The 101,513-nt window shown below is 39.7% G+C and overlaps 1 protein-coding gene across 1 annotated transcript; it reads right to left on the bottom strand.

Moving 5' to 3' along the window:
• Positions 1 to 12,404: 12,404 nt before the first annotated feature.
• On the bottom strand, positions 12,405 to 67,020 carry CNKSR3 (CNKSR family member 3). The gene is made up of 13 exons (XM_053938899.1): positions 66,874 to 67,020; positions 39,393 to 39,556; positions 32,111 to 32,313; positions 30,790 to 30,877; positions 27,527 to 27,568; positions 25,560 to 25,679; positions 23,717 to 23,776; positions 20,932 to 21,000; positions 20,080 to 20,226; positions 18,485 to 18,609; positions 15,876 to 16,084; positions 15,320 to 15,409; positions 12,405 to 13,838 (listed from the first exon to the last, which is right to left on the bottom strand). Exons 1-13 carry the CDS (start codon positions 66,923 to 66,925, stop codon positions 13,540 to 13,542), a joined length of 1,668 nt encoding a protein of 555 aa, XP_053794874.1. The 5' UTR covers positions 66,926 to 67,020; the 3' UTR covers positions 12,405 to 13,539.
• Between the last annotated feature and the right edge of the window lie 34,493 nt (positions 67,021 to 101,513).

Here is a 101,513-nt window from a genome sequence, read left to right as displayed (position 1 = left end):
GCTCAAACATGTCCTGAAAGCACAAGTGTTCCCAACAAGTGTCCCTGTGCTGGTTCTGTGTATTCTAGAGCCAGTCAGGTATCAAGAGGCAAAAACTGATGGTAAAAATATATAATTAACGAACAATCTCAAGCCAAAAGCCATTGGGAATAATGGTTTTGTTTCCCAAAACATTTAGCATGCTTGAGCCTTGTTTAAAGCCGGGAATGGAATTTCAGACCACTGTTTTACCCAAATTTTATCTAAATCCATAATTTTGGGGGGGAAAAATACAACAGGACATAAAAGTCAAATTATCTTCTAATCAAATTGAGGACCACTTTATCTAGTTTCTTTCATTATGCTAAACCCAGTCTCCTATATTACAAATTAAATTCAGAATAATCCACTTTTTCTGTTCATTCTGATGATTTTTTTTCAGGAGAATAAATAGTTATTTATCAGAAAAGGAATAGAAATAAAACAGTTTTTTAGAAGATTAAGTGGCGCCTAATAGTCTACAATCCAACAAGTTAAGCAAACAAAGAGAAGGGGAAACCCTACCTTGTAAATAAGGCAATTACAAATCTAGTTTCTACACTCTGGAATGAAGCCAAGATCTAAGTGTGAAGGACTCAGAGGAAAATCTGTTGTAAATTCCTTCAAGTGAAAGTCCCTATTTAAAAGGCAGAGAACATGTTTTAGAAAGGTCATGAAGTCACAGCAGTTGTTTGGGTTTTTTTCAAAGCACAACTCTAAATGAAATTTGACTTCTCTTTATAGAGATACACACAGCTGCACTTGAAGTGTAACCCTGACACTAGAAGGAGAATAGCAATGATTAAAAATAGGTTTTGCACTGAACTTCTGTAGGTACTTCAAATACCTGCTGAGTAGGAACTGCAACCTCAATGATTGTGAAAATTTATTCTTATATATTCTCAGTTTAAAGAAAAGAAAAAAAAAAAGACAAATATACCTCATATAGGCATAAAAATGAGAAGTTACACAAAAGCTGTTTCAGTAAACTTTCACTTGAGCCTGGTTTTATCATCTTTCTAGGTAAGGGGGCTGTGTGAACAGTGAAATATGGCAACAGCAGACTCATGTTCCTTGACTATAGTTTCTAAGTCTAAGCTCTTTGGAAGGTTTTTAGCATAGGCAAAAGACTGAGTCTGAAAGACAGAGCTGACAAGTCATGCCATTCCATCTCAAATATTATGGTTGAGTAGTTTAAACAGAATTCAGTGCATGGGTACATACATTCACCCACAGGCATACACACATGTAAATACTTTTATACTTATATAAAGCTCAGGCAAATTCCACTGAAACTAGGAAACCAGACTGGAAAATCCACTTACATTACACCTTTGCATTTTAGTCATAAATTAAAAAGACTGTGGGTGTTGTGACTAACTGACAGAGAGTAAATTAAGCCACTATGTGGTGCTTACCACAGGGTAAACTGTTGCCTCTCCTGATTTTTAATTGGAGGTTAACTTTGGCACACTCCACTATAAACAAGTTCTGGCACTAAAAACAAAGAGACAAGGAATCCTTTCATGGACATATTCCTGTAGTTCATCAAATATTCATCACTTACATTGCCCAGATATATTGTCAAAGGTGATAAACACACACATATCAATAACAATAGTCTGATATTCTGCTCCATTCCTCATCACAGATGTACCCAATCCTGATTCCAAGGAAAGCAACAGTGCAGTGTGCAACCATATCCAAGAACAGGAAAGGTCTGGCTCTAACTCTCAGAAACCTTCCTGAGCAAGTATAGCAAAACAGTGCCTTGATCCTGGCCTCCATTTCTATTGACCTTACATATAATGGCAGACACATACAAAAATGACTCTGAACTAGATATAGAATGACACAGCAACACTTCACCACACCTCCTACATAATACCAGGCCTTGTGGCAAACACCCCAGTTAATTGCTGTCTCTCCCAGTCAGGATGCTGACAGATCTCACACACACACACAAAAAAAAGTTACTGCAAGAAAGGGTCCTGGCAGGAAAATGCTGGCAAATCCCAGAACAAAGCTACAATAGCACCACAGGATATATAAGTAGTCTCAGACTGACCAGCTGGCAAGACTGCCACATTTCAGGCAGCACATACTTGAGCATGCCCAGCTTACTTGGAGTTGTACTATGGCTCAAGCAGACATGAGGAGACACAAATATCTCATTTATAATTTTATGAATACTTTGAAAAACAGAGGCTGTTATTGGTTTTAGCTTATCAGGCTGTTCCTCTCTTGCATTGTTACTTTGCAAAGTATATTATTGCCCCCCAAAAATTAAAACACTACACCTTTAACCATAGGTTGCTCCCACTAATAAATTACCTATTTAATATGTTTACATGGGCTCTTTTCCACAGTACAAGTCATGTTGAAATTGCCCTAATTAAAATATCTCTATTTATTTGCATGACTAATCAGTACTTATCTGTAGCATGGCACTTTATATCTTCAAAGCATTTCAACTGCTTGTAAATGGATTATCTGAAAACTTGCCCAAAAATGTATCTTGAAATCTGATGCACAGACTCAGCTATTGCTTCCTAAAATAACTACTGGCTTTACGTGCACTCTGAATCGTAGTGAGGGCAATACTGACAGGTTTGCAGAAGCACATGTGTTAGTTATGGAAAGAGTAAATATTCCACAGAAGAGATAAAGGCAGCAGACCAGACAGTGTTCCTTGATGACACAGAAAAGCAGATGGCTCAGTCCTTTGAGTGGTAGTAAAGACAAAGTCTGTCCCACTTCCCACCACGCTTTTTGCTTAAAAGAGCTGTCACACTCATGTGCAAATGAAGTCCCACATCCCTAAAATTGCTTGCAAGAGACTTGCCACCATTCTTTCACTTCCTCCTCCTTGGAGCTTTCTACAGACTTGAATGTCAAAATATTCATGACATCTGGTACTGCTTTCTGGAGACTCTGGCCACTGACAATTTGCACTGCATGAGAAATCAATTGCTTGGTACCATGCCACTTGAGTGTCTCCCCATAAAGTTCATACCCTCGGGCCACCCATTGGTTGAAAGAAGATGAAGATGGGTACTTTTTTGCTTCACAGCAAAGTTCTAACAAGGAACATATATACAGAAACAAGCTACTTCCATAAGCATAGAGCTGCCCTACTTGTCTGCAAGTTATTTTCCTTTTTAAAAATTAAAAATTACATTAGAAATGTCAGGGATGTGGGGATGTGTCTTTCAACTCTATCAGGAAGCAGTATAAAAGAGCAGATTTTATAGGTCTATTGTCTTGATTTTAAAAGGCCAAACTATATTTTAGAGCTATCAATATGCTTTCCCTTGTCAGAAGTGTAGCACCATTACTAATACTTTCCTTCTATTAAGAGGAAAACCCCCACAGTTCTTCAAAACAAAAAGTGTTTTTGTAATGTTCTGCAAGTGCCTCAACTGAAGGAACAACAATGCTAATTTTTGATGATGCTTTTACTCTAGATAAGTACAAAACTGCAAAATTACTGAATCTGAATGTTACTGCTCCCTGTCCCTCTTTCCTGTGTGGTGCCCCTGAACTACATCTGCTCATGCATTCATTTGATTGCTTCAGGGTCCTTTAAACCTCCAAATTTCACAAGGGTTATGGTGAAGCATGCATGGTGGCTTTTATCCAGAAGGGCCTGAAAGCACTTGATGAACTCTACCAGGATGCAATCACACACAGCCTACTCACATCTCTGCAAATTCATAAGGTTGTAGAGACATCAAGAGATCATTAAGTCTGTCTCTCCCAGGAGGATCAATTATACTCGGGCTATTTCTGACAGAGGCCGCCTAACCTGTTCTCTAAGACTTCAAATAATGGAGGTTCCACAGCTCCCTTCAGCATCTTAAACCAGTCCCTAACTCTCCTTGACATCAGGTTTTTCAACCAAATTCAAGCTCTGTGCTGTAATTTAAGCTTATTGTCTCTTGACCTGTAAATTTCTTACATAAATCTTTAATGTTTGTTCTTATCACACCAATGCAGTCATCTTTTCTTAAGACTATGCAACATAGTTTGATTTGGTATTTTCTCAAAGGCCAGTGTTTTCTAAGCAAGAGGGGCTGTTGCCCCCTCGCTGAAACTACCTACTGTGGTAAATACTTTAGGTTATTGCAGGCACTGCCAGCCCTAAAATGACAGTCACCAAAGGAATGGAAGTGCCCCCTTGTACAGTTAATGAGAGGCTCTCTTGAAGAATCTGCTGAGAACCAGATCCCCAGCCCTTTTTTCCTGTTCTGCATTAGTTAGAAATACAATTGCCATCAATTCCCAGGCAGTTCATTATTCACACTGACAGAGTCAGTTTAGTTTAGGCTTAAACGAAGATTTGAATGCCTGCTGGTTGAGTCCCACTTCAGCTTTGGGAAAAAAGAAAAACCCAAAGAAAAGTCAGACAAACAAGACAAGCAAAGCCTTTCTGCACTGCTTTTTCTATTCTACTGCTCTTTCGACCCTTTCAACTGTACTAATAAGTACAATACAGAACAATTAAATCACCAACCCATTACATTCAGGAAGTTAAAACTAGAAGACAAGGCTTGATAAAAAAAATCTCACCATCTAACTAGGTAAGACAGACTGTAATAAAGGGATAGACTATTAAAAAAAAGAAAAAAGCTTCTTCACCAGTGTCAATATAAACAAAATATCCACAGAAAAATAGATACATCCTAAATGTAGAAGACTAAGGATGTAGCTGCAGGGAGTACGTGTGGAGTTTTCTGCAAAAATACTGTTCCCTCCGTCACATGTCTGTCCCGCTCCTGACCTGGGAATTTTTTCAGCACTAAACAATCCTTCATTACCACTGAGCTTCAGTAGGCAAACATGTAAATTGGGTGTTAAGTCTACAACATGAACAGCACAAGAGATATTGATCTACCATTTTTTGGCTGGTGACTGAGGCAACAAATCTCACTGTTCACCTCCTTATTTAAAGTGGGGAGCAGGAGACATAGAAGCTACCGATTCTGAAGAATCCCCAGCCCTAGCACATATCCCATGTCTTCCCCCATGAAAAACTGCTTGAAATGTAACTTATAATAAACAAATCATGCCTAAAATGTTCATAAAGCATTATTACTTTAAAATAAAAACACTTTATAACTTAATTGCAATATATATTGCCTCTTCAATCCTTCTAATATAGTTTTAACTTACCACAACTTTAGAGAGATCTCAGGAAAACCATAAAGTTTGCACACATGAAGCAATAGGTTCTCCCCCCCACCCAGGACACTCCTTTCTGTCTTCCTTTTTTCCTCCCCCACCCAAGCCCTGAATACAGGAAGAGAGATCACCAGCTGCCTGCTGAAGAAAACAACTACCAAATAGTGTGCATCATTCAGATGGCTTGGATGATTCAGCTTTTCCATGTGAACTTTAAGTGGCACAAGTGGTGCTTTGTGTATTTCTGAATCAAGAGTGTATTTAATAGTCCAAGAACATAACACAATTGCTACTTGAAGAAAAACTTTTCATCTAAAATACAGCAGCATATCTGTTACTTACAATGGCTCCAGTTCTCAAACCAATCAATAATTACATCTATCTGTGCTTATGGTATTGCAGAATCTTCAGCCTTTAAAAATACATTTCCTATTGTTCTCAAAAGTTGAACTGAGTAGGACAGTGAAAAGAGGATCTAGTGACGAGTTTATAATTTTGAAAGCCAGCTGATGTGATGTGCATTGGTTTTAGAGTGGGAGGGCTGGGAAGGAACAGAAAACCCAGGTGTAGCAAGCAGTCTACTCTCCCAAAGTACAACAGCACAATAATACAGCAGTAGCTTGATCATAAGCACCCCACAGTTACCTGCAGGTCATTGTCAAGAAACTTGTAGGAGAATAATATTAGAAGTTTCCAGACAGTAGGCTGAGATATGAAACCCCACACAAATGCAAACACATACACATTTACTTTGTGTATTTTTTGTTTAGCACTGCTCAGATAAAGAATTAGTGCCTAGTTTTACTTCTCTGGTTTCTTTGGCCTTTATTAATTTGTTCAAATGTTCACTTGAATCTTCTTCATCAACAAGATCCTATTTTCATTTCACCCTTTCAATCATAAATCAGAAACAGCTCTAATCAACCAATTTGAGAAGTAGATCAACCAAAAAGGAAGGAACCTAGTGCTCAGATCTAGTGCTGAGGACAGAACCTCTTGCCCAACAAAACCTGTTTAATTAGTGGGAGAATTTCTTATTTATGCTCAAGTACAAAAGCAGCACAAGCATGTTGAACACAACACTGCCTTCTGCAGGCACCCAAGTGTGACAATGACAAAACTGCCCAAGGTGCTCAGCAAGGGCACCTTGAGCAAAGGGAGAAGGCAGCAAGAGACTGAATAGACTAGTCATCACTGGAAATCACTGAAGACCTAGAGAAAAACAACAGAAATATTGCTTGGCCTGTGCTCTCAACAATGAAAACGAGCCTTCAGGTTCATGTAGTGTGCCATCTTCCACTAGGGCAGCACCCAGAATTTTGTTAGGGGTGCAAATTAGGCAACAGTACTGGAAAGTGACCAGAGAACAATATTTTGGCAGCATCTTTTCTCCTACTAATGGCTTTTGTATGTTTTTTGTGATTTTATTACTGACTTTCACTTTATTTTAAAACATAGGCATGTTACGCACATCCAACACAAAAAGCTTGTATCAAACTAGTCAGGGTGATACAATTCTTGCCTTACAGCTCCTTCCCTGAGAGACAATGCTGCCAGAGTCAGCCTCACTAGCCAAGATGTCTCTCTACATGAAAAGCAAATACTTTATGAGACCAGAGGGTGTCCAAAACCTTCTGCATTTTGAAAACACACCAAATACTTCATTTCAAACTAGATGAAAAATGCATGATTGCAGGAGTGACCTGTGGGAGAAGTCATGTACTTTGACAACCATGTGTGATTCAGGTTTTTTGAACTTCAGACTTCTGGTGATGTTTGTTTTCACTCCCTGACATTTCTTGATAGGGAGAAAGGTAGCAGGAGTACTTCTCATCACAGCTTCCCATCACACTTCCCCCACTTTGGTCAAGTCACTGGGAAAATGAGTCGTGATGCCGAAACCTGAGCCTCTTCCACATCCTTCTAAAAGCCCTATTTCCCACACAGACCACATCCATTGCAAGCACAGCAGGCAGCCACGGTCAGTAGCAGGTCAAACGCATTTCCTGTGACCAGATTCACCCATGTGTGAGCAGCCCGGGGCATCTGCCTCACTGCCTCTCCTAGACAGCCACATCTCACTTGTGCCCTTTGCTTTAGTAAAGGTCTCTCTGTGCAGCACTAGGTGAAACATGCCTGTAGCACACCAGGAGCTCATATGCTGCCAAACCTTTTTTGTTTTTAGATTATGGCTCCCTCATATTACCTCAGCGCTAACACTGTGAGACACATCATGTCACTCCACAATGTTCCCACACTTCCACAGGAAAACCAACTTTGCAAATCATGTACTTTGTCCCATTAGCCTTTTATTCAGAGGCCCGTCACTCATATCCTGAGCATAAGGAGGGAAGAGAGGGGCTGCTGCTTTAGTTGATGGGTTTCCCCTCGCCTTCTTGTCCCTCCATCCCACATAGCCACTGCACAGACAGCAGGAGAGGGCAGGCAGGGAAGGGCAGGAGGTCCACACCCATCTCTCCAATGCAACCTATGAATCCAGTTACAAAACTCTGAAAGAAGAGAAAAAAACCAGACCTTTCTTTCTATCCAGTAATAAGCTGATGTGTCTGGACCAAGGACTGCTTGGGGTGGTCTAAGTAACTTCAAAGCAGAGTCTAAGCCAACAGCTTACTAAGTAGAGAGGAATTCTTATAAGAATCAAGAACTTGGAAATGTTGTCTTGTGGACAGTACTATTTTTGCTGGAAGGCTCTGGTGAAAACTGTCTTGGACATCAAAACAAACTGATTATGCTATAAATATTAAAGACTTTATAGCTGTTTGTTTGTGAAATAAATTTTTGGAAAGTCCCTAAGCCTTAATGTAGGGAAGAAAAGGTCAGAGAGGAAAGACATAGGAAAGGGGAAATAATTAATTTAGGACATCATTTATTTTGCTCTCATCCTACTCACTTACAGGAACTTATACCAACTGCCCGCCAGAAAACAGTGGTCAAGAAATATGCCAGACAGTATTAAGACTTCTGCATGTTCAATGGGACATTCAGTGGTGTGGGAGAGTTTCAGCTAAAACTGTGTTGCACCTAAGAAAGCCTTTAGTCACGTTCTGTGGAGACACATTTAAACACCACAGTTGCACTATAAAAATCTACAATAATTGCACTACAGCCCTCACTTCCTACTGTCATGTAATAAAATCAAAGCACCCAAAATGCAGCCACTAAAGTTTGGCTGATCTTATACCTGGATGAAAATCCTTAGTTTGTTTCATTATTATTCATGAAGTTGTTATTCACAAGGCAGAAAATGTGTTTTTTTTCTTGTGTTTTGCTAATGGAGTTTTGTTTGGTTGGGGCTCTTTTACAGTTTACAGATTAAAATTTTATGGCTCATTTGTGACTACTTGGCATTATGAACATTTTCACTGGAAATATGAGAGGATTTCATTAGAAACATTGGTACTGAACACAGCTAATGGGGGATGAAAAAGGAAAACACATTAATAAGTAACACTGAGAAGCATGCAGTTACTTGGAAAAAAAAAACCTAAAACATTAAATACATGGTCAAAATATTGAATATCAGTTTAGATTGTAGCATATTGTATGCCTCTCAGTAAGTATTGCCCAAACAAAAAAGCCTCTAAGCAAAGGTCACAAGGGTCTGAGGCTCCTCACCTGCAAAGGCAGTCCCAGAGCACATCTAAACACATGGTGGCTGAGCACCATCAGTCAGCACAGCCCAGTGATCCATCAGAATCTTGTCAGCTTTGCTCCACAGGTACATTTCAACAGTTCCTTCTCTGGCTCACTTGCACTGAAAAAGGGCTACACTTACCAAGGAGGATGTGGGGTGTCAGAAACAACCAACCAAAAAACCAAAAAAGCCCAAGCAACTACCCCTCTCAGCTGAAGATGGCACAGTAAACTGGACTTCTTGTCCTCTGATTCCTTGGCTGCTGTCTGGCATAGGGAACATTCACCCTCACCAGAGAACAAACAGAAACCACAATCATAAATTGACCCCAAGGATTTTCCCTATAGCTCAGCACTTTCTGGCACTTATTTTATGCTTAATTACTCTGTCTCCATACTCTGTTAATCAATCACATAATTGTCTAAGATATCTTTACCTTTTCCCAAAAAAACATATTGGATAACTCCATAACCACTTAATGGAGAAAGTCAGTGCCTTACATCATCCCGAATAACTGAGGTGACCACACAGGAAGGTTTAAAAAGAAATGTTTACATCTATTCTATGTCATGCTAAAACAAACACATTTCTCCCACTGGCAGGAACTGGAGGACACCCAAAGGTCTGGGTTTTTTTCCTCCACTGAGTATGCAATCCTCATTTTTTCTTCCACTGGCAAAGTACGTGCAACAGACAACTCTTGCCTGTTTCATATCTAGTATGTATTAAAAAAAAATCCCAACTCTAAGTGATGTTGGAGCAGTAACATTGTTTTTAAATTTGACTTCCCACTTTTGGACAAAGTCCAGAATAACCCAAACTAACTAAGCTTTTGGACCACTGCATAAGGCCCTGTGGGAATAACACAACCGTACCAGCAATTACTCTCACAAAGACAGACAAACTGATGGTTAGGGACTTGCATTGTGCAGGCAACAGGATAAAAAGAGGTTACTATTTTAAACTGATGCAGCAGAAGCACAGGCAGCAGAATTTGGTGAAATTACACGCTGACAGCAGCTCTTGACTGCTTTTGTCAATATATCTTACAGCTGAAGTGTGGTGTGTGGAACTATATATAACTGCTTTGAAAGACTGCCCTTGTTTTATATTCTAGCATCATAAAAATGTAGTGGTAGAAACAAATGTGCATGTTGCAGTTGTGTGGGGTGCTTTCTTTGCAGAGTTACTGCCACTCAGCTGAAGCAGCATTCGACACAACACAGACCCATATATTTAGCTTAGCCTGACCCCTCTTTTTTCATTCTCCAAACTGAGTTTTTTTGGAGTGCTCTTTATACATCTTAAGTGAATCACAGAATATGCTTAAAGTCAGTGGCTTCCTCAAGAGCTCTTGTCCATTATAAAAACCTTACAGGCTGCAAGGAGACAAAAGCATTCCTATGTGACAGCCACAAAGAGCACGTTCTCCATAACCACAGTATGTGCAAAGCAAAGTTCAGGCTTTACAGAGAAGCTCAGGCTTTTACAAAGAAGAAAGAAGCTACAGCTGTACATCAGAACAAAGGTTACTCCAAAGGATACAACACTTCTTTCCAATTGCCCACGAGCATTTCTATCTCACACTTCAAGACGGTGCACTAGGATATACGGTGAAAACTGGGGGATGAATATTTTAGTGTAGAAAACTCAAGCAGAAGCCAACACTCACGCTCCTCCAAAATACCAATCCTGCTGGCAAAGGTATTTCTGAGAATGCATGAGCACGAAAGCCTTTCTGCCCAGATCATGTGTAAGATATTCCAAAAATTGAATGATGAATGCAGGAAAGCTCCTAGGAAAGTAAAACCTGCAAAAAAAGGGTTTGAGCTTAATTAATCAAGATCTAAGTAAAAGCCTGATGAGGGGTTTAACTTGGTCTATTCAGGATGTGATTGCAGACATAAAGCAGTTTGTGAGGAATGCCTGGTGCAGTGTAATAAAACAGGATGCAAGATTTGGACTAAAGAAACATTTACGCAAGAAGAAAATTCTTTATCCTCTCCAACTATAAAGCTAGTCTTTACCATCTGTTTCCTGGTTTGGTTAAGTTTTGTATTTTTACTCTCTCTCCTTTCTGTTCAAAGAGCACCACGACTATGGAGCATGTTGCTTGTAAAACAAGCCCTGCTTATGAGGAAGGAAAAGTTATCAGTTCATTGATTAGCACAAAATTAGTAAAATACTCTCAGTACTGTGTTCACCTCTGTTGGTCATCCAGAATTCAAACACTGATTAATTTAATTGTCCGTAATACTAGAGGAAACACATGGCTTGGAGAATTGCCCTGCACTCTGTCTCTACAAGCCATTAGTGTTCATTTTCATGTCTTATTTCCTATCACACATTACCATCCAAAATAGAACTTTTTTTTTTTTGCAATTAAAAAGAGAAACCAAAGGTATTGGCATTTACGTATTCTATAGACTTTAACGGAAGCCTGCTCAATATTTCAAAAGTGCATGATCCCCACTATACATATATACATGAGTACTAAATATTATTTTCCATTTTTGTGGGGTTTATGATCTTTTTCAATTAACTGTATTGTTTTTCCACCATAACAGTGTATTCAGAGTATTGTGGAGTACGGTACCATGGCAGGATATCTGGAAATGTACATGATACTTATTAGGGAAGTCAGCCTAGATATAGTTTTTGATTGGATAGATACACGTAGCTCCAACATCAAGAGATGAGCCAAGTTTCTGCATAATAGCAGATTGTTTTGCAGGTTAAGCCAGAAGGATACCAGCTGTGATTTATTCCTAGATCTGTGGGACTTCTTTTTACCCCTAAACTGTAGAGCATCCTCTATATTCACTATATGCAATAAGAGGTTAAGCATGATGGACCCCATTCATTTTTAAAGTAAAGAAAACACGACATTGAAGATAAGCAGAATCTTCATTTTAAAAGTCTTGTTTAGACAACACCTTTAGAACAGTTCAGCCTTTTTGAGGCTGGACTATACTACACCACAGAGCCTGCAACATGGCAGTTTCAGCCCTTTTCTTGGAGGCAGGACCAAACTGTTGTAGGGTTCATTTGCGCAGCAGCAGTTCACATCTAGTACAGAGTGCCATCTCGGGGAGTGGAGGAGAGTGGCAGAAGTATCTGCTTTGATCAGAAAGGTCCAAACCAGCCTCCCCAGTCATCAGTGAGCCACAATCAAAATTAATTGAGAAGTGAATGAAACACCCTGTCTCTCTCTGCAAGGCTGTAGCATAACTTCATCAGCTCATTGCAGCAGAATGGTGACAGTTTCACAGGCAGATTTACAGTGTGTTTTTAACATCCTCTTATCACATGTGATTCCTGCCCCAGTCCTACATGCAAACTAGCATTTAACTTCCCTCTTTCCCCACCAATCATTAAATACAAATCCTTCTTTTCAGGAAGATCAAAGGAGTAGAGGCTGTTGGCAATGTATCATCTACAAAAATAGTTAGTCTTATAATTAGAAGGTAATACAAAATCTTATTTTCTTTTCATTTGACTAAGTTGTGCCCAATACTTCAATACAGGAAGGTACAAACTCTATCTGTTTAAATGTAAAAATATATACAACTATATTTAACATTTAAATAACTTTAAACACAACTGTTTGCATACTAACAATCTTATGTACATTCTTTCTTAAACAATACCTCTTTAATGTCCTCCTCTTTTGTTAAACAAGTTTTATTTTCCTCCCAAAATACCCAATGCCACTTTAAAATTCTGGAGGCGTAAAAATTAGAGCTATATAGAAAATAGCAAGATGTCTTACAATTGTAGTGTATGGTAGCACATATTTTTCATAAAAACAACACATCATTCAAAAACTGAACCACTGTAAAAGTTCTCGTAAGTCCAACAGGACTGTCTTTAAAGGTTACTTTGGTTAACAGCAAGTCATTCTTAAACAATTAAGGAAAATATATATATATTCTTTCACCACCTCTACAGATGCATTTCCTTGGCTTGTTGTAGCAATCCATATACCTTTACAGATGAGCACTGCAGTTGTTCAGTGCTCCTTATTTGTACTGTGATTTCAAATAAAATAGATTATATATATAAGGTTGGATTGACTTATAATTAAATTAGTCCAACTTCCTAAAATCTCTGAATAAGAGAACTCTCTTCCTAAGACTTCATAGGAACTCTGGATATCAGAGAAAGAACAATAACACTACTACTTCTTCCTCACAAGGTTGATCTCATGCAGTACTTGCAACATCACCACTAAGTTGCACGAAACTGCTGTTTCCCAGCTTATTTTCCCAGTCAGGAGAGTGACAACTTCTGTGAGCTCTTCAAAATCTGACACCCTGCCAGTTGCACCAGCCTCTGAGCATTCAGACAACTGAAGTGCCACTGGACTTCACAGCAATGCAACGCTTTCCTCTGAGTCGTTATGCATTTTCCAGGTCAAGTGTGGCCTCTACCCACTGAAATTTTACTCATTTCCACGGGAATAAATGCCTTCAGTTTTTGGCCATGAAGAGGAACTTGATCTTTCTTCCCTCCTTGCACTATGAAACCCTCTGATCCATCAAAAATTACAAACAAAAAGGCTAAAGTGTGAGATTCTCCAGGAAAAGAATACTGCATTAGTCACTGTGTGTCAGTTAAGCTGCAAAGTAGAGAAATCTGATCGATGAGCAAAGGCACTTGGTAACAGTGCTGGGGACAAGTCAGTGAGTCAACAATTTCAGTCTTGTGAGCCAATTGACCAGCAGCGAGGGCTCTGCCGAGGAGGATTTTGCAGATGATGTAACTGATGATTTTTTAGCACCTTCCTCTTGAAAAGGAATTGTTGCACTGTTGTGGAGGTCTGTATTCATAAAACACCTGCTGCCTCGAATATAATCCGTTCCCCTCACTAACTGCTTGTCAGACACTGGCCTGGAGAGTGGGTGCTGCGTGGAGGGGCTTTCCTCAATGATTGGGGGTATCCTTTCATTGCTGAAGTATCTGCAGAGGATATCTTCACCTGTACAAACAGGAGGGGGAAAATCAATTATTGCTGACTTCAAAACCCTCCATTAATATTTCCTATTTTTATAAAAGTATTCTGGTTACACTTCAAATACCTAGATCTGGGGTTTTGTTCATAAAATACCTGGACATAAGCAGCTATCAATAGATCCACAGATTTTTGCAACTTCAGTGTTTTTTAAGTAGCACAAATAATGAAATAAATCCATACTCAGAGGAGATACCATTTGACTGTTATAGTCCAGATTCATACACACCAAAAATGATGATACAGACTACCTTCATGCAAATCATTATCATAGGTGATATGTAACAAATCTTATTCAAAATGATGAAGAGACCAGAGTTGAATCCATAAACTTCTCAATATAACTCACAAGTAACTTAAAAGCTACTACTATTACTTTGGACAAGAGAAATTAATTTTGCAGGTGAAGATGTAAGCACTTCCATCCCTGGTTTTGACCAGTGATTCATGATGCTTTCTCTGTTTTATCTCTTCCCCAGACACCTGACTAAGGCAGCTGCTCCTAAAGAAATCCTGTTGGACTAGGCAGACCTTTGGTTCTGATCTAATACAGCTTACATACAAGCCTGCACGCTTTTTTAAATGCATTTCAAGCATTAAAAAAAGGCAACACAAAGCCAAAGGTAAAACCAAACAAAAAACCATACACACAAAAACCAGTCCTGCCACCTGGTGATGGCTCTGTTAGTATCCCTCCAGGCTGATGCTTCTTGCTATCAATTTCTACTTTTACATGAAAATAATAGAATCTAGCTTTGATTTTACCTAGAATTAGACATTAGCTTTCATAACTGATTCCAAGAATAACCTAGTCATTCTTATTTCCTACTCTAACAGGACTGAAATAGTCTTTCAGATGCAGAAGAGGGTTGGAAGAGGATAGTGTGGGAAGTAAAAAAAGCTATCCAACTGAACACAAAGTGTTATGAGCTTCTGTCTCTCTTCCATTCAGTGATGCCTGCAGAACATGTTCCTTTCTAACAGCAGTAACAGTAAAAAGCAGCTCCTAAAAGGTCCTACATTTTACATTTTGTGAACAAGCTTGCTTCTTCAACAGCCTCCACAGTGAGCTAAACAAAAAGACTTAGCAAAAAAGCAGTTTCACAATCAATATTAAACACAGTAGAAAGGGAAAGGGCTGTGTGCAAGAGCAAAATGGTAAACCTGTGCTACAAAGTCACAAGTACAGATCTGCCCTAGTCATTCTAGCTAACTTTTTATGCTCACTACAAGTCTAAGGCAGAAGATTTGAGTTCCATCACTGAATAGCCTCAGAAATCTCAGAGTTACCATCTGGCATTTCTGCTAAACCCAACAATGGTCACCTTGCATCAGTTCACCAATATGCAAACTATAATCCTCCATTCCTAATTTAAACACTTTTATGTAGTTCACCCCAAGGAAATTTTGGAGAGGAAGAGAATGAGGGATAAAACCTAAAACCTTGCCTTTTCTCCCTGATCCTCGTGGCCTAGAGAAGGGTTCTGCAGCTCCTATCCAGCTTCCCTCAGCAGGCATTGACAAAGGACGAGGTTTTCCTAGAGACAACACAGAAGGTTATGAGGAGTTACATGAAGTTGAGGAAACCAATTTTTACATTTTTGCTTTTCCCAGTTAAACAAAGGGAGAGATAAGCAATAGGGAGCTCAAACTGCAGAAAAAAAGAATATTTGAAGATACTTCCACTGGTGACATATAAGAAATCACTGTGCTGAAATGAAACAGCCACCCTCTTGCTCATTTGGAGCAGGATTGAACATAATGTTATAACCAAAACACATGTGGAAATGGCTTTCTGTAGAAGCAGACCACAGCTGAATGATATTCATTACAGAAGTAACATCATTTAAGAGAAATTATTTCAGAAGTAAAATTTCACATTCACAAATTGTACAAATGGCGTTAATATCAGCCAAATCTGACAAGCAGATTTCTAAGACAAATCATTTCAGACTGATCAAAGCTCTTATCATAACAGTGATAACAAGAGAGGAATGAACTCACCATAGGACTGTGTTTTTTCTCTCATCTTGGCTGGCAGGATATTTACTTCCATGGGATACCCAGGCAGCTGATCTGAATCAGCAATAGTAAACCTTCGCCTTCGGCTCTCCTGATCCAGAAAAGAATTGGGAGACTCAGCACCCTTGGACCCAGGTAGTGGCTGACTGCGCTTGCTGCCTCCTCCACACACAAAGCTCCCCTTTTCATCTCTGAAAGGACATGTCACCACAGTTAGTGGCTTGAAAGAGTTTAAAGCTACAGACATGAATAGGTTTGAAAGATGCTTCTAGCAGCAAGCCATGCTCATGACAACTGGCATTGTGCTGCAAACAAGCTGGAAGAAGCTCCCAAGAAAGTCAGGTGACAGAGGACTTCATTATATTTAACAAGGAGAAAAGAAAGCTACCCCCTCATGCTAATTCACTCTTAATGAGCCAGTAATTTAACACACTGAGAAATTTAGAGGCTCCACTCCTGCAAAAGATTTTGATAAATGAGACCTTTCTGTCCTGAGGGCAAAGCCCCTGATTCACTGCCTGCTCAAGTACATAGTTGTGACTAGGGAGTGCTACATAAATTTATCCATCTCTGTATATGTAACAGTAACAGCTATTACCTCCATCTGAGGGTCTCTGCCTTTCAGTCATTATAGGAGTACAATACCTGTCACTGAATATTTACCACCTTCTCTCTCCCTCCTTGAAAGTTTCAGTAACAGTGTGTATGTGTGCATATATATATACATATATATATATATATATACACACGGTTTTGATTAAATTCTGCAAGTACTTTTGGAAGAGAAGCTACCCTTCAAGTTAAGATTTGCCTGGAGATTTTTTCCCCTTCCTACATGTTACAATCTTATTGCTTGAAGCAACCATTAGGCAAGTCAGGCATAAAAACACATAGCTGACTGCCTAAGCACACATATACCCCAGTATTCATAACAGTCCCTGGACGGCACATTCCACTCGTCCAGCTCTCCAGCAAGAACAAAGCTCAGTGAATAGGAAGGAGCTATTTATGGAGATGCAGAGACCAAAAATTGCACTCAAGTGTTACACCAGAAATATATGTACATGGAGAGCTCTCCTACACCACCACCATGTGGAGACTGTGCCATGGGGCAGGAAACCAAACACTGCTCTCTGACTCCCAGGGTGGAGCAGAGGAGATTCGTGTCAGAGAGGGAAGAGAACAGGATGATGAGGGGGAGCAAAAAGAACAATCATCACACAAATGCACCATGATTTCAAGAGAAAAGCAAAACATGCAGAGGTCAAAATAAGTGACCAAACAGAAGGCAAAAGAATTGTCCTTTCTCCTCTTCCTGCCTGCCATAGCTTCTCACATTTGCTTTCTTTAAAAGTCAAAGTCAAGACGCCTTTCCCTTTCCACACATCATCCAGGATGAGTTGTACATCTTGTATTGTGACTTCCATCCTTTTCAACAGGGATGGAAGTCTAAAGGCATTTTAAACTCAATATAATTTTGTGTCTCTTTAAAAAAGATAAACAAATTGTGCACAAGGACATCATTCACCAATGTGCTTGATATTTAATGATTTGAAGAAATGACTAAGGCATTCATCTGCTAAATCTATATGCTTGTTATTATGCCAAAAGATTTAAAGATTTAAGGTTTTTTTTTTAATAAGAACTGAGCGTGTGTAACCATAAAAGCAAGGCAAGAGCAGGCCAAGGTGACTCCAACTTTTACTAAAGAGACCCTACCTAAGTGAGCCTCCTCTCAGTCCTGCCCCAAAAACTGCAGTAATACCACCTCTGTCTCTGTATCAGCCCTTACATGACATGTGCAAGTGCCCTCCCACAAGGCCTGCAGCAAAAGGTCACAGTTTCTGTGCTGGGCTACCTATACATAACCTAAAATGTCAGGGAAGGCCAGGAAGCATGCCTGCCTTTCACATCTTGCCTGAAAATGCTTTTTTCCATCACATTCCCAGATCAGCTGGCAGGGTTCTGGCATGAGTCAACATGAACTTGAGAAGAAACAACAGTCAGCCTTACCATACACACCATTCCCCCTCCCACTGTGTATGCAGGTCTGCATTTTTATAGCTTACACCACAGGATTAAAAAGTAAGAGTTGATGTATTGTCTCTCCCTTCCCTTCAGCAGGAACATATTTGTTTTAAACAACTTGCAAGTTTAAAAATTTAATGTGATAGGTGTCATTTAACGTGACATTCTTTTCTATCCCAACTGCCACAACAGTTACTCAACTTGCTAAGAAAGAAAAAATCCAACAGTGAAAAACGTTAGGGACAAAAATTGCTGTGTGCAGTTGGATTTAAACAGTGTCAGAAACATAACTCCACAACAAAACCAGAGATGACATTGGTGTCATGTTCTGGGAACAACTCTGCTCTCTGTGGCACACAATAATCTTCCAGTAGTAAAATCTGTTACAATCCTGGTAGTATACACACTTAAGCATAAGTTCAGGCAATCCAACTCATTTAGGCAGCTGGAGGAAAGTTTGAGATTTGCAGCTTCCTCAAGGTAATCTGCACAGAGCTCTAAGAGCTCAGAAACAAGTGCAGTGAAGGAGGTTTCTGTTGAGTGGCACAGGTTTGTTTGCATACCGAGGAGAATACGGAACAGCTGGTGGAGGGGGTATGTACAGATCCAAAATGGCCGGCTTCTCCTTCTTCAGGGAGGTATCCACGGTGCTTTCTGGAGACTGAGTTGAAGCTGGTGGAGGACTAGTCTGAAACATTAAACAGCTATCAAACATCTGAACATCCATTTATCATTCACAAAAAGATAATTTAATAATCAATAGCACCATTTTCATCCCCAAGTGAATTAATATCTCTGTGATACACAAGCACTTCAAAAACTCTTAAAATCCACATTTTCCTCCACCCACAGTCTTGGCTAGCTTTACAAGCCCTCCCACAGAAGTCCTATCATGGGTAATGCATTGCTCAAGAATATTTTGCTCTTTCCAGTTCTATTTTTCATGTAAATTCCACAGACAAAAAAAGCAACTGAGACAAAACCCCCTCTTCTATATTTAGATGCATTAAAATAATGCAATTTGTTTAATACAGTTATGATTAGCAAGCCTTGTGAAACTGGCATATGCTACCTTTATTCCATACACTCTAGTGACTGGGGCACAGACAGGAATATATTAAATTCACCATAGATTGGATCAATGGATATAAGGGCCAGGGAAGCAAATTAAAAATAGATTTGGCATTGCTCATCTTTGCGCCTCACTTCTATATATTCTCAGCATCTTGCCAGGGTCCTGCCTGCCTATAGGAGAGAAAAGGTTTCAAAGACCTTTCCTCTGGGCACAGCCACTGCTGGGCACAGCCTATAAGCCAGCCCACCTCAGCTCCTCACACTGGTAGTACATGTCAGGCACAATGCCACAAAAACAGGACATATGCATTGGTGAAAGGAAGGATGAACAACTAGTCAAGTATATATCTTCTACCCATTTTGAGAGAAATCTGCCTTCATGGAGACTTGTGATAGCCACCAGCATTTCACAGGTTTAAATTATCCCCACAGCTGTAGGGAGCCCTGTATCACAACAGGAGGAGGAGGGGGAACTCTCCCTGGTTTTATTAATTTCAGATAATTAGTTTAAATTCAGTTAGGTTATTTGCTCCTGCAAGCATTAAGCCCTAAACTTCCTAATGCAACATGTTATTCCTCAACATGATTATCTAAGAATTACTAACATAACTTTCTCTGTCTGCTCAGTATCCAATCTGTGAATTGCCCAACAACCAAATCTTATTTAAACAAGTAGCTTAAATAATTTTTTTGAAAAAAACACTTTTTCCCCCTTCACTAGACTAAAAAGAGGACAAATATATGGAATAGTCTTAAGCTATTTTAGCAAAAATATATTACTGTGATAAACAGAGAAAGCATTTATTTATTGCTCCATGCTAATGAATTCCATACATATCAGCAGTTTTGCCTCAAATAAGTTCTCCCCGTGGCACACAGACTGATTAAAACATTCAGCACACCTAGTCCCTTTGTGTACCAAGAGGACATTATCTGGTAGCAAGAAGACAAAAAAAAAAAATAACATTTCACCTAACCTGCCTTGACTTTGAGTACTTTGGGGCATTTCTGGGACTTCTCTTTTTTCTAGCTGCTACCAAGACATTCCCATCCTGAGATGAGAGTGGAGCTGGCAGGCTCTCACCTGCACCAAGGGTGGTTTCCAGCGCAGGTTCTTCAGTGGAGCAGGAGTGAAATGAAAAGAGCCAGTAGGACGTTTCTTAAGCAGCAGCCTAACTCCAGCAGGATTCTCTCGCAATTTTGCCACCAGATTTTTTAGTTGCCATCCAACCTGGAAGAGCATAAAGACATCTTTTATTCAGCATTTCTTTTTTGAAAGCAAACAAACAAGAAAAACCCAAATCCCCCAAGTTAGACTGTTTGTTTTGACATGAACCTAGAAGAGATAAGGGATCCAAAAAACCCATCTTAAGAATTAAAAAAAAATTGGAAAGCTCTTTTTTTTGCAAGGTTCTTCATTTTCTTTCCAAGTTCTCTACTTAAGATGTAAACTAAATACTGAGATATGAAGCAGTGCTCTTTATACCTCAGTTCCAGTCCTAGAAGGACACATGGATGTGCTCAAATTGACTAACACAGGGATTCACATTGAATTACTTTTGTCATGTTTCTTTCTCACATTAAAAGGCATTGCCTAATGTATTAAGCAAAAATGCAATCATTACATACAGATTCCCAGATGCAAATGATTGGACAATCATTTGCAAATTACTGGGGGGCATTTTAAAGCTCTTGTGTGCATTTCAGTGGATTGTAACGAGACATTTTAAAACAGGTCTTTAAATGCAACATCAACTATTTTAATATGATGCATAAAGCATTTAGACATGAAATATTGTATATTTATCAAAATATTGCAAAGAATAAAATTTGTCTTAAAAATAAAATGTTAAAAAGCCTCAAACATCAGAACTGCCTCCTGACGCCATCCATTCAGCCCCTGTGGTGCAGAGCAAGCATAAGGGAAGTTACTCACCACAGTTTGCCGATTAACTTGGATCACTTCATCACCAGCGTGAATCTTCTGGGAGCGATCAGCAGGGGACTACAAAGAGGAAAACAAGAGTCATGTGTTGCATCAGGTCTCTCTGCCTCCCATAACAACCCCCACCAATCTAAGTCAAAGGTTGGATCAGTAATGCTCTTCATTATACATAATTTTCACATCTACTGATGACTTGAGAAATGTAAATGAATTAATCAAATTAATTATTTTTATGCTGGGGGAACTAAACAGGAAGAGAGAAGTCATAGCCACCATCTGTTTCAGGTCAAATTGGACTTAAGTCATGGGACAGTCTCCACTCTACTTTTCCGTCCAGTTTGTACTATAGTTTTAGACACTAATGGAAGAGGACTGACAAGGATTTCTGCCCTAACACAGCAACCATCTTAAACAACTTTTAAACAAAGATGTATTTATTTTAAAAAATACATTAAGACTTTGAATGTACAGAACAAAGGAGCAAAACCCCTCCAATCCACAAGACAGATCCTTTGCACATTACCTTTTTGCTTTCCAATGTAAATAAAAGCTTCTGACTTGAATGTGAAACTGCCTGCCTGAATCACCAAAGCAGTAGATAAAAATAATTGCATAGACAGGTATCTTTCAAATACCTATCAAATAATAATACACTTTAAAATACAATTTTCTTGGAACAAAACCTAAGCTCTGAGGAGCCGTTAGCAAGAAACAGATAAGTATATCAATATTTAGATTTATCAACAGCTGGTGCAATGCACCAGTCTTTGCTGCAGTTATTAAAAACACTCTCGCTGCTATAACACACCAACTCCTACCAGCCTTGACAACACTCAAAACACACAGACATGCTACCTTGGTACATGCCACACCCCGGTCACAGGACAGCAACTCCTCCCATTCCCTCCACCCCATGAGTAACCACCAGGCAGCAGGCCAGCTCTTCCTAGTGACTCCAGGACTAAGCACTGGGATTAAGGATTCCCTTCTCTACCTCATCACACCTTTAAACCTGAACTAACTTTGTTATGAGAAATAACTGTAAGAATAAACAGTGCAACAAAGGAAGAAAGCATGGGGAATTTGTAGGAGGCTTCAACTATCATGAGTAACCCCGTTTCTTCATTGTCTTCTTGCTTCCTCTGAGAGGAAATGCCTCTCTGGAAAGCGGCATATATAGGAATCAACCAAGATCATGAAAAAATGCTGGGCCAGAGTCAAGTTTGTGAAAAACAAAGCTTATTTCAAGTTGTCCTTTGGGTGACCAACAGCTCATCTGAGGGAGGGTGGGGGACCCTTTCACAGAGAACTCCTGCAGCAAGTGAGAGGTCACAGCACTGGGATCACATCATAAGAGCAGAGGAAAGAGCAAAGTTTTGCTCTAGGCAATCACAACATGCAAAGTCTCACGTAGGATGGCATAACCCAGGGATCCTCTTGGCTGACTCATACCAAATGGACTTCCCCAGTTCTTCCATTGTTCAGTACTGCCAATTCAGGGGTGCAATTCCATTGCATTCCCATACACCAGCTCCTGGGGATAGCTACTAAAATGCCATTCCAAATCTGGCAAGAAAATTGAGCTAAGATCCAGCCTGGGTCATCTAAATGATACCACACCTCCATAAAGCCATCAGTTGTTTGCAGATCTCTCAGTCACTTGTCAGGTTCTGTTGCTCCAAAGGAAGGAGTTTCCCCAAAGGAAGAACCAGTGTTGATAACAATAAGCAGACACTTAGGTCAACACTCAAAGCTACAGAAGGAATACAGACCTAAAGAAGATCTATCTACATGCAGAAGCAGCTTATCAGCAGTCAACACTACTTTCTTTTGCATTTATTAGATGTTAAAATCGCTGCAGAAGTGGACGTGGTCTCTGTGGCAGATCCTATACAGAGGTATGCCAGGACAACAATATCAAAGCTATAGAAGCTATAGAAGTTTACACTCTGAACTGCAAGCACAGATTTCCACACTCTCCTGCCTGGTCCGTGGACCTGGCAGGGGAACAATTAGAACCACTGGTTCTTTTCTACTCACAAAAAAAAAAAAAAAAAAAAAAAAGCATTGCTGCAAAAGCCAAGTTTCTCTGCTCTTTTTTTTCTTTCAGTCACTGCTCCTGGACAGTAGTAGCCTGTTTGAGAATACCACAGCATCACCTGCCAGCCTCAACTGCTGGCTAGAGGTCCACTCCTTCAAGGGCTTTAATAAATCCTCAGCTGCAAAGGACTCTGTGTACAAATAAAACAAGGAACCACCTGCAGTAAAAAACTAGTTGCCTCTCTTGCCAACTACTTCCTTCCAGCTGACCACTCTTAAAGTCTTACTTGTTCATAGTCTTTTTAACTCTGCAAAGTAATTTTGTCACGGGACAGCTCATTGATTTCATTACTCATTACTGAATCTAGCACACTACCACCTAAATGCTCCCATTTGGGGATATTGCTTTTGCTAGTGGAGAGCAAATACATCCAAGACTTGGTTGAGCAAGATACCATAATAGCTCAGAACAGCAGATACAGTAACTTATTAAAGTAATTACTTTAATGCCAAGCATTTGAACTAATTTGTGTACTTGCAGAAACTGGTTTAATCAGACTATCAGTGAAATACACAGGCACAAAATATTTACCAACTGTGGATAAACAAATGATGGATTACACAGTATTTAAAGCAATAATCCCATGCAAGTCATGTCTAAAACAACATAAAGTAGAAAGTTAAACTAACTCAATCAAAGGTGCTGTCTGAGATAATCTATATTTACTTCACTTACGTTTTCTGTAGTTCCAGTAATTACATGCAATCCATCATAAGTTGATTTGATGTACATTCCCTAAATATAAGGAAAAAATGAAAAACAAGTTTAAAGGCAAAACAAACCACATAACTTATCTGATTAAAACACTGTTGGCAACAGACTCAAAACATTATTAAAACCAGTTAACAATTTGTATATTCTCCCTAAAAAAGTGTGTAGTCAAATATTACAACAGTCTACAACAGATCACTTTTAGTGTCATTCATTATAATATTTACAATTACTTAAAACACCTAGTGTATGGAATAAGACTTAGAAACACTCTCTGTTTGGTAATACCAAACACTGCTGATTTTGCTGCCTTGCCAGTCTTTGGTCTTGAACAAAACTTTATTTCCTTACTATCCAGCCTGTTTAGAGAATTACAGGTTTTACTAGGTGGCCACCAGTTCTCTCCAAAGAGAGCAGACCCACACAGGTGGGCTACAAGTATTGCTGACATGTTCTTTTACAGCTTCTCTTGGTAAGTCAGTACACAGACAGCCTCATAACCACAATGCTTACATAAGCACTAAAGTTCCAGCAGAGTATTTGTGGCTCTGTATGCTAATGCTGAGTGTGAACACAAGGGCAAACTTGATGAAATGGGTGTTGACTATAAGAGCACCAATTTAAAAATCATGAACAAGCTATTAACTAATAATTACATAGATTTCCCACAAGAGGTGACCAGCACATTGATTTCATCATTTATGAACAAATACATAGCTAGTTTTCCTTTCTACATCTGCTGTTAGAAACACTCACACTGAGAAGTACAGAACTGGATGTTACTAAGGAGCTGAAAGCAGCTGAGCTGCCTGAAGTTACCACACTTACTTGAAAAATAGGTGGAAAATGAGATGATCTTTTTGACCCTTCCTCTCCAGCCAATTCCCTGCCTGTTTTCCTGTCAGTATCCAATTGGGTGCACCCACCTCCTTGTTTCTTATTTAGGCCAAGCTAGACTGACTCTGCTTCAATGTAGCTTGTATTTTAACAAAGAGGTTCCCATAATTTCAAAAATGCATGACTGATTCAGTCAAATCCACTGGTCTAGGTAAAACTATATAGCACAGTAAGACTGGGCAGCTTTCTCTAAAAATGTTCATTTCTCCTGCCCTCAGGGCTAGGAGTGAATACAAATGCATGTAACAATTGAAATTCCCTCCAACTCATTCTAACACATCTGTTCCCTAGACAGAAAATCCACCAAGATTTCAAATTAAGTTTCTCATAATTCAGCTAAGCAGAATCCATTGAATTAACAAGAGTCAGTAAGAAGACATGACTACCAAACAGCTAAAAAATTCTCATTTTCCTGCTAATAGCAAACCTCCAAAATTCTCCCATTCATCCCTATCTTGCTATAAACACACACAAAAAATCATCTTTCAAAACACAAACATTTCATTTTTCATTGCCTTCTCCCTCTCCCAGCCCCCCTAGAAAAAGTGGTTATGGTAACCTGAAAAAATAAAACTACTAGCTTCACAAGCATTTGTAAATTCTCCACCAATATTCTGGTTAACACACCTTCAAACAATCAGAATAATAACCTAATATTAGTATAATAATAATCTTCAACAATTTAGAATCAGAAATTATATTTGGGATCAAGCCTATTAATGTGCATATCTGTCCCTGGCAGCCACTCCAGCACACCACCTGACCTTTAGGGTTCCTTCTCGTGCCTCTTTCTTTTCCCCACAGGTTACTATCGGTTTAGAAATACCTTATTATAAATACGCACTTGCATTGGCTCACAGGGCTACCTATTATACTGGGAACATCAGGACACTCCAGAATTGCTGCTTACCAGGCCTTCCCCAGGTTTAATGTTGGTTAAATGGACTTCCTCCAGACATGCACACTGGCTCATCAGTGGGTCTGTAGTTGATCGGATGGCTTTATCACAAATGCCATTTAAAGTCTTGGCCTGCAATGAGAACATACAAAAAACAGTTAGGAAAATTCTCTCCTAGCTTCTTCCTCTTTCAGTTTTCAAAATATGCAAAGGAAATTAATTCTAAAATCACTGAAATAGAAGAATCATTTGTACAGGTCTATGCTACAGCATGTTTACATCCTTATTGTAACACAGAAACAACCTGTTTCCATTAGTGCTACCTTACCATCACTAACAGATGCTGACACAGCCTCTGACTGAAAAAATAAACACACAAAACATAACAAAAAAAATGGGCTTGGGGTTTGCTTGCTTTAACCAAAATAGAAGTCATTAAAATATTGAAACATTTTGATGATTCCTTGTGGGAACAACTGACAGTTTTTCATGCTGTTCTGTACTTCTGCTATAAGAATACAACTGGCCATGTGTCACAAAAAGTGATGTGCTGGCCATTGACATGTCTGCACAAAACTTACAGTATAAGGTAGGACTATCCAGCACTTAAGTGCTTCTGCAGTTATTCTCTCCATTGTGCCTCTGAACTGACCTCTTCTGGAATGCCTTCACAGGCAAGGTTCATATTTCCTTTTGACCAAAACATAACTGATCCTAAGCCAACATTATAAATAAAGGCTAATTCTGACCTTGGCATGTGTGTCAGTAAAGTCAGAGGCAGAATAGCTATGCCTTGCAGAACATGTAACTATCAGAATGTCTAATTAAATGTCAAAAAAGAAGAAAAAAAAAGTCAAAAAATCTGTGCCCTCTCTACACTCACAAATTTCATTATGTCCCACTGTGTTTTCTGCTTTGACATCAACTGAAGCAAGGCTGACACTCAAAGCAGGTTACAAAATCTTAAAGGAGAGAAGATTAGTACACAGTACAGTAGTTAGCTATAAACAGTTTGGGAACTTGCAAGGTAAGTCACCTTTCACAAGGGGCTTGAATCCTTCAGTCAAAGTAGACACACAACTACAGAATGGGGGGGGGGGAGCTATGTCATAGGAAGACATTGGTTTGGATTACAATGGTCCCTGGAAACAATAGCTCCAACATTTTCTGTTTCATTTTACGTCAGATTTCTAGAGCAGCAATAAAATAAATCAAAACAATGTTTAAGTGTGAATGTGAGGAACTGCTCAAACAAGGGAATTACAAACAACAATACTTACTTCCAGTGTGGGTGTGCACAAATGGAAAAAGAAAGATGCAGAGAACTCCCTTTTACATGATCTCGTTATTTATGAACATAATTATTTTTAGTTATTGTGCTACTAAATTCCTAAGCATCTATGAGCTACCGGAAGGCCTTATCAAAGAGCACAGCCTGGTTCATGTCAAAAGCAGGAAGCGATGATTAACTGTTACAAAATATAAAAAGCATTCCATAACACTCTGCATTTGGTCACAAGGCTGCTTCAAACAACCCTAGAAACTCAAGCTCAAGTACAGAGCCAGAGGTTCATTTCTGTGGCAGGGCAGTTCTTTTACACGAAGAAGCATAATAAGGCAGAGCGTCTGCTTATTAAGGCTCTAAATGCACTTCACAGGCATAATTGATTTATTTAGCCTGTGATCATTTTACAGGACTAGTCCTCCCTTGAAAATTTGAGGTTAAACTCTCTTGGAAATATAGCTGTGTAATGAAACTTTAAGGAATACTTGACTACATGCTACACACTATCATCTGCTGAAATTCAATTATTCCGCTACAGGAAAGAACATTTACAAAACAAGTCATAGCAATGTTTACTTGCATTATATGCTTGAACATTTGGGACTGAAAAGCTGTTGTCAATACAACCAGCATAGAAACAACAGAAATGAATGTGAATGGAGATAGCTGAGTTTCAACAGAAATGTAAACTTACCACAGTCTGGACTTTATCTTCCATGTCAGCCACAGTGCAATCCTAAAAATAAAACAAGAACAAAACCCCTATATTAACCAATAAACATGGAAACAAATAATCTCTGAAAACTCTGCAAAACTTCCATTTTAACTTCAAATAGAAATAGAGTTATTCATGCTGCAGGGATTAGTCAGATTAGTTTCACCCAGTAGGACTCAAAAGGACTATTAAGCAACTATTTTCTGGCCCTGATAGAAAGCAATAATAAACCTTGAAAACTAAGAGAATGTGGGATTCAATTACAGCAGCTGACTTTTCCAGAAAAGCAGAACCTTGCACAATTAAATCAGATTCTCAGAAGGCCAGACAGATGTGCCTGCCTTACATCCCCACTCAGGTACTCCTCTGCCCTAGGCATCAAAACAGATCTAAACATACTGTTAAAAATAGAAGGGAAAGCGATTTTCTAAAAAATATGTTATCAATGACATTCCTGAAGGGCAGAGGACTGCACACAAGGCATTATTTACATAGTCCAGGTATAAAAGTCTTAGAACTGAAAAAAGTTCAAGTAAAAATCTACAGAAGTCATCACTGTTTTCTGCAAGAAGTGATGAACTGGAGAATTATATTATTCTCAGATTAAAAAGTTAAAACAGTACATAAATAATAAAATAAGATTTACAGTATCTACAAGGAGAAAATCCCTAAGCATTTTAATAAGCTTAAGAAGGAGCCATGTTGGAGAAGTTTGTGGAGGACTTTCCCCTGCTTTTCTCTGCTAAATACATGTGCACAAATCAATTTCAAATGTCATCCATCATCATGCAGCCAAAATGCTCAAAATTGCAAAGTTCTTCTGCTCCCACTATTTCTTCTGTTTATTATTTCAGCCCTAAAGTTTGACATGGAACTTTAAGTGGAGTAAAATTCTGTCCTTGAGTCTATATAGCTGTCATCAAAGGCAATTAGAATCTTCTTGCATTCCCACCTTGCTTTATTATGATATGCTTTTATGCATCATTTATGATTATGTAGCACAGCATTGGTTCCACGAGAGCCACTCTGGCCTCTTCCTCACCATTAGAACTGACAACATGTTTCTATAGTCTGCACCTTAATAAGAAATACTTTTCAAGTCTAAAAACCCTCCTAAAGATATTTAAATCTGCATCTCTTTTCCACATCAGCAGACCCCTTCAGACTATTCTAGCATATGTGCCCTGTCCCAGGACAAAACCGTGTTGCTTGGTTCTTCCCCCATTAATGCTTTTCTCATATGCACCAACCCCATCTTTTATTATAGCTCATATCAAATTGGCAGAGAAGTAGTCTGACATTTTTTAAAAGGCCAGGGTTGTTATCCACAACTTCCTTTCCCCTGCCATCAAAGGCTCACCTAACAGAAAGATAAGACACCCTTGTCAGCAGCTTTATTAATACATTCAGCAATCTCCTATCTCAGTTCCTGTAGCACTCTTGGGTGAACACCATCTGCTGCTAGAAACACGAACTGTTCCACTGCACAATCTGCACATCTGTAGCTGTAAATCATTGAGTTTGTGCAATTGCACACGGAGCACCCCAGCAAGGAGGGCACTGAGCAGCAGGCATGCACACCTTGGGGTACCCAGACACCATGCTTTTACAATGACACAACTTTGGCTGGCATCACAGCTTGACAACTCAGGATGTTTCTGTCCTTTGATATCTCTTCAGCATAGGGATGGAATCACCAATGTCACAGGGCATGGTCCTCCAGAGTTCAAACATTATATGGGCACAGAATAATGGGTATGAGCAAGTTTGGCAGTCACTGAAGTGTGCACACAGTGCTTCACAGCCACAGCAGTGCTACGCTTTCAGAACAGGCAGCATTATTCAGAGAGTGAAATTATGTCAACTGCCAAGATTACCACGGCTGCTATATGTCCTTTTAGCTATTATCTATACAAGCACTCATCATACAGCTGGTAAATTAAAGTTTTGAAAAATATTCTGGTCTTGCAGTAGTGGCAGAAGCAGTCTGGCTAGTGGGATCTGTATCATAAAGGCAGTAGCTCCTTCCATTACATGCAGCATTTCCCATTTGATGGCTAAAACATCCTGCATGAGACAAGATCTATGGAGTCTGCAAACATAGGTATAAAAACCAATAGAGCCATATTTTTGTTTATAGTTAGGACTGATAACTGTTTTTCAACATGCTGCTTGGAATGTGAAAACCTTCAAATGCAGATCTGTTGTAGGTTGGGTTGATTTAGTCAGGGATTTTATTAATGTTAGTAAGGTTGGCTCCATGTACTCCCCTATTTTTTCCATCACAGTGGTTTGCTCCAAGTTGTTTACCCAGAAAGTTCCTGCCACTCAGACCTGTCAATCTTCTCATCTCTCCCAGTTTTCTCCTTATTTGGTTCTGTCAGTCAGGGGTTGTCATGCCTTGTCGGAGTGTCAATCTTGTAACCACTCCCAGCTTCTTCATGAAAGTTCTGCATCAATCACTCCACCTTAGCACTTCTATTTGTCCCAGGACACTGTACCCACCTCTGTTATGTTACCATTGGTTATTATAATCCATGTCACTCCCCTATCGTTTGAACCCATTGGGCGAGGCAGGTTTCCACCCCTGTCTGCCCACCCCCTACTTAATCTGCTGCACCCCTTTGGTCTTCGGCATTTGCATTGCATTGCGCTGAGAGCAATTTGTTCCGACCACACATGGGGGAATACAAGTTCTTAGGGCTCGCAAGCAAAGTGTCCTTCTCTCATCCCTCCGTCTCCTCTAAGCGTGTGAAGCCACCACAGCTGCGTTACCCACGCCGCAGCACTCAGCATTACCAGGGAGGCAGACGCCATAACCCTGGAGTACCCGCACACATGGAGCTGCCACCCGGCCTCTCACAGGCAGTGCTAGCCAGCGCTTCTCGACTGCTTGAGGTCGTGGCAGGAAGCCGCCACACAGATGAATTATTTCAAAGACTAACTCTCTTTCCAGTAAAGCTCAAGAAAATAAGAGTAACCTTTAAGCTGCAGTCCCTTAAGATACAGCCAGCAATACCAAAACTGATAATTAAATTGAAGGGCAGGGAGAACAATAAAAAGACCCCACAACTCAAACACAGACAACTGAAAATGACCTTAATGGATGTTAAAAATTAAACGTGAGATCTCATTCCCAGAACTGCCTTTCATTAGCACTCAGCACAAAGTAAGCACATTACTTCCCCAACACCTCCTTTCCTTCCCTTTTGGAAAGCAAAGAGGAAAAGAAATCAGCTGACCTTTTGAACAGTAGTAGTGAGGTCCAAGCAGAGCTGAATGATTCTGTTCTTCATTGATGAAAAGTCAGCAATACCTGTAAATGGGGTCCTACAACAAGAGAAAATTCCCCTTAGATTGGAGGGACTAGCCTTCTCCCATCCTACCTTACCAGCAAGGAAGAGCATATGAGAGTAAGTGCTGCAACTCTGACATTGACATAGGTGTGAGGATAGTTTTACAATGTAAATATTCCTGACTGCATAGTCCTGCTCCACTCTTGCACCAAAATTTTCTAGCCCTGTCCTTGGATTTACCAGATTTACCTCCAACTTTCTGACCAGACAAAGTAAAAATGATTCTCTAAAAGAAGAAAAATAGATTTCACGTTTTACACACAGAGGTGTAGTGAGTCTTAGAGAAGAATCATTACAGGTAGGGCAGCTTTAGGACCTGAAGAGTCCTACCTCTGACCTTTCAGACAGCTGCAAAATCTAGAAGAGGGGTTGAGGAATAACCACGGCAGGTCTGGAAATGGACAAGCCAGCAATTTTGATGACTCTTGAGTTATAGAAAAAAAAAATAGGGTGAGCTCCAGCAACAGAGAGAGAGGAGAAGACCAGGTGAGAGGCACAAAGTATTAACATCACTGCCTGGACACAGATCAAGTCCTTACTTGAGAGCAGGATAAAGGATAAAAGTGCACCTTGCTGCCAGTCCCTGTGCAGTTATTCTCCTAACTCTCCTTCTTAGGCAAGCTAGCAAGGGCTTTGAGAATTTATGTTCATCTCTTATCATAGACTGCACCCCTGGCAAGACCTGACCTGCTGCAGCTGTAACAAAATAACTCTGGCTCTTTCCAGGCAAACAAAAAAAAACAAAAAAAAAAAAAAAAAAAAACCAAAAAAAAAAAAAAAAAAAAAAAAAAAAAAAAAGAGAAAACAAAAACAGCAGAAGGATAATCCCTCCCACTGCTCAGTTTTCAAATCACATAGCTAAGGCCATGATTTCAGCAGAACATGAGAAAAATCTTTCAGGAAGGGATCTGCCAATGACAAGTAATTTAGAAGCTGGGAAAACCATGTGTATGACCTAAAAGGGAACACTCATACTTCTATAAATACCAGTTTGAGTGCAACGGTAACAGTTTTATTGCTTTTAGCAAAAGTGGAAGTGCAAGAATAGATACCCTTGGTTAAATTTATCCACTAGAGGTCTTCTAGCAACGCCTAAAAAAGGGGTTAGTGACATCAAGATCTTTACACCCAAGCATCTAGGAAAGACCCTACAAAGAGAAGTAATTCCTTAGAGCAGCAAATTAAAATATAACCATTTAATTCTTACCTGTCCAACCATGCAAGCAAGGCTTTAGCAGCACCAATAAGCTCTACGACTGAAGTAAGGAATTCATTGGGGGGCTTGCGAGAGGTGTTTCCATCATAATTTGAGCTTTTCCTACGGCTGCTGATGTAGTTTTGCAAATTGTTGGATGACCCTCGCAGCTTGAGAACCAGGTTCTTCATATTGTCTGTTTCAAGGCCATAGTTCTGCAAGGAACATTATTAAGCTTGATAAATATCCTTGTTGAGTTCTCCTACTTATTATAAAAAAAAGTTAAAAGCTCACATGGGATGAAAAGTCTTGACAATTTGCACAACTTTCTCTCTTGCTTTTTGGCAAAAATGCCTCAAAGGTGTGTTCTACACTATAGCCAGTAAAGAATACTTTTGTGAGTGCCAAACCTCAGTTTCTGTCATTAATGAGATTTAAGGACACTTTTTAATCAGAATGAAGTCCCAATGTCCTAACAGATATCATTTACTTGTTAATAACTGGATTGTTTTTCTTAAAGAAGAGCAAGCATTTTGTTTTTCTTAAAATATTTTCTATTCTGTGGTAAATAAACACTGAAGTAACATTTTATTCACAACTAAAGATAAGTAAAATCTGGTAAGCGATTAAAACATCAACAGGAAGCAAATGCAATTTTGCAATCAAAAGCTTAAATAAATATTTGGGTCACCAGTTTTCAGTAACTGTGCTCCTTGACTACAACAGTGCAATTATTTGCAAGTTTGAGGACAGCGTTAACATCATACATGGTAATTAAACCCATTTTTAGATATCAAATTTTTCATTCATTTACAAAACCTAAAAAGATATTTGAGAGTCTTTCCTATAACTTCAACTTTATAAATTCAAATTCCTAATTTTATTGAGAAAAAAAAACAAAAAAAACCCACAAAACAACAACAAAAATCACTCTCACCAGAACAAAACTAACATACAAAAGTATACAAGAGTCCTGCCATTCACTTTTCTTTTGCTGTTGCAGATTCTTGCAACTAATCTCCAAGTTCCCTAGTCAGTCAGATATACTCTCTACTCCTTCTGTTTTCCTATTTCAAAAAAGCAACTAAGGCAAATTTTAATTCCATTTAATTCCTAGTTTCCAGGAGGTCCTATACCTCCACTCAGAATCACTATCCAGGCCAAAGGGAAGCTTCAGAGGTCTCAGACCAACCTCCTGCTCAGAACAGGCTCAGCTGTAAACTCAGACCAGCTTATTCAGGATTTTATCTTGTCAGGTCTTGAAAACCTCCAAGGACAGAATGTACAATCTCTCTGGGCAGCCTGATACACCTGGTCTGACTTGTCCTCAGAGTAAGAAAATGTGTCCTTATATCCAGCCTGAACCTCTTGTTTCAACTTCTGCCATGCACAGCCCAACTCTGTCATCCTGACAACTGCTCCCCACTGTGGTGGGTGCTGGGGATCCAGCTCCAGATCCAGCTGAGGCTGTTGGGCCTCTCTGGAGTCATCTCCTTCCCAGGCTGAAGAAGTCCCAGTCCCTTAGCCTCTCCTCAAGGGCAAGTACTCCAGCCCTGACCAAGCTGAGAGCCCTTCAATGAGCTTGCTCTGGTTTCCCTGTACCTTTGCTGTACTTAGGGGCAGAGAGCAAATTTAGACTAAGGGGTGATAACTAAAGGGTGATAAACACTTCCCTCCCTCTCCCATTAATGCAGACCAGGATGCTGCTAGGGCACAGTACTAGCTTGTAGCTCCATTCACTCTAGACTGAAGCATCTGTAAAGCAGGCTGGAATATTTCAGATTAAGTCATTTACAAAATGTAAGAATCTTTGACCCAAAGAAACACATGTTTCTCCAATGTATGGAGAGGTGTCAGCTACACAGGTACCTTTAAAATACTACTACCTCCTATGGATAAGATCCCAGTGGGTATAAGTTACACAAGTGCGTCCCTCCTCCACCTCAGGGCTCTTGGCAAGGAAATATCCTTAAAGTGCAGCCAGGAGTAAGGGTTGAAAGGATATGTCCAATTTTAAAAAATGCCACTGTTGCAACAGCAAAGGATATCCTTAAATTTTCCAGGATTATAGAAAGGGAAAGATCTGGATTACTAAACAACTTAAAAGTACTTGCACATTGTGATGTGTGAACTTAACAACCTTTTAATTTTAACAAAAAAAAAAAAAAAAAAAAAAAAAAAACAAAAAAAAAAAACCAAACCAAACAAAAAAAACCCCACAACTCAGCACCTCAAGAGCATTATTTAGATGCATTTCTTGCAGTTAGTTTTATCCTCCTCTTAGAAGATTGAATATTAGTCTATTGTTGAGGGAATACTTTTTCACAAACAGGTTCAGATTTGGGGCAGGTTCCTATGACCACAAGAAAGTAGCCACATATCAGAAACCTTCCCCTTTAAGAGGGGAACTAGAGGATGCTGATCCCCTGCTTTCATAAAGAGACAGAAAACAGAAAATACTTTTTATGTGCAGAGGTACAACCTAATCACTCTGATCAGAACTTGAGAGTTTTCATGTAATTAAGTATCTCCAGATCTTTCCGTCATTCAGATGCAGAAACTCTGCCAACCACCTGTGGGTACTTAAGATGAGAGGTGGCACCAGCATATAAGAGGACAGGTAATATTTTGGGCTTGGCTTTAGAACATTCACATACCCCTTATCACACCTCTTTCACCTTATTTATACCATGGGTGCATCTGGTGTGACTCTTCCAGTTCAGGTAGTTTTTAAATTATTCCGTCAAGTGGTTCTCATTTTTGGGGGTGACTTCAGCACACAGGTGCTGCCTCTAGGGATGCAGGGGTTCCAGCTCATAACTGCAACTGGTGTCCCCAACAGACTCTCAAGAGCACATCACAGCCAAGCTCTGAGTCACTGCTCTAAGCTCCCTCTTACAGTTTCCTCCAAAGGCTCTACAGAGTGCACCTCCACTGCTAAACCAGCAGTTTGTGCTCCAGGAAAGGTCCTGACCAAGCAAAACAAAGGGTATGCAGCTCCTGAGTACCAGGCCACCAAATTGGACAACTGCAACCCTCGTGGATGAACTACCCCAGAAATAGGAGTCATCCCAACCCAAGTCCCCTCACTGTCTGCTCTAACACACAGAAAGCATTTTGCCCCTTCCCCATATATAGCAATGCTTTTATCCAAGTTGAAACTCTCCTGACCAGCTCTCACATCACCAACTATTCTTTCTCCTTCACTTGCAATGTCCAGTCTGTTGGGAGGGTTGGCTTGGGGATCTAAACAATACAAAGAAATCTAATCCCTTGGTTTAGCTCCCTGAAGTAGTTCACTTCAGGGTCAGGTGAGTGCAAGCACAAAGGATCACTAATCAGAGGACAGGAGGGGGTGGAGACAGCAGCTGACTTGGATTAATTTAACTGGTCATAGAACTGTAGCCTCAATCCACGACAGATAGGAATGCTGATATTGTGGCAGCACACCAAACAACCTTCACAGTGACACACAGTTGAAGTGCAAAGCTTAGCAGGCTTTTCTTGAAATATTTCCACAGGACTAAGGCTACAAGAGTTAACAAATTATTACTTAAGCAACCGAAAGGTTTTAGATGTTGGTCATGAACCAAAAAAAAGGTTACATTTTACTATCGCTCCCAATTTTAAACATCAAAGTTGTTTTAATCTAAACACAGGCTGAAGCCAGCGGTCAAGAGCACCCCATGTCAAACATTCCCAGGCTATTACTCATTAACCTGGAGAGCCACATGCAGGGCTGGAGGAGAGGCAGAACCCACACGTGCAGGAGAGAGCGCATGAGCTCACTCCTTCTAAACTCCATCACATTTAATGAGAAAAAGTCATCTGACCAAATAATGGCTCAAGGTCAGGCAGCCAAAAAAACAAAAAAAAAACCCAACAAAACCACAAAGGTGTCTAAATGAAGTCAAAAGAGCAGAACAGCTGTGTCAGAGCTGAACTGGGCTGATGAGAGCTCTGCTACTGCCCAGGGACAGCACCCTCTTCCCTTTCACAGCCATGTTCACATTCTGCAATGTGATGAGTTGGACATTCTGGCTGATTAAACTGAAAACCTGCTCTGGGAAAAAAAATAATAAAACCAATTCAAATGCTTGCTCAGATACTGACCCAACTCACTGCAGGCTATATAAACATTTGAATTAACACAAGGTACTGTCACAGTCACCCATTCTTGCTCTTTTCCTTTTAACAAAAATGCATTCTAAAGAATCCTCTGGACTAGTAAATTTCCTAATAAACACAAAATTGTAAGCCTCTAAAAAAATATTATGTGGTAATGCATCGATATCCTTTGACAATGATTAGGATCTAAAGGGTAAGTCTTCACGTATGCATTTTTTTCATGTTATGATGTTATATTTTGTTATGCCGCAGAACATTACCACCAGTAAAAATAATCAAAGGCACAACTATATCCTTTTTTAATTTATGGGTTTTTTCAGGGTTTGGGGTGTTTTTTTAATTGTCTGTAATTAGTATCTCTTTATTCTAACCTCAAGAAAAATCTACTGCATTTTTGTTTCCAAACTCTCCCATCACAGAGTGTAGGCAAAAATTCAGAAATCAAATCCAAAAAACACATTAAAAGTGAAAATATTTGCATAGTTTCTTGCTTGCATTGTTTTATATTCATTAAGCCCTCAACAGCTTGTTTTCTGTCCCTGCTTTTGTGGTTTGAAAAGCAAAGTTATGTATGTTTGTTCTCCGTTCCCCCAGATACTTCAATCAACGAAGAAACATGATCTTTCTTCCATCCCTTTCCCCCTCACACACACCAAGCAGTACTGTCAACAAAATGTTGAAATACTCAAGTTGATGATTTTTTCCCCCTCTTCAGGAGGAATTCAGGTTCTTTGATATATCCTCTAAATTCCCCAAATAAGTCTTCAACACCTGTTCAGAAAACCCTATTAGATCAGCTCAAGAGCAACAGAAATGTGTTTATTCCAATCTGCACTCTCCTGCTGACACTTCAAGATGCTGTATATGCAGCCACTGCTACAAGGACATGAGGGAACACTGCTTCATCACCAAAGCAGTAGAGAAAGATGCATTAGTTTCCTTTTCACACCAGAAACTTCCAGACATATTTTTAGCTCAGTGCTGCCAAATAGTACTCAACCCCTAGAAAAACTAAATTAAAAAATCACATGCATTTGGTATCCTTTCTCAAGGCAAGGACTATGTTCCTACTCTATTTAGTGACTGATCTACTGAGGCTGGAACAAAGGTCTCTATGGTGAATGCCTGAAAAGAGATACTGCAGGAGAAAGAGGTTCCAAAGAGCTTTCTCACTGTCTTTAGATCCACATGTGTTCTTGTGGTGTGAGGGAGCCAAAGCACTGATCTGAAGGAAACTCAGCTGGGAAACTGCCAAAGCAAAACTAGATAAGAAGGGAAATTCTTCTTGAGAATTTCAGGACTGGGAAACCACCAAAACCCCCTCTCAATCTTTCTCCACCAAGAATGACAACCTTTCAAAGAGTGACATCAGGCTGGTCCAGCCAATGCCACATTCCCATGGTGTGAGCTGACAGCTTACAGTTGGGATGGCAGTGGGGTCAAAAAAGGAGGAACAAAAAAGAAAAAAATATTAAAAAAAAAAAGAAAAAAAAATCAAAATATTTCCTTTGCTTACAAGGCCTCAAAAGTTGGAGAAGTAGCAGCATATGTACAAAACATCCACTAAACAATAAATATTCCCACTTTCAAAGAACTAACACAGATGGAATCAAGAAACCTCTCTCTTGCACACAAAGAAGAAACAACCAAAAAAATAGTTGCCACTAGCATTTAATATTCCCTTAGAAACAAAATTGGTGGTGATTCTATGCAGTTTCAAAAACTCAAGGGAACAGGCATCAAGAAGGTGGCAAAGGGCATACTGAAAACACAGGAATTCTTCCTGCACCTCTTAAAAAGGAAACAAGCACATTTCAGCTGTAATATGCAATATCTGTCTAATGCATTAACTTGAGCTGCATTTCACAGAGGATTTCCAGAAATGGGTCTGAGGTCAAAACTTTTGTCTACAAAGGAAATTAGAAGGAAATTGTAAGAGATAAAACACGGCTTTAGGTTCTGGCAGTTGTCCAGCTTTGTTCACTTTATTCTAATATTTTTAAGAGAATAAAAAAATGCCTTTGGGGACTACCACATAGATGACTTCAGTCAGGACCATATACAGCCACACTACATTTACTAACTCACCAGACCCCTGCCCTTGCCCAGCAAGTTCCTTCCCACACCATGAATTGCTTTTCAGTCCAGCTACATTCCTCTATTAGGTTTTCAAGTTAATGTTAAAATTTTTTGGTAGATCAAATACCTAAAGGAAATAAAATGTCTTTCAAGTATAAGAGTAACTTTTTGAGAAACATTTTAGATCGTTTGAAGAGATTTCATTAAATATGCATCTTTCAGTACAATTTGCTACAGGTTGTGAAGTAGGAACACTCCCTGTAGCACCTCTGCAGCAAATAAAGCACATTATCACACAGGCAATAAAGATTCTCCATTTTAAGAAGCATATGCTCACTGCTCCAAGCCTTGCCTAATGTAGGGAAGACAGGCCAGTGCTGGCCAAGGAATCATCACGCAGGTTTTCCCACCCTCCTCCCTGATGGAATTACGTATACTTCTGGTGCTCATTACACTGCAATACATCAAACAGGCCTTCAAGGCTATGACCAAACTATGGCTTTTAAATAAAGCCTGCACGAGTAAAACAATCCAAAATATATTTATGCTTTTCAGAGTATGTTTGTTTTCAAAGTATCTGCAGTTATGTATCAGGAGTAGGACAAAAGAACAGCATAAGTTCTGAATCTAATTAAGAGTTCAGCCAGGCTGTAACTGAGGTGGCTAAACATCCCTCATCTCAAGAATTAATTTTTATTCACTTCCTAGGTTTGTTACAGAATTACCCTAAACCCATTTCAACTGATGTGAGCAACTTCTAGCACCTGTCATTTCAACAGTGTGTCTTCTGTCTTCTAACACAAACTGCTCACTAACAGGAGCCACAAGATCTAACATCACTCAGACAACTTGTCCCTTTGAAAGTGCAACCAAATGAACTGAAGTTGCCTCTTATCAGGAAAAAGTTTGAGAGTTATTAATATAAAACTTGCATGAATTAAACAAATTCTTACTTTTTTCTTTTATCATGATGTGTAATGGAAAGCAAGAGGCAAAGGTATTCTGGTTTTATCAATCTTGTTTTGGTTATTCACCCAAAAACGCCCTTTAAGAAATTATTTGCATATCTGTTCACAATGTGACTAACCAGAGCACACAGGAGATCCACAGCCTCTAGAACCAGTTCCTGGTGTCCAATCCGTGAGATACCTAAGTCTTCAAGGTCCTGGTGAGAAATCTGTAACAGCTGTTCACCGTTTATCTTCTCCCGTTCAAATTTATGGACATATTGCTGCAGGCAATCATCCAGGCCTACCAAAACACAAAAGAGACAAGGGGACATCAGAAACAAAAAACCAACCCCCCCGCAAAGAAAGGAAAAAAAAAAAAAAAAGACCTTGCAAAAGGCAGAAATTTTAAGTTCATACAATATACAATGCAAAATTATGAAGGAAACTTGCAGTGTAACTGAGGTTGTGTCACAGGAGCATAGAAATAGAGCACATAAGTTATGGGGATCTTTGGGTCACCTAAGTCAATGCACCTGTCTGCTTCTTGTGGATCAAGCTCAGCCAGTAAAAATGTGTCTTTGTTGCATAGGCAAAGTGACCAAGGGAAATACACATCAGGGTAACCCAAACCCTGAGGAGCATCCATAGCAACAACAAAAATAACTGTCAAAAACAAACAAACAAACACACATAATCCCCCCCCCCGCCAAAAAAAAACCAAAAAGAGCCCAAAAAACCCACCAACAAAAAAACAGGGCAAGGCAAGAACAAAGATCTTGCCCAAAGCCTGTTAAACAAGCAAGGAAACAAAAGCATAAAATGATGAGAAGGAAAATGACCAAAAAAACAAAACACAAAGGCAAATCAATCAAAAGAACCTTTGGCTCAAGTCTCATTATTACCTTGATTTATAAGAGCCTGCAGTTTCCTGAAGCAGTCATTGCTTCCCCTTTCTGAGGATCAACAACATGTACCAGTAAGAAATCTAATTAATTTTTCTAACTAGAAGTATGTTTTAAACAGTTTAGACTATTTTGTCCCAGCAATATCCCCAAAATCCTCATTTTAAACAAGTGATTCTATGACCCTGTTCTGTACAGTAGGTTTTCCCAAGTGATTACAGAAAGTGTTTCTGGTTTTCATCTTATTTTACTCTGAGCTTCATGTGTTAATCCTGTTTCCTTGTGTATTTTCCTTATTTCCTGTGTTGTTTAAGAGCCTGTGAGCAGCAACAATCTGGGGGGGAATTTGGAAGAATGTGTTATTTTCAAAATACTTCCACGTTCTTGTAACTCTGTTCCCTTTCAAAATTTTGGCTAGAGCAAAAGGAACAGACCCAATTAGGTCTGTTTTGCAGGAATACACCACACTCATTGAAAAGAGTTGACATGAGCAAAAATTCAGGTAACACATTTGACATCTTCTTTGTATCGTCCACTACAGCTACATTGTTCCACCATTCCTTTTTAAAAAAAGGTTGAACCTGTACTTGAATAAAGGATGTTTATGCACAAATCTGTTTCAAAAGGAAACCATTGAGATGGACAGGATATCGAACGCAGCAGATGAGAAACACGAACATCATCCTGAGCTACAGAGAAATGAGAGCCAAAAGACCAGCACTCAGCTCCACTCGTGGAGCTGCAGCAGCAGCCTGGAAAACAACACTCCCAGCATACTCTACCACCAAGAAAACACTTGACTCAAATCACAAAAGGGGTTTGAGGAGTCACATGAAACATATCCACATGCAAACAGCGGCAGGAGCAGGCACTGCTTCCCATCAGTGCCTGCTCACAGCAAATGCGCAGAGGATGGGCTCCCAAAGGCAGGGGCTGACTAAACACACACCACTCGCCTTTCCAAGTTGATGAGGACAGACACCCCTTTACATGACTCGGGCAGGCTTAATTATTAGAGTAAATCAACATCTGGCTGAACAAGCTCGACTCCTCCCAGTGCACACAGTTTGATTTTTAAATGTAATTATGAATGGAAAAACCCGCGTGCAAGACTAGCAGAGTCTCCCAGGACTACAGTTGTTCAGGATGCACTCTTGTTTCTTCTCATATGTCTTGGCAAAGCTGCACTAATTTTGAAAATTGAGCCCACTGTTCTCTTTCCCACAGGCACCAAATTCCCCCTTAGGCTATACAAACTCTTTTCCCAGAAAAAATAATAAAAAAATAACTGGCCTTCATTGTTTAACAATTTATTTTTTCAAACAAATTCACAACCACGGCTGACATACAGTGCACATATTTGGCATTCCCAATTTTTATTGCTGCCTCACAGACCACTGTTTCCCATCATTTGCTCTTGTAAGCCCATAGTTTCCATTACAAACTACACAAACACCTAAAATAAAACACTTCATTCAGCATGCAGCCACGGTTTTATTTTTTAAGGTTTTTTTATGCAGTTTGGTTTTTGCCTACTGTCTTTTCCAGAACATCATTCTATGCTAAAACACAGAACTTCATTCTATGCTAAAACATATCCCCCCCAAGAAATACAACTGTGGCTCTTCATTTGCATGTGCTTTTTTTAACTCATGCTTGCCCATTCTTGAAGGTCTACTAAAAACCTGAAGGGCTACTTAAAAAAAAATTTAATCAAGAGCCCTTAAAAACAGTACTTTTATAACCACACTGTAGGACTACATTTTATAAAATAAGGTATTACAAAATTGCACAAATATTGACTCAAAATAGCCAACACAGTGGCACAACTGCTTAGCTAGACTCGTATTTAAGATTAAATGAACAAAACTATGCAAAGCAGGAAGTGAAGAGAGACCCACTAACTCATGTATTGGGAGACAGTTTAAGATGACCTTACCAGCATTAGGAACACTGTTATTATTTTTACTAAGAAACCTAGGGGAAATATTAAGCATTTTAATTGAGATTGCAACCACATTTTATAGCCTATAGTTTAATTTTCCATATGAATGAAATGTCTAATCACACACGAAACAAATACATCATGTGCAAACCACACTTCCAAGAGGGAAGAGAGAAGGGAGGAAGGACTCATAACCCAATTCAATAAATTTTAATAATACTTAAGCAAAGTCTTTAAATCAGCATTCACATGTCACTAGTAGTCTAAATGAGATGGTCATTTTTCCCTTCTTCCACAGACCTATAGTCTTTCCATGTATTTTCTCCATGAACTTCAGAGCCTTATGGAGACTTGGTATTGACAATTGCAATGCTGGATATTGCTGAAGAACTTAGATGAACTAAAAACAATAAAAAGCAAGTTGATATTACTTAGATAATTTCTTACATTACACTTAGATACTTTCTTATATACCAGGTCATTTTCAACAATGCAATATTAGCAGGTTCAAGCAAGAAAGTTTTCTGTATTTCTGGAAAAATACAATTAAGACTGACATTGAAAGAAGTTATCTATACCTCCTTTATCCACTGAAGAGCCATTCTCAAAGCTAATCTATTCATTTTCGGCTCAAAGTGTGTTTAAAAAGCATTTGTCTCAATCACGTGTGTGAAATCTTTACATTATTACACATACAACAAAACCATGCACAAAAGAATGTTCTTTCTATTTGTGTAATTGTTAGAGAATGAGGAAATGTATAAATAAAAATAGTAATTGCAGATTATTCAAGTTTTAGAGCACTAGTAGCAGAGATTTTTTGGGAGAGGGAGAGAAACAGACTAATTCAGTTAGTGCTATGCGTTTTGTGAAAACCTTTCTGATGAAAAGCAGTGTAATTTGAACAAAACTCCCTCCCAAATTTTGGCAGGTGTAGAGATGTGCAATAGATCCTAAGAACTGTCTAGACTTTTCTGTCTAAAATAACCACCACGACATTCAATACCTTGCATTCATGCAAAAACATTAGGACAGAGCTTACACTTAAGGATTTGCACTGATACCAATCTCAGTCTGTTTCCACAATTAAGAAAGTTATTTTGTGTAAGAATTGAGGGGAAGAAAGAAACAACTTGGAGGGAATTAAAGGTGAGGCGTGGGTCCAAGCCATAACAATCGGTTTTCTATTCAGAGAGAATTAACATTTCTATAGTTGAGAGACTCAGCCATCGAGCAGCGGCATACCTGACTCCCCAAAACCTAGCGAGGAGTGTTTTGTCAGCAGAGTCATTCAGTAGTTTCACGCTTTTTGCTCAACTTCTGCGTTGGACACTACTGAACAATTTACCTACCATAAAGCAACAATTAGCAAATCCATTACAGGCACAGGTGACTTTACCTATTTTTTCCTCCCTCACTCTCTTTTCTTGTGATACTAGAGTCAAAAGAGTCTATACACTCCGCCACAGCAGGGCAGAGGGGGCGGAGAGCAAGGAAGAGGAGATAGGTAGGGCAAGGGACTGAGGAAGGGGAGGGGAAGCTGGGATGTGACAGGGATTACTTTCTGTACATTCAAGAACTTGAAAAGACTCTCAGGACAGCTCATAAAATGCCAAAAGTTGACACCAGGAAGCAGGAGGAGCACAAGCAACAGAGGAAGAACACACAAGTACAAAACCTTTTCCTTCACCTAGCAGGATTATGGGGATCATTGCTCACTGCCTCAAGGACACAAAGCGTTATTATGATCATGTTCTCTCCTCTGTTGGGCAACTCTAACAAGCAGGCAGCACCTGGCATCTCAGGGCAGAACCAAGGTTCGACTACAAACCTCATCCCATTAAGCAGCTTCCTGGGACCTCGGATAGCTGGTTAGGATAGGACTGCCAAAGTCATCTTTGCCTCATCACCTTAAAACTGACCTTCCCACCTAAAAAAGTCACTCATTCTGGTCTCCTTTTCAGGGCCTATAGAGTTGACACTTTTAGTATCTAAAGATTCCCTGCACACATCAACTTCATCCCTCCCAAGCCTTGAAAGATAATCAGTTGCATGAGAATCTTTGGCATACTCCATGGTATGTGCCACTATACTGTCATTTACATTCCACATCATTTTATAACACTGTGATAGCTTCCTCCCATCATTTCCTCTATTTCCAGGACTGGAAGAAATTAATCAAAGATAAAGCAGAAGGAATCAAGGCAGCAAATGAATACTAGAAAGAGTAAATAAGAAGATGGACCAGCACCTGAGAATGCAAATGAAAATAAGGAAAAAGGGTCTGCAAGGCAGCTGAAAGCTGAAGCAGCTCAGTAGGACAGATACAGGGTGAAAGGAAATAAGAAAAGTTCAAGGAGAAGAAAATAAATACATGGTTTTCTTTAATATATAACACAGTGGGAAGGTTTTACACAGTAACATCACAGATGCCATTTTCCTCTTGCAGTATCAAAAATAGAACCAGGGATGACTTTAACAGAGGAGTTCAAGGTTCTTTAAAAGGAGGACAAAAAATTAAATCTAGAGCAGTCAGTAGAAACTTATTTCACTAATAATTTGATCCTAGATAAGAACTGACTTCCTAGGATCCACATGCCTGATTGTTAGCTATGATCAATGTTTTCATGTTAATCTTTCCTAAAGTTTCTAAAACAAAACTAGCATTAGTCACATTTAGGGGCCAGAAAAGAGCTCAAAGGTCTTAGTTTTCCAAGAAAAAGCCTTCAAGAGATCTTTGTATTATTGTCTAGTACAAATGTGAGAAAACTTCCTCATTCCACTTCTTACTCTCATGTAATTTTACAATTAGTCATAAAAATGCCACCATCTGAAGTATCAATCACTTAAACAAAATAACACCGAATCAAAGAGCAGGAGCTTCTTATTAGCACCATGGAAAAATGTCTCCTGCCTAACCAGATTGTTTATTAAGTAAGCTCTCCTCATGTAGTCAATTGTAAGCAACTCTTCTATGGTTTTGTCTGAGTGCCTGCATCCTGATGAAGCAGGCACAACATGCTGCCTCACCAGGCACTGGGTACAGCTCAGCCTTTGCTGAGCACAGGCATTGCCAAGAGCAGACAGAATGGTACAAAAGTTTCTTGTCAGTCTCTCACATCACACAGGGATGGTACCAGACAAATTGCTGGGCTCTGCCTGCCAGCCAGGATGCAAAGGGCAGCTCTCTCATTGAGGTCACAGCAGGACAAAGGGAAATGGTGAAGCCTTACTGTCCCCTCTGTAATCCCCCCTGACTGACAGTTGCACAGAAAGGCTTTTGCAAACATGTTTCTATTTTCAGTATTTTCAACTAATATATTTAGCCTGGAAAAACAGGCTCCATACTCATGCATTCATGTTACCTCAAAATAAATCAATTTATTCCATTCAAATCCATCCATAAATCCCTTAACTTTTTTTTTTTTTTTAAACACAAAACTGAAAGCTTTGCCTTGTAATAAAAGAACTCGTGGGTAAATTTGTATTGTAAGCTATCCTGACCAGAAGGGAAACAGAGACTATGTTTAATCTTTAGTTGCTCAGTATAGATACAATCTCAGACTGACAGGCCTTGTATTATGCTACACTTTTTATCAGTGCTCCCTACAAAGCCACTGATTGCAACCATTTTGGCAGCGCTTATTACCTTGGTCCGGGACAGTAAATCTGAGGACAGCTCTAAGCTTTAGCACTTCGCAATCATAAAGTATATTCAGGAAGAGTCAAAATAGCTTGCTGACCCTTCCAATACTCCAGAAGTTTTATAAGGCAAGACTTCTCTCTACAAAAGCCAGAAAAATTAACTCAAATTTTCTTAAAAAAATATTTTCAGGAAACTAAGCAGACACAGAGTAAGTTTTACAGAAGAAAATACTTCGGGGAGAAGGATATGATAAAGTCCTGTAAAGCCAGAAGTGGCCAGAAAGAACACAGATTGCTCATCATCTCTTCCAACATAGGAATCAGAGAGTGAAGCAAGCATGTAACAGGTCCAAACAAGTCATAAAGGAGTGATTCTTCATACAGTAGTATGCAATGAATGCTCAACATCCATACACAGATTCAGGGAAAGGTGAAGAGCTTAATGAAAGAAAGTGCCACAGAAGTCAAGTCTGACTCTGACAGACTCAAACAGAGATGTTTAAGGCTTGAGGAAGCCTACAAGAGGAAATACAGTGTGTCATCTTTCCTCTTACATTGCTTAATTTACCCTTTTTTGGCAAACATTCTGGACAGGACACAGCTAGGCAGCACAGAGCACAGGGCTAGCACAGCTGTGCCATACACAGCACCAAAATGTATATGGCAGCTTCCCTTTTAATTAATTTTAGAACCATAGAATTTTTTGGGTTGGAAGGGACCTTAAAGATCATCTATTTCCACATCCCTCCCTCCACCCTCCCAGTATGGGCAGGGACACCTTCCACTAGACCACATGGCTCAAAGTCCCATCCAACCTGGCACTGGCATTTCCAGGGATGGGGCACCCACAACTTCTCTGGGCATCTTGTTCCAGTGCCTCACCATTCTCACAGCAAGGGTGAGCTCCTATTCTAAGACTTAAGAAAACTGTCTCTCTTCACTTTTGAAAGCTACTCTTAGTTTTAATATTTTCTGTAAGAGTGACATAAGATCTTCCCAAAAAGGCAAAACTCTATATAGAGTAATTGGAGTTGGGGAGGCAGAGGGGAAGAAGAAAAAGCTATACACTAATATTGAATTGTGATATCAATTTAAGGCAAAGATAGAACCAAAGCTTTTACAGACCGGTTTAAAGAAATACAGCCAAAGATTGACTATAGTAATACTAGGAAATAGATCACAGTGAATCACACAGCTGCTCTCATGGGTTTAGTAATCCAGCTGGAGATATTAACATCAAACAGAAAATTGCTAGAGTGAATCAATTTATAAATTGTACCTTTGGTTGACAATGAGTGAACTTGCATCAGAACTCCAGAAAGAGATTTGACATGGAAAAATGGTAGTGTACAATACACAGTGATAAAGGCAATTTTGTAATAGTTGAGAAGTTAATGGTATTTAATTCCAAAATTTCAACTAAAACCGAAAACAGACTTGAGTTTTCTTTCTTTTTAACAGCTCCTGTTCAGATAATTCACGAAAAAAATGGGGTAGAGAAACTTATTTCTAACTTTTTCCATAGGGAGGTTCTTATTATGACATAGCTTTAAGACTTCAAATTAAAGGCAAAATTGAAATGTAATGTTACAGAAAACTGAGTTGTGATAGCACGTCACTTATCTTAAAAAAAAAACAAAAAGAGAGAAAACATAACTGGAATACAGCATAACATCATACAGGTTAATCAAAAAAGGCAGGTATCACAATATACATGCAGTCACGCTTTTCACTAGCAGAACTGGAGTGGATATCTGAGCAAAGCTGTGGGGCCCTAGGCCACAACCCTGTGTGGCTTTCCTGCCATCACACTCACTGGTATCAGGCAGTCAGACACCATGGTTCTACCCCAAGTACTCATCCTGGGAAAAAATGGCTTTCCAAGAAAGAACAGAAGCCACAGACAAGGGTTCATACAGCATGATATCTTGCTGCCAGCATTTGAGCTGTAACTCTTTGCTAATCCCAGAAAAAGGACTCCTGACCAGAGAAAGATGAGGATGAAAAAAGAAGAGAACCAATGCGAACTATTTTTTCCTGCTGACCTTGGTGTATGCTCTGTATGCATCAGGGATTAAGATCTATGTGATGCAGTAGCTTCACACAGAGCAAAACTCATGCTTTGATTTTCTCTTTTAAGAATCAACTGCATCACTCACTGACCAGCTATGTTTTGTAAAATCAATCTTTCCATGCTTTAATAGATTTTGTTTGGCACACTACATTAATGAGACTGAAGCAGAGCATATCCATATGTTCTGTGCAGACAGACCCGGCACTCTTAGTTTCAACACAACATGCAATAAAAGCCAACACTCAGTAAATGCACGCAAACACATCATTAAAACAGAGAACACACCTGCTTTAGGCAGACAAGGCCAAATAGCTTCCTAGCTAAAGCCACAGGATGTCTTCAGGGACACTTCTGACAACATCCTCCCCCACTTCACAGTAAAAACAATATCCTACTTGTGGCAAGGTACAAATTGCAATCTGCTGGGTGCAGCACAAGCAAGGCAATAGGAACCAAATACAATGGCAGTATGCTGTAGTTGTAATAAGGCCCTTTTATTTGTGGCTCCAGTATAATTTAAGAACTACTACAAACTCCAAACTGAAACAAGAAAACATCTTTTTTTTTTTTTTCCCACTAGACTAATACAGGCAGAGGTGTGCCTATTTGTCTGTTGGTTGCATTTAAAACAGTGGTAGTTACATGGGTTTAGAATGGCTCCCAGCTGACACACAAGCACTTCAGCCAGCATGACCCAGATCCTGTTATTCTTTCTCACCCTAATTCTTTACCATTACATCTAGCAACCAACTTATACCCCTCCAAAAAAATTACTTTAAACCCACAGAGATTGGCACAGCATACTGTAGTAGACTACTGCAATGGCAGAAAAAAAATGCACATTTTAATAAAAAATAAGGGAGTTTTTAATAAAAAAAAGATTGTTCTTGAACTAATTCATGCAAACTTTTGATAGCCATCATGCCCAGTGAAACAAATCTCGTGTTTGTCACAACCTAATAAAATGATTTTGCTGGTGAAGACATGACTGACAGTGTCAGCAAATATAGAGCTTTCAGCAAAGTTGAAGGATAATCACTCAGTGTGACTTTACAGTTGCATACATTATGTGAAGCAAGAAAGATAACCAAATACCTGTACTGAGAGAGATGCAACAGGACTTAAAATACTGCCAAGCTTCTTCCTACACCCTAAAGAATTCTCTTCTTAAGTGGTTTGAAACTGATATGGTGACTAAACAAGATGTTGCTTAAACAGGGCATCACCAGAAGTCAGTTACTTTATTACACCAGCATACAGCAGCTTCATTAATTTCACTCACGCACTGAGTGTAGAACTGCTCCGCATACATCAGAATATATGAATAATGTCCTATGGACTGCTAGTGACACAACATATCATCCTCAAGTACTGTGCTAAACTCTGACAATGAAACTTTCACCAAAGTTTCAATGTGGGAATCTGTTCCACCCTGGGTTTGAAACCCACACTCCTCTTGCATTCCCACAAGTTGTTTCCTAACAACTCAAAAAAACACTAAGTCTTTCTCCAGCAGAAAAAAAAACAAGTGGTAAAATCAAAAGCAAAAAGTGGAGAAAACCGTATGATTCTGGTATTCATCTTTCTCAGCCCACTAAGGCTTTTTTTCCGCACTAAGTACACTTTAAGACATGCTGGTCAAGGCATTTTAAATTGTACTCAAACAGGAGTTGCAACTTCTATAGTCCCAGTAGATCTCTTCACCAAAAAATTGTTTTGCTTCATTGATGCAAATAAAGCTTTGCCTAGGCACAGCAGAGCTTTGGCAAGAATGAAAGCACAGTGATATCTGGCCACTGAAAGCTGCAATTGAGAAAAATCTACAAACAAGGCCTTTGTCCCTCTCTCCACACAGTGCTTGACTTTATAGGGAATCACACCTTGTGTTCCCTCCTGTGCTGGGCACACAGGATGACTGCTGGAGAAACAAAGCACCCATGGGCACACCACAGCATTTGTCCCCTTCTGCAGCTAGGTGACAACAGGAACAGGGGTGCGAGAACAATTGCCATGTCATCTTCAGGCTGGTCCAGCACCCTGACTCACTCTCTTAGTGAGGAGGCCTCATGCAGGAGGACAACACGACCTCAAAAAATCCACTGGATCCCAGATAGCACAAAGAGATGTACAGTTGGTTACTGCCAACTCACTTTTACCAAAAAAACTGAGGTAAAGCTTCCCCACACCACCAGAGAGACTTTTCCCGGCCATGTAACACCAACAACTTGCAAGCAGAAGGCAAGCCATGAGGATGCCTGTGCCTCAACTATGCAATAGGACTTTAAAAGCTCAGCAGCAGCAGCTTCAGCCGGTATAATGGGCTGAAAAATTGGAAAAACACATAGGAGGACACAACTCAGTCTGCCATCTCTGCTGTGGAGTTACTGCAAAACACAAGGGTAGAAAGATGAAGGGGGTGGGAGACAGACAGCAGAAAATGGCACAACTACGACCAGGAGAGCTCCTCTGAGATCTGACTCGGGCTTTGTGAGACCCCCCACACACTCCTCACTAGACTGGCTGCAGACCCCACTCAGAGACATGTATTTTCTCACACCCATTAACAGCTCCAAAGAGAAGCCTAAAAAAAAATCTCACTGCTGCTACTAACAGATACAGATGTTTTCACTAAATCAATGCAACCACAGAGGAAATACATTTCCCAGAATTTTCCAGCTCACACAACTATGCTGAATTTGTTGTGTGGTTTCTTTTTAATACCACTATTCTAACACACACATCTTACAGAAGAATTTTTACTCAAAACAAGTCTTTAAAACACTACCATTTTGCTTACAGAAGTATAATAGCACTGAACATAAAATAGTTCCAATGTTAGCTATGGAGTCATTCACAAGATTACAAGAACCAGATTCTTTTTTCGTTCAAGGGAAACAATTTAATTTTGTTTTATTGTTCAAGTGGAATACATATTGCAGCTTAATCCATAGCAGGAATAGGAAATTGTTTCAGTCTCCAGAGGCAAAAATTCTAGAAGCTGTGGAAATTATGGAATTTGGACTCAGTCTGTAGTTCATGATGTATGGCTGAAGACCACCTCTTTAGTTTATTTTTCCCATTGTCCAGTCTCACTCCTCTAACACCCCTGGTGCCCTTCTTTCTCACCTCTGAATGACAGAACAGGTAAAGTTGGAAGCCACCATGATGGGGTGTCCTGATCCAACCTCCCTGCACCTACACCATACTACCTGCCCCTTGCCAAAAAACCTTCCCATAGCAAAAGGGAGGAAAACTACAGGTGATGAGCAGGTCTCATCATGTGCTCTGTCTGTATCTGAGCATATTCTGGGAGGCATGCCAGGGCACCAGAGAAACACTGCAAATGGCAGGCTGGACCAACATTCCCCATCCCTGGCACACTGGTGTACCATCTAGCAGCAAATGACACCATGCAAGGCACAGGTTTAGGCATAGCTGTGGGGAATTACTGGTGCCAAATAGGGGGGAACTAGTTGGCACCATGGATCTAAAGGAATATAAAGTTCTTTAATAATTGATAGGACATTGGACAAAAGACAATGAATGCTACAAAAGACAGAACAATGCGGAACACAGCATGCTATAGGACATAGGGTCGCACTGCTTGCAAAAAAAAACATTTGAAAAAAAACATTTAACTCCTTACAAAAGGGCATGTTCTTTGGCAGGTTTCACTCCAACTCTCATATATTCTTAATCCAGTTTTCCAAGCAGCAGACATTGAAGTTAAACTTACAAAAAGGCAGCTTCCTACCATTGTACTTTTCCACTTTACCAAGCTTCATTATTACTATAAAGTAATTCATAATCAAATTCAAACAATTTTCACAAGAGCAGACATAGGAACACTCATGGACAGCTTAATGAGCCTTTCCCTTATAGAGTCTTGGAATTTCAATTGTAATGTTAATGTGTTCACAGTAACATGCAGTTTACACCAGCACCATCACAAGATGAAACTTCAAGGCGTAAAAAATTCAAAGGTGTCTGAAAGAGGAAGTGTTTCTGCTTCACAGAGAGGTAACCTCAGTAGAACAGTCACCTGTATTTCCACCTATCTTTCACCTACTGACACTTCAAAGCAGTGCTCCTTCAGTTCATTATTTTCATGTATTTAGCTATTATCTTTGTCTACACAGCACCACTGAATTCTTACAAATAATCATATTTTCCTCATACTGAGATTTTTCTGTGTAACTATATAGTTGGGTGGGGTTTTTTTGTGTTTGTTCTGTACAATTTTGTGTGAGTTTTTTGTTTGGTTTTTCTTATTTTAAGAACAAGGCTACACTTAGAGCTTTTTTTTTAGCAAAATATCATTTTCTCTGTAGGTTAACCTTTTTTATTAGGGATGGCTTTCATGCCAAACTAATTAATCAAGTTAAAAAAAAAAAACTCAATTCCCATCTTGCATCAGTCAGCACAAATTCAATAGCTGAAAGAACATGAACTGGTAGATAACAGAAACCCTTACAAGAGGCACAAACTAGCAGATACCTTCTAAAACCCTCAAGCCATTCATGGAGAAAATGTGCTACCCCAGTGGCTGATCCACCTTGTAAGCACCATATTTCTCCTGCATCCTAAAAGCAACTATTCTCTATTTCAGTTATGCCAAATTTCACATCAACCACTTTACTGCTGTATAGTAACCAAGGGGAAGGATTTTCTAAACTGGATTTTAAATAAGGCTGAATTAATCAGATAACATTTGTGAAAGGGGTACATAACCACTTAACAGCCTCTCTTCCAAGATATTATTAAACAACCTCCCCTTAAAGGTTTGAGCTCTGTATTTGCAAAACAGATGCAAGAAGGGATGAAAATCCCATAAATGGCTTGCATTTGCAATGCCTGACATAATTCAGTCATTTGGGAGCACCCCACTTGCATGCATGCATATATGTGGAAGATTGCATGCCATCTTTCACAATAAGGCCCTGATGCTGAACCTGCAACATTACTTGAAACACCAAAAATAACCTACTGTCCCCCTGCTGCAATAAAGAGGTGGAAAACAGGCTAGAAACATACAGATGCAAATGCTGTCCTAAAAACAATGGTTGAGATAATTTTTACACCATTTTTTTACCGCAATATACTCCCCCTCCCCAACTGCTATTTCTAGGGTCACATAGACATTTTCTTATTTTTCTTCTACTTATTGCTCCACTTACATTTCAAATAGCATTAAGCTTAAAGAAACACATCAAGCATCCTCCTAGTGTTCAGATTTTTTGGCAAATTGGTACCAAAAACATAAGTATTGAGAAGCAGTAAATACAAGGTTTCATGTGAAACTGAGTATCTTGTATAGCTCTGTGACTAACATTATACTTGAAGAATGGGGTAGAAAGAAGAATTAGGTTATATTTCATTAACACTATAAAATATTCAATGCCTTTCTGGTCCCTGAAATACTGATTTGAAAGAAGCCAGGACACTTATTCCTAACATTTATGTTGTTTTTTAAAAATGTGATCTGATGGGTATAAGGGCTGTTTGAAACTGTAAGGTGCAAAAACTCAGAAGCAGGTGTTTACCCATTAATAAAAAGATATTACATCCAATCTAGAAATATCAAAAAAGTTTTATTTAAATGCGCTATTTGTTTGTTTTGACCAACTTCAAGTTGTCTTAGCAGCCTCTCTCCTGGATGCAAACTATATCTCACGTATTTCAGAGCCTAATTTCCAAGATACCTTAGGAGATCAAATAACCTCTTCAAGTCCTCAGATCCAACTCCTGCAAGTCAATCTGCCACATGGTCAGTGCTGTGTAGCAATCTCCAGTCAGTGATTGACTTTTCAAACTTCCAAACCATAAGAAATTGCTCCCTGAGCCCAAAGTACTTGCAAACATAAGTTCAGAAGTAATACTTCGGTGTGGTACTTTGCAAGGGAAGACAGAACCTGCAACCAGATTGAATCTATTTAACCCCAGAGAGTGCCCCTATTTGTTAAATTTATGGAAATGGACTTTTAAGATGGTGATTTATGGAAGCTTGTTTGATCACTCTTTATTCTTCTCTTACAGGCACTGTAGTGACCTTATTTACACCCGAGTTAATCATTAGGTCCTCACACGAGGTGGGGAATGGTGGGGGAAGGGAAGAGAAGGGGAGGCAGAGGCAGAAAGAGGAGGGTTTATTTTCTGAATTAAAGGCATTAGTGATATTTAGAAGTTATTGAACAGCAAAGAAAGCATCTCACACATTAATCTCTGTTTATGCAGACTTGGCTTCACATCCCCAAACCGAAACTGCTACTGAGAGTGACACCTTCCCCACATTCCCTCTACTAAAACTTCCAGGAAACCCACCAACTCCAGCAGTGCCCTCTGCACCAGTAATAGAGACCCATAAGCAAAAAATTGTGAACAACTTATTTGCAAGCTGTCATCACAGAAGCCACCAAGCACTCCTGTCTTCTGTTTACCATTAGCTGGAAAAGAATGAGGGCTCTCCATACAAGGGCTAAAACAATTAAATTCTTGTTTTTTAAATGCTTGCTGCCTTTTGTCACATCTATAAGCATCTTCTTTACAATGGGGAAAAAAAAGCCCAAATACCTCTGAAAACTGTTGTAAAACAGTCAGGAGAGAGATAAGTTATGTCAAGTAAGTGACAAATTACCCAAGTAAGACCAACATGACAGAATATCATCTAGGAAAGATCACATTAGCAGGAAACTACAATAAAGTACAGCCAAAAGAGTAAAGTTGATCAGAAATAACTACTGAAAGTTTTCATTGTAGACATTCACCCCAAAGTGGCTATTTAACAGACCTTTAGACAGCCACGCCGGTTCAACTGCAACAAGCACAAAAAATTTCTTTGCATTATTTTCCTCTTACTGTTTATTTCAAATTGACAGAAGTAGCAGTATCTCAAAAGCAGGCAATCCACAGGAGAACATTACAAGCATATAATAAACAGCACAACACAGAAGTCTTCTTATCCCAGTTACTCTCTCCCTAGATATCCGATCCCACTCATGTGAAATATGAAAGACATTTATTTTAGCCCAATGTTTTCAATTTGAAGATATATAAAACTGTCATCAACCTCTTGGTCTTCAGACACTAAACTTCAGCTGCTGTTACCCATCTCACACACACACACACAAATCCTGCTGAAAAGACGCTGGAATGAGAGCCACAGAGACCAAAAGCATGTATTTACTTGCAGGCCAGAGCTAACAGCAGCTCCTCAATCCCTGTTCCTAGATGGTAAACTGCTCAGGCCTGGAGAGCTTATGGATAGAGGGGACAGGGCAGATCCCCACCCACCTCCATGCCAAATCCTCCAGCAAAGGAAGCCTTTAGAGGTAACTGCACAGCATAACTTCCTGGCAAAGCAAAACTCAACTTGAAAAACAAAAAACCCATCCCACCTGGAGGCAATAATCAAGCATCAGTCCCTTTTATCTGGAGCTGGGCTTCCATCAGCCCCATATATACATCTCATCCACCAAGCTTCTGCCCATTTGGTTTATTGTTGCAAAGAACTTCATAACAGCATAGAGAATTACACTTTCAAAGGAATAAAATGAAAGTAAGTACGAGCACAGAATTCAATCACATGCAATATTAATATTAATCACAGTATTTACATGATGACTGCAGGTAACACAAAAGCACTGTCCCCTTCAAAGCATGCCTCCTAAGGTGACTGCTTCCATGCCTTGTCAGCTGTAATAGGTTATGGCCCTTCCATGAGGAAAATAAGTCAACATCTTTACACCAAGAATAAATTTTATACTCATTATTGATCTTTGCTGGCCCTAAAAATAAATATTATCCTTCAACAGGTCAAGCACAAAGTTATTTCATTTTCCAAAAGCAGCAACAGTACACTCTACATTACTTGTGTGTCTAGCACATGAACCTCGTGTGTCTGATAATTTTATGTGCTTAATATTAAGCAGCAACCCCTCCCGCCCTACAGTCACCACACAATTAAGAGCTTGCCTTTTAAAAGTTACGAGGTTTTTGCAGCTCAAGGAGTAGTTCATTAGTCACAAGAGCTCCTTTTCTTGAACTCATGCAATTAACACTCTGTTGCCTGTTCCCACAGTGGAAACAAAAAGAAACATTGCAAAACTGCCTTCCTCTTGTCTCCCAAGAAGAAACGGGGTGATCCCTTTAATCTGGTTTGGCTGCCTTCTCACAGCACCATGTGGAACTGTTTTGGCTGATTGCAGCAAGGTCCATTACTCACATCTGCCTCTCCTTTGTGCGTGCACCCTTGCAAACACTGTGATTACTGTTCCACCCATGAGCAAGTCAGGGAGCAGCCTGCTGCAAGGCAACAGCTGATGCAGTTGCCAGATAGCCAAGCTTTCAACGACAACCTGCTACTCGGTTACGAAACACGGATGCCTAGCACCTTCCGGTCTGACAGTCACCAGGGAGGAATAAGTACTGGCACATGAGAATCACCAGCCATCAGCACCTGCTGACGAATGACAAGCTGAATGACATTAACAAGCTGAATGACACGACAGTAACAGAAAGAAGCTGATGGTGCATACTCCTTTCCATCATGGACAGATCCCCAGGAATCACTACTGGATTCTCCTAGGAAATGCTGTCATTACTTGGATGCATAAATTACTTCATTTTAAAAAGCTCTGCAATATTCCCATCAGGAATTCTATCTTCTTAAAAGTTACTCCTTGCATTATTTTACCCAGCCCTCAGAGTGCCTTCCATGAACCAAGACATACTGCCTTGAGGTACCAAATACAGCAGGCATTTTAAAGCACGTCACTACTGGGTCAAAAAACAAGGTGTATAAACTGAGCAGTCGAACACCAAATGTTTGAGCTTTTCCATAATTTTATAATCACTTTAAACATCAAAAGCAATTGCTTGAAACAATTAGCTGCCTGACCCATTTTCATTATTTTGTATCTTTCAGCCCTAGCTATGATGCTACTTCCTTAAAATAGCAGAGACCTCAGAATTCAAATGCAACACCCCAACCACAACAAAGCCAAAGGTATCTTAAGATCATCAGTGGCAAAGCTGAGGGCTCTGTCTGAATCACAGACAAGTCTAAAATATCACTAAACTGACCAGGAGACCTACCACCTTCCTAGACAAAAAGTAGAACAGGTGAGGGCAGGGAAGAGTCCTGCAAGTACCTCAGCCAGTCCATCTGACATCCTCATTTTTTGTGATGATGAAGAGGCAAGAGTGTGAGCAGATATTCCCCCCTCCTAGTAGGGTGGTGTCAAGATATTTGTGACCCTCTGCTGAAGCTCCAGACAAGTCTCCCTGATACTTTTAAGCCACAGCAAAGCACCATTAGGTATTTGTTGAGAAGTCAGGCAATTTGATCGCTATTTGCCTCTTTCTCACAGCTAAATTGGGTTTGGCTCTTTTTTTTTTTTTTTTTTTTTTTTTTTTGTAAAAATCTGTTAGAGTACCATTTTTTTTTGGTGCAACTTCCAGGCAGCATATAATTCCTAGGTGCAAGAAGCATCTCAAGGGAAGGCCCGTGCATATGTGACTAACAAAGCTGATAGAGGGATAAGGGGCAGAATGAAAATAGTTTAAATCTTAACTGAAAATTAGTTTTCAGAAGTTAACACATTTTTGAGAACACCCAATGACAGGGAAAAATAATAAAGAGCAAAATACAATTCAGTAAAGCCACAAAAGATAATTAAGTTTCCAATTATCATTTCAACTCTGTCTTAACCCTTGGAAAATTGAGGATGATATTGGACAATAAAATTTACATGAGCATTATGCTCAATTATACATGTGTTAGAAACCACACAGTCCATTCAGTATTCTGCAGCAACCAAGCCATGTTAATTTGAGCAAACCTGCAAGCATGCATACAACCTGACATTCCTGGAAATTATCATTTCCATGAAAGGCAGTTCAGCAAAAGTCTCCAGACATGCACATGACTGACTCTACTGAGAGCTGGAATTCCTCTCCAAATACATTATCTTGAGAAGACAGTAATAATCTTACTACAATGAAATCTGGCACATATTGTTGCTACTGGTACCATGGTGATGTCCAATGGGATTGTCCAATTGTCTTGTTTTAAGAGATAATTTTATACACCAAAGATGCTAACTAACTTTGAACCATGCTGTGGTCTAAAAAGATGTGTTATGAGCGGATAAAACCAAAACTAGCAAGATATAAAAATTATATTGGCAGGTTTGATTTCAACCACATACAGATTTATTTATCCATTATTATTGCATGAAATAGAATAAAATAAAAAAAAACGTGTAACACCAGGGACACCGTGATAACAATGTGTTAATATCAAATTAAGACAAGAATTGCATAAAGCAACAAAAGAACACTTCATCAGCTCCTAGAGGCTTTGTTTCTCAAGGCTCTACTTCAGTCATCTTCTCTTGAGGTTTTAAAATCTGAATAAAAGTACAATTGGCCAGAATCCTACCAGTCAGCAACACTCTGGTACACCTAGTCCCAAAGCAGTAAGGAACCAAATATTAAATTAGCATGAAACTATCATAAGAGCAACCATAAAAAAAGATCCCCTCACCTCTCAGAGCACTCACTGACGGTGAGTTCCTGCTATGGAAGGACAGCACCCACCTCAGTCCATTTGAGTGCTCCAGCCTTGGCACTGCTGCATCAAACCCACACTTACCCTCACAAATGAAACTCATCCTCAGCCAAACACCAATGTTCCTCCAAGATTATCTTTAAATTATAATCATAACTCAGAGCAAAATATGTTCTTACCAGGTTTTTTTTTTTTTTTTTTAATGCAGTGATGCCTAACATGCTATGAAGAGACAAAACCAAAATGAGCAAGATATAGAAATCTCATTGGCAGGTTTGATTTCCATGGCCTTGTTCCAATCACATATAGATTTATTTATCCAATGTTATTCTCTGAAATAGTGTGAAATAGGTATAACTAAGGGAAAAGATTAACTGTTTTGAAATACAAGGAAGCAACTACAATGCTTTTATGTTGACACAGGGATTATATTTCACAAGAGGTATAACATTGCACCCTCTCGTAAAAACGAAGTCCAAATACCACGAGACATACTACAAATTTTGATGAAAAAGACTACAAACATACAGAATTTATAGCATATCTATCTTTTCTCTCTTCTTTTTTCCAAAGTTTCCATTACAGCTCACCTTAGCAATGTCAACAATTATTTAGTGTAACTCTTGCCATAATGCTTTTAGAATTCTGTTTGGTGAAATTGACAGAATACAAACAGAATCCAGCACTTTGCAAAGAATGCAGTGAAGCAGTGACTAGAACGAGACAGGGAAGGAGAAAAAAAAAGTTTCACATCAGAGTAGGTATCTGTATTTCACTAGGTTCCCACTTCTCCTCTGCACTACTCTCTAGTCACATCTCCATCCACTATACATGTTTTTCAGGCCGCATTCTTCAGGCACGTCTGAACTTCCTCTTAGAGCCCTCTACATAGGGCAAGTCCTATTGGTGGGGGGGGAGGGGGGAAGAGGAGGGGAAATAAGTCTTCATCCCTTTTTGAACCCTTCTCCCTCCCCACCTGCATGGCCAAGCACACACTTCAGCAGTGCAGTGCTGAGATACCTGCTCAGGTATAGAGTTCTGCCTCCTGCAAAACTTTGACTCCTTCTCTTCTGGTTTGAAAAGCATCTGTACCAGAGAAAGTCTCTTATTTAACGATAAAATGGGCTTATTGCAGAGCTTTTAATAAAGCATTCACCCAGCCAATTTCATTTCACTAAAACAAGACTGAGATAAATAAACACAATGATAAAAGGATGGCAACCTATGCAACATTCATTTTGTACACCCAAGACAGAGACATCAGGATGATTAACCCAGAAGCATGTACCAACACTTGCTTAGCAGAAGCCTTAGCCCTTGATGAGCACCAATTAAGTTCTTTCCTTTGATCAAGGAGCAAGATAAGATCACATTTATGCCACAAAGCTTTGATTGCAACAAACATACCATACGCTTTGCTTACCTACACCTAACTACTAGTCTAAGAAACAGTCCAAAAATATTTTGTCATTACAGTGACAAAGAACATTCTTCATCCAAAAGGGTGTACAGAGAAGCACATATAAGAAACTACTTTAACACAGCACTGATACAGTATTATAACAGAATTCAGCCAGGTGCTGAACACAAGACTGTAGATAGACCAGAGTTACAGAGGTCAGTGATCTGATCTCACCAAATCAAACACAGATGCCTGGCTTTGTCCAGCACGTGTGATGTTGGATGAAAATTAGCTACATTTCATAATACCATAAATATCTATTTTAATAGGTAATGGATGTTTAAAGCCAGCAAAACAGATCAGACTTATTCAGTGTACCTCCTGCAGATCCTCCACGCTGTGAAATGTTACTGCTTGTACTGTGAAAAGATGGAGGCAGGCATATGGAAACCCACAGGCAATTTCCTCATGCAAAGGAAGCATGGCCCAGGGACCTGAAAGATAAACTCAGACTACCAAGTTATCCCACTCTGGTAATGACAGCCCAAATGACACAAGGACTCTATACCAGATTTAACATCAGCCAGAGACTCATAGTCAACAGCATTTTTATCTGAATCTCCTTTCTCTTACTACACCCCTGTGTACAGACACACTAAAATCTTGAGCTACCCCACCACCACAAGCACCTGGAGCCTGAAGAATTCCCATAAATGTGAGAGGTTGCTATAGCGACCCCAGTTCAATTAACTCCTGTCCACCCTTCCATTCCTCTCCTCAAATGTGCCTTGCCATCTCTAGTACCTGACTACCTTCTCCTTTTTGACAGGACTTATTCAGGGTGTGTGGAGGACAGAGCAAGGAGAAACACTGCAGATACACCATTCCTCTAGGAAGGCAAGGCTTGACTGTGTGATACCATTAGGCAAAGACAAAGCACTAATTCAGAACAGTATCATCACTTCTATGGAAAACATACAATGGAAATCAACATTGTTCACTTACTTCACTGAGGCACTGTTTAGACTTATTCATTAATATGCCTTCTATGTGAAGTATCAGTGAAAATCTTGTCCTAAGAGGCAAACCAAAAACTGAGTAGTCTTGTCACCTCTTCTCCAATTTCCTAGTAGTGACCAGTCATCATCTGTTAGACATGGCTGGAAGGAGCTCCATGCTTAAACCAGGCAATTCAGAAATTCTGATTTAAGAGACAAAAAGGAACAAACAAATACCACCCAAAAACCCCCACATACTTTTGAGTACTTGATAATAGGCTGTATTTACGCATCACTCATAACTGCAATTCATCCTGTAGCACATGTTGAGTAACAGCTTTTTGTTGGGATCTTTTACTAAAGAAAACAAATCATCATGGCAAATTCCAACATACATTTTTATCCAATGCCCTGTACTTTGTCTTCCTGTAGCTCTTGCAATGTGCCAATGAATGTAAAAACAAGGAGAGGCATGATTCTTGTTCAAGAAATTTTGCATGCTGAATACACAGGGTTCCAGGCAAGAAGTGCAAGGAAGGCACACATAACAAGAGCTCTGAAAACCTAGAGCCCAAGCAATATTTCATCAAAAATTAGGCTTTTCCTACAGAAGTGTCCAACAACAGATAAAAATTACTTCATGACCCTCAAGTTTTAAAGAAAGACTGAGAAAAGCATCCTGCACAGTAACCAATTTCTGCACCTTTAACTAGGCAGTGTCACTACATTCTATGAAGGTACAATCAACTTTCCATTAATGCCTCTTGTGATTTTTAGGTCTTAAAAAATTGCTTTTCCAGACATTTTGTGGACAGTATTCAACTTTTAGACTTTCTGATGTTTGGTTATAGTTTGAACAGCAATTTAATGGCAAATAAACAGAGCTGACTGTGAATACAAAAAGATCAAGGGAAAAAAAAAATCACAACTAACAAGCAACTCAAGAAAGTGCAACACAGAAAAAGTCATAAAAACGTGATCTAAACACAAGAACACAGAGGCTAACTTTAATTTATGTTTTCGTATGTATTCACTCAATCTTAGCAAGAACACATGAATAACTTCAAGACTGCAGTAGTACAAACTCGTTGTGCAAGTTTTTACTTTGTTTCAGCCCACAAATAAATATAAATAGATGCATTTAATATATTCCACCTTTTGCTAGTAAAACATTATGGCCAAGCTTGGATGTGCAAAGAGCGGTTATTCAATACCATTCTCTGATCTAATTAATGAATACTCATACAAAGTATTTTTTAGGTAACCAAGAAAAGGTTAGAAAAGAGGAAAGAGATTGTTCTGTATCCCAAGCATGGGCAACTCTTCCTGCTATTCCTCACTGAAAGCAAAATACTCCTGTCTTACAAAATAAGGGGGTTTCAGAGTGTTGGATTTTCCCAAGTAACTTGAACACAATGGCACTCACTTGAGAGTGCCTAAAAAGAAAAGCAAAAAAATAACTCCAGTGCTAAGCATCACCCATAATTTCTTCTAAAATCCAGCTCTAGTTTGCAGCTCCCAGCATACACAGTTAACATGACTGACCTTGTTGAAATCTCCCTGGATAAGCAAGATAGCTCTAAATAAAGAACACCAGGCACTCATTATTAATTGCTAACTATTAATAAATTAGCATATTTCTCCTTCTTCTCCCAGACATACCTATAAATGTAGCTGCCCAACAGCTTTACCAGGAATGGAAATCTGAGTATTTCATGACATATGCAGGAATAAGTAATGTCCATGAACTACTGAGAAAGGGAATAACTGAACCTGGAGTGCAATAACAAGCCCAAAGTAGATGCGTGATCCCCAGCCAGCTGAGTCTACAGCTCCAGTGACAAAGGCCAGACCGTAATGGAGCCTCACAACAACACAGACGTCTAACCACAAGCACGTCAAACTGTCTTTACTGTGTAAAATTTTGCTTGAAGTCACAACTCACACAAGCATGTGAAGCCTGGGGAAACGGGGAAGAGACAGATCAGGCTACAGCAAACAAAGGAGGCACAGCAATGTCTCTAAGACTACAGTGACATTTCTCACACAGGAGCTCTATGACAAACCCTACTTTCCTCTTCCTCACATCTTTTGAGGAATGACCTTAGCTGAGGGGTTTACAGTAGCCAGGGGCTTCTGAGACCAGAAAAAGTTTCACCATACCATCAATTGTCATTATGCCAATAAAATTAAGCCACTTTTATACAGTGTACTGCACATGTACTCCAACTTCTGTGGCCACCCACCTGCCCTGCAAGAAGCTGAATAACTCTAGGAATACCTCTTGAGGAACTCTCAAGAAATTCAGGCACACAAGAGAGTGCTGTGATCTACAGGTGAGGACTTTGAGCCTCCAAGCATCTTACACTGCACAAAAGCAAGATCACAGGTCAACTACAAAATTATCCAGATGTTAGTCTGTACCACCACAAGGATCAACTCAAAACAACCTAGAGAAACAAACCCCAAGCACATCTTCTCAGCAGAGTTAGGAAACAGTGTAGACAATATTGTTCAAAGAGCACAAACTCCATGCCAGCCCAGACACAAGTAAATCAACACAGCATCCTAGGAAAATGCATACCTTTTCATGGCTGAATATGGCCCCTAAATACTATCTGAATTCATTGTGCTGTAAAAGAAACCTTAAACTACACCATCACTTCTTTCAGACAGAAATCAATGTGATGCTTATAGAAAAAATATCAGACAGTTTTCAAGCATTGATGCAGTAGCAAAGAAGTTATCACATCCTTGGTCAAAGCTTGAGAAATGCTTCACATACAAAGAAAATTGCTAGCAATAAAAGCATAAGTCTTCGTCCGCAGTTTCAGTTTAACTAGACCAGCTCTTATTAGCTGCATAGTCTGCTATTGCCAGTACAGTGCCCTGTGCCAGAAAAAACACCCTTGTTCACAAAAAATAGCAGCATTCTAGTCTGAATTAGCAGGAGAAGACAAGCAACTGTGTTTTGTATCAGCTGTTGTTGGTAACAATGAACAGAGCCCTTTTTATTTAAAACTTGACTACAAATATCTAAAAATATTTATGTTTAGCTTACTACTTCTTGATAGGTTCCTTTTTAAATGCTAGATAAATGCTTCTTACAGTATATACCAAAGACTGGTAAATACAAGGACATCTCAAAATCTCAGAGAGAAACTCTTTAGAACAAGAGTTAGATTGTTAAAAAAAGTTACTTAAAAGCAACAAAAAGAAAAAAAAAAAATTAAGTTGGCCAAGAGCAAATAAACTGTCCAGCAGTGGTCATAGAGCCTACTTTGGGATTTTGTTTTAGGGGCTTGTTTCATGGAAAAGGGTAAGTAAGTTTCCATTATTCCTTTTGGTTTGGAAAAGTTATAAAAAAAATTTTAATCTATCAAAGTTTGATATGGGGGGAGGGGAGAAGGGGAAATGTTCCTGGACAAATAGTCTCAGTTTCACATTGAACATTAATATGGACCGAGTCAGACCACTTATTTCCACCATTCTCTACATTTTGCCAAGATCTTTTTTATCATGGTGTGATAAGTAAGAATCATTATCTGCAAAACCAATCTCCCCACTGAGAGCTGGCATCTCCCAGCAGTTTTTCACATCATGCTCCTAAAATACATATCCACGGCACCACAGCACTAACTACTGGCAGCAGATATCACCAGCCAAATAATTTTTCCCAGAGTTCAATCAGTTCAGTTAAGATCATGGCATCACTTCTCACAGAAGGCACGTGCAAGAAAACAAAGAGCCTAAGCTTCTCTCCAATAACTTGTTCATAAAAACTAACCTTGAGAATTAAATGCAACATTCATAAGGTAAAATTAAACTGGTCTTGGTCAAACATGAAACCCAGCGGTTCTGAACTACACAGCAAATAACTATTTCAGATTGAAAATAAACTATGAGACATTGTGTTAATAAGGCTGTTAGCCAGCTATTAAAGCGTCTATTTTCATGTGCAGAGATGAAAGTATAACCATAAAGAAAAATTTTCCACATGTCATTTCTTTATTACAGTCTTGTCATGCAGGGAGTGACATAAAATGACTCTGTGTACTAAACAAGTCCAACGCTTACCTAGAAACTGAAAAACAACAGCACAAACAAAAGTCACCTACAGTCTTTAATTTATTCCTTTACATTTCAAAGTACACGTGTTTGCATTAGTCAGAAGATCCACCTCCTAACTACAGCCAGCCCTCAAATTATTCTGCATAACACTAATTGAGAGTCCAGCTGAAGAGTTACCTGTTCAAGGAACCTGCAAGTAAAATAAATTATGCAAGAAAGAAAGCCAAGAATGCTTAAGAATAATAAAGGCTTTTAAAATGATTAGCAGGTTTACTCTTTAATCTGGCAAGGTAACAAACTTTCAGCACCCAAGAGAAAAAAACACAATGAGGGAAAAGCTTTATATAAATATCCCACATGCCAAGGCAAAAGGCTTATTTCATTGGAACAATGCACTCCTGTTTAAACCAATACCAAGCATAAAAAAAAGAGAACTTGCTGGGGAAGTTATTTATATGTTAACGCATAACTTCACAGCACGTTTGTGTGGAATCCTCTCCTCACAAAGGCTGCTTGGACAGTCCCTCACTGGCAGCGGCCCCTTCAGGCACATGTTCACGCTCAGGAGGGCTGGGAGTATCCATCTCTCGCCGTCTGAAAACATGAGTCTGCTTTCCAAATTTGCCTCAGTTTGGAGCCGCGCTGCTGCCAAGCGCTGACCACAGGCACGCAGTCCGACCAGCGCTATGGTCCTGAGTGAGACACGGCAGTAATGGCTGCTGCGAGCGAACGCCGCTTCTAACCCGGCCAAACTTTCACCTCTCAAAACATTCCTAACTTCTCATCAAATTAAACTCCAGCTAAGCCTGCGAAAATACTTTATGTAACCAAAGAGGATCACACTAAAACCTAATGCCGCAAGAAAAAAGAAACGTACGCTCCAGAAGCCATAAATCCCTCACCTAACTCAGAGCTCCACTTCCCTTTTGATTCATTCCCTGTGGAGCGGGAACTGCGACACCCCGGTCAAGCATTCGGAAAGCACTCGCAGGGTCCAAACGGAGTATGACAACACGAGGTTGAACCTGCCCTCGGAGAAAGCCCCGGTAACACCCAGCGCTGCCGAAATGCCCGGGCAGGAGCGGGGCGCCCGCAGCCATGCCGCCCCCGGAGCCCCCCGGGGCTGGGCGCAGGGGCAGGCGGGCTGCACACCGCGGTCCCGCCGAGGCTTTCGCTGCTGTGTCGGCACTGCCAACAAACCTCGAAGCAGAGGAGGATGGTTTTGCCGGCGGGAGAGGGAGAGACACAAGCACACACCCGAGAGATGAGGGGTGGGAGGGATGGACGGACAGACTGGCGGACGAAGTGGCCGCTATTCACCTCTCCGAGCGACAGCCCAGCGCTTCAGTCCCATCTGAACAGGATAAAGAGTTCTTGCTTAGTTGAGCTAGTTTAAAAACTTCTTGCTTAACTTACAAACCTGAAGTTTTTTCGAACCGTCAATGGCTTTCGCTTGAGAAGCTGAGTTAACTTTCGCGGGACTTTTCCGACCTGAACTACTCTGATTCCACGATCCTACCTGCCTGAAGGCGCACGGTAACCCCCCTCTCCATGTAAGCAGGCTGGCCAGGATGAACACAGGGAGAAGGGACCGAGCCGTTGGCATGGGTAGAGACCCCACTGCAGATACATATATGTATACATATATCAATATATCTATATATCCATATATATATATATATACACACGGACCTCGAGTCAGCCAATCACGCTGCAAAACTTTCTCTTTCCCAGTGTCAGAAAAAGAAAAAAAAAAACCAAAACAACACCGAAAAGCCCGCAAGGCGAAGCAGGCACCAGCAGGCGCGGAGGAGCGCCGGCAGGAGGGTGCGGGAAGCCGCCAGCTCCCGAGCACACGCCAGGGAGTCCCGGGGCTCGGCCGGAGCCGGCGCTGGCAAAGGCCGCGCTGCCCCCAGCCGCCCCGGCGGGCAGAGGAGCCGCGGCGGGGCACCCCCGGCGCGCCGCCGAAAGTTCCCCCGGCGTCCAGACGGCAGGGCCGGCTCTCTCTTACCCTTAGTCCAGTCCACCACTTGCTTCGGGCTCCACTTGGTCACCGGCTCCATGGCGGGTCCGAGCCCGCCGGCACCAGCCCCCGCTCAGACCGCAGCTCCTCCGGCCGCGGACTCGCCCCCTCTCACGCTCCCATCCCGGCAGCGCCGCTCCGGGCCGCCCCCTCCCCGGCCCGGCTCCTCCCGCCGGCCACGGCCTGGCCCGCCCCGCTGCCGCTCCGCCCCCAGGTGCCGTGTCCCGCCCGGGCCTCGTGCTTGGGAAAGTGCCGAGAAAAAAGTTCCTGGGGTTCCCGCTCCGACAGGTCCGGAGAGACGGCGATTCGGGAGTCGCCCGGCATCCTTCCCCGGGAGCGGCGGGCGGGCCATGGGGTGGAGCGGCGGCCAGGCGCTGCACCCTTCTTCGGTGGTGGCTCAATGTGAGTCACAGCCTTGGGGCAATTCTAGCAGCAACTGCAGAGTGCCTTGAACCACGCTTGTCCCCGTATGGGCATTTGGGGTTTTTGTTTCTGAATCCCTCGCCTAAAAGCGTCCTTGGGTGGTGGAGGCTGTTTCACCAGAAGAGTTTACTTTTATTTTCCTGCCTTCTCTTGGGGGCTGCATTAAGCCGTCAGCTACACCTCAGACTCGCATTCCTCACGGGAAATGTGTCGCTTGGGTCCTGGCCGCCTCCCGAAGCCCGTGGAAGCCTAGTGAATGTCAGTCTCTTCTCAGAGGTTAAAGGGCTGACCTCCAGGACTGTGTGCCCAGCATACCGGCTTCTGCCATTACCTAGCACTGAGCACGTAACTCGGCCTTGCAAACACCTTTCCATGCCACAAGGAAACATGAAGAAAGCAGGAGTTTTTATTGTGTCTATCACAATACTATCTGGTTCAGCAGCAAATTGCAGCCTGACGCCCTTTTGTAGCATGCACATATGTTCCACTGCTCCTCTTCCTCAATGAGGAAGAAACAGTGTAAACTCTGCTGTGACAATAAGACTGTGAAATTTTAACTTGGCAACATTATGGAGTGGGTAAGCAGCTGGGATTTGAGACTGTCCAGTATCCCACTGTTTTCTTCGTCTCCCATCTCGACCCATCTGTTATCCCCAGTCACACAGTTGAAATGTAAGCTCTTTGGGACAGGGTCGTCAGTTCCGTGCAGGGCTGTGCAGCACCCAGCTGTGCAGTGCCCAGCTTTCCCACCGCGGCACAAACAGCTGCCTTCTGGCACGCACTGCTGCAGACTTCTATTGGAATCAGGAGGAGTTTTAATTCTAGTTCTAGTTTGGGGAACCAGTAGTTGAAAAGAAAGGGGGTGTGCATGTACACCTAAAAAGTATAATTTGTTCGTTTTTTTTGTTACATGGTGATTGAAGGTATATTTTTAGTTCTTTATTATAAGGTTAACTCGTTTTAGCTGATTTCTCTATTTGTTTTCTAGTTTGTGAAATAGAACAGCTGTCAGTTAACCTCTCCGCCTATCTGAAAGACTAAAATGCAATTCCTCACAGCTTTAATATTAGTGCAACAACCAAAAGTTTCCTGATTCCCTATTGAATCATGTGCCATTCATGCTTTAAAAACGGTAAAACAGCAGTTCTCCCCCCTCACAGAGGCCTGAGTAAACAGATGGACCTTGCTATGTGCCCTGCTAATGGTTTCACATGGGTTAATGTAACAGCACTTGTTTTAACTACACAGATGCTTCCCTAGGTTGCAGGCAGGATAGCAAATGTCTCTCACCCTTGGTGTTTGGAACACTCATCTGCTGTCGTCTTTCTCTGTCACAGGTCTTGTGCCAGTCCCTCTGCCTGATTTGGGTCAGATGAGCACCATATTTTGTGAGGAAGGCATGCAGAGATGGTCACTTGCTAGCAGATTGCCAATCCAACAAATCGATTATTAATACTTAGTATTTTGGGTCATTTTCGAAGTGACAAATCTATTCATTCATTTTTTTAAGCAGGATAACATTGCAGTGACTTTCTGTTCTTTTACTACATTATGTCCCCCAACATCAGCTGCTTTACAGCCCGCTCTGGACAAATGAAATGGGGCTGAGAGGGGAAGGCAGCGTGTCTCCTGCTTCTCAAAGGGATCCTAGCCACATTGCTTACCCATGCTACTCTTTTCAAGCCCAGATTGCAGCTGCCTTTGAGTTGATCTTTCTCATGATTGCATCACCATAATCTGATCTTTATTTGAGATGAGATTACCTAGTAGTCCACTGGCACGATGCAATTAGAAGGTCTGTCTATAGAATTAGGTGTTTTTGTTAAAAAAAAATCACTGCCAAAAGAAATAATAATTTTAAAAAACCCAAACAACTCTGTCCAATTTCTAGCAATGCCATATTAAAAAAAATGACACTTCTGCTTTGAATGTCTTCAGATGCTCTGTAGGTTAGTTTATGAGTTTTTAGCCAGTATCAACTATTAGGAAAGATGTCTATTCCTTTTCTCTGCTTGCAGCCTTGCATGGAATTCATTGCTCTGCTGAGGACCTGGCTACCAGCTCTCCAGAAATGCATGGGGTTTTTTTAATTACCATTTTCCAGTGGTAAAAGTGATTTGATTTGAGAAGATGATTCAGACCAATTGTTTGCTGATTCCCTGTTTTGTTTTCTTCCTTTTTATTTCCTCTTGCAGGTCAGGTTTTCAAAGGGCTCTCAGGCCAGTTTGCCCGACAACACAGAGCTTAGTATGGACCATGTTCTTGGTTTCACAGTCTTAGGCACAGCAATATGCACCCTCCCATCATTCCCATCACCAGAGGAAAGACAAAAGAGTCTTTTGTCTAAAGTCACAGCCACATCCTGTCAAGATGGCAGAAGAAGGTACACAGTATTTGTCACCTTCAGGTTTCTCTCCTGGCAGCTGATCAGCAAGAATAGGGCAGATGACTCTTTGTAACAGAAAGTCCGTGGGAATAAATTATCCTTTCAAGAAAAAAAAGAGTATTTGGATAATTGCAAAAGCTTAGCATCATTTCATCAGCTGTATTGGCGGTACTCTGGCTTAACAGTGCATTTATAATTTTTTCTAAACACAGTCTGGTTGACCCTGCCTCTTAGGCCTTAATTTTCCATTCCAGATCTGTGACCTACCAGGTTACCTGCCTGGACCCGATTTTTTTTTTGACATATAGATGGTCACATGCTTGACAAAGTAACCAAAGTGGACAACAAGGATGACATTCAAGTTTTTAACTAGCATGAGAGTGAGAGGCAATAGATACCTGCTGAAACAGACAGAACACACCAAAATGCCTTGAACAGTTGAGAGTTAAGTGAGTTTGGACCAGGTGATCTCTTCACATCACATTGCTGCTTTTGTCCCCTGGCTGCTGCATCACCGTCTGTCTGTTGCCAGACTTACTACCACCACCAGAGCTATGCCTCACATCCCTTGGTGCTGTGCAGGTTTGCATGGACAGCAGCTCCTTTCTCTAAGAGAGGTAACTGCTGCAACTCATCTCTAGGGGGATGAATAAACAACTGCTTAGCCAAAAGTCGCATACCACGTTCAAAAAGTGTGGGTTTTGTTCAGGGCCACAAAAAGGTAATTTTCTTACAGGATCAATTTTTTAGGGGCATCAGCATATTGCAGTTTGTAGTTTTGAGGGGAAGGGATGTTTATGTTTGGCAAAGCACTGTCTAAGCAAGTTTTACATTACATTACATTTTAATTACATTATTCATGAAAGGCTCAAGATTTAATTGTTTCATATTCGTAGCTGAAAGCTGTGAAAATTGACAAATTTAAAGTGTGCAAAACAAAAACAAGTATATGGGTAGAAAATCCACTGTTTGCCTCTATTGGCAATCCATAGATGAGCAGTTAGGTGCTCATCCCTAACCTTTTATTAGTCATAATGCTTCAGAGATCACCTCAAATACTGTCACTACAAAAAAAAAAAAACAAAAATTAGGATTTAACTTTTTAAGCATTACCTTAATCACACACACAGGCCACAGAAGTCAGTAGGACTTTTTGCACAAGAAGAAAATTTTTCCCAACGTAACTGGAACTGAGAACTTCCCGGTAAGGTCAGTGGGTATTCAAGTTCTTTTGGAAATTGCAACAGGTAATTTAACTGAGTCAGAGTGAGTCAAGTTCAGACCTGAGTTTGGTTCTAGGAGTATGTAATTAAAATGCTCATACTAGTGGGAAACTGTTGTTGCATAAGAATCAACATCCTATTTCTCACTTTGATACCAGTACTGTTAATGATGTATCTCTCCTATACATGAGAATGTGGGAGATCTTGGTGTAGCCTGATGAGAGAAATAGGTCTGCCCAGTGGTGTTTTGAATACAAGGTTATGCCTGGTTTATCAGTAACCAAAGTTAGGTTAGGAAGACCTACATATATGGCTGTATTTATAATGGATCTATCAGATTTATTTTTTTTGCCCATAATAAAGTTTCTGCACTACTTATTTCCTAAGGATAGGAGTTCTGTATTTGAATTGTCCTTGTTATCTTCCATTCAGCTTTAAAACTAGCTACACAAAGTTCCTAGTTGGGTGAAAGTTGCCACTGCCTGCTGCTATAGTTGTATATATATATGTATGCATATAAATATATGTGTGTATCTGTACACTGATGACTCTCCACAAAACTGACGTAGGCTGTAAGGAGAAAGGTCTTCTCCTGAAATATACAAGTATATTTTTTTCCTTCAAGAAAGCAGATATAATACCTGATTTGCCATATACTGGCGTTTTTAATTCCCTAGGTGGTTTTATTAAGCAGATCTCAAATCCTTGCATAGAAATAATTTCCTCCACTGCACCTTCTGCTAAGGTAGCATGTTTAAGAAGAGGATCACAAACCTGTTTTGCAAAATATAAATGTATTAAAAATGTATTTTATAATGATTAGAAATTAGGTTATAAATTTATTTTGGTCTACCTTAGGTCCCTTTACCTGGCTATGAAACTATCCAACTCTCAGGTAAAAAAAGCACAAAAGTGATTTGTGGAAAATTACAAAACTCATGAATATCAATGCATAAAGTGACACTTAAAGTCAAATGAGAGCATTTTTGTATAGAGAAATAGAGAAATTATTTTATCTGGTTTTCATTTCCCTGCCCAAAAGGCACGCAAGAGGAAAGATTTTTCTTGAGCATACTTCTTCAGTGAGTTTGATTGGCTGCGGAAGATTTATGTTCCCAAATGGAAAACAAACAAAGCTTCTGGGAGCTTAGCACTAGGAAGGAGACATTTATGCTGCTAGAGCAGGGAAACCACTTTGCAAAATTACCAGGAGCAGCATCTGCCCCACCAGCTGTGGATGTTTGTCCAGCAGTCATTTATCACAGGCACACAGAAGCAGAGCGGGACACAATCCTGCCTGGTGCCTGGAGGGGTGGAGGGAGCAAGATGTGGTGCAGTGCAGTTGAAGCAGATGTGCACAGCTGAGTTCCTGGCTCTGGACCAGAGAAGGGGGCTGAGGTACCATTCAGCTCCCTTCAAACACCACACTGCTTTGGGCTGAGGAAGTGTGAGGAATGAGGGTGCAACAGGCAGCTGGTGCAGGAGAAAAAGGGGTGCTGGGGCAGACAGGATGTCCCCACCACCCCCAAAGCCACACACAGATGGTGGAAACCTCCTCCTGCTGAAGGGATACCTGTGGGCCAAGGCAGAGAAGACCACCTCTCATATATGAGTGGTACTGTCCACACAGCCTGGGCCATACTTGCCTGGAAACCTGCACAAAGTAAGGTCTAAGAGAGACGAATTTATGGAAGGAAAACTAGAGTTATTCCTATATGGAGCATGTAGGAATATTCTATATTTGTATTTTAAGACCTTGATTCAAGAAGCCTGTATTCTGCCTAAATCACACTAACTCTTCCTCCCCCTTTTACTTAAATCTTCAGACATCAGAAAACAGCCAAAGGGATTTAAGGCCAGGCTGGCTAAATGTGCGCATGCAACAGTAGAACCACGACCTAGAAACATTTCTTTTAAAAAGCTATGTGACCTTGACAAGAACATTTTTTGCTCACTTCTGCAGTCTTCTTGCTCCTCCTTTTTAAAGGAAGTTAGATATACAAGTATTTTAATTCACCCATTTTTCTTAATAGCCTGAATTTATCTGCAGATTCTGAAATGTAAGAAAGGTGCATTAACTCTTCCTGCTAGAGCTTTTATTACAAATGGAAGTTATTTTTTGGAAGGCAAAAAGAGTAATAGGAATTCAAAAAATTCATTTGAATAGCTATTTAGCTTTAAATATAATACCTAAAATCAGAGAAGAAGGTTGGGTTTTTTAATTTTTTTCACTAATTGTCATATATTTAAAGCTTTTAAGTAGAATTGGCAGCAGTATCAAAACAGGTTATTGTAGAAATCCACCTAATCAGGAATTAAGATCTCCAGTAACTTAAGCAACAGTTTCTCTAGAAAGCTAGAAAGCCAACTATTACTGTAGTATCTTCTGTAGAATTCTCAAATCTTCAGATCTTCAAACATGCTGCAAACATTAATGAGCAGTCTCTCAAAATACCTGTGGTCTTGTGGTTAAGACAGCTCAACACCATTTCAAAAGAAAGACATTCAAAGCCTTGCTCTGTCACAGCCCAGCTCATACAAGACTAAGACTGATCCTGAAATTCTTTATGATTAGGGATGAGAGTAATTCTGTTAAATTCAGTGAGAGGAACGTGCCTAAATCTTTTTATATTAAGGGAATTTAAGGATATCTTTGGGTTCAAAGTCCACAACCATCCTGCAGCTGCTAATAGCCTCACCTCTGACTGTCCACTGGAGTACCTGAGGAGATTCCAAAAATAATTCCATGTACTCCCTTGCAAAGGGAGGATCTCTGGCTGAGGGTCTGCCCTAAGAAATAGAGCAGGGGTATGAGGAAAATCAATAATATCATAAAACACGATTTTTGAACTACTGCCACAGCTGTCTTGTCACACATCTGCCCAGGCCCTTGGTTCAGTCTCAGCTCTACATAGAAATGACTATTTTTGGACCAAGGGTTCTTCTGGGTTCAGGTGCTAACTTTGTTCACTCCTCTGTGGCATGTGGGGATCCTGAAATAATAGGAATATTCAGAGTAGGTCTGATCAAACCAGCTGGGTGAAAACACTGGGGCTTTATCCACCACCTGGGTAAGCCGCAGGCTGTGGGACATCTCAGTTCAGCTCCTCTCTCTGCCCCACAGGATTTCAATTTGCTTCCTGGGGCTGTGTACAGGTGTAGGTTTTACCCCCTAGTCCAGCCCTAGCAATAATTCTTAACAGACAGGCTCAGCTAGTTCTTCCAAAGCTTTTTAGATTTTGTGGTTTATACCCTTTATGTGGCCAGCTTTCCTCACGTGTTGTCTGTGCAATCTGAGGAGAAAGCTCACACCTCTGTGGCCCTTGCCCTGAGAGCAAGGGCTGTTGGTACTGGCAAATACCGTTATTATAAAACACAGCTTGAAAATGAAATGATAAATCACACTCAACAATTTGCTTGAAAAATTACAGCTTTTTTATCATCATTGCGGAGAAGTGTATACCTGTCATTCCTTTCTTTGATGAGCAGCATTGAAATATTTCCTGCACATTCATCAGAAGCTTTTTCCTTTAATAAATTACTACATTATGCATAATACTTCCTTGGATTGTATGTTATTCTTGCTTCTGTAACAAGTTGACTCATTGGTTGTGTTGAGCTTGGGATGCAAAGTGAAGCCGCAGGGAAGAGAAGCTCTGAGGAATGGAGAGGAAAAAGTGGTCATTTAATCCCCTGAAAATATGGCTTTGCAGAGACCAAAGACTAGGTCTGTCCTTTGAATTAATGACTGCTCTGAGAGCAATAAAAGTCACAAACAAACGTTGGTACCATAAGTGTTGGAAGACCTTATAAATCATATGAGAAAGGTTAAAACAATTATCTGAAGTACAATAGTCCTTTTTGAAACACACTGATCTTCAAAAACAGGTTTACAGCCTCCCTTCTGAACAATAATTTTCATAGCAGAAGTCTGGCAAAAAGCTTCAGAAACTGCATTGAATAAATATTCTTTGTCTCCACTGCATGGGTAATTATGTTTCTTCCCACCACCACTTTCAGGAGTTTTTCCTCAACGTTGGATAATTTAATTAGAAAGTGTAGCAACAGGCAAGAAGTTTATCAGACTGGAATATCAAGTTTCTGCAAGAATCATGCTTTTAGTAAAAGAGCACTTTGGTCACCTCTTCCTCAGTAACAGCATCCTAAACATGAAGAAGGAAAACTTAAGAAAGGTAAAAAAAATACATCCCAGAGCATATAAAGGCTTGAATGTAGGGAAAAAACCAAACCAGAACAAAGCAAAACAAAAAGAAAAAAAAAAGAAAAAAGAAAAAAAAAAGTCATGTCAACAGCTGCAAAACAGCATATTCAGTGGACAGGAATTAGGCCAATACATCAAATATACACTGTTTGTTGTTGATGCCTGAGGCCACAAAATTATTTGGAGTCTTTGGCTTTCTGTGTGTACAAGATGACGGCAGAAACCAGACAATGGGCTGATGTTTGTTCTTCAAACCCAACCACCAGATGAGTGGAGTTGTTGCTTTTAAATATTTAGTGTTTTGTTGGAAGGTTGGCACCTCTCACATGCTCCTTGAAAGAGAAACAGCAATACAAGGATCTGTTGGGAGCTCAGAATCCTTGTTTGGCTCTCAATTATACATCCCTACCACACAGAGATGTATTTGCAACATACTTGTTTGGGGCCTATGTTTCTTAATTTTGATTTTGGTTTAGTTTATGAAACTATCTATTTTTCATGGTCATGAGAAGATATAGAGACCAAAAACTCTAACTGAGCAAAGCACAGAAAGGTGTGGGGTGCTGAGCACATTAGCAGCAGTGGCCTTTGGCACAGACTCATGTCAAAGCTGTTTTCCCTACACAGCCTGGCCAAAGCACAGCAGCTCTGCTGTGTGCAGACAATTATTTGTAAGGACCTCTGCTTTTGTCTTCCCTAAATGATGTACCTCTACAACAAAGCAGAAGGGAATTGGCACAGCCACTGGGAGACGCTTGTTTTAATATCAAATCCCATGTGAGCATCTGAACATCAGTATTCAAAAGAAGTACAAGAGGAAGACAGAACTTACTAATGATCAGCCTTTCTTCATGGCTTCCCTCCCTTTCTGAAGTCAGGAGGAGAGATCACCAGAATGCAAATGTGCTCTGTTGGGAAGGGAGTGGAATGAAATCCTCCTCCATTGGTTTATATGCGAAGTTCCTGTCTACCATTAGCAAGATTTATTCACTTAAGACCTTCCAGTGTTCTTGAAATACTTGTCTTTTAATTTACAACTTGATTTGGGACATTTTCTGATGGTTTCGAGGAATGACTAAAGAGATTTTGATAAAAATTTGTGCAAGAAGAGGGAGAAGCCAGTGTTCCTGTAAGCTCTTATATTGTTTGTTTTGCCCTCCATGGTTGAAAACAGAAAAAGTGGGCAGAAATCTCAGAGGTGAAGACCTTCAGGTTCCATGGGACCAAATCAGATGCAATTTTAACCACAGCCAAAAAAGATACTATAAGAATTAAACACCAGAAGTGGAAAGGGCATATTTCCATGTAGGATTCCCATCAGCTTTCTGGGGTAGATTCCAGCTGTGAAAGCCACAGGAGCAGCTCTCCACTCACTGACCCTTTTTGTGGTCAGGATTTGCCCTATAAAGGCCTAATTGACACTAACGTGAATGGATTCTGAATTCACTGCCTAGAGCAGGTTTATATGAAGCCTGCCTCCTTCGGACCCCTGGCAATTTCCTCTGCACTGCTTGCATCAAAATGTGAACCTCTTCTCAAAAAGGCGATCATGTATACTGCACATGAAAGCAATCAACAGAAACCTTTCTCCCTGAAAAAGTAGGGAAGAGCTAGGCAGCCATGTGTGTCCTTTGTCTGTGTTCTGAAAGGAGCCAGTTTCAATGGAAAAATAAAATACATATCCCAAAGGCTTCGTGACTCCCTTTTCATTCAGTGTTACTGCACTGAAAAATTCTTTTATATAGCAATATTTTACTATCTTTTGACAAAATTCTAGCTTTATTGTGACCAATTGCTCTGGTTTTATTGCACTATTATATGTTTGGTATCTCAATCTGTGGTTAAGGCTGCTGAATGTTTTTGAGCAAAATAGGTTTAGAAATGGGCTACTTGCTTGGTGAGGCTTGAGTCTTTTTCTACCTCTGTGTGTAATCATCTACTGATAGACAGAGTTTCACAGTACTGTATATTTGACTGTTTATGACTATACTTTCTGTTTACTGTGAGTTAAATCATGGATTTTTCCCTCAGGTCTTCTTGTTTTGAAGACCTATGCTATTAAAAAAAAAAAAAAAAAAAAAAAGAAAACAAGAAAACTAATTGTGATCCAGACACAAATCTGCCAATTTTACTGAAGCTGCTGATTCAACAAGGCCTTTCAGAATTTGCAAATTAGGGGGCATGACAGATGGAGCTATTTTTGAAACAGTACCACTACTCATATGTTTAAAACAGCACTGGTGTTTAAGTGCTTTGTGGAATCAAACCTTAATTCTGTGAGTTAAACTGAGATGACTCATGTAAGGGAAAATATCATATTATGTGAAAAAATATTGCCATTTCCTGGTAAGTCATCAAATAGATGCTTTTGTTAGAATTCCAAAGACGAGTTTATCTTAGTTGAGTCTACCATTTTAAGTCAAGAAGCTCAAACCCCAGTAGTATCATTAATATGAGATGTAAGGAGATGCGACCCCACAAACAGAAATAAAAATGGCTAATGTAAATAAGAGGTGTCTTAATAACGTTTTACATAAAATCTCTCTAATGTGAAACATTGTTGATTAATGAATTTAGCTAACTTAAAGTGAACAAACAATCCTGAAAATGTGGATCCATGACTTTAAATTAAAAGAAGACCAAGCAGAAAGTACTGATGACTGATGATTTATCCCTAAATCCATGATTTCTGTAAGCGTAGTGTAGTGTTGGGAACTAAGTGCTAAACATCCTGAAACCTTCATCAGCAGTTTCTCCATTAGCAGGCAAATTTTCCAGTCTGTCTTTAGATTATATATTATGCTGCTCCTAACTGCAAGTTCCTCCCTTATATGTTGTCTTCACTGCTGCTTCAATGTGAAGGTAAAGTCTTTAACCATTAAACAGCTGGCACAACTTGCATGAACAATTCTTAACATTGCATTTGAGAACATTTACAAAATTTATAAGTCTCAAGCAGACATTTTACTCTTAATATTTAGTTTTCTATACAAAATATTTCAGAAACATAAACAGGTAAGGCATTCTCATCTCTTTGTCAGTCTGTGTACTTTTTCCATGAATGCCATTTACAACAGGTAGCTTTTCCAAATGCTGTAGCTGCAGGAACAAAAAGTGCAGGTGAACAACATCAACTAACAAACAAAAAAACCCAAACCAAACAAAAAGCTCCCTGTTTTAGTAATACTGTATTCCTCTGCTGAGTAAACAAAACTCTCTAATAACTGTAGTTTGGGGCTATTTTTCATAAATCTCTCTTTTAAAAAACCTAAAAGTATAGGAATGTGTTCAGAGAGTTAGTGAGATTATACGTTTTATTTATCCTTTATTTTGATGGCAGCAGAGCAATAGTGTTTTCTTTTTTTTTTTCCTACCATCTTTCTTTGCTCTTTTTTTTTTTAACTTTTAAAATTGTGTTTCAGAAGATTTGTTTACACATGAAGGTATGAAGTCTTGAAGATATTTGGAACCTTGGAATGTCTTCTTGTTGACATCTTGAACTGTTCAATCCAACAGAAATAAGATTAAATCTGCTGAAACTCAGATGAATTTTGCCCTGGATATATACCACTACATTTTCTCCAATAAACAGTCCATTAAAACATCCAGTGTTCTTGTGCTTATACAGGCAGCTTTGAGATATCACATATGTGGTTTATGGTAACTTCTGTGCAAACTCTCTGGGGTACACAGACGCTTGTTAAAATCCTAAGCAACCACTGTTTCTAAAGATCAGTGGTCTTATTTGAATATTTTTTAACAGACTAAGCCAAGTTTGGTGCTAATCTCAGGCCTCCCAAGCTGGTCTTGTTATTTGCCAAAATCTGATGAAACTCAGTTGAAATTGTAAGTAGTGATTGTGACATTTGCTGTCACAATTTGTGGCAAAGTATGCATCATTTTTTCAAATGTTTAAGTAAGGATATTTCATAGTAGCATCTGTGGACACAAAAGAATGTTTCATATGGAAAAATAATTAGTGGTTTCTCACTGATCTCAACATGAATAAAATTAGATTCAGCACTTTGGACTTCAATAGGCAGTTATGGCCAAATAATGAAGTCAAAAATTTAACTAAATGGAGCCTCTGAATATTTTGGGAATCTTTAGCTACTATTGGTTCCCCATTTAACTCCTCAGTCTACTGAAAACTGGCCAATAGTTGATATTAAGAGCTTCCAAATCTATTGAGATTTTGGGTTCACTTTTCATAAGATGTATTGCTTTTGTGGTTTTAACTGTGCTACAGAATTGCTTAAAACAGGAGGTTGCAATAATTACCTCAGTCTCCTTGGTGGCTTCAGCAGTGATGTGGCAGATATTTTTTAAGACTTTTACAAGTGACAGTGTCTCTATCCAGATAGTTCTTGTGCAGTATGGTCAACTTATTCAAAGGACTATAAAGGATTGATCTCTTTTTTTTTGTCTAGCTATTTATACATATCTGAGAAGGTAAAAGAAAAAACTTGAGGCAGAAAAGTCTTTCAATGAATCAGTCAGAGCAGGCAATATATATTCAATCCGTACTCAGCTCTGAGAAGTTAAAAGAATTTATATTAATTTTTTAAATATTTTCTCCATACGTGTTAATAATCTGTTAAACTTGACTTATTCCTTTTCCTTCAATATGACTCACAATTCCTTAAGCACTTTACTTTTGAAACTCACAGCTTTAATTTTAATTTTTTAAGCTTTAAATTTTTTAAGCTTTATATTTTAATACCATAACAGTTCCTGATTTTTATGGGCTGGTCTTGTGTTTATTCCATGGAGCTGTGTGCCAGTGGCGCACTTGGGCTATACAAATGATAGCCTAAGGTTCACCTGTGCCTCAAGGATTTTGTCTTCTAACCAGACCAAGATAACCCCAAGCTGCAAAAACCTGTCTGGCATTGCAGTGGAGAATTCAGATTTTCCTGAGTGTGGAGGTGTGCAAAGAAGGCAGGATTGTTCAGTTTAGGTTAGTAGTACACTGACCCTGCAATATTCATGTGTTTTGGAGAAGGAAGTAAGGGCTCAAGTGGTCAGCGATCATGGCAGGAGGGTGTTCTGGCTGCCAGGGACACCAGGGTAGAGCAATGGAGAAACTCTAGGGAAAAGAGTTTCCATGCCCAACATATCAAACAGTAAAAAAGCAAAGCACATCAGCAAAACAAGAAATACTGCAGAGTAGACTAATAATACCTAGCAGGGCAACTGGGCAGTCAGCCTGCAATGCTTACTTTTTGGTAACTTAAACTTTTGTGTCTCCCAATAGCCACCCATTGTCATCCAGATCCCAAGGAAAGAGATAATGTAAAAGTTTGTTCCCAGAAAGACCCCATTCATGTATATGAGTCATGCATATGAGGAGTGAGTAAGGCAGCCATTTGGATTACATCCCATAATTCTGAGAATGTGTGGAAAAAATATTTCTACAGAGAAAGAAAGGAGATCAGAGAAATTGAAAGGAGATCAGAGAAATCAAAAGGAGAATTTGCTTTTTGACCAAGCAGACTATAGAAATTAAGTGGTTTTCTTGACCTTTGGCCATTTGTCTATATTCATTTTTTCTCAAAGGTCATTTTCTCATCCTGGGCTCAGCAATCCTATGAAATATAATTATTTTTGCCAGCTGATGTAAGACAGAATGTAGTCCAAGTTTAAATAGAAATATAATGTCTTTTATCCATTTTTTCCTCAAAATGTTTCAGCAGTGTTGACATAGATCTGTGCTGCCAAATAAATACAATGAATTCCTTGTGCTAGTGGAAAGTGAGGGAAAATTCTTATACAAGAAGTTGAGATGGACATGTATCACAAGCATATTAGCAGAGAAGAAAGAAGATTCATATGTATCTAATGTCACAAGTATATTAATAAAGTGAAAAGAGGACTCATTCATTTGCTTTATCATGATATTACAAACATGAGGATCATCTCCTGAAACCAGTCCCTTAAGCTTTATTTTTATTACTGGTAGATATTTCAAAAACATTACTGCAAAAGGCACTTTGAGGTCTCACTGGCCTTAGCAAAGGTCTGGTTTCTAAATGATGACATTATGAGACAAAGATAAGCAGAAGGAATATGTTCCTTTCCCTGAATTACGTCATGATAATACATTTTGATTTGTTCTTGCGTAAACTTTCATCTGAGGAGTTCAAGGAAGTTCACAAATATCTGCATGGTAGAAGGAGTATGTTCTTTTCACTGAATTACGTCATGATACTGTATTTTGACTTGTTTGTCCTTGCACAGACTTTTGTCCAAGAAGTTCAAGGAAGTTCCCAAATGACTGAGTCTCAGAGAATACAGAAAATGATAAACATTTACTGATTTATGCATAATAATTCAAAAATCAATAGTAGAGAAAGGCCCAGAGCTCACATTTTGTGACTGCAGCAGCAGTCATGCTACTGATTCATGAGCACACTGAGATTATGCCTAGCTTGAGCATCAAGGTTCATTTTGAGCATCTGAGCACTACTCAGGTGCTCAAAGTAGAGAAGATACCTAAGCTCATTTCTGAATCATGATCTAACTTTACTTGGTAGGAAACTTGGTGAACCTTGCACCGCAATGGACTTCTGCACCCATTCAGTCAGCAAAAAAAAAGCTCAGTCTCTGACTTCATCCAAACACAATCACGACTACAAGAGACCAAAGAAGACAAATTGTCTTTATTTCATGAGTGGCCACCATCTGCTGATGACTATAGGTGAAATGGTTTAAATTAGGACACTGAAATTCCCCTCAGCCCTAGCTGAAGCCTTGTTTATCTGTGCACACCAGGACAGCCGAGGCTCAACCACTCAGGCTGCACAGCAGCTCAGCAGCACATTAGATGAGCTCCAGCAGAAAGGTGCAGTGAACAGCTGGTGGGGGGACACAGAAGGGGAAACAGATTCATTGAGTGAAAGGCATTGAGCAGAGCCTCGAGTGAAGATTGGACACCTGGAAACTAATCGTAGTGTGAATCCCAGAAGTGCCTGACAAGATGTCCTATAGGTTTCATGCTGTTAAAAAGAATCAATAAAAAATGGGCTAAATAGTGTTCTAGATATCTATAATCCTATACAACTGTCTTGTTTTAAACTTCAGTGTCAGCTGTTCAGTTCTGTTATGTTTTTACCAAAATAATATTTGAACAGTGATGGATGCCACAGGGTTATGTAAATCAAAGAGACTAGCTGGTAGTGGGAGCTGTGAAGGTCAATTTCTTCTGTCTCTCTACTAACACGTGGTTTATTTCCTCTGTAACCAAGTGCAGTGTCTGATCAGAATGTTTCTAAATTTCCATCATCTGTCTCCCATGTGGCATTTTCTAGTGGCTGGTATTACATTTGAGCTCATTTATAGAAACTTACCTCAATAGGACGGAAGTCTAATTTTCCTATATATTGTACCAAATAACTTTACACCTTGATAAGAATTTTATAACGTAGCATTGCATTTTCAAAAGTACTTAGTTTTCTTAGTCTATATTTTATTTTCAACCATCTGCCAAAAAATCAGTAGGTTTTTGGTTGTTTTTTCTTGGTTTTTTTTTTCAGCAATATGTGGAGTAAATTGAGGCAACTCTCTCATGCTATGACCTTTCAACACTACACTATATTGCAAATAAAATACACTTTAGAAAATCTTCATGTTCTCTTAAGCACGGCCTGTTTACAAGAACAAGCTAATTCTGTGAAGACAAAGCAGGGCTTTGCGTGTCATAGAAGATTTATTTTTAAATTTACTCAGTTACATGGATCATTTTTCACCCGTTTCCACCAACAAATAATTGAAAAATATCACCAGACAATTCGCTCCAGATTTGTAAGCCCTGGGGAGCTAGATTTCAAGGGGAAGAAAGAGATAATGAAAGTAATATTACTGATTACACTGAGCCAAGTCTGTTTCCATTCTGTTGCCAGATTGGCAAGTTGAGGGGAAAGTAAAGGGTCCCCTTATTTAATAATTATTTAAGTCCTAATTAGTTTCAGAAACCTAGGGAAGCAAGTAAACTAAAATCCTAGATAGAGATGAATTTATGTAGACATTTTTCTATGGTTACTAGCAAACATAAGCATTGCAGGAAAAGATGAACTTGTGTAATGTAGGTAGAAGACCTGCTCCCAAAGCACTTTCAAAGCACATAGAAAAATACCCTCTCATATCTGCAACTATCACAGCTACAGAAATGTATTGCTGCTAATATTCCTGTGCTTACAGACACTGTTGATAATACATCACATTATGCTTTGAGAAGACAGTTATTATGCTGTGAAAGACCCAACTGCATCCTATAAAAAGAAAGTCAGAACCTACCCCAACAAACTATATAGAATCAAGACAAAGGAGCAGAAGACAGCAAAGTCCCATTTTGAACTAACCTGAAGGCAGCAATAACAAAATATGTACTGATCTACTTTGGAGTCTGCTATGTTCATTCAAAGGGCACATTGACCAGGCTGGCATAAGAAACCAGATGAGTATTTCTGTCTTCCCAACTGCTAGAAAGGAAAGTCAAGCTGACATGGTGGCTTAATGAATTGAAATTTTAGCCCATTAGACCCTGGTGGTACAGCTAGGTCAACACTGTTTTTACTGTCAAGCCAAATCATGCCCACATGACTTCTCTTTCTGGGAAGGAATAAATATTTGCATTCATTTATCTTTTCACTGAGAGGCAAAAGTTCCCATGAAAACCATGAATGACTTGCTGACTGAGTTTAGCAGCAAGAATGCCTAACAGTGAAGGCAAATGTGTTGCACAAATTTGTTTATTCCTCCAGGTCCATCCTGATTCCATTTTACACTATTCCCTGAGGTGGACAAAGCTCTAAAGCTTGAAAGTAAAATTAGGGTCAGAGCACTATGCCATAATTTCCATACAGATCCGAGTTTCACAGCATGGAAATGCCAGCTGGTTGGAAAACAAGCTAGAAATGCTATGAGAACAGATTATTTTTCTGACTGTTGGGTGTGTTTGTTTTATCTCCCTGGGGAGAATGTGGGTTCCCTAAGCCACACTCTGCATTTAGATTCTTTACCAGGAAACCCTAGAGAGGAAATTCTAAATTATAGCTTTTTACTAACTGTATTTAGCAGTCGAGGCTTGGAAACCTTCAGTGTCTGGTGCTTACCCAGCTGAAGCCAACAGGATTTCTACAAAGGTCTGAGAGGATTTCCCACCAGAGGTCCATGAGGATGCTATTAGTATGAGTTATGATGGAGAATTCCCATCCTAAGCATTCACCTGTGCTTCTCTTTTACAAACAGGAAAAACTCCACCTAGCTCATTCCAGGAAGAACAAGCACAATGGCATCAATACAGGCTCATGTATACCTGACCAGGCCAGGTGTAGATATGAAAGAATATCTTACTTCACTGATTTTTTATCCTTTCTTCATCTTCCTCACTAAATACAATAACATTTGGTAATATTTTAGCTCAACATCTTCCTTTCAGAAGTTTTAGAGAAATGAACTTTATTTTATTTCTCTTTTTAATGGGACTTTGGGTAAATCAAACGCAAAACTCCAATTAATTAAAAAATGTTTTGACACATCTCATTTTCAGCTTGTTGAAAGAGAAGATTCAATTTCAGTGGCTACCTCAACAAACTACTGTAGTCTATTTTGTCATTTGATTTGATATCTGATAATCCACATTTTAGGTGGTGTATTTACCCTCTTGTCTTCATAAAATATGTATAGCAAAAGGCCCTGCCTGTTCTCTAGGATTGAGTCATTTTTAGAACCACTTATAAGAAACCTACTGCATCTTCTGGAGAATACTGAGAGGTAATTACATGCGTTAACATAATCATCAAGTAACATCACCTATTTTAAGGATAAGCCAAGCTTAGTCACATCTGGAGATGAGAGATGAAAGGTAGAAGTTGGAGGTAAGAAAGATTTCAGGACATAAATTGGCTTCACCTGAGCTCATTTCTCTCCCTTGTGGAAGCTGAAGGTTGCCATTGGGAGTAGGGCTGTCACTCTGGACATCTTAGATGTTCTTCTAAAACACCTGGACCCCTGCAGCATGACCTGCTGCAGCTGAACATCTGCAGAACCACAGGAGCCCTCTTGCACAGGAGCCCTCTTGCAGTTCACCACACAGTTCATGCATCCCCAGTGAGATGTAGGCTGGTGTTTTACCTAAGAGCTGATGCCATGTAATCATCTGCATTTCTTCTTGTGGGAAAGAAAGGTCTGTGGGCCCTATTTGTGGCAGAACTCTCATTTACTCCAGCACAGATAAAAAGCTGCATGAAACTAAATAGTGTTTAGAAACATTATTATAATATGGAAATCAATCACTGAAAACATACAGGAGTCAACTTTTACTTAAACTAGTTTGAAGTTAGTGAAGAGATCAAAGTAGTTAAAACAAGAAAAATTACTTGCAAAATCTAATGATAGAGAATAAGAACCTGTACAAAAACAAATAAAACACCTGCCTGAACTTGAGGGTGGCAAGGGAATTACCCACAATGAAACATATTTCCTGAAATATGTTTACATGAAAATTGCTTGGGGGTTGGGAGCACAAAGTAATTAGCTGGAAAATAACTAGATGGGTGAGGTCAGATGATCTGTTTGTCTAGTCAGCGGTTTGGGGCCATTGCAATGGAAGTAGAGAAAGGGCACTGCAGGTAAAAAAATAAAAGGGAGCAAAGGACATTTTCTTATTTGCCAGAGCCAATAATAACACCCCATAAAGCTACAGTGCTTAAATTACTGGAGCTGATCAAGGATCTCTCACTGCAATGCCTTTCCAACAGAAAATGCAGTTCCCATATTTGTTTCCAGAGGAGCATTATATTTAAATGCAATTTTCTGAGGAAAATAGTGTTTTGTGTTGTTGACTTGAAATGTTTCATTTTAAGTAAGGTAGCTACATTGGTTTTCTTTTCTACAGCAGATAGCCTCCTGTGGGCTCTAGACTGAGCACCTCACTACCTTAGGGCTGCACTGGACATTGTGGTTTTACAACATCTCCAGTGATGCAAAGCAGCCATCACCTGACTATGTGCTATGGGGCACCACAGGATTCACTCAAACAGAGTCTGTACTGAGAGATATAACTTAACCAGACCAGGTTTGTCTCTTCCAAAAAGAACAAATGAATCCAACTACCAAGAGGCAAACACAAGGTTCAGCTTCACCAGTCAGTGTTGACTACATACCACACTGAGTATTTATGAGCTGGAGTATTACAGGAATTATGATCACAGCTCCTTCAACACTCAGAAAAAAAGCCATGTAAATAAATAAATAAATAATTCTTATATTCTTTGCTATATAGTACCTATGTTCTTACATCAAAGTGCATGTTTGGCAAAACATCAGGAGATGACAGCAAATCTTCTTTATCCTTTGGTGACCACACTGTCTGCATTTATCACAGCAACTGTCCTGGAAACAGGACCCTTTCCCCATATTTTTGTCCATTTCCAAACGTCTTCTTGGAAACTCAGTGACTCTGGGTGCAAGTCCCAGGGAAAACTGGTTGTCTATTCTTTCTGAAGACTAGGCAGCAATGCTGTGGTTTAGCTAGAAGGAATAAACTTAGCAAAATCTTGCTTTAGGAAATAAGCATATGCTTAAGCCCCACTGACTTAAAGCCTTCATACTACATTTGAAGGGAAACCTTTCCTGAGCAGGGGTTTGATATTTTACCCAACTTGCAGTGAACAGTGGGATGTTCCACTGCATGGAGTCCCTGGAGGTGACTGTAGGCTGTGAGTTTAACACCCTTTCACCATAATGGAGCTCTTCTTAGAAGCTGATCCCCTTCATCACTATTCATAGCTATTTGCCCCTATTATCATAATGCCAAGTGTAGGCAAAGTGCACAGGTAAAGAAAAGAGCTAAAAGCCCTGACCTGTGCCACCATCTGCCCACCCCACCTACTGATACAATAAATTCCTGGAATTTTTCCAGGAATGCTGACATAAGGAATGCTAAATTAAGTAAGTATTTCTGGCTGTGCACACTGGAAGTCAGAAAATTTGGACCCCAACAGTAAAAAAGAGGAAATGAGTTAGCATCCCAGGGACTTTCCGCTAAGAACATTCTGTTGCAGCACCTGGAGTTGAAATCTGAGGAGTAAGCCTAAAACCATCCTGGGAAATATCATGGGCCAGCCCAGGTCATATGAAAAGAGAAGAGCCCTGAGGCCCTAAGACTCACTCCAAAAATACTGGAATACTTTTCTGGAGGAAATCAGATGCAGGGACATTCCATAGTTTATGTCAGCAAGAGCACATGGGAATTAAGGCCGTGGGAATTTGTAATGGACAAGGTGATCCACTTCTCCTTTACACCTCTGGTGTAGAGTCTGTCCACAGGCAGAGCAGACACCAAGTCCATCTTGACCTGCAAGGACAAGAGGTCTGTCAAAGGGGAGACAGGGCCTGTAACTCCAGTGTGACAATGGGAGCAGCCCCCTACAGCGAGTAGCATTACACCCACTAGTGTGATGTCCTGCAGAGCCAACTCTGGTTCCTTCAAGAGGGGAAAGATGTGAATGACTTGTGCATTGCTCTTCATTCCAAGACTTTCCACAGGCAGGGACAGGGATCTCTCAGAGCCCACAAAAGCACAATCAATCCCTCTTTCTGCATTACTTGCTTCTTTTGACAGCCAAGCACCAAACATCAATAATTTTTCTACTCATCTTTCACTCTGCTGGTTTACACCACTGTAAGTAAAAGGACAATCTGACCTTCCGTTTCTATTCCACATATGACAATCAGCATCTAATGTATTTGATACACAGTACAGAAAATGTATATGATACCTAAAGTGTTCCACTATCAGTTTTAATTTTGTAGTAAGAAGAGCTGCTTTTAATTGTTAACAGGAATGTATGTCAAAGGGGAAGGAACCAAAAATAGAACTGGATAAAAAAAAAAAAAAAAAAAAAGCAGCTCCATAGCTGCTATTCTAGCAACACATGTATCTCTGTTAATCTTGAGGATTTGCCAAATGTAAGGGCACATGTTTTAACTTGCTATAAAATGAATGTGCCTGTGGGCCAGATTTTTATCTTAGTTATAACTATGTATAGCAGAAATAAACTTCTTTGAAGCTGTTAGACTTATTTTGGATTTATAGTACTCTGAGATCAAAATCGGAACTGCATTTTAAATTGAGATGAGCAGAACAATGAAAGAGGCATAAGATTCAGATGGCAGTGACTACAACAAGATCTCTAGCATAAAGCTCAATTTTTCAGTGCATAAAGCTCAATTTTTCAGTGCACAGCGTAATGAAGCAGCAGAGCATTGCTGGCTAGATGTTTCGTGCTACTACATATAGGATATAATTTAGGATATAAATTATTGTATGCAGATGCACACTCTCACACGCTATTTCTTGGCATGGATTTTCGTCAGTCTCTTTGTTCTGGAAAGCAAATAATAAAACAAAATAAAACAAAAACTGAATAATATGCATCCCAGTACACATATATTAAATATTCTTGGAAGCATAAGGATTATTTTTTTAATCTATTTTCCTTATGATGTGCCTCCTAGAATACATAAGACAAACAAATACATGTCTTTCACTTATGAAAAAATAAATTCCAAAGCCTCTCTATTCTAAGCAAAACCAGAGAAATATGTAAAATTCTGTTATACGTAAGGGACTCCCTTCAGCCAGCATCTTAGAACATCAAAGTACCAACATGGTGTATGTCTTCTCCTATTTACCATAAGAAAAGATAATTAATTAATAATAGAAAAATGTTGGTGGTCAGTAAAGCATCCCTTGTAGTACATTGACTTTGTTAATCTTGTGAGATAAATACAGGCACTAAGACAAACACATGGCCAAGGAACATAATTAATGGTGGGTGAAATGAATTTTAAAATTTTTTATGTAATAATAATATATTTGTGTTCCTACTGACACACAAACAAGAACTGCTTCTTAAAAATATACCTCTTTGAAAGAAATTGCCACTTCTTGTTTTGGTTTTACAGAGACAATAAGCTGAGATGATGAATATTTCTAGTACATTTAATGGGATCTGAATATACGCAGTCTTCCAAAGACAGGCTTACCCTGCTACGGAAGCATAGACTCAGAGAAGCACCTTTACCTCTGATAAATGCACCTGACTCACAGATGGGTAACTTTTCACTCAGCTTTCCATACAAGAAGCCTGGCATACAGAAATAATGACACCAAAAATGCAGTGGTATCCCATACCTAGTGCATATGAAGGATCCTTTTCTGCATGTTGCTTGTGAATTTGCAGTGTGAATTTAGGTAGTTATAAAAAAAAAATCTATTGAGGATATACAAAACCACCCCAGCAAGAGGGTGTCTTGTTTCCTTGCTCAAACAGCTGCTGTACTCTCATGTTCTGCCAGAGAACTGCTTTTGGTGGGGACATGAACTGGTTTGGAGAAATCCGACCACAAAATGTGTATTGTTTTGAAAAGTTTGTATTTCTGCTGTTCACATGCAAGTAGCCGTGGCACACACTGTTCACTAGGAAACATCTGTCTGTGGGTTTTCACAGTTGCAAGCATTTTAAAGCATAATAATGATTCTGAGAGTAGATAACGTTGACACAGTTATATGCAGGCAGGTTTTAGTGACTGAACAGAAGTCACACGGAAAATTAGTGTCACCGATGAAATGTCAACATGCTGATGAACAGGAAGACAGAGAAGAACATCCAGCCCCATAACTGCTTTGTATTTAAAGGCCAGAAAGGTACTTTTATGCAGCAGAGAGGTTCCATCTATATTTGGAAGACATATCTGTTGTGATTCACAGAACAAGGCTAGGTTGCACCATCCCTTTTTGTCTTTATAATTCTTAGGGATTTTCAGTGATTTCAGTCTCCATAAGAAATACAATAGCATAGATAATTTAGCAAAGATAATTTGTTGATGCAGGATTATTTCTGCAAAGAAGACTGGTTGATCTGTGTACAGTAGGAGTGGTAGAGCTGCACAAGAGCAACTGCACAGGACAGGCACAAACACAGGTGAAAGAAGAACTGTATCCCTCTGGAGCCATCTGACAGAGAAATGTCTGACTGTGTAGAGTGAGAATGTAAAATTTCCTGCAATGGCCTGTTTCAGAGTACTTACAACTCAACTGTGTGTGTAGTAATAATTACCATAATATAAGTGACAAAACAGTGATGGACAATTGGGACAGTCAAAAAACCCAAGACATTAAGGTGCCATGAATGCATCTCTCTCACAGTCTCAGCATAATCTTGATCATTTGGAAAAGCTCTTAATCTCAGAAGCAGGCTGTCAAAGTACAAGAATCTTGTTAAAGCATATCAGTGTTGATACGCAAAGGGCATGAGCAACAATTCTTCAACACCTGGAACAACCTCTCTGGCAAATCAATCATTGCCAAGTTATTTACCTCCTGCCACCTCTTTCCCAAGTAAAGCATAGCAGGACAACTGCAAGAGCCCCAGAAAGGTGACAGGTCAGGTTGTAAGATACATATGGTTTGCAAAAGTAATGTCTTCCCTGCCAACAGGTGATACTTACAGTAGCTGCTAAATATTGAATATCTACTTCCATGCTTTGAGGATGCTATCACAGTCCAACAGGCAGGGGCACACAGAAGCTGTAGATTTACATTAAAATCTTAAGAAATCGAATAAGCTGGTGCAGCAACATACCTGAAATCTCATCAGCTGGAGATGCTGGAATTCTTTCACTATCACATCAGAGTGCTTGCAGGCAAATGAAACACCGTGGGTAAGTGTTGTGTATCTAGAACATTGCAATCTCTAAGCCATACAACACTGCCATAGAAGGGGACTTTTGCTACAGGCACACTGAGTCTCTGTGCACAGCCAGCAGTTTCTACAATTAGGTTTCATTGCCCTTTGTCTCCTTCCTGCTGAGCAATTTCTTAATATACTAGATTTTCTTGAGCTACAAATACTTGGTAACAATAAAACACATATCAGGTAGCTGCAATATTTAGAAAATTCCACCTATAATATACTTCTTAATAAACTCAAAACAAAATAAAAAGTATTTTTGAAATAAAAATAAAGGTATAACTTAGCTTTTACTCTTTACTGTAAATATATAGCAATGCAATAAACTGTTGAACAAAAGAAAGTAAAAATAAATTAAATAAGAAATAAATTGAATTATGCTTTTATGCATTTTCCTAGCCTTGTTCACTATAATCTTACTTGGTCTGTCTACTGTCAGCTGTGACATTACTCCAAGCCAAAAAAAAAAAAAACCCTCCTGTCCTTTTGTTGGGATTTAGCGTTTAGAAATAAATGTTCTTAATCCTTAAGGATTTGTAGAACAAGCTGTCATTTTAATCCATCGTAAGGCAACTTGCCGAGCATCTGAAGAAACTTCACCCATTTCCTTTTAGGCAAAGTAAAACATAATGACTGTTACATAGTAAAACTGCTCACTTCTGCTGCAAGAAAATTCAAGTGTGGATGAGCCCACCGTGTCTTGCTATCTTTTCCAATATACAGGAAAAAGGACAGTGCCAGCCCAAGTATGTTTGTCAGTAGCCTGGAAAACAGACTTGTTTTTAATATTTCCAACAATTTCAAGGATCAAGCAACAGCTAGGCTAGTCAACCCCTTGCACAGCTAAGCACTGGCTTTCACCAGATCAACACAGGACACAGAAATAGAAGCCCAGTGTCTCAGTGTCTCCACTCACACAAGGGCACTGCACAAGACACATCACCCATTGTATCAGCTGTGGCTTCTCTGAAGCATCTTTCATACAATTCCTGCTGAAAATTATGTTATCCATGTCACCACACAGATTAAAACTGATTTTTATACTCCTCATCTTTACATTAATATGGTTTGTCATGAAATTAAATTGATTGGGGACCTGCCATGTTTTATGTATTTGTGGCACTGGGAGCTGGATGCTGTTCTCATCTCTGTCCCTTTCAGCAATTCACATAGTCTTTGTCCCAGTTCATGCAAGACATCAAATGGTGATAATAACAATTACCTGTCTGACAAGACAGTTGCAAAACACTTTTCATTAATGTTTGTAACCAGGTTTTAGAATTTCATACAGAAGATTTTCAGACAGGCCTTTTCCAGGTCAATATTTTTATAGCACTGAAGTTCTTCTCCTTTGCAGAACTTGTCTCATTAGAGAGGAAAAAAATGGCACCCAGATGTTTGCAGTCACATTGGAGAGCTAAGACAGGATGATCCAAATAGTAAGGTATATGCCCTTACCCTTTCAAATAATGAGGCTATAACATTGTTTCCTGCCTCATTCACTGAGGGGAGACCCTGCCTTTAGAAGCAGATAAGAAGAAGCAATTAATTCTTCCCTTGGTTCTATGTGTGGGGAACAGTTGAGCGTCCTCTCTTTATGTGGAGATAACTGTTTAACCCAAGGATTCTGGAAGAGCCCTGGAAAATTTAGGTTAACAAAGTAACAACTGCCTGTGAGAAACACTGGCTGAACTATATATTCCTTCATAGAAGAATGAGAGAAGCACTAGTTATTCCCAGTACAAATTTGTGTGTTGCTACTTGAGTTCTTTTCACGACAAAGGTTTTCTGTGCTGAGAAGGTCACACGTTCTTCACGCGCTTGATCTGCAGCCAAGCCAAGTCTCTGGGTTCAGTGACTGCAGAGGACTATAACCCTTTCATGGCAAGGAGACAAGTCCAGATAAAAACGTCAGGCAGCGTAACTTGGGAGTGTCATGGCTGAGTCCAAGGACTGCACACTCTGCAGTTTGCTATCCTGTTCCCTGTGTTCTCCTGCAGGAAACAGGCAAGAAAACAAAGATGCATTCACAACCTGGAAGTTGAGGTCTATTTCCTGAGCCCTACCCAAAATCATCAACTGAATGCAAATACTACAATGTGTCTGTTTCTGTAGTAATTATTTTTGCTTGTCTTTTAACCCTACAAGTGTAACAGACCTATTAGAAGGACAAGGATGGAAAATGCTATTATGGGCTTGGTTTGAAATGCATTTTCTTTCTATTTTTTAAAGGGGATTTGCAAACAATAGTGTCTGTCAATGATACTGAGCCAGTGGAAAAGCCAGGAGATGAGATTTGGATGATCATGGTTTCCCTCGTCAGGACTGCCAACCAAGGGATGTATTTGACTCAGTAGTGCCCTTCAGCGCCTTGCGTTTCTGTCTGATTTGGCATGTTTGTTAGAGATATTGGAAATATGAACACTGTTGAACACAATAGGGTCTTCATCAGCATTTTCAGCAAATACTGTATTGTGGATAGTTACTCTTCTGAAAGCCATTCTGAAATACCACCTAAAGAAATAGACAGAAGACTCTCTATTAGACATGAGGCTGTGTTACTTCAGTTAGGATGATCTGAGTGAATATGCTTTCCCTTTGTGGATATCCAGCAAGGGAAAAAAAGAGAGTTATTAGATAGCTGGAGTTTGGGAATAAATGAAAATCTGTTTGTTCCTTATAGATACATACTATCAAGCACAGCACCCCTGAATCCTGTCTTCCATCCTCTATCACTCAAAGTTGTATGGCACTGCCATCAGATGGGAAGTAAATTTGAGTTTCTCACAACTGACCGGCTATTAGAAAAATATGAAGAGGCCAAATAAGCTCGTTCATGTTCTGACCCTCTGAGCTGCATTAAGAAAATTGCAATGCATAAAATTTACTAGATTCTCAAAGATGAAAAAAACAATAAAATGGCAATTTCATTACACTCAGTTCCTTTCTCATCTGTCAGTGAAAGGATGGGATTTTACTAGTGCCTATAACCAACATGACTAGTTGTGCAAGTGCAGGCTTTAGAGACTGCAAATAGAAACAAAGAACCTGCAACAGCCGAGATAAAAACGAGTCACAGGATGAATCAGATCGGTGGCTGTGGGAATGAATTTCAGGACTTTTATGAAGCTATGTGACCTGGCAGAAGCCCAGGGAAGAATAAGATAAAGAAGATTTGATTGAGGAAGTCACCAATGACACGTCTGGTATTATATAAGAAAGTGGGAGAGGTTGGAAATAGATTTTTAGAGTCATCATCACAAAGGTGGCAGTTAAATCTATGGGAATAACTCAAGTTACTTATTCATTTACCTACCCACACACATACACACCCTTGCTGGCTCCTTAATTGACATTGTGGCCGGAGAAGGAACACTGAATTCAAATAAAGGCTATTTGTATTTTATTTCTGATCCAGCTGTACCCAAGAGGAGCCAGGAATCTTGTGAGAAAGGCTCCTTTCAGAAAGAAATTGAGCTGTATTTCAGGCCGTGTGAATTATGGTCCTCTGAATCCTCCAGTCATTCGAAAAATACTTTTTCTGCTCACTAAGGCATCATGGTAACTTACCATGATAATGTGCTACACTATCAGATAGAGATTTTTTTTATTAATGCTGTGCTGTGCTAATTTTAAATACCAACAAGTAAAGATTCCCAGAAGAGAAAATTGCCGAATCATTTTTTTCCTTTTAAATTGGAATTTTTCCAGGACAACTTTTTATGGCTTACCCTTTCCATTAAAATTTAACTTCCCCACACCTCAGAAAGCCCTCAGCTTCCCCACTGATTTTTGTCACTAATAACTGTAGAGGGGCATGAGGTATTGTGTCTGGCTGTGCACTGTCTCTGTGCTGGCCAGCCAGCTGCTGTCCCCATCACCACTGGCCAGTGGACACCCTTATACTCCAGGCTTTTCCTCAACAGGGAAACCCCTCTCAGCCTTATTCCACTCTCCAAACACTGGCTTCCCTTAAGTGTGTGGAAGTTTCATGTCGCTGAGATCTTTATGCCTTTTTCAAAGTGGCTGAAATGATTTGAAAGTTTTAGAAGGCCACTGAGGAATACCGCAAAAAAAGAAAAAGGTAATAGTTACATTGAATTAGGAAGTCTTGAGTTTAAATGTTCCACCCAGTTCGTGCCTTTGGCTTAAAAATTATATTAACATCTATTTTTTAAGAAAAACAAAATTCTGTTACATCACATTTTTACTGAGATGTAGTTCATGCTCCTCAGTTATCCCAGGGAGCTACAGTGCCTATGCCATGCCTTCAGGACACATAACTAAGAGCTGCTGTTTGATTTCAGTGTTAGTTTAGCTGATATAGTCTATTTTTTCCCTATGAGGTATTTTAGATTATAAAATTTGGCCCTGCTGTAGTGGGTGCAGTCACTGGTCCTTCTTACATAATACTTACATTTGTCAATCTCTTGTCGGATCTCTGTGATCTGCATTAGATGAAGCCAAGCCCTCTTGTGCCCTGCTAATGCCAGCTGTGTAGTGATGTGTGTAAGTAAGGGAGTACTCATTCCCTGCTCATCACTGATAACTGATTTAGTATGCAGAAGGGTCAGCACAAGCATTTCATTACCTCAAGAATGGATACAAGTAACTGAATAAAATTCAAGTTTCATACCTTCTCAAGCACTCTATTTGAAATATTTCCCTTCTTAGGACTACAGGATAATTGGGAGCATCATTATTGCACTGAGTAGGGAATGGCTCTTGGGCTATAAATAATGGAGATGGCTGCTTAGGTGCATGGGGCTGCAAGAGCACTGAGTTTTCATCTCTCTTGGACATTTCTGGTAGCTTGTGCTGGGTTGCCTTATTCGTTCCTTTCCTACTTAATAAATGTAACACTGTTGTGACAACAGTGTGTTTCACAAGAGGGGGTGTCCGGAACTATGGCAGCTCCCCATGGGGGCAGCCAGGCAGGACCCAGCAGCCAGGACCCATCCCATTGAGCCAGCCAGGATCAAGCATCCATGAGCACCAGAGCAGCTCCAGCCACAGCCCCAGGCACTGGACCCTCACTGGGGACAAGGATGGGCTGAGACTGGTTGGGATAGCAGGTTCTGTAAGCAACTTGGTAGAATTCAACTGCAATAAGGGTAACTATCCCTTCATGTATAAAAACTTTTCCATATAATTATTCTGGATATTACACCTTGCAAATTGTGGATGAGGATGCACAGGAATTAATTTCTCTGCTTTTACAAGTTCACCATATTTGTCCATTTAGACGTGCAATGTCCTGTAGCATTCACTGCATAAAACTCCAGCTTTTCAACACTTTTCTAAGAGGTTTCTACTCAAGAAGTTCCTTATGCTTGATTAACTGGACCTCTTACTGAAATTAGAGTACCCATTTTGTTGCCATTATTCTCTAGAAAAGATTCTTCCATATTTGCTCATTTTGGTGAAATAGGGGGCCTAATTAAAAACAAGCTTTGCCAGATATCAGCTGGACATTTTGACCCACAATAGCAACTACTTATTTGCATATATTTTAAGGAATCAGAATGTAGAGGGAGTTACACATAGGAAAAAAGCCTAAAATATTTCTACCTTACCAAACCCTGCTGTTGAGTATAGAAACAGAAAAAGAACATTACTTCATTAACAGGCTTAATGTAGCCTGTGTCAATATATTCTGATCCAAAGATACCGTCCTTATTATTAAATGTCCTGCAGCTGCTTTCATTAAAAATCTCAATATTTATGCTCTGGGAGGTGCCGAAGTGCAGTCTTGCTTAAGAGCAGCAATGTAAACAATATTATACCTCCCTTCAGCAGGAACTACTCACACACCTGTCCTTTTTGGAAGAGTTTCAGTTTGATATTTTCATTTTCCTATGCTTCTGAACTCAGTAGGTTAAGGGCTGGTTTTTTTTGTGTTTTGGTTGGGGTTTTTATCATTTTTGATGCATGTGCCAACTGCACCTTTCCTCTAATCCTTACTTGATCTGAGGGTGGGTATACCTAGTCACAGGAGTGTTCAGTGACCTCAGGGCATAGTGAATATTTTACATGCGCTACCTACTTCCACTGCGTTAGCTGCTGTTATCTTAGGCATAACTATTACCTCAGATTTACCAAGTGTTAGGTATGTGGCATGGCACATATTTTCCCACAATGTCCTGCTCTTCCTTGAAGAAACTAGTACCTCACTCAACCATGGGAAACACCTCTTTGTGCACCAGCACGTTGACAACAGCACTGAGTATCATAAAATTGGCAATACCCAATGCCTGGAGTCTCCATATTTCCTATAGCACAAGAAAGTCTAACTCACTGCGTTTTTCATTGCCCCTTTAGGATTTGCAGGTGTCCATATATGTGCTCCTCAACATTTCTTTGCAAATGAAGGTATAGGACAAATTGTGGAGTAAGGCTGGTGTTCCATTCCAAAATCCCTCGGTTGACCCTTTTCTCCGTGGTAAACCAAGGAGTAACAAATTACAGTAGATTTTATTTTAAAAAAGTCTTCCAGCAACCAAGTTTCTCCTGACAGCACAGTCCTACCATCAGCCCAAAACCAGGCTCCTTCCTTCTGGGGGACAGCTTGGAGCCACTCACCAGCTGAGAGCACTCTGAGTCCTCTCAGGCCTTTGGCGCTTCTCACCATCACTTGACATAGTTCAAGTACAGGCAGGGACAGGGACAGTGCTAGTGCAATAATAATAATACACTTAAGTATTTCGTAAAGGTTGTGACATATCTTTTGTAATATATTTTCAAGCTTCCATAAAGACAGCAAAGCATAAACATGCTTTGTCAATAATGTTCAACCCTAGAAACAAAACGTTTATAGAACAAACAGTAGCACATGGATAAATCCCACAAATGTCACATCTCTTAACAGAAATAATGGAGCATATCAGTTCCCTGGAAATGGAAATACTTCCTCTGTGTTATGAGGGATGCCTGAAGACTAGGGGAAACCCATGTGCCTTAGAGCTGGAGCTGTAGGAAGGTGATTTTATTAGAGCCTCCCAGAGACAACCCAGCCACTCTCCCTCCCCTGGAAATGCTTCCCTACATTTTGGTTAGTTACCTAATCTTATGGAAAGGGATTTTTGCAGTTAATGTACAGTCTTATCTGATTAATCTAAATTTAAGAACATTACAGGATCGGCAATAAATTTTGTATATTGCAAAGTTTGTAATATGTAATTTAATCCATAAAAAATATCTAATGTATACATACATACAGACACATGAATATACAAGCATGGACACAAACTGAGCAGCACTCATCACCAAAAACTATGAAGAATATTTGAGAAGAGCTTGATTTGCTTCTGCATGTCTCCCATCTTGTGCCCCATGACTCCCATGTTAGAGAGGAATTTACAGCAGCCTAGACATCTGTATAGATGTCCAAAGTGCTTAAATCCCAATAGCTTTACTACAGGTTTGGAAATAATGTTTGGGCAATCAGGAAGCCTAAATGATTCAGAAACAGGGGAGAAGAAAATGCAGATCAGGACATCTAATGCAGAAATGTATTCCTTATTTCACTTCAAGGTGTTTTTAAAATGTAGCAAGTCTATTAACTTACCTGAATCTGAACTACATGCTGAGAACAATTCATGCTGTTTGCTGACCTGCACAGGGGAGCTGTCCTGACATGAAACACTGCACATCACAAGGTACCGAGGAAGGGCGTCTTCTTTCTCTGTCAAAAAGATAAACTAAATGTTGATAATTTGAACATAAAATGTTAGTTAAGAAATTAAAAACATCCCTATTCTGCTTTGCTTCTTTTTTTCTTTTTGAGGGTAGGGTCCTAAAAGATTCTGTCTGTTGATCACAATATAAAGTAACTTTCAATTAATTAAATTCAATTAAACTCTCAATTCTGTGTTTAATTCCTAGAAAATATGTTTCTTATAAACTATAGCATAAATAATAGTTTTATTTGTTATTTCTGTCATTATTTTCTTCTTTTTAAAAGAGTCAACATGAAAATAAAATCCATACATGAAAATTATAGAGCTCCAAGCCAAGCACTTTCCATGTCACAGTTCAAGTAAGAATTATTTTCTTCTCAGACAAATTACATCACTTCAAAAAGGCCAGCAGATTCCTGAACAACAGCAAAAGCAGTATTATTAGAAGGCAATTTCTTTAGAACTCAAGGGCAATCAGCAGCTAATATTCAACAGTGTTCCCCTTAGGGTACAAACTTTAGTTACATTTTAGTAGAAGAGCAAGCTGTAAAAAATAGATTAAAACATTGCTTTCCAAAACCTACAAACTTCGGTTCCAAGACATTAATTACTTAAAGCCTCGCTTTAGAAACTAAAGCTGAAATTAGCCCAATGTCCTGTGACGTGCTTCATTACCCCATGACCAAACACTGAGGTTCAAACCAGGCACTGTAAACATGGCATAGAGCAATTGCTGCGTACAAGTCAATGTATGCAATCTCTTTCACAGTCAAAAATTATTATTCCATAATGTTTTTTTCATCTTAAACTTAGCTGTTGTTGGAGTGTTACCATGCAGCCAGTGGGTTTTAATTGCCACAGGGGTTCTAGAAGATTCTGGGCATCCCTTAATACCCCAATAAAGTATGAGTTTTCAGACTTTTAAAGGACCAGGGTGAAAGTATGACCAAAAATAAAATTATGATTCATGCATTCCCAGTGCCATAACTTGAGGAAAGTAGTACTATGAATGTCACAAAAACCAACATTTTTTTAAATAGTGAGCATACAGAATTGTGCTCTCACTATATCAGAAACACTAAAATGTCTGAGACCCCCAAATAAAGGTTTTCATACAGTCAGTGACAAAACTGAATAATGAAAAAAGAAATTATGAAAAGGAAATAAATAAATTGCATTTTTTTAAACTGCTGGAATATAAAAAGAATATTTGCTTTCATAGTCTGACATTAATACTTGAAAACTTTGAGTGTAAGCAATGAAAATGTGCCAAGAGCAATATAAAAAATGAAAAGGCAAATGCTAAAAAAAAAAAAAATGAACCCTGTTTTGCCTTTTAATAAATGAAGTAAGGTTTTTAATATGGCTGAAGCATTCCCTCCACAAAATTATGAGCCAAATATCCAAGGAAACCATGTAAGAGAAGGAAAAAGAAAACAGTTTCTTAATGAAGAAAACAGTTCCTTAATGACTTATTATTTCATTAACATGCATCAATCATTTCTAAAATATAAAAATTTTCTTGGGACCTCAAATGTGGTATCACCAGTAAGTTGCTATATGCTTATAGTGTTTCTTTCTCAGTGACCTGAAAGATCTTGCTTTACTTTTTGTCTCTCTATTTCTTTCTTCATACATCTTATTTGGTTATCATACTGAATAAACAGAGCAGAAAACACAGGACTTAACTGTTTTCTTTTATAAATTCAGGAATGTTTCTAAGGGTTGGTCTTACAGGTTTCTGTCCCACAGCTCTACAAGATTAGGTAGGCATTGCAAGAGCAACTTAACAAAGTTTTGGGGGTTTTTTTGTTTTTTTTTTTTTTTTTCTTTTCCAGCCAGGCCTCTTTATTTTAAACCACAGCCTCTGAGTTGCTTGCTTCGCAACGTGTGGAAGTTACAATCATCAAAGCAGTTTCAGCAATACCTTCATGAGTTTCCAGACCTAATTTCTTCATGTGGAGGAAATGGTATGTTTTCTTTAAGCAACTGCATTTTTTGTGCTATGATTAATTTTATTTGTGCAGTGATTAGGAATGGCACTCCATCTTCCTAATCAAAGATGGGATGTTCATTTTCAGTTCCTATGCTTATTAATGATGGCCAAAATTGTGGCAATCAATTACTCAGATTTAGAGCTTTTCCCATCACTAATACCTTAGCCTTGCTGAGATACAAACTAACCAAAACAAAATCAATTAAACTCTTAATGGAAAGGAAGTAACAAAGACAGTGCCTCTGAAGAAAAAAGGTCTGCTCCAGGCTTGCTTCTCTCAGCTGGTGCTTCTTCAGGCCAAGAGCTGACATCACAGTGGACTTCACAGATTAAAGGTGCTGGCTAGGCAAGGAGGAGGGATGAGCTGCCACCAACAGTGACCAGAGAGGAGCTCTGGGCAGTCAGGTGGTGCAGCAGGTAGCAGGCTTCCCTACCAGTCTGGGGCAGAGCCAGACCTACAAGCAGGTCAAGCTAGGCTATGGCTCTTTGCTGTTAGGTCATTTCTTTGGGTACAGCTTTGGCAAATAAACACGACTTTGTTTTGGAGAAGCTGTTTTCTGAGTCACTTTAATTAACTGCTGTCACAACAGAGATAAAGGGTGTGTATGTGCCAAATCCAGTTGGGCCTGTTGAGTTAACCCTGCTGCTAAGCAGGAAAGTTGAAGCCTTGAGATATAATCTGAAATTGGGAACATGTGTGATTCCCCCAAGAGGGAAAAGATAGCCAGGATCATCTGTCTCCCAAAGGTTGCCTTGATGGGAGACTAAAATAGGTCACCTTTCTGGATGACCACAACTGCTGTCAGGAAAGGAGAAGAGCCCTCTCTTTAGGCAAGAGAAGCAAAAAGTTTCCTCCTCTTAAAAGATGGGAAGTTGAAGAGAAGGCTTTGTTCTCTTCTACGAGCTAGAAAGGAAGGCATGAAGATGTGTTTCTATTCATC

The sequence above is a fragment of the Vidua chalybeata genome, chromosome 3, assembly GCF_026979565.1.
Source record: "Vidua chalybeata isolate OUT-0048 chromosome 3, bVidCha1 merged haplotype, whole genome shotgun sequence".
NCBI lineage: Eukaryota > Metazoa > Chordata > Aves > Passeriformes > Viduidae > Vidua > Vidua chalybeata.
Note: the sequence above shows the minus strand (reverse complement) of the source record. Positions and strands in the feature narration are given on the sequence as shown.

Excerpts from the sequence above, each read along its gene's own strand:
- CNKSR3 (XM_053938899.1), bottom strand. The coding sequence starts at position 66,925 with ATGGAGCCGGTGACCAAGTGGAGCCCGAAGCAAGTGGTGGACTGGACT. Across the intron at positions 20,227-20,931 it reads AAGTTAATCGGCAAACTGTG|GTTGGATGGCAACTAAAAAA; the intron begins GTGAGTAACTTC and ends ATGCTCTTCCAG. Across the intron at positions 15,410-15,875 it reads AGAAAAAACACAGTCCTATG|GAAAACCTCGTCCTTTGTCA; the intron begins GTGAGTTCATTC and ends TGTTGTCTCTAG.